Raw genomic sequence first — 121,896 nt, 5'->3', positions numbered from 1 at the left:
AAAAAAGAACATTCTATAGTTGCACTAGTAACTATAGTCCATCATTTATAATAGTCTGCTTTTAAGATTTCTATTTCATTACTGAAATTATCATTTTATTCATATATCATTTTCCTGGTATCTTTAGTTCTTTGTGCTTTTCTTTAGCTCTTTGAGAATATTTAAGACAATTTTAAAAAAATTTGTCTTGTGTGACAGAGTCTGGGCTTCTTTGTTGAAGGATTCTGATGTTTTGTCTTGCTCCTTTGATGTGCCATTATTTTCTGTTTCTTTTTATGCCTTGTAATCTTTTGTTACACACTGGACATTGTGATGTTTTTATATATATGTTAATTCTAGAATAGTTACTGAGGTGTCTGTTATTTAAACTTGTACCCAGGTATGACAAAATTTTCAAAACTTTGAGGGAGGGAGGGGGGGGAGAGGAGAGGGGGGAGGGAGAAAATAATGAAGGGAGGGAGGAAGGGAGAGAGAGAGAGATGGAAGCAGGGAGAAAAGAAAAATGGAAACACTTTACAGTCTTTGCAGATTGGCTCTGTGCTGGCTGGTGCTCTTCTTCAGACCTTAGCCAGGCTAACAATGAGCCTGAAGAACAGCCCAAGGCTAAAGGGTTAGGCCTTTTCTGAGCGTGTGTTTTGTTCTAGATTTAATAAGTGGCCTTAGTTTACACAGATCCTAATGCCCCTTTTCTCCTGAGAAGCTGTCTTTCTTCCATGGCATGCATTCCGTTGCACGTCTTAAAAGGTGGTAATTCATTGCCACAGGCAGCTGTGATTTGATTCTTCCACTCCTTTATCTGCTCCATCAGCTGCTTTTCCCTGCAGCGCAAATTTTGGGTGGGGAGCTAGAACTGGTTTAGTCCTTCTGTCACCAGATAGATTGTTACAGGCATATATGCACCCCATTATTGCATAAGGGTTACTCTGTTCCCTACAGAACAGGACCTGTGACCTACAAAGATAGCTAGGCTGGTTCCTTTTCCAGGGGGGTGGAGCAAAGGCAAAAGTAGTCACCATGAGGCTTTCCTACCATTTTTCAGTTGCCTTTTCTAGATTTGGTGCTCACCCAGTTACTGGAATCCTTCAACTGTTCTCCAGAGATCTGAGTAAGATAGTTCTGCCAGGTTTTGCTTGCCTAAATTCCTGTGGAGTGTCTCAGTCTGTTATTTGGATTTGAATGACTTTTAATTACGTCCAATGCCCCGATTGCTCAGAACCATGATTTTCTCACCTCCAGGGACATTCTCCTCCAGGCATTTTAGCTGCTGACTCTCATAGCCCTGTTAAGCACCTGAAAATGCAATCCATCCACAGGTCAGAGTCTCTACTTTCTGACACCAGTCTCTGGCCCTCCCCATTTTTAAAATCACAGCATATGTTAGTTTGTTTTGCAATACATTTACTGGAAGGTTTTGTCAAAATGTACAGCCCTTTCATTAAGTATTTTGAGACGACGGGGGTGGAAAGGAGGTAAGGCATGGACAAAGGCTCACTTGGGAATCTAAGCTAACTATAGATACCAGGGTCCCAGTAGTAGTGGAACAGCTACCACCACTCCACCAGACCTGGACCACCGGAGAGCCTCCAGGTCTCTGTCTCCCTGACTTTGGCCTTGGCCAACAGCCTGCTCTAGCTCGTAGCCTTCTCTTACTTAATCTGCACACACTCGAGGGTTCTTTATTTCAACCCCTCCCTACCAATCTGAACCCTATATTCTCCAACCCTTGATCTTCTGTTGCACCTACTGGTTTGATGCCAGCCTGTGGCTTCCTCCTGACTGTTGTTTTCTGTCAGGCAGAGACTGCCACCTGCACAGATCCTTCCTGCTCAAAATTTAGCAGTCAGCCTTCACTCCCTGGGACACCTAAGACACAGTGTGGGACCTTGGTTTCTATAGTTAGTTACATTCCCGTGAGATTTTGTCCATGTCCCACCTCCTTTCTACCTCCCTCTTGTTAAATACTTCATGAAAGGGCCGTGCATTTTGACAAAGTCTTCCAAAAAACATACTGCAAAACCAACTAATGTAACATATTTTATGATTTGAAAAAAACACCACCCAAACTAAAAAAATCCAAACTTCGTTCTCCTCAAATTTGGGGCCTGTCCTTTTCTCCTCACTCCTAGGTGATGACCTGGCTTCCTACTTACCGGGCAAGGTAGAAACCCTTGATACAGCAGCTGGCTCCTCGCTGCATCCACGAACTTCCTGCATCCACAACCTTCTTTTCCTTTGTTACAAGGAAGATGGGTATGTACTCCCACTTCATCCCCACTGGGCTGAATAATTCCTTTACTTCCTTTCTCAGGAACGCTTGCAGGCCTAATCCCCTATGGAAGCTTCCTATTTCAACAGTTAAACTTGTGTCTTCTGTTAAAACAGAATCTACCACTGTACCTTAACTCCACCTCCTCTTCCAGCTGCTACCCTTTCCCCCTTCACAGCCGAACTTCCTCCTGCTCCCTTCTCGGCTAGTATGGTTCCCCTCCAAGTTGCGCTCTCCAAGTCCACTAATAACCAATGTCAAGAGAGTATTTTTGACCTTAGAGTGGTATTCTCTGCTGCCGTCCCCTCCCACCACAGCAGCTGTGGCCGATCTTCCTTCTTCATGCCGGGGCCCCTTCCCTGAAGTTCTCTTAACTCCTTCTGTAGTTTTAATTATAGCACACACTGATCTGCCTTCCTTAACACGTAACAATTTGTCTGCCACCTTCTTTTATTGAAGAAATGAGTTTACTCCTGCCACAGGAGATCCTGTCTGCTCTGGGTCACCTGGGGAAACCAGTCCTGCAGTGCCCGCCACCGCTCTGCCGCCATGGACGCAAGGACGCCCTTAGCTGAACACTAAACGGGTGAGCGGCCCCAAAGAACAGAAAGTCCCTGTCTACCGCAGCTTATCAGAAAACCCACAAACCTGACAAGGAGAAAACAGGGTCTGATAACAGATTGACTCCTTTTAGGAGCATTACCAAAGCCATTTCTACGACACTGCTTTCTGCCTTCTGCCCTCCAGATCAGCAGCTTTCCAACTGTTTCTAAGCATACCTGTGAGCTGACTTTCTTGGGAGAACCTCTTCACACGGGGCCCACCTTCCTATCTGTGTCCTCTCTCTCCCCTCAGGCAGAATAATAAAAATTCACTTTTCCTCTGGGCCGGTCATTAGCAGACACAAACCGAGCCTGTGCTTTCAGGTCTCACGCGAGAGAGGCTGGTGACCTTCTCACCTTCCCCTTGCATGCTAAGGCCACCCTTAACACAACTGGGGGGCTACTGGTGTCCCCAACGTTGGCAGCATGTTTGCATCTTGCTGGGTGTCACTGGGTTCTGCAGCAGAACATGATGTGGGCCCACCAGTGAGCAACAGAATGCTCGCCTTTTGGGAAGCAATGATCACACAAGGGCTCTGAGCAGCATGCTATGCTGCAAGCTGGCTGTCGCAGGTTACTGGGAAGGAATAGCTCATTTCAGAGGAGAGACAAAACCAGACTCTGAGTTAAGAGGCCGAGGATTTTAACAGTCATGTTAAACCTGTCATGTTAAACAGTCATCTTTTAACCTTTCTTCATCCTGTTTGGTATTTCAGTTAACTAGGAAAAGTGAAAGCCTCTCTCTTCTGGTCTGCACTGCTCGCCCTGCCTGCGCACATCGAGAGTGGATACGCTACATCCTGAAACTTAATTGGCAGCCAGACCAGGCGTCCCCAGGTGGCTACACCGATTTCTGAGAACCGTGCTAGATGCTAGGAAAATGAAATCTGGAGATTCAGCGCTTGCTCAGGGTCACTGAGTTGTTGCAGAGCGGGGCCAACTTAGGCTTCCTGACTTGTCCGTGAGCCAGTGTATTTCCTCTTCCAATTAGGATTAAGAGGCAGTACTGGGAGATAAAAGGACCCATGTCAGTTCTGGATATGCCAGTTTTGTCCAGTTTGGTGATCAAAAACTCCCAAGTCATCAGAAATTATTAATAATTGGGTTGCAAGAACTCTCAAATGTTACTTTCTTCCACTTTGAGGGCACTTGCTGGGTTCAGGGGCTGGTGGTTCTGTGGTTTAAACGCAGCCTTCCTGTTGGCGAGCCAACACTTACCCTCGAGACTCATCCTTTCCACTCTGGCACCAGAAGGGGAACCAGGGCCTAGAAAGTAACTCAACACTCACAGATTTGAGAAGCTTTAACAAACTTCCCAATCTTACAAATTCAACTTTATATGAAAATCTTGTGGAGAAAGTCATTGCTTTGACCTTTTCCCTCAGATAGTGAACACCGGCCAACATGTTTTAATTTCCGAATTTATTAAAATGATTAACCTCAATACTGCAAGTGCATGTACAAAATATTTGTAAAAAATGTTTTTTAATGAAACGTTAAAGAACTTACCTCAAATGCTGAAAAATTCCTTTTTCATTCTTTCAGTACAAGGAATACATTGTTATCTCAAAAGTATTACAACTCAGCAACACAATTTAAAACAGTGATTTGAAAAATGATTGAAAATTGAATACTTTACATTTATTTCTATGATCATTTCCTAATTCTTACAATGCCAAAATCTTTACCAATCATTGCATAAGCTCAAGCTAAGTTTTATTTAATGCAACCTCCTCCAAACTGGTCTACAGTACGTGGATGCTGCCATTCCACACACTGAAGTTCTACAGCAGATCTAGAACAGTTCCGAGGCCCCTACCTGTAAAACAAACGGAAATTAGGTTTCCTTAGAAGGCATCAACAGTGGCTGCTGAGTGCTTGTGCATACCAACTCCTGAGAGGCAGTGATTTGTCACCAAATGTCACTGCTCCAAGACCCATGGGAAAGTCAGCCTCAAAAGTTGAGGACCCAATAAAATTTAAAAAAACATAAATAAGTTACTAAAATTAAGCTAAAAAATGGAGAAAAGTGGGAAATGTGACGTTTTATTACTTTTTAAGACTGAAATGGCTATTGTTGGTATTCAAAGAAACATTTCAATACTTAGTCTCTGAACCTCTTCAAAACCTTCCAAGCTCAGGTAGGAATGGAAGAGGTGACCCACTGCTCTCTGGTAATTTCCAGACTGAGAGTCTAATCTTTATCTTCCTTTAGCCGCGTGTGTCTCACAGGCTTCCTGCACAGGGACCCAGAGGACCCAACGGGTCTGTAAAGTGCTCCGAGTGCCACAGGAGACGCTGCCAAGACTGTGCGGCCGCCGTGTGAGGGCAAGAATTCTACACGTGAGCAGCGGGCATGGGCAGGCGGGGAGGGACGCCTGCCATGTGCTGCCATACCAACTCCTGAGGGGAGAAACGGCACCGCACAAATGAGGACAAGGTCACATCACGTACAGAAGTAATTTCTTAGGGAACACAGGAGGGAAAAAAACAAACACTAAATTTTAAAAACTTTTATGAACATCATTAATTTCTATTTGGAAGATAATGGCAACGGTTTTAAAGAACTTAATTCAATTGTCCCCAGAACCTGGAAAATTGTAGGAATCAATCCATAATAGCAGTAAGCACTGAGGTTTTCTCCACTGACCTTTACATTGTCTGCAGATCCTTTCAAAATTTGAAGACCTGGGCTACTTTTCTATCGAATTGATTTTCCTTAGAACACTGTATACCTGAAAGCACATATTCACATTTCCCAGAAACAAAAAGACCCACTGGTGTCAAACACCTGTCACAGATTTACACTCCCGAATTCTTTGTTCAATAATTTGCAAATTAATCCAGAGAAATCCTGAAAGAGCCTGGTATCGAACATAAGTAGTAATCAAAACTTTGCTCATTAAACTTTTTTTCTCAAAGTGCTTTAAAAAAAATTAAATCTGACTCTTAACTGATAATAGTCAAAGTATCTTTGATATTTCATTTCTAAACTAACATAAAGCCAAGAACTCCCACTGATGCAGTGCTTAAAACTATATATTTATAATTTCCTATTTTATTGGCATGAATATTTCTAAACTTAAAAACCTTCCTGGTAAGTTCTTTTAATTTCTTATGACAAAAATTTCTCACAACACACAAATATTTACAACATGTACATTGTTTTCAATTCTTTACATTGAATTTCAAAGACAAACATTTTTATAGGTTACCACAGAACAAAAGCTGTGACTCATGTTTTTATTTCATAAACTATTATAAGTTAAAGTGAATAGATTTTTTTTAATATTCCTTGTAGCATTTTACAAGTGCAACAGAAAACTTGAAGAACCAAATTAAGATAGCTGTAGTTCATTAGATAAATGTTGCTTGTTGTCATCACATTGTTCACAGCAATTTTTTGAAAAATAAGCACCAATCATTCTTGCAAAGAACAATTTTATCTAAAAGGATTGAAAAGTGTTAAATACAAGGCCTTTAATTTACATGACAAGCAATAAATACGCTGTATGGAAACATCCCGCACACTGCTACCCTCATACATGTAATGTACTGAACAGTGAGCCGCCACACGTGTAATTTTACTTTTTTTTTCTTTAAGAAACCAATTTGACTCCCACCAATGGCTCGCTACTTTAACAAAGGCTACAAACAGTACACCTGGGCCAGCAAACAGTGTGAAACCGACAAAACTCCAAGGGGGGAACATCTAGCAAATAAATCAAAAAGCCAGAGATCATTGCTGGTGATATTAGCATATACTAGAAAACCTTAATATGCTGCTACTATGATTTGTTTTAAATTATTGTTTAGTCATATATTAAAGAGCCAGTTGATGCTCTTGAAGTTAAAAATTGTGTAGCCACATTATTGTTCTCATTGTCCTGTGTGGAAAGTTGCTAGCACTGTACAATTTTGCTTGAGCCTTTATTTTACAACAGGGCTTTATCTCTAATTCAGAATTGCACATAAGAAGGCTATTTAAAAAGTACAATAAAAATTTGCACAAATCAGACTGAAGAGTCAGTACGCTGTACACTTTCTACACTATTCTGCTGATAAGTGAAGAGACAATAGAGGTGCTGCCACTAAAATGTTTCGGTTGAGGAATAATCGACTGGAATTTTTTATTTCTTTAAAGAAGTCATCCCGGGTCAAATTCAGACCAAGAGCTCATGCGTTAAGCCTCAAAGACTGATCTTCTCTTCTCCTGGAAGAAATGTCAATATCTATAGAGTCTTTCCCAACTATTAGCCTCAGTCGCTTGGCTGGAGGAAGAGGAATGAAATCGTCTTCGAAGTCATCATCATAGTCATCCTCCTCTTCCTCGCCCTCCGAAGAGGAGGAATCATCTGTACTTTCCTCCTCGTACTGACCATAGTCATCGACTCCCATTCGAGACTCCAGGAGAGAGAGCGTGTCACTGCAGCACACCCCGTTTTCATGAAGACCCTCTGCATATGACCCCCTGCCTTCCTCATCCCGCTTTAGCTGGATTTTTAATTTTGTAGAACTACTGCCTGGTCCTGAGTTAAATCCATTATTAAGCTTTGCTACGTAGAGATTATTATCATTTTCATGGTCTTTACTTAACTTGATGCTTATTTTTGAAGAATTCATCCCATCATTCTCTTGGTCATTTGTCTTGCTGCTGCTATCATGGCGCCTACGGAGAGTCAATTTGGGAATCCCAGAGTTATTTTCTAGGATTAACTGTGCATCGTATCTTGTGATCCGCCTTTTCTTTTTACTTCTTGCAGTTCTGAAGTTGTCTTTTGTTTTGAAGCTATCAGATGTAACAACTGAACAGCCAACAGGTGAAGGGGCACAGTCCGGGTAGCCCACAAGCACGCCGCCTGGGCCACTGTGCCCACCCTGCTCAGAGTGTGAACCCACCACGTCTGGCACCACGCCGTCTCTTCCAGGGGACCCGTGCACCGGAGCGGACTCCTCTATTTTTGCAAATTGTTTCACAAGTTTTCCCTGTCGTGATTTCTTTTTTGACAAGCCAGTGTCACTCTTATGACACTTTGCTTCCCCCTTTTGTGCAATTTCACGAGCCAGTTCTTCCTCCTGCACCACAGGACTTGGCTGCTGGTCACTGTCTGAGCAAGGTCCCATGACGCTGCTTTTATAGCTATCCAAAGTATTTGGTTCCAGCTGGATGTCAGAGGCCTCCTTCAAATTCATTCTCGTCCTCATTGACCGCCTGGTTGTGTATGTGCAGGGCGAGCCCTCGCCAGGCAAATGAGCACCTTTCACAGAATTCTGTTTGTGTTCTCTTGCTGCGTGTCTAGTTAAGCACCCACTAGCACCCACTGCAACTTGTGCTGGTCCCTCTGATTCCTTATCTTTTTTAATGGGTAAATTTTTATACAGAACTACTTTAGGCTCTTTGAGTACTAAGTCTCCCACTTCAAGTTTTCTTGAAGCATTCTTCTGCTCCAGTCGTTTGCAATGATTTCTTAATTTTATCTTTGAAAGTAAAGGCTTTGCAGGCTTTTTCAGTTTCTTTGGTACCCTGGAATTATTTATATGAGTTAGTTTAGATGAGGTAGAGTTGGAAGAAGGTGGAATTCTTGACATAGACTGCCTTGTTAATGTTCTGCTCTTGCTGTTCTTTTTTACACCAACTGAAGATTTTCGGTTAGAAGCTGTGAGGTTAAGAAAAAAAGAAAAGAAAACAAAGATAAACGACAGGCATGGTATCACAATAGTGTTCAACAAAACAAAGTAAAAAAGCCAACTATGACCTATGAAATATTAAGATCATACTGATAAAGGACATAGACCACCCAGTTCAGCTTTTGCCAGTACATAAGCATCCCTGTGCGGCTTTTAAGTTCTAATTTCTACCTCTAATCAATGGAGCATCTATTCTTTTTTTTCTTTTTTTAAAGATTTATTTATTTAATTCCCCCCCCCCCCCCGAGGTTGTCTGTTCTCTGTGTCTATTTGCTGAGTCTTGTTTCTTTGTCCGCTTCTGTTGTCGTCAGCGACAGGGGAAGCGTGGGCGGCGCCATTCCTGGGCAGGCTGCACTTTCTTTCGCGCTGGGTGGCTCTCCTTACCGGGCCCACTCCTTGCGCGTGGGGCTCCCGTACGCGGGGACACCCCTGCGTGGCGCGGCACTCCCTGCGCGCATCAGCACTGCACATGGGCCAGCCCCACACGGGTCAAGGAGGCCCGGGGTTTGAACCGCAGACCTCCCATGTGGTAGACGGATGTCCTAACCACTGGGCCAAGTCCGTTTCCCTCTACTCATTTTTGAGGTAAGTAATTTTATAGTTCAAGAGCTCTTAGCATCCCAGGAACCTAGATTTCACTCTAAGCTTGTCCTTAATCTATCATGACATGGGTCTAAACTAAGTATTTTTCCTGATTTAATATTGTGCCATTTAAAAGATTTGGAGGAAAACTAAGTAAAAATCAGTCTCCCAGCCTCCAAATTCTTCTTTACCATCATTTTAAATATGATTCCACAATCCATTACCCAATTAACATGAAGTATTATTACTTATCTTGGCCAGAAAAACAGAATATACTTCTAATGGAATCTCAGAAACAAATTCTATCACAATGGTTTCAAACAAGAAAAACGGCCCTTAGTATCATTTATTGTTATTTCCAATAGACCTGTATCAAAAACAAAACAAAATAAAAAGAAACTACACTGTTTCTAAGTTGTCTCACCAACTCTGCAAGGGCCAGAACTGTACAACTGGGGGGCTGTCAACTTAAAAAAGCTGCAGGGAGGGGCAGAGGACTTGGCCCAGTGGTTAGGGCATCCGTCTACCACATGGGAGGTCTGCGCCTCAAACCCCGGGCCTCCTTGACCCATGTGGAGCTGGCCCATGCGCAGTGCTGATGTGCACAAGGAGTGCTGTGCCACGCAGGGGTGTCCCCCATGCAGGGGCGCCCCACGCGCAAGGAGTGCACCCCGTAAGGAGAGCCACCCAGCACGAAACAAAGTGCAGCCTACCCAGGAATGGTGCTACACACACGGAGAGCTGACACAACAAGACAACACAACAAAAAGAAACACAGATTCCCGGTGCCTCTGATAAGGATAGAAGCAGTCACAGAAGGACACACAGCGAATGGACAGAGAGAGCAGACAAATGGGGGGGGGGGGCGGAGAGAAAAAATCTAAAAATAAAATAAAATAAAAAAGCTGCAGAACTTACTGGGCCTTATCCCTTCAGTAACTGCCTGATGCCAAAAATCAAACTGAAAGAGGAAAGAAGCACGCCTCTAAAATCATACGCTCTCAGAACAAGGAGGGATTCAAAATTCTATCCTCCAAGGCAAGGACACAGGACAGTTATGGCAATCCTCATGGTAATAACCCCTGTGGAGAACTAAGGTGACAGTTCCAGGATGTCTCAGAAGGCTTGTATGGAACCTGAGTTTAAATCATCTGCTCCCACAGCGAGCCTCTGACTTTGCCATTAACTGCCATCTTTATTTTTTCTCTGTGTTTACATTCTGGACCTTTTATGCAGTTTTATAACTGAGTCAATTTCTCAGTTACTTAGTTACCCCCACACCCCAACTGAAAAACCTCTTCCCAATCAACACACCTGTTTAAGTCATTCACTGGGAAAGCTGAGGTGAGATGACCAAACTAACAATCCTCTCTCACTAGAAACAGGAAGAACAGCGCCCAGGGACAGCGCCGGGCACTGCCTGCCGCAGCGAGCACGGGAATCTTGCAGACAAAGTCTCCACTGCTTGTTACAGGCGTGAGAGGGGCCAGGGCAATTTCTACTTTTTCTGCATGGCTAAGGAAGTTTCTATTCATTTTTATTGTAAAAAAAGAAACAAGAATGTACAACTAGCATTCCAAAAATATCAAACCACCAATTCCCTGTACTCAAGGAGTGGCTGATAAATGGCTTCAGGGTACCCAAACCAGCAGAATTCAGAGGACTGAGAGCCACTGATTGAACCAAGAGCATATTTAGATGTGGGGGCTGCTGCTGAAGTGGCAACTTAGTTTAGACTAGTAGGAATAGTGAAGTTTGGATACTACACAATTTTATGCAGAACTACTTGCTAGACTGTATCTAGAAAATATAAGGATATTCAAGGAACTGTTTTGTTAAAGAATTCCTTTAGGTGTACAGGGACTAACGAGATGTGCTTGTTGATGTAAATACACTAGTGTTCTCCTGGTTTCCATGCAAAATTCAAGACAAGACAGCATCTGCTCGGCTTTCTCAGATGTGCCCGATGTTCCTTTGCTCACCCTGTAACTCTTCCAGAACCACCGCCTGACTGTTCTCAGCGGTCCTCTTGCTTTTATCTTACCTTTCCCCACACCATTCTCATGAGACCTGTGGTCACCCCTTCGGCAGTCCTCGCTGCATCTGGAGCCAGGCTACACTCCAGTGACATAGCCTTTGCCAATCTCTTTGCCCTGATATCCAGTACTTTTCAGCCCTTATCTGTCTTCATTTTTCTGCAGATGTGACACTGACAACTGTGTTTTCTTGAAAAAACCCTCTTCCCTCAACTGCCTGCAAGACCACCCTCTTGGGGGGATGCTGTCCTTTGGTCTCCTCCTCCCCTCCCTGCCCTGAGGCAGTGCTTACTTCCTGGCTTCTTGAAACTTCACATGTTCTTGGGGTGGTCAGCATCCACTCCCCCATGGCTATTCCCATTTACATGCAAAAAGGCCCTAACCACCCTCTAGCCTGATCTCTCTCTTGATCCCACCAAATGTGAGATGGATGGGAATGTGGGTCTTCCTCAGGCTGCCCCGTAAACCCCTCATCCTCAACACTGTCTAATCTGAACTCACCCTGTCACCCCACAGCTGCTTCCCCTTCTGTGTTATCTGACCTGGTCAATAATACCAACCTCCACCCAGCTGCCCATGTCAGAGACCTGGAGGTCACCTGGATTCCTGCTTTCCCTCCCGAATGGCCTCATTCAATTAACCACTGGGTCCAGTGGAATCCACCTGGCAATGTCACTGGAACCTGTCTACTTCCCTCCCTCTCCACTACCATAATCTCTTGCCTGACCTACCTACCACCTTGCCCCCATCTCTCCTCTTGCTTTCCCAAAAATCCATTCTCTACTATGTAGCCAGAATGATTTTCCTAGCACCTAATGTCATTTCTAGGCTTTAAATCTCTCCATGACTTAATGCCCTAAGAATAAAGTTCAAAAATTTTAAACTAAGGTGTCATCTCTTCTCATTTTTTACTCCCAGTATGACAAACATTACTTATTCAAGTCCTATACTCATCTCCGTATCTTCACTTATGAAACTGCCTTTGCTTTGCGTGTGCTTCACTTAGCCAACTCCTTACCCCCTTAAGTCTCAACTTTGGAAAAACTTCTAAGAGCCTTTCCTGAGTCCCTCTGCAAGACAGGCTGCCCTTCCTATGTTCTCTCACAGCACCCAAGGCTGCCCCGACTCAGGCACTTCTTATTGGAATTCATTAGTTGAATCCCCATTTTATGATGATTCTGAATCTGTGCCTTCCCTTTCCACCCTCCACCAATAGATTCCTTGTTAGCTGATAGCAGCAAATCACTGACAAAGCACTTGTGTTTTTTATTCTAGGCTGACCACAAAACAAATGCTACATAGTATTTCAACAGATTTCATTACAGCTTATTCATTTATGTATTCTGTTGTTTGAAAAGCAGTATCTCAACCCAAAAGCCCTGAAAAAAGTAGAAAGCAAGTCACCAGGCAAGAAAAATGACAATTCTTAAGACCAGAGTTGACAATGTGTCAAGAGTTCTTCACTGTTCTAAGAAGATGCTACACTGTCTTTGGGGGTTTGATAATTTCAGTGACAATAATGCTAAGGAAGGAAGACCATGGCCATGACAAACTAGAAAAGAGTATATCAAGAGAGAATTTAGGGGGGCGGCGGACTTGGCCCAGTGGTTAGGGCATCTGTCTACTACAGGGGAGGTCCACGGTTCAAACCCCGGGCCCCCTTGACCTATGTGGAGCTGGCCCATGCACAGTGCTCATGCACGCAAGGAGTGCCCTGCCATGCAGGGGTGTCCCCCGCGTAGGGGAGCCCCATGCGCAAGGAGTGTGCTCTGTAAGGAGAGACGCCCAGCGTGAAAGAAAGTGCAGCCTGCCCGGGAATGGTGCCGCACACACGGAGAACTGACACAAGATGATGCAACAGAAAAAGAATCAGAGACTCCTGTGCTGCTGACAACAACAGAAGCGGACAATGATGATGCAGCAAAAAGACACAGAGAATAGACAACTGCAGTGAGGTGGGGGGGAAGGGGAGAGAAATAAATAAATCTTAAAAAAAAAAGAGAGAGAATTTAGGGTGCAGATGGAACTCCCACATGGGAGGTCCCACGTTTGGTTCCTGGTGCCTCCTGAAAAAAACCAAAACTGAAAAAACAAGCAAAACAAATGAAAAAACCAATTCAGGGAAGCTGATGTGGCTCGGTGGTTGAGCGCTGGCTTCCACATATGAGGTCTGGGTTCAATTCCAGGCCTCCAGTAGCTCAAAAAAAAAAAAAAAAGGAAATTTAGATTCTGATAGAAGTGTAGCTAAGATATACCCATGGCCATCCTTACTTCAAATATTATGTGTGACTATCATCGCCTGCCTGGTAGCTGAGATGAACCCAAATGCATATAAACTTAAGACAGCAATTTCAACTGGAAATAGATCTTTTTCTTAGCAATCATTACATAGTAGATGCTGGGCAGAATGGCCCACTCAGTATTCTCTCAACCCTCATGAGCACTCGCTGAGATGCTATCGGTACGCATTAAGTGGCAGAGAGGTGTTCTGAATTTAGGTCTGTGGCTCCACATCTTCAGTTCTGAACCACTCTATTACACTGCCCGTAGAGTATAACAAGGAGTTATGCTGTTAGTCCTACGCATGGGTACGGACCATCCTCAAAATCAGAAGGCAGTCCTGTATGGACATCAAAACTTACAGCCCACCAAGACAGTGACAGACATGACAGCAGCAAAATAAAGTAAAAGCCTCCTGAGCATGGCTCTGTACGGACAGTACTGGAAATTCACACTGTCAACGTGAACCAAGATAATACAAGGGCCACACTCTTTTCCATCTTCAGGACAGGATGATCCAGAAAACTCTCAGTAGGAGTTGAAAGATCCTAGTCTTGAGGAGTTTAGCAGGTATAGCCAGCGGCTTTCATCCCACATGACTGACACAGACTCGTTAGGGTTGCTGAGAGCCGTGTTGGACAAGACTTTGAGGCAGCACAAAGACTCAGCAGAAAGGACTGTTAAGATCAATTAGTGATGTCTGTGATGGGTGAGAAAGAGAAGTGGAGATCCAATATGCTATCTCTGCAACAGGCACTCCCTAGCGGCTCCTGCACTGACTGGCAGTGCTGGCAGTCACCGTGACCATATCCCTACATTGTACTTGAAGATCTCTGGGCTCTCTGGGGTCTCACCACATTGCAGCACTAACTACAGTAGGCAGCCCAACCAACGCAGCACGACAGGCCTGAAAGACTAGAATGTGTTTCAATAATGGCATTCATAATTCAGATCTGTGGACTGAATTTGTGAAAATGGGCATAATGTCATCTCTCCCGGGAAACTACAGGTCAAGTTGTGGCTCTTCAGACACCTTTCAAAAAAGGACCTGCATAGAAGGAAGAAGTAATTTCTCCTCCAATCAGGCAGAAATATTATCTTTAAAAATAACATACAGGCTGTTCTAAGCAGCAGTTCCTCTATCAGTTGCTAAATTCTAAATGGTGAGGTGCGGGATAAAGATTGGCAGCCTAGAAAAGAGAAGGCACTCCAAATCTACACATCAATGCATATTCACTTCCTTTGGGAGAGAATATCTGGCAGTACTGGCTTTTCTACCATCTGTTGTTTAAAAATGCCTTTCTTTCAAACAGGTAGAAGGATAAACATCAAAAGAAATACAGCCTGAACAAATACGTTAAGAATTTGAGGAAATTTTATGTGAACATGACTGGACAATAGCTGCAGAGAGGACGGCAGCCAGCCTGCAAAGGCAGTTACACCAAGCCTTGAATTACTCAAAACAATTATTCTGCAGAAAGGCAATTTGAACAAACCAAACATTCTAATATGAGTAGTCACTGGAAGGTGCTATTTCTATTCTGTAATGCTGAGTCTATAACTAAAAAGGATTAAACTTCAAATATGTCTTTAATAGTCTGCTCTGTAAAGGACTTGTGTACTTGTCTTATCTTGGAGCTAGAACATAAGCTCCTTGAGGTAGGGACCTGACTCTCAGACATCTTTTATCTCCTTAGCAAGTAGCAGACTTTTAAAATAAATTATCTGGTTTATCTGTAAATATTTCCTAGATGCTTATATATTAACTAGTATACTCAGCACCTTCCAAAAAATGTGTATTCTGATCTTTAAACTAATTGGTGTACTGAGTTCATTCATACACCCTAGTTATAAAAAAGTTGATGCACAAAGAATACAAAAACACCCCCTTGTACATCACAGAGCCATTCAATGCATATGGGCAGCCTGAAGTGTTTTAAGTATGGGTATGCACTTACAGCATGAGCTTCACAAGTCTCCAGTTTCACCAAGGAGCCAGACTCAGAGAACAATCGTTCATTACACTGCATTTATTATCAGAACCAGCAGTCAACGTTGAATGATTGACTAACTGTGCTCTCTTGTTCATGGTGAACATTAAAGACTGGAATGGGAATACAATATTGTTTTTATGCCACAGAGGTTATGCCTGGCTCCTGACTTCCAGCAGCAGGTAGTTTCTCAGGAATTCATGGCAGTGACATTTACCATACAGGGAGGAGACACTTCCCCTTTGCTTCATGATTTTTTGTAGGGCATGAGAGCATCCAGCGTTGCGCTGAAAAGTCTGAAGATGGGGAGAGGAGCCTAAAATAATCATTATCTTGGAGGGCTTCTAAGTGCTCAGAGTCATAAGTCGTCCCACCTGCATCCTTCCAGCACTAAAACAGGCATATTTTGGGGTTTACCATATTAAAGGTTTTAACTTTATTCATGTCTGTAACAGACAAGTGACACTAAAGAGTCTACTGCTTTAGTGGCAACTAGAGAAAACTGGTGTTAGCAATATGAAATGCAGTAGCAATTAGAATGGTTCCAGTACTTCAAAGCTCCACAACATGATGCATTTTCTTTTGCCTGTATAGGCTTTCTCTCTCTTTTCTGTTTATTCTTCATTCTCTCTTTTTTCCAGTTTCCATTAGATTTTGCCACCACACACAAATGGTTATCTCAAAGCTTGCTTCTTTCTCCTTTTCATCTCTTTTTTTGCTACCTTCTTTGTGGCCAAGTCAGTGCACCATAATATGGTGACAATATAAATGCTCCTATACCACAATGCTGAGTCTAGTAATTGGTAGTTTGGTGAACTGAACCAGTTCATTTTTAAAAAGGCAAATAAGCAGTAAAAAAGGGGAAAGCGGAAGGCCAGAAGCTATGAACTCCCCCAAGTCCATCATCTTTTCAAAACAACCTGGCTAGGCACTATACCATGGCTAGTGCCTCTAGGATACTACCTTATCCTTTGTCTTCTTGGAGGGCCTGACGGCATCATTCGAGTCACTAACACCGTGAAATGATTCTGAAACATACGACGATTCTACAACTGTGAAGAATTCAATATTCAATTACCAAGTATTTAAAAAACCCACACATTTCAGTCTAGAATATGGTACTGAATTTGGAGGTGGGACATAGACTGTGCCTTTGTACTCATAATTTCTAGAACCTTTCAGTGTTGCTGAAGCTCACGAGTGCCAGTTTCAATATTTAAAAGTTCAAAACTATTGAAGCATGCTTTAGAAAGCAAACTGTGTGAAAACACTTTAAAAAAGTATGCTTATCAAATCTCCCTTCCCTTACTTACTTGCATTGTTTTTTTCCTGAGTGGTATCTGCATCAGTGTTAGAGCTGACAGATTGACTGTCTGAATTTTTGCTGTTGTCACCTAACTTTTTAAGCCTATTTAAACGTTTATCAGTTTCTCTGAGTCCATATTTGCTATTGATAACCGGAGCAGGCGCAGGCAGTCCCACTCTGGATTTAAAAGCACCAGTTCCCCGTCTGAAAGAGAAAATTGCACAGATTACACAAACAGAACACACTTATTTACAGTAAGTGATTGCTGAGGGTACTTAAAACACATCAGGTCAACAGACATAATAACTGATGAGGCTCTAATCACTGGCCGGAAACCTGCCAATTCTAGGACTCTCAAAAGAAATTAAATATTTATATATAGAACAAAAACTCTAGATTAAAAATAACAAAATAACTTGTTTTGGTTGTCCATCAGTTGTTAATTGTCTATGGGAAACTATTGGTTTTGTAAAATTCCGTTTGTAAATAAAAATAAATAATTCTCCAATTTCAAAACTGCCTGGTACAATGAATACTTATGTATGAATTGTGGTTCTAAAAAATTCACCTGCTAATTATATTCTAGCTTTGTTCTGCACTATCTAATACTACATTATTGAATGCTGAAGATTAAGGAATACTGAAAAAAAATACCAAAACAAAACAGCAAAAAAAACAACCAGATATTTTCCTTAAATCATTACTTAGACAAAATAATGTTAGATACCAACAAATCTTAATTGGAACTCTGTAAGAAGAAGGCTAAAGTATATCTGTGCAAATTTGACTTCTTGGGGCATTAAAAACTGTTTAATTCCTATTAAAGTTTCTGAAATAAACACAAAAATAATTAAATTAACAAAGTATTACTAAATAAAAAGCATTAAAAATTAAAAGACTTGCTTTCCATTTTAATTAGTGGCAGAAAATAGAGATGAATTCTTTTGTTTAAACATAGACTTTGTTTCTTGTCCTAAAATGGAGAAAATAATGTTTATCTTTAAATAATGATGTTTAATACACCAGGTCAAAATGACAAAATTTTGACTAAAAGAATAATCTTCAGGTATTAAATAATAAAAAATTAAATTAAAAACAATTTATTATGGGAACTCTGTAATTGCTGCACCAATTTTCTGTAAACCTGCAACTTCTCAAAAAAAAAAAAAATATGGAAAAACCAAAACAATTTATAGGGAAGCAGCTGTGGCCCAACCAGTTGGGTGCCTGCCTACCACATTGGGAGGTTCCAGGTTTGGGTCCTGGTGCCTCCTAAAGAAGACAAGCAGATGCACGCATCCCGCTGCAACTAGCTATACACCGCACCCCGCGGCAACGAGTTTAACACTCCCCCCCACAACGAGCAGACGCCACAAGCCATCAGATGCCACGGCCTGCAGGAAGCAGGTGTGGCTCAGGCCACTGGGCACTTGCCTCCCATGTGGGAGGTCCTGGGTTTGGTTTGTGGTGCCTCCTGGAGAAGGCAGACAGACAAGAGAACCATCTGAGGGAGTGGGAATAAATTAAAAAATAAATCTTAAAACAAAACACAATTTATAGATATTCATTCTGAAATTGAAGACAATGGAAAACTAAAAATAAAACAAGTAATAATATATTCTGGATGTTTTTCAAAGAAAAACAGTACCAGTGAGAAGGACTACGGAAAATTTTCAGCTTCTATGAGATATGTTTATGTGGTGGCTTGGTGTATGTACCCCAGAAAAACAGGTTTTTAATCTTAATCTATTCCTGCGTGAGCCCACTGTAAAGAGGACCTTTTGCTGAGGTTACTTCAGTTAAGGTGTCACCCAACTGAATCAGGATGGGTCTTAATCCCAATACTGGAGTTCTTACAGAGAAGGCCACAGAGAAAGTGGCCATGGAGAGCAGCCAGAAACTGCAAGTCCATGGGACTCACAAGAGAAAGGAGATGCTACCATGTGCACTGCCATGTGAGGCAGAAGCCAAGAAACACCAAAGACTGCCAGCCAGCCAGAAGACACAAACCCTAAAAGCTAAGAAATTCCTGTTAAACCAAACCAAACCAGAACAACTTGCTTTTACCACTGGGCATGAATGATTTGCGACCTGTTTTAACTATTTATAATGTACATGAAGTCTTTTGAAATAAATGAGGGGCATTTAATAAAAGGTTCTCCTAAACTTCCCCAACAAATCTAGCTTTGCAAATCTTTGCTTTATGCAGTAGAAAGGTGAATTTCTACTCAGTTTTATTAAAAAGGGTAAGAAAATTTTGAATTGAGATAAAAACACCCTACATATTGCATTAAAAAAAAAACTTTCTTCATCCAAAACTGCCTTCACTTGACTTGCCTTTATTAGTCTTTAACTTGTTAAAAGTCATGTAACAGCAGCTTCTGAATGTTTGACAATACTGCACACCTGTATAACGAAGTTTACCAACACTCTCTGTAACATCCCATGTGAGAAATTTCAAGATTTAAATGAAATCTCTCCCCCAAGTCATTAGTGTGCGTTATCTTTTGCTAAGCAAGGGACAACATAACTTCTTTCTTCCCCATCCCTTAGTCCTAAGAGCACAGCCCTAAGTCTAATGTGTAGTCCCAGGAAGTTTTTTTTTTACTTTAAGAGTTAGTATTTTTGCTTTTCACCTTCCTAGAATGCTTCTGGAATTCTATTTTTATAAAGGTAATTGTAAAAAAAACAAGAAACTTAGTTGTGGCACTACCCTTACTTGTAACATTTTAGGTTCATTTCTAGAAAGATTGACTATACTTTAAATATGTTTAAACACAAAATAAATGAACATGGTAGAAATATTTTATTTTGAAATTAGAATTCTTTATTTTTTTATTGATTTTGTATAAATATTACATTAAAAAAATATGAGGTCCCATTCAACCCCACCTAGAATTCTTTTAATAATACCCCATTCTTTCTTCTGCTTACTTCCTTTCCTTTAAACTTACAAAAGTAATGTATGCTCATGCTTGCTACAAGTGCAACAATCCTAGGGTATTTATACACAAAACAGAAGTGTATTTCCCAGCCACCCTCCATCCACAGTACCCTGTGACACCACTGTCAGCCATCTGCTGATGGTGTCTGTTCCCGCTCCCCCTACCATGGTCCAGCCTCCTGTTTATGGTGCTGTTTTCTGTCAAGCAAACGAAACAAAAAAGAGGGTAACATTCATTTTACTCAGCAACCAGTTTTTTGAAAGCAGTTTTATTGAAATATAATCACATACCAAACAATCTATCCAAAGTTTATAATCAATGGCTTTAGTATAATCACAATGCTGTCCATTCATCACCACAAAAAATTTTAGAACAATTTCATTACCAAAAAGAAAAACTTCACATCTCTTACCAGTTATCTCTCAATCCTGTTACCCTTCCCCCGGCCCTACATTACCACTAATCTAATTTCAACTTTATAAATTCATCTATTTTACATTTTATATAAACAGCATCATACAACATGTAGCACTGTGTCTGATTCCTTTCACTTAGCACATGTTCTTTTTCTGTCTGATATCAACATTCTGTAACATTAACACACATTAGTTCAGTTTCAAAGAAAAAAGGTCTTATATGTACAATTTTACACATATTCATATTTCAGTTTTATTGTGCTATACAGCCCCATGTTACATTTTTTAGCTGTCTTTTTAGTAATAATGATGACCAAAGACTTTCCCTTTCCCTTTAAGTCACTGTCATTCCCATATAATTGTACTGCTAGTTACAAACATTATGTTGGACTTTCACCTTTTCTATTCATTCCCAAAGATTAATACACATCCTTTTTACCAATTCTGCACAAGTTAACCTCAGCTTTCCATACTCTAAACTCACTCTATTTGGGAAAAAAAAATTGTATTTCTCTCCACTCCCCTGCATCATTATTTACTGCCTGCTCTCTATGTGTGTTCACAGTGTGCTCATATTCTTTTTAGGAGGCACTGGGAACCGAACCCAAGACCTCTCATGTGGGAAGGAAGCACCCAATGGTTTCAGCCATCTCCGTTCCCACTTGTTGTGTCTCTTTATTGCGTCATCTCGCTGCGCCAGCTTGCTGTCTTGCTCGTCTTTTTTAGGAGGCGATGGGAACTGAACCCAGGACCTCTCATATGTTAGGCGGGTGCCCAAGTGCTTGAGTCACATCCATTTCCCTAATTTTTTTTCTTCAAGGAGGTACCGGGGATTGAACTCAGGACCTGGTACGTGGGAAGCAGGCCCTCAACCACTGACCTACATCTGCTCCCCAATAAGAGTGTTTTTTTCTTTCAGTTTTGTTTTTAGGAGGTTTTGGGAATTGAACCAGGGACCCTGTACATGGGAAGCAGGCGCTCAACTACTTGAGCGACATCTGCTCCCTCATTCTATCTTCTGATGACCCATATTCAAGTTATTAACTCCACAGGATTACACAATATATTTAGTTTATAGTACTATAATCATATATTATTTGTTCTTTTGTCTGCTCTACTTTACTCAGCATAATGTCCTCCAGATTTATCCATCTTGTTATAAACTTCATGACTTCATTTCTTCTTACAGCTGCATAATATTCTAACACCGGTTTGTTTATCCATTGACTGGTTGATGGACACCTAGGTTGTTTCCATTTTTTTAGCAACTGTGAATAATGCTGCTAGGAAGATGGGTGTGCATATGTCTGTACATGTTACTGCTCTCAGTTTTTGTGCGTATACCCGGTAGTGGTGTATCTCTATTCAATTTCTTTAGGAACTACCAAACAGTCCTCCACGGTGGCTATACCATTCTGCATTCTCACCAACAGTGAATAAGTGTTCCCATCTCTCCACATCCTTTCCAACACTTGTGGTTTTCTGTCTTAATAGTGGCCATTCTAGTAGGTGTGAAACGATATCCCACTGTAGCTTTCATTTGCATTTCCCCAATCGCTAGTGATGTTGAACATTTTTTCATGTTTTCTTTTTCCATTTGTATTTCTTCTTTGGACAAATGTCTATTCAAGTCATTTGCCCATTTTTAAATTGGGCCATTTGTCTTTTTACTGTTGAGTTGTAGAGTCTCTATGTATTACTGATACTAAACCCTTACTGGATATGTGATTTCCAAAAATTTTTTCCCATTGCGTTGGCTGCTTTTTAATCTTTTTGATAAAGTCCTTTGAGGTGCAAAAGTGTTTAATTTTGAGGAGGTCCATTTATCTATTTTTTCTTTTGTTGCTTGTGCCTCGGGTATAATCCAAGAAACCACGACCTACTACAAGACCTTTAAGAAGTTCCCTTATGTTTTCTTCCAGTACTTTTATGGTCCTGGTTTTTATATTTAGATCTTTGTTTCATTTTGACTAGACTGTTGTGTAGGGAGTGAAACAGGGGTCCTCTTTCATTTTTTGGTTATGAACATTAAGTTCTCATGGAACCATTTGTTGATGAGGTTGTTTCTGTCCTGATAATATGGCTTTGGTAGGTTTGTTGAAAACCGTTGGCCATAGATGTGAGAGTTTATTTCTGGACTCCCAGTTCTGTTCCACTGATCAATGTGTCTACCTTTATGCCATTACCATGCTGTTTTGACCACTGTGGTTTTGTAGCATGTTTCAAGGTCAGAGAGGGAAATTCCTGCCACTTCACTCTTCTTTTTTAGAATTCTTGTGGCTACTGGGGTTCAGTTTCCCTTCCAAAAGAATTTGGTAATTGCTTTTTCTATTAATATTTCTGTAAAGTAGGCCATTGGAATTTAAAAAAAAAGATGTTTATTTTATTTACTTATTTTCCCCTCTTTCCCCTCCTCCATCCTGTTGTTTTTGCTGTGTTGTCTTCTCATTTTTTCTTCTCTGGATTCGATCCTGGAGACTTCTGATGGGGAGAGAGATTCCCTGTCAATTGTGCCACCTCAGTTCTTGGTTTCTTCTGCACTTCACCTTGACTCTCTCCTTGCCTCTTTTGATGTGTCACCACTGCTGCATGACTCACTTGCATGGGGCACTAGCTCACCATGTAGGCACCACACGGGTACTTGTACAGGCACTGGCTTGCTGTGCGGGCACACTTTCTCTTTTTTTCCACAGGAGACCCCGGGGATTGAATCCAGATCCTTCCATATGGTAGGCAGAAGCTCTATCACTTGGGCTACATCTGCTTCCCAAGCTGTTGGAATTTTGATTGGTACTGCACTGAATCTAAAGATCAGTTTGAATGGGATTGATATCTTCATGATATTTAGTCTTCCAATCCATGAACACACAATGTCTTTCCATTTAAGTCTTCACTGATTTATTTTGGCATTGTTTTGTAGTTTTTCATATAGTTCCTGTATTTCTTTGGTACTGATTCCTAGATATCTGAGGTCTTTTTGTTGCTATTGCAAATGGATTTTCCCCCCAGTTGTTCAATTCTAGTGTACAGAAATATTACTGATCGTTGCTTGATCTTGTATCCTGCAACCTTGCTGAATTCATGTTAGCTCAAGCAGCTTTGCTGTAGACATCTCAGAAATTTCTAAATATAGATCATGTCATCTGTGAATAGTAAGACCTTTACTTCCTCTTTCCCTATTTGGATGTTTTTCTACCCCCGTTTAACTGCCCTAGTAGAACTTCCAGAACAGTGTTTTCTTGATGTCCTTTATTTCTTCAGCCATATTGTCTTTCAACTCATTAATTTGGTTTTGGAAATTTGTGTGCATATCATTGATAGGTGGTCTCAAATCCTTTGTCTCTTCTGGGGTTTTGATATTCCTTTGCTTGGGCAATTTGTTCCATTTTCTTAGTATGGCTTATAATTTTTTGCTGATGTCTAGGCATCTAATTAGGATGCTGAGTTTACTCATTTGCTCAATTTCTCTCTCTTTCATAGGGATTTAGTGGCAGCATGCTGTGTTACTTTTGTTTTTTGATTCTTGGTTCAACCTGTTTTCTGTCTTTAGGACTGTCCCTGTTGCTCAAATCTGGGCCCTGGGTTGCACTTCGCTTCCAAGGGCATTGGGAAGTGAGGCTGTAAAGGCCAGAAAAAAAGCCTATCAATTGTTTACTTTTCATTTTCTCACATGCACTTTCTTGGTCTGCCAACAGATGGCACTCTTTGGCAGCCTTCTCAGTTTAAAGCCTGGTCGGAATGTGTTTGCTGCAACACAGACCACATCAATGTGATTGAAGATCCTGTCTGGAAGCTAAAAGTCTTGTAACTGAAACTTTCTCAGAGGCAGTTCTCCAATATTTGCTAGCGGTTCCCTCCCTTCTCCTGGGTAGGAAATAATCCCATTCCCTTTTGCGTCTTAAACAACCAGTCCTGGTCAGGAGACAGGATCTCTTTCGTCCCTTGCTGTCCCAAACTGCTGGCCCTGAGACCTGAGAATTCAAAAGTGTCTATAGGGTAGGGGAGGATAACAGCAGTTGTAACTCCCACTTTTAACTAAGAATTTGCCATTGCAATTCTCTTCCTTTTTGCCTCTCTTCTCGGCTGTGTTCAGCCTTCCCCTGGTGTCCTAACCCTTAAATGGTATTTTTTCCAAGCTGTTTCTGCCTGTCCTCTACCTATTTTTTCTGGGATAGAAGAGAGTCCCAAGGCTTTCTAGTCCATCATGTTCCCAGAAGGCCCAATTTTCTTGATGTTATATCATGGACAAATATGCCTTAAAAGCTGTATTTTCCATAGAATAAAAGCTCATGATTTATTCAGTCATTCCCTAATGGTGACTACTGAAGGTTTTGTTTTTCTGCCACTACAAACACGGCTGCTATATTAACTCTTGAAACTGTATCTTTCATTAGCGGCGCTTTTATTTCTCCAGGTCAGATTCCTTCACATATGACTGCCAAGTCCAAAGTGTTTTTTATTTTATTTTTAATTTTTAAAAATTTCTCTCCCCTTCCCCACCCCCTCCCCCAGCTGTCTGCTCTCTGTGTCCATTCACTGTGTTCTTGTGTCTGCTTGTATTCTCGTCAGCGGCACCTGAAATCTGTGTCTCGTTTTGTTGTGTTAGCTCTCTGTGTGTGTGGCGCCATTACTGGGCAGCTCTCCTTACGGGGCGCACTCCTTGTGCGTGGGGCTCCCCTATGTGGGGGGACACCTCTGTGTAGCAGGGCACTCCTTGCACGCATCAGGACTGCACATAGGCCAGCTCATCACACGGGTCAGGAGGCCTTGGGTTTGAACCTTGGACCTCCCGTGTGGTAAGTGGATGCCCTATTCAATGGGTCAAATCAGTTTCCCGGTATGTTTATTTTTAACACATATTGCTAGATGGCATTCCCAAAGGTTTTAACAATTCTTGGCCCTGTTAGCATAGTATGAGCACCTGTTACTCCACCTCCTTGCTAGCACCTTTTAGTTCTTGACAGAGTGAAAATAGGTACCTAATTACTGTTTTAATTTCCTTATATATGGCCACCTTTTTTCTGTGAAGAATCTCTCCTTCCTTTCCCCTTTTATCTGTTAGACTGTTTTCCTTATCAGCTTGTAGTAGGTTGTTATTAAGATATTACCTCTTTGCCATGTGTAATTTTTATCTTATTATGTATTTATCCACCACCCCCCTGCCATCTGCTCTCTGTGTCCATTTGCTGCATATTCTTCTGTGTCTGCTTGTATTCTCATTAGGAGGCTCCAGGAACCGATCCTGGGATCTTCTGGAGTGGGAGAGAGGTGATCATTCTCTTGTGCTACCTCAGCTCCCTGGTCTGCTGCATCTCTTATTGTATCTCCTCTGTGTCTCTTTTTTTTTTGTGTCATCTTGCTGCGTCATCTCTCCATGTGGGCTAGTCCTCCTTGTGTGGAGCAGCACTCCACATGGGCCAGCTTGCCTTCACCAGCAGGTCTGGGTACTGAACCCTGGACCCCCTATATGGCAGATGGAAGCCCAACTGCTTGAGCCTCATCTGCAACCCGTAATTTTTATTTTATTGGTATACAATTCAATGGCATTAACCACATTTACAATGTGTAACCATTACCACCATTCATTACCAAAACTCAATATACTAAAGTTTGTACCCATTAGGCAGTTAACTTCCCAGTTCTCCCTCTCCCCAGCCCTAAGTAATCTCTAATCTACTGTCTGAACAAATTTGCTTATTCTAGATATTTCATCTAAAGGGAAGCATATATTATTTGTCTTTGTGTATCCGGCTTACTTTACCTATCATGTTTTTAAGATTCATCCATGTTGTAGCAGGTATTAGAACACCATTTCTTTTTATGGCTAAAAAAATATTACAATGCATACACATACATACACACACACACACACACCACATTTTGTTTATTCATCTATTGATGAATACTTCAGTTATTTCTACTTTCTGCCTATTACAAATACCTCTTCTAGTCACTGATTTGAATTCTTTTGGGTATGCACTCAGCAGCTGAATTTCTGGGTCATACAGTAATTATTTTCCACAGTGGCTGAACCATTCTACTTTAATGTGCAAGGATTCCAGTTTCTCCACATCCTCATCAGAATTTAGTATTTTCCATTTTTTAAAATAACAGACATTCTGGAGGGTGTGAAGTATTATCTCACAGTGATTCTGATTTGCATTTCCCTAATGGTTCATGATTTTGAACATCTTTTGATGAGGTTATTGGCCATTTGTATACCTTCTTGGAGAAATGTTTATTGAAGTCTTTTGCTCATTTTCCAGTTTTTGTTGAGCTTTATTTAAACCATTGCCAAATCCAAGGTTATATAGATTTCCCCCTATTTTTCCTTCTAAGAGTTTTATGCATTTTAACTCTTAAGTTGTTGATCTACTTTGAATTTTTTTACACAGTGTGTGGCAGGAGTCCAAACCAAATTCAATCTTTCCATGTAGAAATCATTTTCCTAGCACCATTTGCTGAAAAGACTATTCTTTTCCTAATGCATGAATATGGCAACAGTATTATTTAGCCAAAAAGGGTGCTGATACCAGAAATCTGCTGGCTTTTATAAAAGGGTATTTATTTGGGTAGAAGCCTATAGTTACCAGGCCATAAAGCTTAATATTACTTCCCTCACCAAAGTCTGTTGCCTTGTGTTGGAGCAAAATGGCTGCTGATATCTGCAAGGGTTCAGGCTTCCTCTTCCCATTAAGGCACCAGTTCCAGCTTCTTCCAATATCAGCTGTAGGCTGGGATAAGTCTCATCTCTCTCCCGGGGCTCTTTCCTCTGTACGGTCAGTTGTTAACTATCAGGCTCTCTTGCTTCTCAGGGCCTCTGCCATGTCTATGGAGCCATCTCTATTCCTGTGTTATCTTCTGTGTGTTTACTTCCCAGGGTTCCAGCATCTAAAACTCTAACTTTCTCCTCTGCCATGTTTTCTCTGTGAGTCCCTGCCCCCCTAGTCCTACTGATGTGGCCCAATCAAGGCCTTTTCCTTAATCATAATTTAATCAAGTAAGAGTGAAACCTCTGAATGGAATCCAATCTAGTATACCCAGAGGAACAGACTAGTTTACAAACACAATCCAGTATTTATTTTTGGGATTCATAAACAATACCAACTGCCCCAGCAACTCTGTCAAAAATCAAATGGCCATGGATGTGAGGGTTGATTTCTGGATCCTCAATTCTATTATACTGGTCTATGCTGTATGTGTAATTTTTTCCCCTTCAGTATTTCTTTTGACTTTCAAATGAAAAAAAGTTTTGACAGAAAACATATATCTTTATTTGCCTATAGAATATATTAGTATGAAAGAAAATACCTGAGGTTTCAAAAGGCAAATTTTTGTCTAGTAAAAAATGATTTAGCATTTCTCATCTTAGTTGAGATCTTCACCAACCCTACGTTAAACACATATTCTCCTAATTATTTTACTAATAGGTTTGTATTGTATTTTAAAATTTAGATCTTTACATATTTTATGATTATTTTTATATGAAATATCCAGAATAAGCAAATCCATAGAGAAAGCAGATTAGTGGTTGCCAGAAATGGAGGGAGGGAGGAAGGAATGGGGAGTGATTATTTAATGGATACAGGTATCCTTCTGGGGTGATGACAATATCTGAAACTTGAGAGAGGCTGTGGGTCGTACAACATTGCGAACGCTCTAAATGCCACTGAATCATAACTTTAATTTAAAAAGTTAGATCTTTAACCCATGTAGAATATATTCAGTATATATGGCATGAGATGTCCTGCTCAGGCTTTCTTCCAGATATACAATGAATTATACTAGAATCATTTATTTAAAAAATCATTGTTTCCAAATAGGTGGTATTATGACCTTGTATATACTTGGGTGTATACTTCAGGCCTCTACTCATGGCCTGTAATCTATCTGTTCATTCCTAGAGGTATCATCATGTTTTGATCCAATTATTTCATAGAAACTTTTACTCTCTGCTAAGTGCAGTCTGCCACACTATTCTTTAGAATTTTTTTCTTGGTTATCATCAGACATAGTTCTGCATACACTTAAAACATTTTTTTGATCAATTCCAAAACTAAAATAAAAGAAGTCCCAAGTATTTTATATATTAATTGGGGGAAGAGTAATATTTTTATGATTTTAAGTCTTCACAGCTTGGAACATTTAAGTCTTATTTTGGGGGCCTTCATTAGATTTTTACTTTTTATTGTGGGAACACATATCCAAAAACTTCTCATTTTAACTATTTTCAAGTACACAATTTGTGGTGTTAGTTACATTCATAACGTTGTACCATCATCACTGCCATCCATTACTAAAACTTTCCCATCACTCCAAAGAGAAACTCTGTAGCAACTAAGCATTAACTTCCCACTCTCTACCTTCTCCCCATCCCCTACTCCTGACTCCTGGTACCATGTAGTCTAGTATCTCTATAAATTTGCATAGTCTAATTATTTCTTATAAGTGAACTCATACAGTATTTGTCTTTTTGTGTCTTTATTTCATTGAGCATAGTGTTTTCAAAGTTCTTCTATGTTGTGGCATATATCAGAACTTTATTCCCTTTTACACCTGAGTAATATATCACATTTTATTTACCCATTTATGTACTCTTGGGCTGTTTCCACCTTCTGATTATTGTGAATGATGCTGTAATGAACACTGCTGTATACCTAGCTGTTTGAATCCTTACTTTCAATTCTTTTATGTATATACCTAGAAGTGGGATTGCTGGATCCTATGATAATTTTATACTTATCTTTCAGAGGAACTACTAAACTGTTTTCCATAGCACCTGCATCATTTTATATTGTCACCAATGATGTGTGAGTTTTCCTATTTCTCTGCATCCTCTCCAACACTTATTTTTCTATCTTCTTTGGATAACCTTCATTAGATTTTATCCCTTAGATTTTCTAGAATAAAAAGTATTTATTATGATATGGCAATGCTTACTTAGGAATGTATTACAATTAAAATGCTAATGCATCAAGATGGTTCCAGAAACATGTCAAATATATCCTGGAGACTTCATCTATGATCTCAGCATCTTCATAAAAAAACATTCTGTACACTCTCATTTCTTCACTGAGCCACCTCTTCCTCTCCCGTTAGCTCTCAGCACACTGTGTGTCCCCTTCATTGCACCGCCTTGGTAGCAGGCATTGTGCTGGCCTTATCTTATATGTATTGGGCCCAATATAAAGTAACTTCAGTTAATATCTGATGAACAACTGAATGAGTTTCACTGACTAGTCTCATCCACCCAAGTAATTTCACTAAGGCAGAAACAATTTGGGGCTCCTGAGAATTTCAAGAATATTCACAGGATTTGCTGACATTTCTAGCTGTTCCTCACACTAACCTGGGAGTAGGTGCAATTACAGCAATTTGACCTAGTGAGGAAAATAAGGAACAGTAATGGAGGAGAACTGAGGTACTCAACGAACAGGATTCTAAACCAATTGACGCTGTTTCAGTCAGTATTGCTTTGGAATTCTAAGTATGTGGTTAGATTATTTTGGACAGTCTCCAAAAACTTAATCATTATATCATTTGCTCCATCTATTATTTACAAATATTGGTCAAATGCATAATATGCACAAGTACTGCTTCTGGGTCCTGGGATAGAGCAGCAAATAAACAGACTGAAGTTCCTGCTATCATGGTGCTTATTTTCTAACAGAAAAAAATCCAGAAACCACAAAATAATTTTGTAACTAATATTTGAGCTATTCTACATACTTTTTGTGAAATAAACTGAATTCTCACAGCAACCTTATGAGATAGCTCCTAATATTATCATTTGAAGAAAATAAGGCACGAAGTAGCTAAGTAACTTCCCAATATCACATAGGTAGTAAACAGAGTCATAGGACTCAAACCCTGGCAGAACAGTCCCAGATCTCAGGGATTTAACTGATAGACGATGCTGTCTCTATAAACAACTTTAAAGTACTATGATTCAACTATCTAAACTATTTCCCAGATTAAAGGGCTTTTTGGTGGACTGGACTAAGGGTTGACCAACATTTAAACCATTTTTTATGCAGGAAATAAATTTTATGTAAAAAAAAAAAAAAAAAAAAAGGGCACAAAAACTCCTTAGCACGAGGAACAGGTTTCTGCCAGCCCAAACAGCAAGGGCCCCAGTGGCTGCCTAGAAAAGAGAGAGACGGTGACTCTGGGGAACCCACCCTTTTTTCTCCTATCCTCGTTGTTTGTTGGATATTTTAAGGGGGAAAGTGGCAGACTGACATTTTTGCTCTTATCTGCAGAAGCAACATGAAGTGGAAGAAGTGAAGACCCTGATCTTGACCTGGGTTCAGATATTTAAGGTTCTGCACTTCGCAATGTGGGCACATTACTAGTTCCCTCTTACAGGACGGCTGCTGAGGACTGGCCAAGTAAGGGTAAGGGACGTGCCCAGTACAGTTCAAAGCACGCAGAACAGGCTCACTCGACGCAGGCTCCCTTCCCTGGGGACCCTAAGTATGTGTGCACAACCTTGTCCTGGGAGCCTGCCTGCAGCGCTTCCCTCACTGCTCACTAGCTACCTTTATGGATCTAGTATACACAGAAGTAACTACAATGAAGAGTAGAAATAAGAAGTCCTGTCAAGGCAGATTCTGGGGATTTTTAAGGACTCCAGAATCCTGATGGGTTACAAAATGTGACTGCAGAGGACAGAACTTGGGACCCGGGAAGAGTATGTGCACCAAAACAAAAATTTCAGAAGACACTGCTTGATAATATGCAAGACCAGTTAAAGGATTTTACATGATTACTAGTGGTGAACTTTGCTTGCAATTTTTGGGGACAACCCCTCTCAGATACTGTGGAGGTATGCGTGTGTGCAGTATTTCCCATTCTTAAGTATGTGTGTCTTCTGACCCACAAGAATAGTATCTGGTAATTTGACCCACTAAGAATAGTATCTGGTAATATTAAGATTTTAAGAGGTCAGGTGCCAATGAGCCTAACTAGTTACATATCATTTGATTTTGTTTATGTACATTGTGTTGGGTGTTATGCTACAGAACACGGAAGACTATCACTGATTTTTTTTTTTAATCCCTGCATTTAAATAGGAAAAAGAATGTAAAAGCTGAAAATCTTACTTAATACTTTACCTTTCACAAGTGTAACACTCGCAGAACTCATTATTTTCTCCAAAGAATCCATCTCCATAATAGCAAGAAATTTCTTCTCCAGGTTCAATATCTCTCAGAGCCTTCACGCATGCTGTATCTCGACCAGTTGACACAAACTGAAACAAAGACACTCATTAAGACACTCATACCTGAAGCAGAAACAAAACACTTGAGATAATTCTTTTATGCTTACCTTACAGTTAGGTCTGCAATCTGAAAAATGTCCAAAAGATAAAGTCAATTAACTGCTGATAAGATCTGAAACACGAACAATTACAGAAATCTGAAATAAGCTTTCCATATAATATGACCACTTTTGATAGAAGTTTAGGTGTCAAGTTAAACTAAGAGTATTTATCTTAATAAGTTTGTGGGGGAAAAAATCCATATTTCAACCCTTTTAAGAGAAATATTTCCAATTCCTTTAAAATTATGTAAGATAAAATTTTTACTGTTTGATGAGGTCCTTCTAATTTTTAGCAAGACAGCGCAATATTAGTGCTAACACCTCAGAAATGGAGCTTACCATGATTTATAAATGCAGCAGGACCAAGCCAGAGTTGAGCACAGTTTTTCCTTGTGGAATACATGACACTGAAGTCGTTTTCTCCATGTCTAAGTAGCATGTTCTCCTCAATTTCTGAAAGTTCGGCAATACAACCCACCAGTAATTCTATTTTGTCATTTCGTTTCCTATTTAAAATATGTTATGTGTTAAAAATTACTAGTAATTATAAATAATAAGGCTTCTTTTCATAAAATAAGCCTGCCAATCAATACCAGGAACTGGGAAGACCTAGCGTTGTCTATTGTAGCCTACTCACTTGGACATCTCTTCCCTCTTGGAAGAAGCCTTGCATAGCCTTGTACTACAGTTACTTGTACATATCTGCCTTCTCCCTGCAGGAGACTGGAAATCCCTCAAGGGCAGGACCTGTGTTTTATATGTCTCTGAATCCTCTGCAGCACCTAGCATAGCATTTTTCAGGCAGAAAGCACTCAAATAATCACTGCACTAAATTAAACGTGCTGACCACTGAAAAAAAGGAGACAGAGACAAGTGGCAGGAAAGGATCATGAGGACCCAGACTTATGATGCCACCCTTGAGAGTAGCACTGTCCAAAAGAAATCGCAGTGTGAGCTGCATATGAATCTAAAATTTCCTAGCAGCCGCACTAGAAAGGTAGAAAGTAAACAGGTAAATTACTTCTAATACTATGTCTTAACCCTACATAATTCAAAATATTGTTGCAGCATATAAACAAATAGGAAATACTAGTGAGAAATAAAATTTAATAGATCTGATTGTATATCAGGCTTACAGCACTCTTCATTCAGACTAGCCACATTTCCAGGGCTCAATAGGTACATATAGCTGGTGCTGTTGTACTGTAACAGTAGCCTAGTACAGCTTTAGAATCCAGATCTCAAACCTATATACCCATCTACAACACAGAGAACGGAAAGACCCAATCAGCAGATTCGACACCAACCCAAGGCAAAAAAAGGTACACTCAAACACACACCCTTGCACAAAGTCTGGGAGTAATACTTTGCCCATTCTGTTTTTAGGTACCTGACCCCTACAATTTACGCTTTAAGAAATATGGGACAGGGACTAAGTGAAGAGGATTACATGCTTCTCTTTTGGGAGATAAGGCAGGTAAAAGGCATTAAAGGAAAGAAGATAAAGGCACACACTCTTTTTTCTACCTATGGCTTTCATCCCTCCTGCTGGGATGATGACACTTGACTACTTTTCATTAACTTGGTGCATGTATATTTTCACACATACAATGATTTTAAGAAGTTTTTACCAGTAAAGTTCCTAGGATCATTAAAACTTCATCCCTAACCTTTCTTCTAGGCCAGTAACAGACTAACTCTGGAAGCCAGGTTATCAAGCCCTTGCATCCTTATCTTGCCAGCAGCCTCTTTATTAAACAGGCATCCAGTCTTAGTAAAAGGAAAAATGAAACATGCTTTGGCCTAGAGACGGGATCTGGTTCCACTCAAAGACTTATTTCACCATCCTAATACCAGTCAACAGGCCTGGGTGAGAGAACTGCATTGGCTCCTTTAGTTATGGTAAGCTTTGTCTTCATACCTCACTGTGAACTTTCTGGTATTGTAACAGAAATTTAAGAGTGAACTTTAAAATTACTTTAAGAGACTGTATTAGTATAATAGTTACCACTCTTTTGTTGCAACTATTTTGGCTCCATTTTGTTCTGATGAATATCTATTACAGGGCAGTATTTCAAATCCACTGTCAGTTGCAAACATCCTCAAGTAAATAAATACCTAAAACAGGAAAAAGAATCTGATGTTAACACTTTATACCAAATTGTTTATCTGCTAGACTTTTAGAATTATAAAAGCAAACAATGTAAAAAATATAAGTTCATTAAGTAACAAACTTTATAATGGCTTTTAAATTTCATAAATTTTGAAGTATCTTGAGTTTCACTTCTAGATGACAAAGTCTCTTGTTCAGATAGTCATCCAAATGATCTTATGTGTTGTAAAATCTACATATTGGTTAATTTTATGAAGAGTTACTTTAAAGTTTTAGTGTTTACTAAAATTTAGGCTTTAGTTTCCTTTACTCTTATCCTAACTGCTTATTAAACTTACATGTTTGCCTTACAGAATGGCCATTAAAAAAAATAACAAAACATAAAAAACAAGTAATGGAGAAGATGTGAAGAAATAGGAATACTCCTTTATTGTTGGTGGGAATGTAATAATGGTATAACCTCCATGGCAAGACAGTTTGGTAGTTTTTTAGGAAGCTAAATATAAAACTGCCATATGATCTGGCAATCCTGCTACCACGAATATATTCATAAGAACTGACAATAAGGACGTGAACAGTCATTCGCACACCAATGTTCATACTGCATTATTTAGAACTGCTAAAAGATGGAAACAACCTAAATGCCTGTCAACCAATGAATGGATAAACAAAATACAATGGAATACTACTATTCAGCTATAAGAAGAAATGAACTGGGGAAGCACATGACATGGATGAACCTCAAGGATACTGAGTGAAATAAGCCAGACACAAAAGGGATGAACACTGTATGATCTGATATGAACTAAATATGATGAGTAAACTTAAGGCGGTTATAAAATATACAATATAGGTTTGTAGGAGACAATGTGGGTTGAGAAGGGAGAGCTGATACTGAATGTACGTAAAATGTTTAGTAAGGTTGACTGCAAGTATGTGGAAATGGACAGAGTTAATTACAGCATATTATAATGAGTATAACTAACACTGCTAACTTATAAACATGATTGTGGCTGAAAGGGGCAGTCTAGGAAGGTTAATGTTAATTGAAAAACAGCTAGAGGATTATCTAGGGACTGTATAACAGTGATTTTGGTGGTAGATGAAGATTGTAGTTAATAACACAAGAGTGTTTCTCTTTTACAAGATGTTAAGAATATGGTGGGAAGCGGATTTGGCTCAACTGATAAGAGTGTCCGCCTACCACATGGGAGGCCCAGGGTTCAAACCCAGAGCCTCCTGACCTGTGTGATGTGCTGGCCCATGCACAGTGCTGATGCACGCAAGTGCCGTGCCACGCAGCGGTGTCCCCCCATGTAGGGGAGCCCCATATGCAAGGAGTGTGCTCTGTAAGTAGAGCCACCCAGTGCGAAAAAAGTGCAGCCTGCCCAGGAATGGCGCCGCACACAGAGAGCTGATGCAAGGTGATGCAACAAAATGAGACACAGATTCCAGGTGCTGCTGACAAGAATACAAGTGGATAGAGAAGAACGCACAGCAAATCCACACAGAAAGCAGACAACTGTGGGGGGGGGCGGGAAGGGGAGAGAAATAAATAAAAAATATATCTTTAAAAACAAACACACACAGATTCCCAATGCCACTGACAAGAATATAAGCAGACACAGAGAACACACAGAGAGCAGACAGCGGGGGGCGGGAATAAATAAAAAATAAAACTTAAGAAAAAAAAAAAGAATATGGTGATACATGGGAAAAATACAACTAATGCAACTTATAAAGTTAAGAGTAATATTGCAATATTTTTGTAGCAAAGACAAAGAAGGAATTACATTAATGCTAATGGTAAAAAAAAGAATATGGGATTTAGTTTTATGAGACATGAATATGATCCAGCATTTTTTCCCCTTTCATATTCTTCATTAACAAGGAGACCTTGGTCTTGTCATTTAAACAATCTGTGCTCACTTATGCATCTTTATAAACACTAAAGAAATAACTGAGTGTGTTTTTAGGATTAAATGGGATGAATGTGCCTGGACAGAATTTTTTTAAGTAATGCTTTTATAATTTGTTGTCTCTTGTCTATTTTATTTTTTGAAGTTAAAACAAAAAAAAAAACCCTACATGTTCCTTGAATAATTTCTCTTGCATTTTGTTCTTGTTAAGAAAATAGTGCCGTGCCCATTCGCCTGAAGTCAAGCATTTGAAGGCTTTTTCCAAATGTTCATCTTTTTTAAAACGTTCAATTACTTCCTTTAGTTCTTCTTGTCTTCCTTTAATGGGCCGAAATCTGAAAGAAATCAAAACAATAATTATTTGCCACCATCTTTAGGCCACTGATCCATCTTAAGAGACCATGAACAAAACATAGTACCCTAAATATTGCCATGGTTTTCAGTGCGCAGATCTAACAAGAGAACAATTAATAGTCTGGACAATTATTATGCAAGTAACGGTGGTCAACAGGAAACACAACTTTTTTTTCTTCAAAACATAATTAAATATTTTTATTTGTTATCACATTAATTGTGAGGTGACCAGATAATTCAACAAAGGATGTCTGATTCAGCACTGCACTAGTCATCTACTTTGGAAGGTATAAAATAACAAACCTACAATAGAGTCTGAGAGAATGACAAGAATTTTTAAAACATGCAGAATCAAGCTGAAAGGGCAAGGAAATGAGTTCTAAAAGAATAATGAAGCAAACAAAATCATGCCATAAGCAAAAAACATTCTCTACGTAAACAACTAGAAAAACCCCAAACTAAGTATCCAAATGGGTACATGCCATCCATATCAAATTTACTCTTCGATAACTGCATTCAGAGAACAAAAAGAAATGCAAAAAGTACAATTCTGGCAGTGAAATTACATCACTGGTGACATAAGGGAAAAATACTGGGTAGAACTATAAAAGGTTTCTATTGTAAAATCAGTTATAATGATTTGGAATATTACACTGCAAGGCATATAGTAACACATGATGCAATCGTGGTCCAAGACAGACATAGATTTGTGTTTTTTTTCCCCTACTGCTATTTTCTCAGTAAAACGTGTATTATGAGTAAAGGAATTTGGATCTTAATTTCAAAATTTCTTTTCAGGTCAATTTTAATGCTATTTTTCCCAAATAAAGTTTTATTTTCCAAAACAAATCAAAACACCCAAAAAAAAAGAATTACAGACTGTCATTCAAGTAAAATATATTAAGAAAAAATATTAGTAGCAGCTCAGGAGGAAAAGTTTTAAATTATGTACCTAACATTTAAAACTGCAAATCTCATAAACCTGATTATGCTAACTTTAAGATGGGATCTAGGACAATCTTCAGCAAAGGAAGCATTCAAGCAGGAATTTTTTCTTCTAGACAAGCTCTCACAAGTGTATTCATAAAATTTCAGTAAGATTATTCATTAGGTTTTATGGACACATCATCACTGGAGGTGCTATGGTGAAAAATATAAGAGCCTGAAAACAGGGCCACAGTTCTTGAATAGAAAATTTAATTGTGAATAAAAAACATGCATATGCATCGAACAGATAAACAAGGCATCAACATGCAAATGTACATTAATATGGTAAAAATGACATTCCTAGAGCACTTATGAAGTAGCAGGGTATTATTACAGGCAGAGAGAAATTAAAAGAATGAGGGTACAGTGAGAATAAGAAAGGCCGGAATAGAAGATCTTAAGATTGGATTCAAACAGTTACAAGGGCTGAGCAAGTAAGCTGGCTGGCGATAGTCAAGGAAAGTACTAGAACAAAGGAAGAGGGAAGATAAGAGGTCCAGGATCTTGAGAGGAATTCAGATATATTAATGCATAATGGCATGACAAGGAACTTACTAGCTAAAGACTAGTTTTGGTAACCTGAATTCTCACAACTACTATTCAATAAAACCATGTGAAAGAGTTCAAACACTTTCTAAAGATATATGAAGAAAAGGATGAGGCCCTCTTTTACTTTTCATTTTCAATCTATAGTATACGGGTTCTCATAGACAAATGGAAGTCCTTTAAACAACTTAGAATGTCTTTTAACTAGATTGTCAAGATGTGGTGTCAGAAAACCACCAGTAAAATCTCAAGATTTAAAAATCTCAATTTTATCAAGATAGGATCTCTAAAACACCCGATTCAAACCATTCTTGCTGAAGCCCTGCACCACTGGGTTATCTGTGTATGAAGGATCGCTAAGACAACAAAGCAGCTGCTGGCGAAGGCATAACACTTCAAGCAAAAAGCATGAAATGGTGGGAAACAGATAAACGGTGTTTTGTGCGGTAATCAGAAAATCAATGGTTCACTCTGAGCAAATGCAGTGAATAATCCATGATGCTAAATGGCAGAACTACAAATGACAGAAAGAGCCAAACAATCTTTACATGTTCAATGTGGAATTGACCAGTGGTGACGATTTCAAAATAACTGTATGGCTCAACATGTTATCCAGCGAGTCAGAGCCAGGGCTAAATTCACTTACGGCTCTAAGAACACTGCAAAAAATAAGCCATAGACAGTATGAATCATTATGAAACCCTGTGGATATTAATTACTTTTGACAGGTCTTATATGTTTTGAACCCTTTCTGAAACATGTCCCTTCCTATCTAGAAATGCCTGTCAAGTATCCTTAGTTTTCTTTTTTTTTTTTTATTTATTTTTTTTAAATATTTATTTATTATTATTATTTTTAATTACATTAAAAAAAATATATGAGGTCCCATTCAACCCCACCGCCCCCGCCCCCCACTCCCCCCACAGCAACACTCTCTCCCATCATCGTGATACATCCATTGCACCTGGTAAGTTCATCTCTGAGCATCACTGCACCCCATAGTCAATGGTCCACATCATAGCCCAGACTCTCTCACGTTCCATCCAGTGGGCCCTGGGGGGATCTACAGTGTCCCGTAATTGTCCGTGAAGCACTATCCAGGACAACTCCACGTCCCGAAAACGCCTCCACATCTCATCTCTTCCTCCCGTTCCCCACACCCAGCAGCCCCCATGGCTACCGTTCCCACACCCATTCCACATTTTCTCTGTGGATTGGATTGGTTGTGTCCATTGCACACCTATGTCAAGCCTTAGTTTTCTTTACGATCTAGTCATCATGCCAAACAATTTATATACTAAAACCAAAAACAAACACATTAAAAAACACCCAATTTTTGATTTAGTAATAGTCTTCTGTCTTCTACCTTTCAGTGGTGACTCTTGTTTCTGCTTCTGTGACTTCTATTGCTTCAAACACAAACAAAACTCTTTACTGTGCTTTGCTACTGCTGGCAAGAACCTCCATTTCACATAAAATGTAATTTATTGTCCCCAAACTGTTAAAAGTTACTATCACAGGTGGCAGCTGTAGGCATGAAATGCTAGAGAGGAAAAGAAGGAAGAAAAAGGTGATGGGTTCAGACAGGCAGGAGGAGAGACAGGACAATAATCCTATAAGAGTATATCAAAATCACCTGGCTGACAGTTCAGGTCAAATCCCATTTTAATAAATATTGCTGGAAATGAAAACTGTTGAATAACAAAAGACTTTATAGTGGTCCTGGTGTGAGTGATTCCTAGGGCTCAGCAAAGGGCTCAAGCTTCCAAAGCCTTGAAGAAAAGGAGAAACACCCCCAAATATGGATTCATTTTCCACTCCACTTTCACTGGCTGAGCAAGCACCAAGAACAAAGCCTGCATCTCCCAATACCTGGCAAAGAAATGCAGTATTTGCCTCACGAACTGATTGCTTTTCTGAGGTGCCCACCAGTTTATTTGGGGAGACGTTTCAAGAGCAGGTCGAGGAGCAGTTGTCTTTCTATGAGATAGGAAATTAAAGTTGCAAAAACTATCCCAGGAAGATCAGAATGGACATTCCCTGGGTGGCTACGCCCATGCCACCTCCTATATCCCAATAAAAACAATCTCTCTCTCTCACACACACACACACACAGACTGTTAACATCTATCTATTAGGGCCAGAGTCACAGCCACTGAGGACCTTAGAAAAAAATAATTCTCTATTATTGAAAAGAAAAAAAAAACCTTTACTTTCCTAAACAACAATCCCTCCAAATTTCCCATACAAATGGCATAAAGCCATCCTTAGCTGGAAGAAAACGTACAGATTATCTAATATAACCTTCTTGTTCAACATGAGGGAAACAAGGGCCATGGAGGTCAAGCAGTTTGCCCAAGGACTTAAGAGTTAATTAAATGGAAGAATCAGGACTATTACTTACGTCTTTCTTGTTCCTACTCTAATACCTGGACAATGAAAGTTTGGGTGGAACAGTCATAACTCAGCAAGAAATTACAGGCATACCCTGTTTTATTGTGCTTCGTTTTAATGTACTTCCACAGATAACCTTTTTTTTTTTTTAAACAAATTGAAGGTTTGTGGCAACCTTGCTTTACAAAGCAAGTCTACTGGCACCGTTTTTCCAACAGCAGGTGCTCCGTTCAGTCTGTGTCACATTTAATTAAGGCATATACATTAAAAAAAAAAGAGACATAAGGCTATTGCATACCTAACAGACTACAGAATAGTGTAAACATAACTTTATTTTTTAAATTAAAAACAATACCAACAAAAAAAACCCTGTGGTAACTTTTCTGATACCTCCTGCTTAAAATCCAAAAGGTCAGAATGATCTGAGGTCCCGCTTTCATGGTTTGTTTCATACTGAAAATCAAGATCAAGCAAGCTTTTGCTTTTCTGCTCCACGGGAGGTTTCTGTCCTCCCTGAGCTCGCCTTAGGTAAACATAACTTTTATATGCACTAGGAAACCAACAAATATGAGCGACTCACTTTACTTGCAGTGATCTCCAACCAAACCCACAATATCTCCTACTATGTATTTATTTGACAATAGCTCCATAAATTTAAATTCACAGTTTCAGCAACTAGCAGCTTTTTAAAAAGTTAGTTAAGCCAAAAGGCTCATGTTTCTTATTTCTTGTTAGACGTCACTAAAGGATTTGATTTCCTTATGTTCCCCTCCTTGCATTATGCCACACGATCAGATGGGGTGCTTTTTTGCCCACTACATTAAATGCTTGTTACCTTACTAAAAGAAAAACATACAGAAAAGAAAAATCTGTTTATTGTACAAAATATTTTGTAGTTGGGAATTTAACTGTAAACAGAAAAATAAAAACCCATTATTATGGGTCAGTGGCCTTTAATGTGCACTCTGGTGTTTCATGATTATAACAGGATTTGACTTGTGCATGCCATCCAGCATCAGCACTGAGCAAGAGGCAGCTGTGGTTTGTATCCTGACAGTAGTACAGTGAAAGGGATGGATGTAGACAGATATTTTTAGACTTAGCAATTGCAGGGGAGGAAAGAAGGCAGGCAAGGCAAGAGAAACAGATATGTGGCATTTCCAAATCAATATGCCCACCTCCCTTTTATTACAACATTTGCTACTTTAAATAATCGAGCTTATCTTTTTCTCTTCCCATACCTTTGATGAAAATGTGTAAGAAATAAAAGATATCAATTACAATTGGCTATTATTAAAAAAAGCAGGGGGAAAAAATGAATTCACACTCCCACACACCTGTTCCCCACTCTTTCCAGAGACTGACTTCCCAGGTTTTCTTGCTATTTGGTTTCTCTGTTTCCAAACCCGAGAGACCACTGTTGCAATGAAGAAAAGGTGTAGATTTTTATTAGCTGTACTACTGTGCCCTTCCATTAGCATGTACAATCAAGAGATGACTGGAGGGGAGGGGGGAAAGGGAACAGAAAAAAGAGGAGAGGGAAGGAGAGGGCAAGAGAGAGAAAAATGCTCAAATATTTAGGATATAAAATAAGAAAACCAAGAGGCAACACAGTGAACACATATCTCCTTTTGAAGAGTTTTAACGCAACCTGACGGCTTGTAGATATGAAGAGGAGGAGTCATGCTAGAACCACAACTCTTCTCTCTTCCACCTGAAAATAAAGCAAGAATCAAAACATACCTGGCTGAGTCCTGCAATCAGTGCTCAGCTATTCCATGGAGTGGTTCCTAATCTTTTCATGAATGACTTCTTTTAAAATTATCCTGTTATGATGGAGTACAAGTTTTTTTCTTTTTCTAAAATAGAGCTATTACTAAAATCAAACTATTTTAAAAGGTTTGCAAAATGTTTTCAACCTTGTGTTTATGTTGACACCTCAAGCTACTCAACATAAAAGAACATTATAATGACTGCAACAGGCTAATTAGTGATCTTACTGTTTGTAATGCACTCTACCTACCTCACAGGGTTGTTGTGAGGAAAACTGTCAGACTTTGAGAAATGCCTTGAGCTCCTCGAAGGAAAGGCGCTATATAAATGCAAAAACAAACATCAATAAAAAACTATTTGTGCAATTTGTATTCATCATTTCTAACCAGATTTATAATACTGTTGTAGCAGAGCCTTAGAATACTGTGATAGTCAAGAACTTTATTAAGCCATGGATAAGGTTAGTCAATCTGCTAAAATTTTCTTTCTCATATGACATAACTTTACCCTTGATGACTTTTAGTAGGTCTAAGGAGCTTCTTTCTACATACTAGTCAAACGCCTAAGTATCAACAGTGGACACAAATAATCAAATACACAGGACAAACATTAGATGTCAGCAGGGGTGGGAGAGGAGTAAGGACTGTACAGGCTGAAGTCTGGATTAGAAAAATTAAGAATCGCTCCAGAGAAAACCTGCCCTGAGGTAACGCTTTTCATTTCTTCACAGGCTATTTCCCATTCAGCTCACTGCTCGCAGTCTCCCCCAATTCCTCAGGATATTCTGAAATTTCAGGGTTCAAAGGGTGTTACTGAAAGCACCCACCCAAGCTTTACAATATCCTTCTGACCACCCTATGTTTTAAAATCAGAGGTATTATAAACAATTTTGTTCTCTGGTTAAAAGGAATAAAGGTTTCATTAACTGACAAAAGTTAATTAAATCCAAATTCTTCCCAATAAATTGGAATTACTCTTTTGTATATACTGTTTCTAGGCATTCATGCTAGACTTACTCTTAGTAAATGTAATAAATTCATTAAGATTAAAAGGCAAGATTTAAAATAGAACTAATTTTGAAAATTCTCAAAATCATTAAATATGTAGTGTTTCAGAACTCTGTTCCTTATGGTACATTTGAACAAGTAGAAGGGAGGCAAGATAGGATAAAGGGAAACAAAAAATGACAAATTATAGTTGCATGAACAGAGACTACTTATACAAAGTGATAAGCAGATAGCTTGGAGAATTAAAATCTTTGGGGTGCCTCTTTTACACCTCAAAGACTGAGAATTCCATAAACTAATTTAAAGAACATTTATGGTTATCTACTATTCCAACAAAGTACCATAGATTTTCCTTATTCTCTATAACATATTTTTGAAAATGATGAAAGTCAGTATACTAGTAAATTCTTGCTCAAAAGATAAAGGACTACAGGGAATAGTTTTATTTTCAAAAAAGCTAAGCTTACATGAAAATGTATACTCTTCATAAAGATTAACAAAGCCTTGTTAATAAAATTTCTGTGCATTCCCCAAATGTCAGTTTATAAGAGTCTATTAAAATACCTTTGATATTAAGGTCCCTTGTGAAATGGAGAAAGGCCTTTATGCAAAAGTGACATCAACTGTACCCCTGCACTGACCTAGAGTGGCAACAATGCTTCAAAACTAGCCTGGTCCCCAAGAGAGGAACTGGCGCATTAGCTCCACCAAAGACTACTGGAGGGGCCACAGGAGTAGAATTCAGTGTTGCACTGAAAAATATGTTTTCTTCTGCATGTTTAAGTTGTTTAGTCAGTTTTTTTATTGATTTCTCTCCCCTTCCTGCCCCCCTCGCCCAGTTGTCTGCTGTGTCCATTTGCTGTGCATTCTTCTGTGACCGCTTCTGTCCTTATCAGCGGCACCCAGAATCTGTTTTTGTTGCATCATCTTGTTGTTGTGTCAGCTCTCCGTGTGTGCGGTGCCATTCTTGGGCAGGCTGCGGTTTCTTTTATGCCAGGCGGCTCTCCTTACGGGGCGCACTCCTACGCGGGGGACACCCCTGCGTGGCACGACACCCCTTGCGCGCATCAGCACTGTGCATGGGCCAGCTCCACTCGGGTCAAGGAGGCCCGGGGTTTGAACCGTGGACCTCCCACGTGGTAGGTGGAAGCCCTATCCTTTGGGCCAAGTCTGCTTCCCAGTTTTTAATTTTAGATGCTTCCATGTCTAAAAATTTTATGGAATGTTTGCATTTTAACTTGGGGATCTTCCTCAAGATACAGTTAAGTTTTCGAGAATTTTTTTTTTTTGAGGTACCAGAGATCGAATCTGGGACCTCGTACATGGCAAGCAGGCACTCAACCACTGACCTACACCTGCTCCTCACAAGGTTTTTTTTTTTTTAAGATTTTATTATATTATTTTTTTCCTGCCCCTGCCCCCACCCCCACCCCGCTGTTTTTGCTGTGTCCATTCACTGTTTGATCTTCTGTATCTATTTCTCTTTTTTGTCTTCTCATCTTTCTCCTCTAGGATTCAGAGGGATTCGATCCTGAGAACCTCTGATGTGGAGAGAGGTTCTCTGTCACTTGAGCCACCTCAGGTCCTGGTCTCTGCTGCGCTTCACTTTGACTCTCCCTTTTGTCTCTTGCAAGTTCTTTTTAATTTCTTATTTTTGTTCTTAGTGTTCCCCGCAAGCTCTTGAGTTTTAGTAACATCTGAGTGGTAATCCTGAACTTTACATTTTATGACTACGTTTTTAAGTAAGCCCTAGGGAACTACTGGTGGGGAACTTTTTAACACTTACCAGTATCACAACAAAACTCAGTAGGCCAGATGGTTCTAGGACTTTCCTATTCCAAGAGTAGCCTGGGAGTTTGTTGGACATGCAGAATTTCAGGTGCTACCTCAAATTTACTGAATCAAACATGCATTTTAGTAAGACTCCCAGGTGACTCATATATAAACTAATTTTGAGAAGCAGAGGTCTAGGAGGGCAGTTTTATGGAAAATCAGAGTTATTTCATATTGCAGAAGTCAGTAACAGGTAACCTTTCACCAAAAAAGCATGGGAGTTTCTGAGTGCATAAAGTTCTTTCAGAAGCCACTAAAACTTGCATTGTAATTTTTACAGAACTTCTCCTAAAGTATTTTAAATGCTTCCCTGTTTCAGTAAACAAGACAAAACAAACATAATTTAATTATTTCTTGATGATGCCAGGTAATAATTATGGACCTCAGTTTTTATAGTGATATCCTGAATGCCACTAGATTGCTATGTGAAAGAGTGATGCCCACATTCACATTTCTCAACCCAGCAAAGAGACAGGCTAGTGGATGACCTAAATACTATCAGGATATTCCAGGGAGAATGAGCGCTGGTTTCTGTTCACTGGGGAAAAGAAGGGAAACAAACTTAAAATAATGCAAACAAGATCTTAACTCGACATTGGGACATTTAATCCTGCTGATTTTCCAGAGAACAGCCACCTATTTGCCGATTCAGAAAATTTAGGCACCTGCATTTATGATAGCAGGAAACTATTTAAGTCCTAGACATATATTCCAACTTTTAACTTCATTTTAGTAAGGATATATATGATGACAAAGTTACATGAAAATATCAAAGGCACATTTTTAACTAAGTTACCTCCTTCTGAATTTAGAATATAGTTGATAAATATACCATACAGTTTCTTGTTTTAATTCTAGCAGAGGATAGAAGTGAAAGGGAAAAAAAATAGACACAAAGATGTTCCTCCTACCACCTTTACTCACCAAGTCCCACCTCCCCTTAACTAATTATCAAACTAATTACTCACCAAGTCCCACCTCCCCTCAACTAAGTAACTATCCATCTGGTGAAGCTGTAGCTACAAAACAGTGAGTGTGTGATGGAGATGAGAATAAAGAGTGGCTCAGAGCTTGCTATATGTTTTAAATCCCTGCTGTTAGTATTTTCTACCACACTGAAAAAACTCTTTGCCATGGAAGTTAAAAGATAAAAGGAGGGAAACGGACTTTGGCCCAGTGGTTAGGGCGTCCGTCTACCACATGGGAGGTCCGCGGTTCAAACCCCGGGCCTCCTTGACCCGTGTGGAGCTGGCCCACGCGCAGTGCTGATGCGCGCAAGGAGTGCCGTGCCACGCAAGGGTGTCCCCCGCGTGGGGGAGCCCCACACGCAAGGAGTGCGCCCGTGAGGAGAGCCGCCCAGCGTGAAAGAAAGAGCAGCCTGCCGAGGAATGGCGCCGCCCACACTTCCCGGGCCGCTGACGACAACAGAAGCGGACAAAGAAACAAGACACAGCAAATAGACACCAAGAACAGATCCCCCCCGGGGGGGGGGGGGGGGGGGGGAGAGAATTAAATAAATAAATAAATCTTTAAAAAAAAAAAAAAAAGATAAAAGGAACAAGGCCCTGACTTCCTGTTTGTTGGCAGAGACAATTATGAAATTACCTAAGGGTCTTTTGTGTGTGTGTGTCTGGTGGTGGGGGGAAGATAATGTTAAAGAGAATAGAACAGAGGAAGTAGAGACCTCTGATGTTAAGGGATGACAGATTTCAAGATCAATGAAACAATACTTTATATATATGGTATGTGATATTCAATAAAGCACTTACACACCTTTTTTCTTACCTGCATACTGAATATAAACACGTCTTTAAAAATATTCTCACTTTTAATGATTAGGTGAATCTCAAAGATTTAACCTGATGGCAAATTTCCCTACATACAAAGACAATTACTTGTCGTGATATTAAAGAATTCTGGTTAAAAATAGAATTACTTAAAAAAAAATAAAGAAAAGCATGAAAAAACTTGACATAACCTACTTTAAGGAGAAAACTATCATACACATTTTCAAGTTTTAAAGGATGCTTGTTAAGATTTTCTTTCAGCTAGGATGGTCATTATCATCAACATTTAATATAGAAAATGAAAACATTCCTCCAGCTTTATATTTTATTAATAATAGAAATATTCTCAGATAAAATAAAACAGTTAAAAATAAATCTGAAGCTTTTGTTGCTTTTCCCGGCTCAAATACAGAAAATCTTTATTCTTTGTAGAGCAAAGAATTTTCCTTTAACATAAAAGTAAACTAAACCATCTATTTTCTAAACTCAACAATACATCATCTGTTCTATTCAGGATAAAGACTTAAAATTACCTAGTATTCATTTTGTGTGTTTGAAAACCTAAATAGGGATCAAGAACCAAACTGGTTGCAAGGTCATCATTTTCACAAAGTTCCTTGGCAGACATTCCAGAAGATGGTACATATCGACTCTGTCCTTCGAATCCAGAATGACCATTACCTGTGAAAAGCAAATTAATAAAGTAACTCAAACTGAAAAGACTTGAATCTTAAAAACCTTTAGCTTCATTGCCCTTTCATATCAGTAATCAAGAACAGAAATTACTTATCGGATTTAGTTAATTAAGAAATTAATTTAGTATTTTTAACATAAACAGAAACCCAAATGCAGTAAACCAACCCAATTATTCCGAGTATTTTGGTTAACAGTTAATATTATCTGTTTCCCAAGAGGAGTCTTGGTAGTTGTGAGAATCTCTGTTCAGCTTCTTTACCCTCCAAAAAATAGGTAAGAAACAGGATGGGAGAAAAGCGTATTATTTTAATAAGATGGCATAAATGACCATTATAGATAGGGCTGAGGAAGGAAATAAGAACACAAAATATTTCCTGTAACTTAGTGCTAGAATTCTAGCTCTCAAGTCCAAAAAAGAGCCTCAAAAGGAGTGGGTTCTTCAGTTTCCTGCTTTGGACAGATGAATGATTATTATTCCATTTAGGTCTAATTCTAAATGACTTGTTTCAAACTGATCTTGAATGAATGGCTACAAACAGGGAAGTGAATGAAATATACTGAACAGAAGAAAAACAATGTAAAGAAAGGAAAGGAAGGCCTAATCTATGGGGATGATGTAGCATCAGTGCCAATTAAGTCTGATGTGTATGTCACTGACAATCCTTCTGTAGAATTAGCACACGTATTTAAAATAAGAGTACTCCAGCAGTATATCTTTAAGGCTCTTGAAATTAAGATGTGAAAGAATGAGACACAGTGAGAGGTTTAACATTTTCATCCACTCCTTTAAAAGACAAATAAAACTTACATGTACATTGATGATTTTGCAAATTACCTATAGACAAGTATGTGAAAAATTTAAGTTATTATATTTTAATAAGTTTTATTGAGCTATACGTACTATATAATCCATACTATGAGTTAATATATTCACAGAGTTGTGCAACCATCATCACCACAATCAACTTAGGAACATTTTCATCACCCCAAAAAGAAATTCTGTACCTATTAAGGAGTCTCCTTTACTCCCCCACCACCACCCCTAGACCCTGGCAACCAGTAATCTATTTTTTGTCTCTATGGATTTCCTATCCAGAACATTTCATATAAACAGAATTGTAAGACGTGGCCTTTTATGACTAGCTTCTTTCATCTAGCATGTTTCAAGCTTCCCATGTTAGAGCATGGATATGTTCCATATTTTATTCAGCCATTCATCTGTTTATGAACTGGAGTTGTTTCTGCTTTTTGGCAATTATGAATAATGATGTTATGAACATTTGTGCATTTTACGTGGATATATTTTCAATTCTCTTGGGCATATTTGCTGAATCTTGGTCCCTCCATGTTTAAACATTTGAGGAACCCCCAAACTATATTTCACAGCAGCTAAATCATTTTATATTCCCACCAGCAAGGTACAAGAGGACCTCAATTTCTTCGTTCCTCACCATACTTGTTATTTTCCATTTTTTAAATTATAGCTATCTTAGTGGATATGAAGTATAATAGTACCTTGTTGTGGTTTTAATTTTCATATTCCTAATGACTAATGATGCTGAGCATCTTTTCATGTGCTTTTTGGCCATATGTATATATTTTCTGGAGAAAAATCTATTCAAATCCTTTGATCATCTTTAAATTGGGTTGTCCTTTTGTTAGTGAATTGCTTTGCTTTCTTTATATATTCTGGATATTAAACCCTTACAGGTATATGGTTTACAAACTTTCACATTCTGTAAGGTATCTTTTCATTTTCTCAATAATGTCCTTTGATGCACAAAAGTTTTAAACTTTTACTGAATTAATTACCTACTTTTTCTTTTCCTTTGTTGCACATGATTTTGGTGTTACACTGAACAATCTGTTGCCAAATCCAAGGTCATAAAGAAATTACTACTATGTTTTCTTTTAAGTGTTTTATGGTTTTAGCTCTTATATTTAGGTTGATACATCCTGAGTTAGTGTTTGTATATGGTATAAGGTAGGGGTTCAACTTCATTCTTTCTCATGTGGTTATTAAGCTGTCCCATCACCATTTTTTAAGAGACTACACTTTCTCCATTGAATGGTCTTGGCACTCTTGTGAAAAACCAATAGCCACAGATACATCTTGTGAAAAACCAATAGCTACAGATATATGGGTTTATTTCTGGACTCTTAATTCTATCCCATTCATCTATGCCGGGCCTATGCCAGTACCACGTGGTTTTGATTACTCTAGCTTTGTTAGCAAGTTTTGAAATTCAAAGTGTGTATCCTCCAACTTCATTTCTTTTCAATATTTGGTTATCCAGGTACCTTGCAAATCCATTATGAACTTGGAAGATGAGCTTTTCCGTAAGAACGGCATTAGAATTTTGATATGGAATGCACTGATTCTATATGTTGCTTTGGGTAGCACTTCCATCATAATATTAACTTTTCCAATCCATGAACATAGGATGTCTTTCCATTTACTTAGGTCTTCTTTAATTTCTTTCAGTAATGTTGTATAGTTTTCAGTGTACAAGTCTTTCATCTTGTATTAGTCAGCAAAAGGGGTGCTGATGCAAAATACCAGAAGTTTGTTAGTTTATATAAAGGTTATTTATTTGGGGTAGGAGCTTACAGATACCAGGCCATAAGCATAAGTTACTTCCCTCATCAAAGTCTATTTTCACCTGTTGGAGCAAGGTGGCTGCTGACTTCTGAGAGGGTTCAGGCTTCCTGGGTTCCTCTGGGCTCAGTTCCTCTTGTTTTCTCCACAAGGTTAGCTGTAGACTATGAGGCTCTCTAGGCTTTGCTCCTTTCCACAAAGTCAGTTATAGACTATGAGGCTCTGTCTCTCTCCCTGGGGTTCCAGCTTCAGCATCAGATTCCAGCATCAAAACTCCAACATTAAAAGCGTCAACTCTGTCCTCTGCCATGCCTTTTATCTGAGTCCCCACCCACCAAGGGATTCAATGCCCTAATAAAGTGGCCCAATCAAAGTCCCAATCATAACTCAATCACGTCCAGGTACAGACCAGATTACTAACATAATCCAATATCTATTTTTGGAATTCATAACCATATCAAACTGCTATGCATTGCCTTGATTAAATTTATTGATAGGAATTTTATATTTTTGAAAATGGAATTGTTCTCTTAATTTCCTTTTCAGATTGTCCACTGCTGGTATATAGAAACACAAGTGTTTTTTGTTTGTTTTTCTTTATACCCTGTAACTTAGCTGAATTTGTTTATTCAATCTTGTAGTTTCTTTGCGGATTTTTGGGATCTGAGATATGGGATCTGAGAACAGAGATGGTTTTACTTTTTCTTTCCAATTTGAATGCCCCCCTCTTCCCCTGCCTAATCACTCTGGTCAGAAATTCCAGTACAATGTTAATAGAAATGAGAAGCAAATATCTTTGTCTTGTTCCTGGTCTTAGGGGAAAAGAATCTAGTATTTCACCATTAAGATATTAGCTATGGGGTTTTCTTTGCATATAGTGAGGAAGTGTCCTTCTATTCCTAGTTTGCTGGTGTTATCATGGAAGGGTGCTGGACTTTGTCAAACGTTTTTTCTGTCTATTCAGATGATCACATGGTTTCTGCCCTTCATTTGACTGAAGGATGTATTACATTAATTAATTTTCAGATGTTAAACCAACCTTGCATTCTTGGAATAAATCCCACTTGGTCACAGTATAGAATTCTTTTCATATGTTGCTGGATTTGATTTGCTAGTGTTTTGTAGTTGATGTTTGTATTTATATTCATAAGGTCTATAGTTTTCTTGTGATGTCTTTGGTTTTGGTATCAAAGTAATACTGCCCTCACACAATGAACTGAGAAGTCGTTCTTCTCTTTTTTGAAGTGTGTGAAGAACTGGTGTTTTAGTATACTAAAAGTTGCCGAAAGCAATATATACCAGAAGTGTGTTAGCTTTTACAACAGGAGTTTATCAGCTTGAAAGCTTACAGTTCTGAGGCTCAGAAAAATGTCAAGGCATCAGATGATGCTCTCTTCCCAAGACCTGGCTGAGGGCAATCTATGGACTTCTCTGTCTCACAGAGAGGCATACAGCAGTGTCTGCTGGTCTCTGCCTTTTCCTCCAGGCTCTGGTATTTGCTTTCTCCTCAAGCTCTGTTGCTTTCAGCTTCTGGCTATTCCATCCGGGGCTTTATCTCTTAGATTCCGGAGGTTTCTCTCTGAGCTCTGGTGTCTTTTTTGTTTATGTGGCTCCCCTTTCCATATTCATCCCATTTATAAAAGACTCAAATAAGAAGATTAAGATCCACCCTGGTCATGCCCTACTGAAATAATCTAATCAAAAGTAAGGTCCCACCCACAAAAGATTTACACCCATAGGAATGGATTAGCTCTAAGCACATGATCTTACCACAAACTTACCACTACTAGTAGTCATTCTTTACACATTCAGTGGAAATTACCAGTGAAGTCATATTCTTTGTGGGTAGTTTTTTTGAATACAGAATTAATCATTTTATGTGCTTTAGGTTTATTCAGATTTTTTATTTCTTTTTGAGTTAATTTTGGTAATTTGTTTCTTTCTAGGAATTTGTCCATCTAACCTAAGTTAGCTAACTTGTTTGTTTCTATAAAGTCAGTAGTAATGCCCTCCCTTTCATTCCTGATTTTAGTAATTCATCTTCTTTTTCCTCTTGGTTAGCCTCGTGCAGGTTTGTCCATTTTTATAACTTTTTAAAAGAATTGACCTTTAGTTTTGTTCATTTTCTTTAGTCCTCTATTCTCTATTATTTATTTATTTATTTATTTATTTATTTAATTCCCCTCCCCTCCCCCGGTTGTCTGTTTTCTGTGTCTTTTTGCTGCGTCTTATTTCTTTGTCCGCTTCTGTGTCGTCAGCGGCACGGGAAGTGTGGGTGGCGCCATTCCTCGGCAGGCTGCTCCCTCCTTCGTGCTGGGCGGCTCTCCTTATGGGTGCACTCCTTGCGCGTGGGGCTCCCCTACGCGGGGGACACCCCTGTGTAGCACGGCACTCCTTGCGCGCATCAGCACTGCGCATGGGCCAGCACCACACGGGTCAAGGAGGCCCGGGGCTTGAACCGCGGACCTCCCATGTGGTAGACGGACGCCCTAACCACTGGGCCAAAGTCCGTTTCCCTCTATTCTCTATTTCATTAACTTCCATTCCAACTTTTATAATTTTCTTCCTATTGCTTGCTTTGGGTTTATTTTTTCTCTGATGTCTTAAGATAGAAGGTTAGGTTACTTATTTCACATTTATCTTTTTAAAATATAGGCATTTACATCTATAGATTTCCTTTTTTGGGGAGGTACTGAGACCGCGTACATGGGATGCAGGTGCTCAACCAATGAGCTATATCTGCTCCCCTATAGAATTCCCTTTAAGCACCACTTTAGCTGCATCTCATAAGTTTTGGTATGCTGAGTCTTTATTTTTATTTATCTCAAAGTATCTCCTAATTCCCCTTTTGATTTCTTCTTTGATCCACCAGTTATTTAGAAGTTATTTCCACATAGTTCTGAATCTCCCCAATTTCTTTCTGCTCCTGACTTCTATTATCATTTCACTGTGGTTGGAGAAAATACTTTGTATCATTTCAATCTTTTTTTAAAAGACTTTTTATTTCTTCCCCCACGTCCCCACTGTCTGCTTTCTGCATCCATTTGCTGTGTGTTCTTTCCTGGTCTGCCTGTATTCTCATTAGGCGTCTCTGGGAGCCGATCCTGGGGCCTTCCAGAGTGAGAGAGAGGCAATCTTCCTCTTGTGCCACCTCAGCTCCCTGTTCTGCTGTGTCTTCTCATTGTCTCTCCTCTGTGTCTCTTGTTGCATAATCTTGCTGTGCCAGCTTCTCTGCGTCAGTCAGCACTCCCACGTGGGCCAGCTCGCCGCTTGGGCCAGCTTGCCTTCACCAGGAGGCCCTGGGCACCAAACCCTGAACCCTCTATCCCAGAGAATGTGCCATGTATACCGGAGAAGAATGCGTATTCTCCCGTTGTTGGGTGGAGTGTTGTACAAATGTCTGTTAAATCTGGTTGGTTTATGGTGTTGTTCAAGTCCTCTATTTCCTTGTTGATCTTCGGTCTATCTATTACTTAAAGTGGGATCTTGTATCCATTATTGAAAGTGGGATTGAAGTCTCCAATAGTTACTGCTGAACTGACTATTTAATCCTTCATTTCTGTCAGTTTTGATTCATGAATTTTGGAATCCTTTGATAAGTGAAGTCATTGCATTTTATCTAAGTTGTAGCGCTATGTTGTACTCTTCCATTTCTTTTCATCATTGCCTCTTCTGCACCACTCTTGCCCAGTCACATTCAATGTGATGCTGTCCATCTTCACATTCCCTGGGTTTTCCTAATTGTGGCAGTTCGAGATTATTTTATGAATCCCCAAAAGAGAAAGATCATGTTTGTAAACTAATGCATTCTTCTGGGTGTGATACCCTTTGACTGCATTAAATTCAGTTGAGAGGTCTCTGATTAGATTACCTGTTAAGACTGCTGCAGGGCTTTTTATTGGACTGTGTCAGTGAGGCATGACTCAGGTTGAGTCTCCACCCCCTTTCTGGATTTAATATAAACAGACACTCAGAGGAAAAGGGAATTGCAAGGATTGAAGCCCTAAGGGACAAGCCCTATGCCAGGAGACAGAGGACTACAGGATCACTTAAGCATGAAGCCCTAGGAGGCTGGGACCATGGAGCAGCTAAAGAGGAGACTGTGAGCCTGGATGGGAAGGATGAAGCCTCGCAGAGATCAGTGACCATCTAACTTCACCATGTGGCAACACACCAGGATCAACAGTAGCTAACTTTGGTGAAAAAGCATCTCTGCTGATACCTTGATTTGGACATTTCATGGCCTTGGAACTGTCAGCTTTTACCCCTAAATAAATCCCCATGATAAAAGCCAATAAATTGCTGGTAATTTGCATCGGCATCCCTTTGGCAAACAAAAACACTCTAATCTATTTATACAGCTGTCATTTTCTAAATTCATATGTATCTCCAACAATTAAACTAATTATTTTGTGACTAAGCAGATTGTAGCCTCAAATGGAAAGCTTTCTGTAGTATTTAAGGAGAACAATAGGGATTTGCTTAAAAGTTGGACATGCCTATTTACTGACCAGAGCACCCATACAGTAGAAAACAGTCTATCTTAGGTTGCCAAGCTGCTGTAACAAATATCACACAAAGAACTGGCTTTACAACACGAATTTAATGGCTGATGGTTTGAGGGCTAGAAGTCCAAAATCAAGATAACTTTCTTCCAGAGTCTGTAGCCTTCTGGTGCTGGCTGCCAGCAATCCTTAGGGTTTCTTGGCTTCTATATCTGGCCCGGTCCCATGGAGATGTGCTCTCCTTTCTGCTCTTTCTGATTCCTTTGACTTCCAGATTATCTTTATAAGGCCTCCAGAATTCCAGATTAAGACTCACCCTGGTTCAGTTTGCCACATCTCAATTAAAAATAACATCTTCAAAAAGTACTATTTACAATGGGCTCACATGCATAGTGATGAGGATTATGAATGACAGCATTGGTTTTGCTGGGATACACGATTCAACCTACCACCTGTATTACATTTCTGTACCATCTCATTACATATTTCTCAGTTCCTTCAGGCTCCCATGAAATACTGAGAGGTGAGAGAATAAGGGTGCGTACTGGCAGCACCTTCAAGAGTAAGGAGGTATCCATGCAGAGGACAATTCATTCAGTCCTGCACTCACTCCCTACTCCTATTCTAAGCAGGGATTTCTGCCTGGTCTTCTACAGAAGCAATGACTTGATCTGACGTGGAACAGTTAAGGGAAACCTGGTCCCAATGAACAAGCATAAACCCCTAAAAGGTAAGAGAAAGGAAATGAATCATAACTGGTTCAATCTATCTGAGTTTGGAGAAAACTCCCAAGTTATCCAAATCTATTTGGAACAGACAGATTTTCAACACAAACTAAAGATATTAAAAAATGGCTAGATTAACCTTAGGAAAAACAAAAACCTGAAAAGTTGTTTTCATTAACATGGTTATACACTTTGGACAATTTTCATATAGCTGCCTACTTAGGTTTATATTTATCTCAGATATTTTACTACTTTTAGAACTAGGAAATATGTACCAAATCTACAATTTTAAGAATCATGAAATTTCAAAAAGTAGTCCCATTCTTACCAAGAGGTATAGAAGTAATAACTTATTAATAATCAGCATTATTTCACAGTAGCGATAAACAACTGCTCACTGTTTAACAGAATACACAGCTACTACATGTCACGCCTGCCATAAAGCAATCAGTTCTGTCTACGTTCCATTTCACTTAATCATAAAAATTAGAGTTGACTTCGCGATTCCTCTTGCTCCATGAAACATTATGGAAGTTACCAAAGAAATACACATTTATAGTAATATCAAATATTAAAAAAAAAAAAAGTTTAAACTGGTAAGAAACCCAGTAGCAGTACTTTAATAATCATTGAGGTATAAATAGTACAAAATATAATTTAAAATTGTGCATAGAAAAGCATGTTAAACAGTAACCTTAAGTTTTACATAATGTTTGACAAGAATAAAAATTGACATAACTTTGAAAGAGTTACACTATATACCATTAACGGAAAGAATGTTAAAAATTGAAGACAGAATACGCATTACAAACTGAAAAGAATTTTTACCCCATATTGCAATCAAAACATTGATAGTTTAATCATGTACATACATCTGCTTGACCTCCTCTCAAGTGCACTTTTGCCAGTCTTCAGGGTGTCCTTTCCCACGTGTTGTAATTTTGACTGATTCTGCTGATGGTCATTAGATAACTTGCTTCCATTTCTCCTGCCATTCACCACCATGTTCTTGGATTCTCCCAACCACTTCATACCCACAGACAGCCTGACCCAGGTGCATTTAGTCACTCTCTTCAAATAGCTTAGAGAATAATTTCAATGTTCTCTCCTAACAGAAACAAAATATGAAAAAACAAAACAAAACAAAAAAACCCAAATAGGTAAATACAGGAAATACCATGCTAAACAGATACTTGAGAAAGATACAAAGTATTAAAAAGTAGTTTAGTAAGTAATGTTGCCACTCTTTAATACAATCTTGGCCCCTCCCAAAAACACTAAGTCCTGTGTATTAGGACTAAGGTGCCTCCTGACTCTGATCAGAATTTATACTCTATGAGGCAGGGACTCATTCTGTATTGTTTGGCTCCTGTTTTCAGAATAGTGACTATAAAACAGTATGTGCTCAATACTTATATTTACTTAATAAGAATCAAGATTGCTTGTTCACTGTGCTGACAGCTAGGTATAGCTCTCTCTATATAACCTGCTCAAATTACACATTTTGGTAAAGCTCTAACAATTCCGTGAGTAAACTACAAAGACATTATTTATCTCTTTTGTTTCAAGAAAAGATTAAGAGAAGGCAACTAGATTAATTTTTTTTTCATTTTTTATTACCTTTCTTAAGATACACAGATCACACAAAATGTCACATTAAAAAATATAAGCGGTTCCCATATACCCCACTAGATTAATCTTTGTACCCAACAGCAAGGGACACCTGTTATGCTATTTATTCATTGCTATGTATTCACTAGCCATAGCTTAAATTTAAAAACAAAGTTAAGGAGAGGGACAAGAATAAGAAAAGTAAAGAACTTCATTTTAATAGTATATAAGTCAGACAAAAAAAATCCTAAGTAAGGGTTAAAAATATACACCTTCAGAGCCTAAGGGACTTTGAGAGCACTCCAGCATGCCAAGGTAACTGAGACCAGAGAGGTGTGGGAATATGTCCAACGCCACCCAATCAGTCTGCAGCACAATCAAGGCTAGACTTCTCAGCACTCGAGATAAGGCTTAATTTCCCTTTTCACAAACACACAGAAAAAACACCAATGCTAAGTTACTTGTAAGTACCACCCCCCGAAATGCGTATTTGGACATACCCTTATGATATCCAACACAAATGCAAAACACTAATTTCTACTTGACCTCAGGTCTCCTTCAAATGACAGAAATATTTGTGTGAATCAGTTGGGTGAGACGTGCATGTGACAGACATGTTTAGGTAAACGGAAAAAAACACCACCACCTGACTAAAGATACTTTTATAACTGCTCTCTAAGATTTCCTTTTCTCCTGGTTCCTTCACTATTTAACAGAATTTAACTTTGTGAACTTCTGATTATTTTAGTAGGATTCATGAAACCTAGAGAAATGCTGATTAAATAAATGGAAAGGATGGGTAAAACTGTTCATGCATCACAATCATAAGCTAAAGACTTAAAATTAAAAAAAATCAAATTTAATACTTGCTCTTCTGCTAATTATCAGAAGAAACTATATTTATACTTGAGAAAAGTCATAGAACTCAAAGTAGTATACTTTAAAAGCATAAAGGTGAAGAGAACTTGACTCTCTTAACCTTGCTTCTCTGCCTGGAAGACTACCACTCATGTCTTATGTCTGGCTAATTTCTTGTCCAGGAAGCCTTCCTCGATGCTCACTGCCAAATCCAGTTGGATACCCCTGCTATAAAACTTCTGTGAAAGCCCTTCTGGCACTTTATTGTTAACTGTCTACATGTCTGCCTTCTTAACTGACTGAGAGCCCCTAAGGTCAAGAATCTTCTCTTATCTCTCACCCCACAATCTAGCACATAACAGATCAGAGGCACACAAATGATGAGAATAAATAAATCAGGTTGTAGTCTAAACCGCTTAACAAATTTTTTCTGTATCATTATTTTCCTGTAAATAAAAATTGTTATCCCTACCTCTTCAAATCCTCTTCTTTCTCAAAATGTTCGTGGTGTCAAAGGCAGCGAGAGAGACAATTCTATCAGATCACGTGGATAGAGAGGATCCTGTGGCAAATCGCACAGGTACAGACATGGCAAGAATCATAGGTGCTAACCTTCCTACTGTTCGCTGTTGGCATTTTTCAGGAAAAGAACAAGGAGCTTTGGTCCTTTAAGAAACCCATCCCAAGAATGGTCAGCTACCACAACTTAGAGATGACTGAAGAATGTGTTTCTAAGACTCTTAGAAGCCCTGATATTCCTCACTGATAAGACAAAGTATAACTATACAGAAGAGAGAAACTTGGCTTTAGATAGAATTAATCAACACAACAAATAGCAAGTTATATCTGTATGGAGAACCTGTAAGCCCCAACTCAGATTTCCACATGAAATGTATGAAGAATATGTATTGGGAGGAGATAAGGAAATCAACACCCTAAATGGAGATTAAAAACAACAAAACAGAAAATCTAGGGTGAGGCTCATAATATGTGTGTTAATAAATTCTCCAGGTGATTCTCATGCAAGTTCCAGTGTGAGAACTATTACTCTAAGTTACTTAAAACTCATTCACTTATCATCTGTTAAGAACAGACACTAACATTTTTTTAAAAACTATGAAAAATTTTAATTTGAGGAAATTTGTACCTATCAATTTAATTTTTTTCCTGAGGATTAAGAAAAGTTCACCAAAAAATCATTTTAGCAGTAGCACACTTCAGCCCAGTTCATGGAACACAAACTGAGAGCCACTCTATCTTACGTATAACTTCAACTAAATGTGGGTCAATGAATTCAACCAGAACAAATTTGTGACCTCAAGTCTCATTTAATCGTGGCCAACTGATATTATTTTGTTTGAACTGGAAGTACCTTAGTATGACAGCCACTGCTGCCAATCACAGCAGGTGGGAGAACTTTACCAAGGTGCAAAGCACATGCTGAATATATTCTAGCAGAGGCTCCAACAATGTGCATGGCTACATAATGGCAGCTGTCATTAAGGCAAAAGACCTTAATTTACAAGTGAACATTTTGTAAAGCAGTTCTAATAAAGCTATCAATAATTGTGGGGTTATTTATAAAATTTTAGCTCAAAATGAACGTATATATGCTAAGTATCAGTTCACTGTTTTGCCCTCCCAAATGTGGAGTCTGCACTTCTTGGTGCTATCTTTCCTATAGGAACACATAGCTGGCGACACACATAATAAAGATGGTGACAGAATTTCAAAATGTGAACACAAGCCAGCATGGTAGGCAACTATGGAGAAACAGGGTAGAAGGCACGAAGTGGCAGCAATGCCTGCAGGCTTCAAGCCCACCACAGAAGCCCCGGCCCAACCAAAAAAAGAGAGTGTGGTCTCCTCCAGCACACAACTCCTCCAGCTGACAGGGAAACGCCATGCTGGTGTTGGCTTGCTTAACAGTATCTGAGCTAAGTGGCTGCTGACTATATTCAGAAGTAAAAATTACTTCAAATTTATACCTTCCCCTCAAATTTTTTCAAAAAAGAAATACTGGTCACCCCTTAAATGTCATAATAGCTACAATCTTTCTCTCTTCTGATTTCCCAATATAAAAATGTCAGGATAATTATTAGACATCTACTACATTCCAGGCATTTGAGGATATAGCAGAGAACTAGATACGGTTTGTGTCCTCACTCATCCTTACATTCTGGTGGACAAAAGCACTAGGAAATCACAAATGAACAAATAAATGTCAGACCCTGGAGAAAAGAAAGCAATTTAAAGGGCACAGAGAATGTGGTGATGGGTGGGCGATGGTGGTTCTTTCTAAGAGAGCTAAGGGAGGTGAGGGGAAAGCCAGGCAGAAGCGTGCAGGAGGGCAGGACAGGGAAGATGAGCATGGAAAGACAGAGGGGGCCAGTGTGGTGTAACAGATGACAAGGGGAACAGAAGGAATAATGACTAAGAGTCCATAGTTCTGATATCATTGTTTCAAATAGAAAAAGAATATTTATGTAAATTAAATTGTGGGGGTGGGAGAGAACAGGAATACATCAGCTAATCCGAGAGCAGTATGCCTTGAGAGGGTTTACTGGCTCTTGGTTAAAATTTTTAAAAACAAGATAAAATCAGATAATTTTGTGGAATGGATTAATAAAGATCATCTGAATAACAGGGCAGTCCTAAGGGGTACCGTGGAAGGCTCTGCTCCCTCTATGTGTAGGTATTCACAGAAAGCCAGAGGCAGGCTCTAAGGACTCACTCGCAGAGGGTCAGCACCCTGCTTCCACCCATCCCGCCCTACAACTTCCCTAGGAGATTTATCCCACCCAATTCAGCCAGACACTGAAGTCAAGAGGACATTTCAATAAAAACATAATGGAAAACTGTTTAAAATGCAAAGAATTTTAAAGAGGAAACCCCCAACTTTATTAAATTACCACTAAGGTAAAAAGCACCTCCCCAAACACATACAGCCTAAAAGGATACATTCCAAATTGCTAAACAATGGTTATCTATGGAGGAATGGTATTAACGTTTTCCTTTGTATTATTTCCCCCCAAAGTATCTACAGCTAACCTATTTACTTATTATCGGAGGATAAAACAAAAATACAAAGCCTGTTACTTAAAAAAAAAAGTGGGGGGGGGGGATGTACCCACTTCCCATAAAGGGCAGCTCTCTGTCCAGCAGGGATGGGCCTCAATAACTGCCAATGGCTTCCATCCTTCCAGTCAGTCCCTGTAGAGACACATGTGGGATCACAAACTGCTTTGCATCTTTGGAATTAACTGCTCCTGCCCAATTTGAGAACTCTGATTCCAACCTTATTTTACTTGAAGTTATTAGGAGTTGTTTTTTTCCCTTTTCCTTTTAAATGTCCTAAACACAAGCCAGGACTTGGAAAAAATCTGCCCGAAAAATAAACACACCGATTCTGAATGACTATCAAGAATTTTAACGTAACTCCTGTGACATTACCAAAAACTCCCTAACCAGTCCACATATTGAACTTGTCTACAGATAGTTTATCTTACAGAAATTATCCAGTACAAGGAAACAATCCCCAAGCTGTTGAAAAGTTAGCACACATTAAAAAAAAGAAAAAGAAAAAAGGCTATAGCCTGCCAGAGCACTTTTGGAAATCTTTATTCAGAAAAGCAAAGTGAACATTTTTCAAGTGTTTCAACAACAATTTAGTAAGAAAACAATTCGATACATCAAAAGATTAATGGTGTTATATCTGGGAAATGAGATTACAAGCCAACTTTTATCTGTTAATAGGACACATTCTTCAAAAGGTTCAACATTTCAAAATGAACAAATATTACTTATGAAATCGGAGAAACTGAAGATGAATAAAAGGAAAAAAAATCACTTTAAGCAGACTACACAAAAGCCTTTCTACATTATTTATTTGTAAGTTAAAGTCATCAATTTCTAAAATGTTATACACTCTTCAGCAAGTCTAATAAGTTACTAAAATACTTTCACAAATTTTAAATACTTTCACCTGTGCACTTTGTGATGCTAAAGAGTCACAATCCTGCACTCCCAGGAGCTTTAAATTTAAAATAAGCACAAGAAAGGCAAATAAAAATATGAAAGCATACAAATAGAGAGCAATCATTGTTCGAATAGGGAAAAAGCAAATAAGAAAAAAACCCACAATGGACCAGAAATCAACAGACTCAGTTTTAGTGTCAGTTCCAACAATGCCCCATGGTAAGGAAAAATCAATTTCCCCTTTAGGTCTTCACACGTCCTATCTCACATGTGAAAATCACACCCAATAGCAAGTTATTTTCAAACTACTTCCTATAAGCCCCATTAGTTATTGGCCTTTCCCCTAAAACCCAAGACTTTCAAAAGGACTCTACAATACACCAAAGAATTCCAAACTAGTCTTTAGGAGTGACTATTCCAAATCCATCTGCAATCAATACATATTAAAGACTCGATGGAATCCTATAGCAGTAAGTCTTGAGATCAGGCCAATCTAAGAAACACTGCAAAGTGGTCAGAAGTATTTGTAATCAATGTATCATCAGAAGACACAATTACAGTTTGATGGAACAATTGCACTGTTGCCGGTTTAATAAAAAACTATCATGAATTCATGATCAAACCTGTAACCTTAAAATTTGTTTCTTGAGAAGCTAGATGACCTGTCAGAGTAGTTTATTTCTTATTAGTGCTAAGGAAGAAAAGCCTTGGGGATTTGTGTTTCTCTGAATTCACAATTATGCCTTTACTTAAAGCAAAACTGCTGTTATAAACTGGAGCTGCCAAAGTGTAAGTCCTTATGCATGTAAATTACTGATATCCATCATTATTAAAAGTATTTTTCTGCTTTCCTTCTCCAGCTTCTGTAGAGTCAAGCACATTGACATCCTGCTTCAGCAGATTCAACAGCTTTCTCTGAGCAGCCTCAAGCGGCAATGCCCAATTTGGACAGCCAAGGAGTGGAGCCTAAACCAAGGATTTCCCCACCAATGCTTAATAATGCTTCCAATGCTTCCCACTCCATCATTTTTTCAGATAAAATGATGCTGGAGATACCTTCATTAAATTTTTAAAACTACTCATCAAGCCAGACTGGCTGAGTTAATTGCTTTTTACAGGAGGAAGCTGAAAAAATGTTTCCCCAATGATATCAAATATTAATAGTTGGAACCTGTGAATGTTACCTCATAAGGAAACAAAGTGCCTTTGAAGAAGTGATTAATTTAAGATCTTAAGAGATAACATTATCCTGGGTTACCCAGATGGGCCCTTAATGCCATCACATGTGTCCTTATGAGAAAGGGCAAAGGGAGATTTGACTCACACAGAGATGGGCAAGCGAAGACAGAAGCAGAGTGGGGTGATGATATGGTCACAAGCCAAGGAAAGCCAGAAGCCTCCAGAAGCTAAAAGGTAAGGAATAGATTCTCCCCTAGAGGCAATGGAGGGAGCCTAGCCCTGCTACCATCTTGATTTCAGCCCAGTGAAACAGATGTTGAACTTCTGGCCTCCAGAACATAAGAAACTAAACTTCTTTCCAGCCATCAAGTGTGTGGTCACTTAAATGGCAGCTAAATACTTTATAGTTATCGGACTCCAAAAATACGTAAAATTCCAATGGGTCAAAAAACAAAACAAAACAAAAACAATAAATTCCAATGTGTCACAGAAAACAGCCAGACAAAAAACATTTTTTTAAAACACAACCAGGGAAGCTGGACGTGGCTCAAGCAGGTGGGCACCTGCCTGCCACACAAGAGGTCCAAGATTTGGTTCCCAGTGCCTCCTAAAGAAGATGAGCAAGACATCAGGCTTGCACAGCGGGCTGACATGGGGAAATACAACGAGAGATAGAACAAAAGGACTGGAGATGGCAGTCCTGGACTGGATACTTCCCTCCCACATGGGAGGTCCCAGGTTCAGTTCCCATGCCTCCTAAAAAGAGGATGAGAGAAAAAGATGCGGCTCAACCAATTGGGTTCCCATCTACCATATAGGAGGTCCAGGGTTCAATGCCCAGGGCCTCCTGGTGAGGGCGAGCTGGCCCATGTGGAGTGCCAGCCCATGTGGGAATGTGGCCCCACGCAGAAGTGCTGCCCTGCATAGGAGGGCCGGCCAATGTGGAGAGCTGGCACAGCAAGATGACACAAAAAGAGACACAAAGAAGAGAAAATAAGAAGACAAAGCAGAATAGAGAGCCGAGGTGGCGCAGGAGAGTAATCGCCTCTCTCCTACTCTGGAAGGTCCCAGGATTGGTTCCTGGAGCTGCCTAATGAGAATACAAGCAGACACAGAAGAATACACAGCGAATGGATACAGAGAGCAGACAATGGGGAGAATTGGGGGGGTGGGGAATAAATAAAAATAAAATCTTAAAAAAAAAAGATGAGCAGACACAGAGAACATACAACAAAAAGGCAGAGCAGTGAGCTTAAACAATAAGGTAGGGGCGGTAGAAATAATTTTAAAAAGTAAATCTTAAAATTTTTCAAAAAGTTGTTTTTAAATACATTTTTAAAAAATGGACCACAATCTATTACTATAAATATTGACTTTATTGTATTTATATAGATTACTGATATCCATCACTATTAAAAGTATTTTTCCAGACTTAGCCACTGGGAGCTCCTTCAAATTGGCTCCTCTATCCTTGTGACAAGCTCTCATCATTTAAAAAATTTTATTGTGACAAAACTTATATAAAAAATTTGCCATCTGAACCATTTTAAGCATACAATTCATGGTATTAATTATATCTACAATGTTGCGCAACCATCACCATTACTACTTGCAAAACTCTTCATGACTCCAAACAGAAACTCTGTACCCATTAAGTGATAGTTTCCCATTCCCCTGTATTCCCAGCTGCTGGTAACCTCTATTCTATTTTCTGTCTCTATGGATCTGCCTATTCTAGATGTTTCATATAAGTGGAATCATACAGTATGTGTCCTTTTGTATCTGGTATACTTTGCTTTAGCATATGTTTTCAAGGTTCATCCATGTTGTAGCATGTATCAGAACTTCATTTTTTTCTTGAAGTACCAGGGCCAGGGATTGAACCTGGGACCTAGTATATGGGAAGCTGGCGTTCAACCACTGAGCCCATTCAGCTCCCAAGTTGTTTTTTTATTTTGCTTTGTTTTTAGGAGGCACCGGGAACTGAACCTGGGATCCCCGACGTGGGAAGCAGGCACTCAACTGCCTGAGCCACATCTTACTCTCCTTCATTCCTTTTTATGGCTGAATAATATGCTGTTTTATGGATATACTGTATTTTATTTATCCATTCATCTGTTTCTGGACACTTAGGTTATATAAACTTAAAAAAAAATATTTTTCCTTCAACTACAGGTATGAAACAAGGTTACAGAAAGCGATGAGGATTTTAAAGATAAATCTTGCCTCTCAACTACACATCCAATCACACAAGCACTATGCTAAGCCAGATAACCAAGATCTCCCCTAGAAATGTAAGACAGAACGTTTTTCTATTTAAATAAAAACTAATTCATAATAAAAATGAAAACTAAAACCATTATACAGAATTTTTCACCTCTGCACTTTAGCAAAACACTGTGAACAGCAAAGCAACCACTAGAGGTAAGCCTATGATCAGACATTTGCAAAACTTACACGTACTTATCTGACCACTGGTCTGCAGCTGGAAATGTAATAATAACTCCTCTCTAACGGCCCTATTTTGGAAAATATTGCTTACTGATGAATATGTACTACAATGAAGAATTTGATTAGGAAGACATTTCCTATCTTCAACTCTCTCAGTATTTCCAAAGAAAAGGTTTTAGCTGATCTGGTTATTGAGGGAAATTCTGGAAAAACCAACAGTGCTCCCCAGCCTTTCCACATATGATCCATCTGCTTGCCTAGCAGTGTCTATAAATAAAGAAATCAAGAATGCTTCCTTTGTGGCTGTATTCTGGGACCTAATTCAGCATTTCATTTTTCTATAAACAGGTGCCGCCTAGTGTCAAAAGACTGTAAATACAGCCTTCCAGCTCAACAGTTCCTCGATTAGAAGCCAGGAAAGCTTAAAGAACAATCCCTTCTTCCTGGATGAAGACAAGGTCCAGGAACAACTTCCGAAAGGTAATCTTGGGCCGGGTCTTACAGGCCAAGCCTGCGTCTTCCAGGTCATGCACTTTGCTGCAGTGGTTAAGAAGGTGGGTCTGGAGGCAAAGTGCCTGGGTCCCACTTAGCTCCACACATTACTCTCTGGCTATGTGACCACAGAGAAGTCATCTGGCTCCTTTAAGCCCTCCTGTGAAAATCAAAGAGCAGGGCCTACCTCCTAGGTTTGGCACAAGGATTAAATGACATAAAACCCTATTAGGGAGTTAACAAGAGTACTATATCCCACGGTGGTTATGAGGACTACATTTTTATAAGTTCTCACGAAAGGACCTCCTACACGTGGGAAGCACCCCCTATATGGGAGCTACCTCCCTGACTGACCTCACTGCCTGCCCTTTCCCCCTCACTCACTCTGCTTCAGACAGAAAGGCTTCCTTACTTAAGTTTCTTGAAAATTCTGTGCAGTTGCTATCCCCAATACCTAGAACACGCTAACCCAGGTATCCACAAGACTCCTCCCCCCTTCACTCAGATGTGTGCTCAAATGTCATCTTATAATCCTAAACAGCAGCCACCTCTTCTCACCAGAAAACACCTCTAACACAGAGGTACTCTCCACCCCCAGTACAAAATGTTTACTGTGGATATGCTCGCACCGGATGGAAGCTCCTCAAGAAGAGGGACTGTCTCTTATTAACTGCTCCATTCCCAGGACTCAAAATAGGGAAACATATTTGTTGAATGAATGACTGAGACTTTCCAGGTAGAGGGAACAGAGGGGTATATACAAGGTATAAAAAGCGTGCCTGGCTAGACTGTGAGGTTGAAGAAAAAGGTAGGAGTCAGATCATGAGTGGTACCTACGGAAGTGGAGCTGGCCCAACGGACAGGGCGTCTGCCTACCACATGGGAGGTCCAAGGTTCAAACCCAAGGCCTCCTGACACGTGTGATGAGCTGGCACATAGGCAGTGTTGGTGTGCGCAAGGAGTACCACGCCACGCAGGGGTGTTCCCCGTGTAGGGGAGCCCCACACGCAAGGAGTGCACCCCGTAAGGAGAGCCGCCTAGTGAGAAAAAAGTGCAGCCTGCCCAGGAATGGCGTCGCACACACCGAGAGCTGACGCAACAAAAACGAGACACAGATTCCCGGTGCTGCTGACAAGAATACAAGCGGACACAGAAGAACACACAGCGAATGGACAGAGAGCAGACAACTGGGGGGGAGAAGGTAGGGAAGGGGAGAGAAGTAAATAAAAAATGAATCTTAAAAAAAAAAAAGAGTGGTACCTAGAAGCTCAAGTTTAAAAGAGGGAAGTAGAGAATCCAATGTGTGCTTTAGAACGCATTCTCTGACAGTGCTGAAGAGGCTGAACCACAACGGCAGCCCTGGGGGCTGGCAGGCAGTGCCATCAGGAAGCTGCAGCACCTCTCCAAGTAAGCAGTGCTGGGTGGAGGAATTAAGGCAATGGTCAGAGGATGTAAAGGACAGGAAAATCTCAAGAAACAGGAGGAGAGCCTACAGATGGCTCTGAGGGAGACCAGGAAGATGCAGCAGGTAAGGTTTCTGAAGGGATTCTCAAGGTTCTGGTTAGAGTCACTGGATCAACAGGAGAAAGAAAAGCTAACGAAGAGCAGATGCTGCTAATAAAATAAAGGTTTCCAATGGTCTCCTCTTTCCAAGTAACTAAGGCAGAAACAGAGAAAGCCAGGTATGTGGATCTATCATTCACAGACCTTTTAGCAATCAAGCAGAAAGTTCTTTTCCATTCCCCATCCTACCTTAACCCCTTACAAGAAAAAAAATCGTATAACCTCACCCATTAAAAAAAGTATTTACAAATTTTCAACAGAATAAAAAAGGACTGGGAGTGTTAATTTATGATAGAACTGAGCATCAGTTTTGGTATTCATATGGCTCCTGAAGAGAAAGAATGCAATTTCTGGCAGCAGTGCACAACTTAAAGCTTATACAAAGCTACACCCCCTCCTACCAACATTCCAAGGGGCTATAAGTTTTGTTACAGTGGAAGAGAGTATGCTGTATCCGGTAAATCAAATATTATTTTCTAAATGTAACTCCATTCCTTTTTACAACAAAAATAAACAATGGCTGCAATTACATTTAGAGCTTCTATATTGTTTCATCATTTAATACTCACAACCCTGTAAAAGTAACTGACAAACTTTTCTTTTGAGAATTTTCTCAGTCGTGTTCTAGAAAGAATCACTCTCGTAAAAGACGATGTGATTAGCGGCAGGCAGATCATTAGGAAGCTAGCAGCAAAAAAGAGCAGTGAATGGGAAGATAGGAAAGCTTTGGCGTTTAAGATATGGACTTGGTAACAAATTAGATACTGGTGGCAAGGAAGAGAAAGGAACTCAAAATGAGTCAAAAAATCTAGTTGGGGCAAGAGTTTTTGTTTGGGAGACTGCAAGCCTGCCATTAACTGAGTTAGGGAATACAGAAAGAACAGGTTTGCAGGGAAGAGGAGAAAGTTTAGATTTGCTAAATTTGACAAGGGGAGATAAATTTGACAGATAAAGCTGTAATGTCAGAACTCAAGAACAGATCAACACAATGGGACTTCACTGTTTATCAAACACTTCAGCATTATCTAAATTCAAAGAATCACAGAATTTCAGAGCAAAAAGCTGTCTTAGTTGAAAACAAACAGCTTGGTACTGTGCCTCCAGTAAATTTAAAAAAAAAAGTTTATCTTTATCATGGGCAATTAAGTGAAAGGAAAAGGAAAGAGAGAAGGTAATAAAAAGATGAGAAAGAGACACACAAAACATTCTGAGAGACAGATAAGTCTTGCAAAATAGACATCCCCATTTTTAGCATTTTGTGCTGTTCAGAGCCTAGCACAGCCAGACACCTGCTCAGGCTGTGAACAAGGAACTGAGCGCCCCAAGGAAAGTCTTGCCATACAGGGCAGAAGAGTTTTCTGGGCACCATTCTACACTGTTGCTCTTACTACATACTATGATCCAAAAACTGTGCTCATCACTTCATATGCATCACATCACAGGCCTTGAACACACACACAATACAAGGACTACCACTCCCTTTTTACAAAGGAGGAAATCAACGCTTACAGCATTAGAATAAATTAAGCCAAAGTCCAGTGGACAGACTGTATACTCTTAACACCATATAAGAAAGCAATACAGTGCTGACCCCAATAAATTTTTAAACACACTCTGTCCTGTATTTGAAGAGTAAGTCCCTAGAACAAAACAGATTTGGTTCCTGCTTTCACAAATCTCATAGCACAGAGTGGAAAGAGAAATAAATATGTAAGTAGAAATTTTGGTAAAAGCAATAAAGGAAACTAATGGGATGCCAGGAGAGAGAAGAATGGGAGTAGATTTTATATTAGATGAGTAGGAAAATAAAAACATAAACATAAGAAAAGCTCACCTCTTTTTGCCCAAAACATTCCTGACATCAATTTACATCTTTCAAACAAGTACTTTTTGAGGCAACCAATTTTGTCTAAATCCTCTAGGACATGGACTGCGGTCTTTTTGGGTTTCTCTTTTTTAGGGAGGAGAGATTAGGAGGTTTCCTTAGGGTTCTTCTACTCCCAGACTTCACTGGCTGAGGGATCAGGCTCTCTTTTACCCTTCAGCAAGGGAAGCTCCCCTTTTAAGAGTTTTCCTGCTAAAATATATATATCCTTCCACACCATGCAGCATACGCAATTCTTTGAAAACAAAAATATTACTCAGATGATGAAACTGTATCAAATACTTCAATCTTGCTATATCAATCAGAAAAATAATAGTAATCATTTCGCAGACCTGGAAACCATTCAACTCAGCAAATATTTATTAAGAACCTTCCGGGTCCCACCGGGCACTGTTCGTGGTGCTGGAATATTGGTTGTGTACAGGAACACTAGAGGGCGCACAGCAGCTACCATTTTCAGGACAGGCGGGCAGGGGGCGTGGTACCTGGCAGAAACTAAAGGGGAAGAGTGAGAAAAACGGGTATTTCAAGATCAGGAAAGTAGGGGGCAGGATAGGAAGCACAATGAAGGGGACTCTGCAACCCCAGGGCCATTAGAGATCCGCAGAACAGGGGTTCCTTCAGGGGTGGCATAAGGTAGAACAGAGATCTGTTTGTTTCACCTGATGAGACATAACTGAGGGTTCATGAGCACAGCAACCCGACGTAGGTGGAACAGGTATTATCACTGAAAACGAGAAGACCGCAGTACAGAAATGAAGGTGCTTTCCTGAGGTCAACTTGCTAAGTAGTGAGGCTGGCTCAAAGGCCCTAGTGTTCTGGCTGCTGTCTGGGCTTACTCTGGAGCCACAACTGAAGATGCCGATCACTAGTGAGCACTCCTGAGAGCTGTTCACTTTGTTTTCACTGTTCTAAAATAATACAGAAAATAAGACATGATGGAGATGCAACTGGCATATGGGCGCCACATAGATCTTAAGAACCAAGCCTGTGGGACCACTGACATACCCTAGTTTTTCAATTTTAAAACCCAACTGGGGAAGCGGATTTGGCTCAACTGATAAGAGTGTCCGCCTACCACATGGGAGGTCCAGGGCTCAAACCCAGGGCCTCCTGACCTGTGTGGTGAGGTGGCCCACGCACAGAGCTGATGTGCACAAGGAGTGTCGTGCACGCAGGGATGTCCCCCGCATAGGGGAGCCCCACGCAAGGAATGCACCCCGCAAGGAAAGCCACCCTGCGTGAAAAAAGCGCAGCCTGCCCAGGAGTGGCGCCGCACACATGGAGAGCTGACGCAGCAAGATTACGCAACAACAAAAAAAGAGACACAGATTCCTGGTGCTGCTGACAAGAATGCAAGTGGAAACGGAAGAATACAGAGTGAATGGACACAGAAAACAGACAATGGTGGCGGGGGGGGGGGGGGGGGGAGGGGAAGGGGAGAGAAATATATTTTAAAAATCTAAGAAAAAAAAAGGTGCATATATGAAAAAAAACCCCAACTGATTGTAAGCTATACCATAAATTTAATAACTTTTTCCCCAAATAGGGAAAACTACATGAAATACACAGAGGAACTGTGTAAACCAATTAAGAAATGTCAAAATATGATTAAAATAGCTCTTAGATATGAGAAAGAGGTTTATTTAGGGTTGGAAGTGACTTCAGGTGAAAACACTGAAGCCGGGAAACGGACTTGGCCCAGTGGTTAGGGCGTCCGTCTACCACATGGGAGGTCCGCGGTTCAAGCCCCGGGCCTCCTTGACCCGTGTGGAGCTGGCCCATGCGCAGAGCTGATGCGCGCAAGGAGTGCCGTGCCACACAGGGGTGTCCCCCGCGTAGGGGAGCCCCACGCGCACGGAGTGCACCCATAAGGAGAGCCGCCCAGCACGAAGGAGGGAGCAGCCTGCCCAGGAATGGCGCCGCCCACACTTCCCGCGCCTCTGACGACAACAGAAGCGGACAAAGAAACAAGACGCAGCAAAAAGACACAGAAAACAGACAGCCGGGGGAGGGGAGGGGAATTAAATAAAAATAAAAATAAATCTTTAAAAAAAAAAAAAAAAGAAAACACTGAAGCCTAACCCTTCAATGTCTCATTTCACAAAAAGAGTAGCACAGAGTGGAACACAGATACTGATTCTTACTCTATTGGACCTTCCTCTATCCCCAGAATTATATTTATATTCGGGAGCCATACATTTACAGGCAGCCCTCTAAGACAGCTCCGTGTTTTGAGTTTATCTCAGAGACCCCAGCCAGGCCCAATGGGTAGACTATGGAGCCTGGGGCAGAGGCAGTGAGTGACCAAACTGGCCTGGCAGTCCTAGCAGCCCTCTGGCCCCATGGAAGGAAAGTGGCAGAGCATTCTAATTTAGTGACTATAGACTCTGTGACTTTTTGGAGAGTATTTTCAGAGAGCATGAAGGTCAGTACTATGATGCAAATGGTTCCTGGTTCTTTCACAAACGCACACAGATAACATATCCTCTACCCTAACTCACTGCCTCTAAGCAATAAGAGAAGAAAAACATAAAAGTTAAAAGTTTTTTTTTTTTGAAGTTAATGTTAAAAGGCAACGTGGGGGAAAAAGTACACCAAATGTAAGATACTTTGGTCAGTAGTAGTATTTTGAGGATGCTCTTTAAACATTAGTTAAAAATGTTACCAACAATGTGAGATATTGGTGGCAGGGTGAGGCATGAAAGCCCTGCATGATGTTTTGTATGTTTGTTTTCTAAGTTCAAACTATTACTATATACTTATTGTTCCTGTATGTTCATGCATGTGTGATATACTTCAAAAAATTTTTAGAAATTTAAGAAAAGTCAATGTGGATTTGCAAAAATACATCAGGTAGTAAGTCTTTACTGTACAGATGGATTCTCTCTACAGCATGCCTTTAAATAGTAAAATTGTGTAATACACTTAAAATAAGATGTGCATGACCTAAATTTGGGAACATAACTGTTGCATAAAGTAAGATATGTTTGTAAGTGAAAAATATACTTTGACTAAGACAAGGAGAAATTCAGGTCAAATTAAGAGCCAGATATGGGGTTAGTTATTGGTCAGGCATGATCTTTCCTCTCAGCCAATATTTCTAATTTTCTAGGAAACACCAGTTATGGGGAGGAAAAGGCATTATAGCAAGAACTAAGGTAAAAATAGATTTGTAGGATTTTTGGTGGGATGTGTGGAGTTGTCAGAAAGAATTCAAAGGAAGTTGTTAAACTTTCCCCCATGAAAAGCCCTAGGATATTCTCTACTAGCTTATGAGAATGCTTCTTTGCATAGTTCAAAGGAACTCAGCCATTAAACATGCAGTATTGAATTCATACTTAATACTTAAAGAGTTTCTAACAGAAAATGTGTTTTAAGATATCAATGTAGGAGTATATCCAAAAAAAAAATGTTGCTTTCCAAATCATTGTATTCTAACTCCCTAACATTTGCAGTTGTTCACTGGCTAGTTAAAATGTTTTATCTTTATTTTGGTTTGTACTTCTTATAGCAATTAAAACCATTTTCTACATCAAGACTTATAAAACAAGTTTTTTTTAACCCCTAAAATAACAAGTAATCAAAATTCAGGCTGAAAAAGGAAAGATCATCTTATCCATAAAACTAATTCCTGCCACATAGAGCTGTAGTTGAGATGCAATCGCCCGGTGCACAAACATCAAGGGTGTCTCCTGGCATTCACTTAACATAGCCCACGCGGTGAACAGTGTCATGGGTGTGTGTGTATGGATGGACGACACATGGTTCTGTCTCCGTAATATGTTATTAGTAACTGGTAGGAACAACTCTTAAGAACTAGTGTTCTAGGGCTGGTACAGTCCTGCAGTTCTCTCCCATGGATGAGAAGGATTTTGGTGAGTAAAGAAAAGAAAGCTCCTATGGTATAGAGGCATAAGATAACATCAAAGTTGACTACCTGAAAGGATTCACTCTGGTAAGAAGGGGGTAGGACATTCTTGGGGACCGGGAGCTGCTCACTGATGCCACATACACAAATCTCTTTGCAACACAACACAACCCAGCCACACACACATATTCTATAAACCCATATACAGGTATTCACGTAAAGAAAAATCAGATTTATATGACCCAAGGGAAAATTTACAAACACCCCCACCTATAAAACTTCTCCCTGTTGAGACAAAAACCTACTAAAGTTCCTTCATGTGTATATACACTTTCCCCTACATGAATACTCTGCCACCCCCCACACACCATGTCACCTTTCCCCCAGTCCTGCCCATCAGTATTTCATACAAGTGTGGGGCATTCAAAGCAAAAGCAATGCAATGGATAAAGAGAAGGGAAATGAAAATATATGTACGAGTGCTGTTGGAAATGATTTCAAAAGAAGAGCTTGGTTTCAAAGTTTAAGGGTAAAAATCCAGCCTAACTCTCCTCTCTTCTTAAAGAATGGGTATCCATAGTACTCCTCTGTTTTAATCAATCTTACTCTGAAATTCAGTTGTGCTATTTTAATGTTTTAAAAATTACATTAGAATAGCCGTATTTTGAAAAAAATTAATTAAGCTTAATAACTTGGAAATTAATAAACTGACAGCACCTATTTTTACCAGCCACTGGGTGTACAAGATAAATAACTTAAGTCCCAACAGCTCACTAGTCAGTAGAAGGGATGGGAAAGTAAAGGCCAAATGTAATACAATATAGTAATCTGGAGAGCATAGAGATTCCCCTGACTGGGCCTGGCCCTGAATATGTATGTATATACGTATGTGTGTGTTTGAGGGAAAGTTTTACCCAGGAGGTTAAGGGATGAGTATGTGTTGTAGGAGAAGGTGTGGGGATGCTAGACAGGACATGGCCAAAATGCATCCAGCATGGGAAACTAGTGGGGCTAGAGGTGGGAAAGGGGGAATAGAATGTTGGGAAACTGAAAATTGAGAGAAAAACAAACAAACAAACAAGCAAACCCCTGGAGTTTCCACACATGCTGGGTAAGCGTTTGTGGACTTTAAACTTGGTATATAGGGAGCCCCAGAGTAGTTTAAAGTAAAACAGTGACAGGGTTCACACCTGTGGTTCACACTGCTAAACCTTCAGATACAAAGTAAACTTGTATCTATGACAGCAACTCTTTTAAACACGCTCTAATCACCTGAAATTATTTCACGCAAAAGGATGTCCCCCCACATTTTAAAAAATATTTTATTTTGGCTATTAGTGAACAAAAACCAAAGGAGTGCTCTCAATATTAAAGATTAAAGGGAAGTTACAGCCGGCACACTTTCCTCTGACGATTCCTCGCAGTTGTCTTCAGACCTCTAAGGCCAGGTTTAACTACTCTTTATTCCAAAATAGTTTAAATCTAAAAACGTCCAGATAAAAAGAATCCCAACGACAATAATCAATCCAGCCACTATTCTTGAGGAAAAACTTCCCCCAGAAATAATCACATTCGGCAAGTTGTAACATATTAACTTCAAAGCGCACATTTTCAGACACCCCTGCCCCCTCCCCCGTTACTCCTAAAGTTTCACCGTTCAGTGGATCATTAAGTAATAGGTCCAGAACGGCGTCAAAGGAACCCAAATAAAGAGAAAATACATTTCTCCGGGTCCAACTTGGTTCTGTCTCGTTCCAGTCAGCTGGGTCGAGCTGTTTCCTTTTTCCTTTCCGAGACGCGAATGACAAGGACACACCTCATCTCTGGATACATGGAAAGCACAACCATTCTCGGAGGACCCCCCAAGTTTTCTCGGGACCCAAAGATGCCGGCGAAGGGGGCGCCGAGCGGGGAGGGGAGCTCTCGTCACCGAGCCGGCAGCCAAGGCCGAGCGGGCCAGAAAGCCGGAGAGGCTGGCGGAGCCGGGCCGGCCGGAGGACGCGCTCGCGAGGAAGCAGGAGGGAGGCTCCGGCCACAACAACAACCGCGCAGGGCCGAGCGCGGCGGCGGCCGCAGATTGGGCGAGCCGGGCCGCGGGCGCCCATTGGAGCAGAGGGAAAACAGAGTCCGCCAATCGCGAGCGGCCGGGCTGCTCCCCTCGTGCGGCCGCGGCCCGGCCCGGCGGCCGCTACCGCTCCCTTCCGGCGGCGGCCACCACTGCAGCGCCGCGCGCCGTCCCCGCCCCGGCCGCGCGCGGGCCCGCCCCGGCCGCCCGGGAGGGGGGCGCCCCGACGCCGGCCCCGGCCCCCTCGGCCCCCCGCCCGCCCGCGGCGCCGCCCCTCCCCCCCGCCCGCGGCCTCGCCCCGCGCCGGCGGGTCCTCAGGTCGGGCCCACCCGCGGCCCCACAGGCCCCCGCCCGGCGCCCCGCGGCCGGCCCCCGCACACCCCCGCGCCGGCGTCCGCCCGCCTCCCGACTCACCGCCCGGCGCCGCCCGGCTCCTTCCTGGGGCGCGTCCGCGGGCCCCGCTGTCCGGCCGCTGGGGATGGGGCACCCGCGCTGCCGGGCGACACTTTCCTGTCCCCCCCGAAAATTAATCACCAAAAAATAATTCCAGAGAAAAATGGAGAGTAAAATCCAAGATGGCGGCGCTGACCGCAGCACCGCCCGCCCCCTCCGCGGACGGCAAAAATAAGTCCCAGCCGGGGCCGAAGCCCCCCCCCCGCTCCCCACCCGACCGCCTCCGCCGCGCCCCCCCGCCTCGAGCGTAACCCCCCGCCTCGGGCCACTGCCGCCCCGCCACCCCTCGGGCCTCACCTCCGGCTCGCGCGCGGCCGCGGGGTCCGAAAGGCATCTGCCAGGTGGTGCTCCGCGGCCTGGGTCCTCGCGCCGCGCGGTGCCTCCTCTGGCCCCCGGGCGGCCTCACCTCATAGCCCCGAGCCTCTCCGTCCGCACCCGCAGATGCGTCGCCGTCCCCGGTGAGCCACCCGGACGCCGCCCGGGAACGGTGGAAGGATACGAAAAGAAGTCCGTACCGGCCGTCCAACGGCGGAGGGACACCCACGGGCGTGCAGCCGCTCCCCGTCCTCGCGATCCCAAGTCACCGGCCCGGCCGCCTCGGGTTCTTGTTCGGGTTCCCTCGGGGGGGGGGGAGGGTGGCGGGGGAGGCGGAGAAACCCGAGGAAAAAATAGGTCCCCTACCGGGTGCTCCCGAGGGCGGAGGGACAAAAAGCGACTTTCGAGCAAACGAGCCGGTTCGTTGCCGTCGCTTCACCTTCGCGGCGGAGGGATCCGCGGGCCGGCCAGTCGGCGAAGAGGAATCCCTCCGCCCCTCGCTGCCCTTTAAATCGCGGCTGGAGGCGGCGTCGCCGCGCGCCCGCGGGCGCCACCTAGTTCCCGAGGCCGCTGTCCGGCCGTCCCTGCGGGGCCCCTGCGCGCCCGCCTCCCCGCTTGGGGATCCTCGCACACCTGCACCTACCAGGGACAGCTCCCGAGCCGGGGACGCCGGGGCGGGGGGCGGCCGGTCGGCGGAGGGGGAAGCCTCGCCCGCCGTGCCTGCTGCTTGCGCCGAGGGGAGGTGGCCCCTTGGAGGCGATTTTCTTTGTTGTGGGAATGGGTGTCGTTGGCAGCAGATACACCCTTAAAAACCATGTGGGCAGCCTGAGCATTACAGCGCGAAGCGTGTGGGAGGGAGGAGGGTAGTGAGCGCGCAGGAATCGGGTCACTCGTATCACCGACCATTTATTGAGGACCTACTGTGTGCCCGGCACTGGGGTGGCGCTTTCCGGGGCTGGGGGAGATTTCTCCTTCGCTCTGTAATTGGGAAGTGCAAGCGTCCAAGAAGCAGCTTCCTCCTCCAGACGTGTAGTTAGTGCAGGCAGATTGTTGAGAAGCTTCTGTGCGCAAGGAGCTGCCGCTGCCGGGATGGCATGGGGCCACTCCCTTTGGGATCTTGCAACGTGACAATAATGACAAAACAACAATAATGAGGGTATGTATAGTCCCTACCCTCCACCGGGCCCTGGTGTGGGACTCTCCTTTGCTTGCGTTTACTCCTTACGACCACCCCTTGAAGCGGCGATCATGGTTATTCCCAGTTTACACGCGGGGAAACTGAGGCACAGAGCGGTTAGATGACCTCTGTGACCGCCAGTCGGTCATCACCCGAACTCTAGTGAAGAATACGGTCTGTAAATAATAAAAGCAGCTACTGAGTATCTCCAGGGAGAAAACCGGGATCGCCACCGGGGCAGAGGTCCCAAACTTGCCCCAGATTTAATCTGGGGAGACAAGAGGACGGCCCGGGGCAAGTCAATAGGAATGTGTTAGGGAAAGGGGAGAGAAATGTACTGGTGGAGGGACTAACCTGTGCAAGGGCCCTGGGAGGGGGAAAGAGACCACGAGGCGGCTCTGGCGGGTTCTGGAAGCCCCGCGCTGTTGCCCCGTGCCCGTCTCTGGCACTCGGTAAAGGACAAGTCAAGGAAGGACACCTGCAGGGACTGTCCTGAACCCCAGCAACACCAGCACAGGACAGCTCCTCTCATTTTCTCTCCTCGCTGACCTTGGAGCTAACGATGCTCATTAACCCTTTTCACAGTTGGGAAACTGAGGCACCGAGGACCGTGGCCAGCTGCAGTGGGGGCAGGTCTAGAGCTTCAAAACCAGGACCCCTGCCGCTGCCCTCACCTCCTGCTGCCCTCTGCTTCCTCCCGCAGAGAAGGGCTCGGGGCGCTGGGGGAGTGGGGAGCAGGGAAAGCAGACCAAGGTCCCTGCTCTCTGCTTCCTGCTCTGTCACTCTAAAAAGCCACTGGGTCACCTGTGGCAGGAGACTTTGCCTTGCTACAGCTCCTCTTTGAAGGCACAATCGACAAATGAGTGCTTTGGTTTTATGCATTTCTGGTTTATCACTAAAATTTCTTTCCAAGATTTTCAGAGAACTTGGCTCCAAATACTCAAGTTGCATCCCAGAAACACTGAGGCTGCCTTCACCACCCCCACCACTGGGGAGGCGAGCAAACAGGGAAATGCCGTCTGCACCAACGGGCAGCCAAGCCTTGGGTGACCTCCTGGGGTCTTGGCCCAGACCCCAAGGGCCCCATGTCCAGGCAGTGTCCTCCCCAGGGCCAGCTTTCCAGAGCCCATCCCAGTACAGCGGTGCTTCCCATGGACCCCTCAGGCTGATGCCCAAACTCCAGCCCTGTAAAGCCCCAGACTCCCAAGTTACCAGCACTTGATTTGTTTGCTGCCCAGGGCCAGGCCAAGTGCTCTGGGCATTGAGTTGCAAGGGAACAGGCAGGGCCCGCAGGCCGGTGAGGAGACCAAGGCAGGCGAGCAGACACAAGCACACCTCCTCTCAGGCCTCCAGTCCTCGGTCCACCTCCACCCCCTTGCCTTGCTGCCTGCAGTTCCAGCCTCAGCTGAGAGGCCCAGGATGGGTTGGGGGCTCCTGGCAGAGCTGAGGTGGGGCTCCAGGCCTTGAGCTGTGCTGAAGGCCTGGGTCCTTAGCGAGTGGTTTCCCACCCCGGGGAGGCTGAGCTGGCAGAGGGCAGAGGCCAGGAGGAGCCCTCCTCAGGGAGATTGGAAATTGGACTTCCTCACAGAGCTGCCAGCTGGCAGGGGAGGGGGCGGCAGGAAGCAGGGTGGCCAGGCACCTGCCCAGGCCCCACTTGCCAAGGGTCATTGGTATTGGCACTGTGAGCCCCTGGATGCCCCGAAGTGGAAGCGCTAAGCCACAGGGGCAGTGGGCCCCACCATCCAATGTATTAATGTCTCCAAAGAAAGCCTGCGTCAGCAGAAGGGGCCCAGCCAGCCCGGAAGCACTGGGAGGCCAGGCCCACCGTGCCAGCCCTGGGTACCCACTGAGACAGCTGTGTCTTCCCAGCGGGGCCAGCTCCCGTGCGCCCAGCAGCACTCCACAGACCCAGCCTGGTCCCAGCACCTCGCCTGGTTCGAGTGCCAGGTGCACCCGGCAACTGGCTGGCAGAGATTTTGCTTGCTGGGGTCCGTCCCGCAGGGTGGGCTTGCAGGTCGCACTGCCCCAGGGTCCCGGGTCGGGACCTGCTCCTCAGGAAGCGTCCAGGCTCTGCACACGCTTCTCTCCTGGTCTCCGGCCCTGTCCGGGAAACAAGACTGTTGAGATGAGAGCAGGTGCCTGGGACCTGGGGGTGGGGTGGGGCGGGGGGGGGGGTGGTGGTGCCGGGGCGGCCATCTGGGTGGCTGGCCGGCTTTCCGCTGCGGCTCCAGCCCTGCTGGCCCTTCTGCGTCCTGGCCTTCCACCTGCTCCCCTGCCCCTCCTCCTTGGATGGCCGAAGGCTCGCGTGACATGCCCAGGCCACACGGTTGGCAGCAGCAGGACCTCGACAGCCGCTCTGGCAAGCTTCAGCACAATCCTGACCTGGTTTGTGCCCCAGCTTCAGAACTGACCAGCTCTGAGATTTGGGGGTGCATGGCATGGCCAGTCTGCACGCCATCCTGTCACCCGGAAGAGGCACCTGGCCTCGCCTCGCACTCCACACCCCCTGCCTGAGTGATCTCATTTATGGCTTCAGATTGTTATACATGGGAGACACCCAAATTTATATCTTCCACCCAGGCTCCTCTGAACTTCCGACGCCACCACGTGGGGGTCCCATGGGCATTGCAAACATAACCTGGGAAAAATCACATGGGCGCGCACAAACCAAACCCACTCCCCCTCGGCCCTCCCGTCGTGGAGCTAGTTTCTTCCCGCTGCTCAGGGCCTCCCTTAGCAGCTTTCTCTTTTCCTCCTCAGCGTGAATCACCGTCTAGCATCCGGTAGCTTTTCCTTACCCCTCGTGTCTGCTGGCGTTGGTGGCCCCGCCCTGGGAGGTGGCAGGCTCCTCGCAGGCAGGGGCTTCCTGGGTCTCGTTCCCTGTTGTGCCTCCGGCTTCCAGGACAGCGCCTGGGGCTCAAGGCACATTGTGGACATGAATGAGTGAGTGAATGAATGAAGGGGAGTGCCAACTTCCCAGGATTCCAGGAGGATAGGAGGAGGCGGAAGGGCTGTCTAGCCATTCTCTCAACTCTCCCGTCTTTTATCCTCCAGCTCGTTCAGCTGAGGGTGCTGCTCCCCATGCCCCCCCCCAGGTTGTCCTGGAGCTCCCCAGCTTTTGAACCAGAGGCGCCCTGGGATGGAGAGGGGGTGTGCGATCCACCTGGGCCACCTGGGCAATCAGATGGTACCAGGCAAACTCGTGTCACCGAGCAATGTCTCTCCTCTGGGATCCCACGACGCATCCTCTTTTATCTTCTCCCACCCCTCACCTCCCCTTCCCCCCAAAACCAGCCCAGCCCGAGTCCCCACCTGCACTTTCACTCACACCTGGAAGTAAACCAGAGCCGAGAGCAGCAGCTGAAACACTGGCTTCCTCGGCGGCCGGGAGCGATTAGTCTTAATCTTATTTTTAACCATGTTAAGCTTGCAGGAAAGTTCCAAGTACAGTACGAAGAACTTTCTTTTTCTTGGACCACCTTAAGCGTGCACCACTCCTTGAGGATCCTTTACCTTTGAGTACTTTTAGGGCATGTTTCCTTCAGATTGGGACAACTCTCCTACACAGAGTATGGTCATAAAAATCAGGAAGTTAACAATGACGCGTTGCTGCCGTTTAACCCTCAAACCCCATCCAAGTCTTGTCCCTGTAGAAACGTCCTTTTGAGGCGCTGGTTCGGCCCCGTGCTGCTCTGAGCTGCCAGGTGCTTCGCTCTCTTCACTCCTCCTTTCCGGGTTTGCGTGACGTCGGCGCTTCAAAGGCTACACACCAGCGGCTTGGCAGGGGTTTCCTGACGCTTCCTCGGGAAGAGGTTGAGGTCATGTGTCTCAGGCAGGAATCTCACAGAAGTGACGCTGCGTTCTTCTCGGCCTCGTACTGGGTGGTGACGGATTTCAACGTGACCCGTGCACCTTCCTCACAAGGTTAAGGGGCGTTGCCCAGGCTTCTCCACCGGAAAGCCACTTCTTTCCCCTTCGTAATAAAGAAGTATTTTGAAGACAGTAACTGTGAGGTAATGCAAGCATCCCTTTCCTCATTAAATTTTCAACTGATATATTTACATCAGTATGGACTGATGGGTTCCCATTTTATTCAACAGGTTATCGTCACTTCATTTCCCCCTCCCCTCCTGTTCCCTTTCTGTGGCAACTTTATTTATGATAGCCTAAAAACAATCCAAATGTCAGTCAGTGAAAGAATGGATAGGCAAATTGTAGTCTAGTCGGAAATAATACTACTGAGATATAAAAAGAAAGGAGCAGGAAGCACATTTGGTCCCATGGATAGGGCATCTGCCTGTCTCATGGGAGGTCCAGAGTTCAAACCCAGGGCCTCCTTGACCCGTGTGGAGCTGGCCCACGCGCAGTGCTGATGCGCGCAAGGAGTGCAGTGCCACGCAGGGGTGTCCCCCATGTAGGGGAGCCCCATGCACAAGGAGTGTCCCGGAAGGAGAGCCGCCCAGCGCGAAAGACAGTGCAGCCTGCCCAGGAATGGCGCCGCACACACGAGAGCTGACACAAGATGACGCAACAAAAAGAGAAATAGATTTCCAGGTCACTGACAAGAGTGCAAGCGAACACAGAAGAACACACAGCGAATGTACACAGAGAGCAGACAACTGGGGCGGGGGATGGGACGGGGGGAGGGGAGAAATAAATACTAAATAAATCTTAAAAAAAACAGAAAGGAACACCCGTCACAAGCTACAACATGGATGAATTTCAAAAAGAAATAAAATAATTTCAAAAAGAGATAAAGAAACCAGAAACCATAGAACACAAATTGTTTGATTCCAATTATATGACGTCCTGGAACAGAGAAAAAAAGACCCAATCCTTTGGGGTAGAAATCAGAAGTCGTCTGCTACTGGGCAGGTGGTGGGCTGGACCAGGGGGCCTGAGAAACCTCCTGGCGTGGTGGAAATGGCCCGTACGTGGGCAACCATGACCTGTGTCTACGTGAAAACTCTCTCACTGTACGTTTAAGGTCTGTGCAAATGACCGCATGCAAATTATACCTCAAACGAGGGGGGAAAAATCTGGAATAGACTGAATTGACTTGGCTAAAGAAGTTTGTTCAATAAAAGCATTCCCCCCCCCCCCCTTTTTTTTTGATGACTTGTCTGGTAGCTAAGTAAATTTTGCAAAATTGCTTTTCATCGGGCGCTCTGTCTCATGACTCTCCCTCCCGTAACTCATACTTCATAGGTACCGTTTGGACTATTGGCTGGTAAATCCCAAGGCATGGCGCTTTTTTGGGTCAATAGTGTAGACAACTTTCTTCTAGATCATTTTGGGTGGGCAGGCAAAGGGTGACAGGGGACCTTAGCCCTGGTGTTCAGAATGGAGATGACTCCAGAGGTGGGGGTCAGCTAGAGGTTTGAGGAGGTCTTAGGATGGGGGCGGCGCGGGTCTACATCACCACGGGGGAGAAGAAGGGCTTGGATCATCTCTCCTTGTGACTGTTCTTGCTCTTTAACCAGAAAGTTGAACATGTCATAATCCCCAGGGAGCTGGCTGGCGGACAAGCAGTGGAGAACCAGAATTTTCTTTCCCTTTGTCTCCGAAATCCCTATGTGCAGAATCCACTCCCCAGCCACCAGCCCTCTCCCACTGCAGGGCTCAGACCTCAGAGGGGACCCTCAGAAGATGCGATGCTCCGGTGGCCCAGCCTTGGCCCACGCAGGAGCTGAGCTGGGCGCAGGAAGTTGCACTGAGCTGGTGGGAAAACTGCGGAGAGCTGCCTGGGGAGATGGAGGTGTGCAGGGGGAAGCTGGGATGAGCATGCTGTTGCATCCAGGGGTGGAGGGGACAAGGAAGGGTCTGGAACGTTGGCTGGTTTGTGGGTTTCAAACAGGGTGGAAGGCCACCATGGCTCTGCAGACTCAGGTGCCACCCGCACTGTTGGTGCCATGGGTGGCTGCGGCCACGCCTAGGTCCAAGCGCCTAGCACCCTGCTTCTGAGGCTCTGGAGGCGGAAGTGATGGTCTAGGATCTCCCTCCAGACTGATCACAGATACCAGATCTTCATCAACTAGGTCTCTTTCCAGAGGGCTTTAAACCGAGCAAGGAAGAGTTGCTCAGCCTGGTGAGAACGCAGCCTAGAGGAAGATGATTGTGGGTACTGCTTTGGGCAGTACCCCCAAGTTTACCCAGGACCTGTGGATGTGCCCTTATTTGCAGATGTAACCAGAGGTCATGTTATATTGGGGGACATGTGCTAAATCCAATGTGCCTGGTTTCCCTAGAAGAAGAGGGAAACTTGGACACTGAGGAGACACACAGAGAAGGCCACGTGGGGCACAGGCAGAGACTGCAGTGACAGGTCTGCAAGCTACGGGACGCCAAGGATGGCCAGAAGGCACCAGTGGCTGGAGGAGCCCGGGAGGGAGCCCCGAGGCTTCTGGGGCCATTCGGCCCTGCCAGCACCTTGTTTTGGACTGCTGGCCTCCAGAACTGGGAGAAGAGACACATCTGTCGTTCCAGGACACCCAGTTGGTGGTACTTTTCTATGGCAGCTCCAGGAAACCAATATGCCTCGTCTCCTCTTTATTTATTTTGATCCCAGTTGTCCCAGGCCAGGGGGAGCCTCTTCCAAGTGGCTTCTGTCTCCTTTTGCTACGTCTCCATCATTCTTTGAGCCTAGCCTGGGGGTTGGCCATTTCTCCAAGGAGCTCTGGTTCCTTTTGGGGGGAACCAAGGTGCAGTGCTGGGTGTGCCCATGGCCGCTTTGCCCTCAGTGACAGGACCAGGAGAGACAGGTAGGTAAGTATGTATCTATTATAGGCACACGTGTCTCTCCATATATAGATTCATAGACACCTTTTCATCCATGTGTGTTGAAACACAGATACCTCCAAGCACAGGCCAACAAATGAATTCCAGATTCATTTTCGTTTTCTCCCTTTCCATATTTGTAAACAGTTCAAAACTTGACTCCCGTTGTCGTTAACCCCTTCAGTCATTTGATTGATCCCCTGCATGTAACTTGTTGCCACCTGCTAGTGTCACTGCTGCTTGCCTCCCTGCGTGAGCATTCCCCCCCCCCCAGCTCTGGCCCAGACACCCCACATGGGACCCCCTCCCGGTGCAAGCCCCCTCTTCCGCATGTGGGCCTTGATGCCCCCCTAGGTAGACACCTGCAGGCTGGGGGTGCCCACCTTACCCATCTAACGTACCTCAAGCTTTCTGGACTGGAATTTTCAGGAAGGGAGGGCCTAAGAAGGGGGAGAGGAACGGAGCTGACTCTAAACCCTTCCTGGAAGTCAGGAAAATTAATTGCAGCCAAGAAAAGAAGGGCAAAGCGCTAAGCTGTCAAATTAAAACACGCCACCCCAGGGGCAGCACAGGCCAGGAGTTAGCGCTGGGTAAGGGCTTGAGAACGCAGCAGTGAGTGCTCCCATCCCATCCGGAGGGCCCAGCCTCCCGCCTTGGGGGCCAGCGGCTGCTGGCGTTGGGTGAGGCAGGACTCCCTGGCTCGGGGCACGCCCTTCTGGCTCTTTTCCTCTCCATTTCCTCTGGCGACAGTTTTTGATGATGAAATAGTATTCGAGGGCAGGGGCACTCCTACCAATATTTGGTGCAGACCTACATTCTCCATACACTTGCTAATTTAATGGAAATAATACCACCAGCCAGTTACTTGAATTTCCTTTATGTGCCCCATGCTGTGCAAGGCTCTGGCGGGAAGCCTTATGGCCCACATTTTACAGATGGGGAAACTGAGGCTCAGAGTGACTCGGCCAAGGCCACACGGTCCTAAGTGGCAGAGCTGGAATTCAACCCCAGGGACACCTCGAACCAGGGTCACTGCACCCGCCTTTCTGTTGCGCAGATGAGGCGGGACGAGTCCCCGCGTTGCGCTGGCACTTCCTGTTAGGGCTGCATGCCCCTGCTCTGGGATGCTGGCGCTCTGACAATCAGGTCCTGAGCCTAAATTTTGTGCATGTTCTGCTGTTTGGCTGCAGAAGTTGGGGTCCCTTTCAAGGCTGCCTGGAGGCCTTCCAGCTCCCACAGCCTGCCGTGGGTTAAGAGTTGGCTGCCTGGCCCATGGTTCGCTTTCCCCAGGACTCTGAGGTCATTTTGCCACCTCCAGCCAACGCCACGGTCCTCCTCCCTGTCATTCACCTGCTGGAGCCGTTTGCTTAAGCCATCTGTGCGCCCCCTACAAGTGAGAGTCTAAGCAGCTGTAAGGCTGCGGGGGAGCAGGGGCTAGGACTGCCCCACTTCTTTCCTGGCTGCAGATGACCCCATCCCGAGGGCCTCCTTCCCAGGACCTTGTTGGAAACCAGCCGTCTCAGTTTGGGTCTCCCAGAAGCAAACCCTGAGAACAAGACTTGAGGGCACAGGTTTCCTTGGGAGGAAATGTTGGGGAAGCAGGATGACACCGGCAAGGGAAGGAAGCCGGACAACCAGGTAATGTGCCAGAAACTGCTGTGGGCGACCGTGGCTCAGCCCTGCTGGGGCCCTCCGCGTGTCAGTGCTCGGGAGCCGTCCCAGCGGGGACGCGCGGTCGGGCGCCCCTCACGGGGTGGGCTAAGAGTAGGGCTCTGTTGGCTCACAGTTTGGGGGCTGGAAGGGCACAACCCCGGCCATGCCTTCTCCAGCGTTCTGGCGGTGCCCTCCTGGCGATCAACCTGTCTCTGCCTCGTGGCAGTCCGTGTCGGTCTGTCTCGCACTGTGGTCTGTGTGTCCACATTTCCCTTGCTTGCAGATATCCAGGCATCCCGAGGACGGGCCACCCTGCTACAGCCTCGCCTCACCCAGCCAGCATCTTCAAAGATCCCGTTGACAAATGAACTTGCGCCCACAGGACTCCGGCCAGGACTTGAAGGTGTCTGTGCCGGGACACGAGTCAGTCCCCGCAGGTATCCACCCTCCCGCCCCCGTGTTAATTAAACTCCGCAGTGCTTTGGGCTTGCAGGCTCCAGCCGTAGGGGACGCCCTAGAGCAAGGTGGGGGGCCTGGTGGACACCGAGGAAAGCCGCCCGGGGGCCTCTTGACTTAAAGCAAAGAGCCTTCTCGACTCCTTCACGTCCGCTCCTGCTCTTCTTTTTTTTTTCCCCCATTTTATTTATTGATTTTTATTTTTATTTTTCCTCTCTTTATTATTTTTTAAATGTTGCCTTCAAAATGGCTCCTACTCTTCTGAGTCACTGGTCAACTCCACGTCCTTGGCATCCAACCTTCTTTTACACGATCTTGGTTTTTTCTTCCTGGCATCATAAATGTTGATGGACAGCATTTCTCAAAAGGGTCTTTGTTTCGGGTTGAGGTCCCCAGGAAGGAGACTCGGTTCAGGAATTGGCACACAGGTGGATTTTTAGAGGCTGCTCTTGGGCTCCGCACCTGCAGGCGAGGAGGGGAGGGAAGGCAGCAGGAATGGGCGGAGGGAGAAGTCAAGCTGCGATGCAGGCCCGACGGGGAGCTCTGAAGATGATGAGAGGGCTGGGTCTGCCCACCCTGTCTGATCTGTCTGGTGGTGGGGCAGCCCTGGGGTGGCCCGTTTGGCGGAGGTGATCCCTGAAGGGGGCTGTCTGCCAACACCCCTGCCAGCAGCTGGGGCGACAGGTCATCCCTTCTGGAAGGGGCAGCCCAGCACCTGGCACAGCTCCCCCACTTCCCCTGGATCCTGTGCTTGGATGAGTTCTGGGAGGAGTTCCTCCAGGATTCAGGGGGCCCTCTCTTCCCAGGGAAGGCCTGGCAGAGGATGGTGGCGTGGGATGGACCACAACGCTCGCCACCATGGCTGGCCTCAGGACACACGGGTCTCGACCGTGCCTGCCTTTGTGGCTGATCTAGATTTCCGCCCCAGCCCCCAGCCACACCTCCTTCTGCTGCGCTGGGTCTGGAGGCTTACCTAGTGGTGTGACCCAGACTGCCATCCTGGTCACTACGGCCTTCCCAGACTGAGTTTCTGACTTGTCTCGTTACTATAAAATTGGGCAAAGAGAGTACCCGGAGGTGTCCAGGTGGATTACCTGGAGGCCAAACATCGTCTTCCCTGCCCCTCCTGTGTAAGAGCAGCTCTGTCTCCTGATGATTAGGGTTAACTACCTCTGCCACGACAGTGACTCTTACCTGGTGTCCAGGTGGCAGCTATGCCTGTGGCTCCCTGGCCCCTTGCCGTATCACCTGGTAGAAGCTTCTCCCCTTCGGGAATCACAGTCTCTCACCCTGCAGAACCCAGAGCTGTGGGGGTGGGAAGGACAAAATCCCCAAGTGGTCACGGGGTGTGGTGACAAGCAAGGCCACTCCTGCTTCCACTTCTTGGGTACTGAGCTCCTGTATTGTTCCCACGGGGACACAGCACCATCCAAAGGTCATTGACTTAAAGTGATGTACTGTGTTCTGGAGGATGACATCCCATTATGGCAAAGTTCCCACCTCCGAGCTGACTCTTCAGCTACGCCTTCAGCAGGTGGTTAAACGACTCCATCAGGCCATCAAGTTCAGGGTGGAGTGGTCTCTCTTGTGTGCGGCAGAGCCTGCCTTTGTACAGAGTGGGTCCCTTGGTCTGATGTAATGCTGTATGGGCTCCCGAGCTAACGGATCACTCTGTCAGCTTGTGGCTAGTTGAGGGCCTGCGGGCAGAGAAGGCAAGCCCATACCCAGAATATATGTCTATTCTTAGTCAACCTGGCCCTTCCGGTTGGAAGGGGCCCTAGGTAGTTACTAGCCACCACGGGGCTCCCGGGTCTCCTTGAGGTGTGATGCTTTACTGGGGCCTCGGTTTTGGACTTAGTTGCTTGCAGCTGGACACACAGCAGAGGCAGGGGCTAGATCAGGCTCAAGTCCATGCTCTTGGCCCACGAGCGTTCATGGGTGGCTGATGTCGACTGGCTGCATCACGCTGTCTTCTTGGCTGCCAAGTGTCTTTCCGTGCAGATGCCCTCTGGTGGGTGTCGACATGCAATACAAAGACCTCTGCGCTGTGTCCATCTGTCTGCTTCTACCCCTCCATCCCCAAGCTTCCAGCCTTTCTCCTCCCTGACCACTGTTCATCCAGCCAAACCACTCACCACAGCTATGTAGATTTATATTCTAGAAGTCTATGTAGACTCTAAATCAAAGCCACTTCTCTCTCCACACAAAGTGGATGCCCAAAGGATGACCTTGGCCATGGATGAGATGATGCGACAGGCGAGTGCGGGCAGAGAGGAGGGGCTAGGACCAAATCCCAAGGCAGGTCCCCATCTAGCGGATGGGCAGAGGAGAACGGCGGAGACCTAGAAGAAGCTGCCAGGGGAGGAGGAAACCCAAGAGATCTGGTCTCATGGAAACAAAGAGCACTAGGAGGATGTGGCCAAATGCTGGGAGGGGTATAACAGCCAATTAAGTAGGGTAGAACTTACCAGAATAAGTATGCGCTGATTTCATAGCAAGGAGGGGCCTGGCCTTGGGCACTGCAGCTTCAGGGGGCGGTGCAGGTGGATGCACAATCGCATCGGTTCCAGGGAGAGCAAAGGGGAAGGACGGGGTCAGCGGAGGCACCTCTTTGGAGACGTTTGGCTCAGGAGAGTGGGAAACAGCAATAGTGGGTGGGGATTGTGGCAGGGGGCCCAGCGGGGGGTGAGTTTTTGGCTGCGAGGCTAACACCTGCCTTCCTATGTGACCCCCCGCCTGTGGCCGAAGCTGGGGATGCCCGAGCTGGGCCTCCTGTTTCCAGCGCCCACGCCCCGCGGCCGAGGCCATCCTCTGGCACCACTCGCCAGCAGGCCCAGCCCAGAAGTGCCCCCGAGGTCCCGCCCCGGGAGCCCCCACACCCCCAGGGAAGGCGCTGGCCTGGACCTGGCCGGACCCCAACCAGCAGGCCAGCGTGCTCGTGGGGACTTTGCTCTTTCCAGCTTCCAGACCCCAAATCCTTGCTTCAGGAGCTGCTTTTGCAGGGAACTCACACCAAGACAGGCCCAGTGGAGAGGAAGGGGTGAGAATAAAGAGAGGGGGGGACGTCTGGGGGCAAGGGCTCCCCGGGGGAGGGGGCATCGGCCTGGGTAGGGCAGCCGTGCAGCCGCCTCCTTTCTGACAAATCTGGTTTCTCTGTGCAGAAGGCGGCAGGGGCTGTAGCTTCCCGGGCTGCGATGACAAAGTGCCATCAACGTGGTGTGTTACTTTTTGATCTTTAGCATTAATATTGTGCCTTCTTTGCTTTTGCTACAAAAATATTACAATATCGTTGTTAGCTGTATTCTATGAGTTACATTAGCTATATTTCCCCATATATCACCACATTCCTAACACCTTATAGCAGAACATTCCTGTATTTACATTAACCACAATCCTCATCTACTGCAAAAATCAGCTACACATTCCTGATACTATCCTTCAACTGTCCTCCAACAAACACTAACCTCCTTAGACTACCAGTTTCAACCACCATCATATCCATAAATCGTTTGTCACACTCATTGTAATGTGCTACCATTAACTCCACCCATTACCATATGTTTACAATTGGCCTTATTAAACACGACGTACTTCTGGCATCAGCTTCCCCTTCACAGCTCACGTTCCATCTCCCACCAACCTACACTCCACAGTCCAACTCCATAAGTTTACTCGTTGTATTTAGTTCACAAATACTTCCTTTTAGTGAGACCGTACAATATTCGCCCTTTTGTGCCTGACTTATTTCACCTAACATAATGCCCTTAAGTTTCCTCCATGTTGCTGTGTGCTTCCTCAATTCATTTCTTCTTACAGTTGAGTAATATTCTATCCTATGTATATACCACATTTTGTTTATCTGTTCATCGGGTGACCAATACTTAGGTTCTTTCCATCTTTTAGCAATTGTGAATAATGCTGCTATGATCATCGGTGTGCAGTATCTGCAGGTAATTTATAACCTTTCTAGCTGTTAGATCAGAGTTGATCGAAAGAATTTTATGTGCTGATGGAAATGCTCCTTATCTGCTTTGTCCGATTCAGTAGAAACTAGCCACATTTCAAGTGCACACTGAGGAACTGAATTTTAAATTTTATCTCATTTAAATTAAGTTTAAGTAGTAACGTATGACTAATGGCCACCATATTGAATGGTGCAGTTGTGGGTCATTTTAAGGATTTTGGGAAGGTAGGGGAGGATTTTAAGCAGGGCAATGGCATGATCTGACTTACATTTTTAAAATATCACCTTAGATACTGTGTTCGGAATAGACTGAAGGGAAAGAGAAGCACAAAGACCTATTGGAAGGCTACTGACAGTGATTGGACCAGGGTGATGGCAGGGGAGGTGGAGAGAAGTTTCCAGACTCCAATGTATTTTCAGGTTGGGGCCTATATTCAGTAAGTATTTGCCAAATACACACTATACTTTTGACAAAGGCCAAGGAACTCTAGGGCATTTTTTAAAAAAATATTTTATTTATTTATTTATTTCTCCCAACCCCCCTCGTTGCTTTGCACTCACTGTCTGCTCCCTGCATCTGTTCATTATGTGCTAATTTTTTCTTTAGGAAGCACTGGGAACCGAACCCTGGACCTCCCATGTGGGAGGGAGACACACAAAGACTTGAGCCACCTCTGCTTCCTCCAATGTATTTTTAACCCAATGCATTGTGTCTTTCATTCCCATAAGCTGTTACATTTTTTAAGATTTATTTTGTTTATTTCTCCCCACCCCCTTGTTGTTTGCGTTTACTGTGTGCTCGTCTTCCTTTTAGGAGGCACCGGGAACCAAACCCGGGACCTCCCATGTGGGAGGGAGGGCCTGATAGCTTGAGTCACCCCTGCTCCCTCCTTTGTTGTACCTCTCATTATGTTTTCCTCCTTGTGTTTCTTGTTGTGTCAGCTTGCCACACCAGCCTGTTGTGTTAGCTTGCTGTCTTGCTTATCTTCTTTAGGAGGCACTTGGAACCAAAACTGGGCCCTCCCATGTGGTAGGCGGGAGACCACATCTGCTTCCCAAGCTGTTACTTTTTTTGCAGCCTTTTAAGTTATTCTTTATGCTCACACAGTATCATCTTAATATCCTTTATCTCTTTAGTCCTATTTTCCTTCAACTCCTTAAATTGATTAAGGAGGCTGGTATGAACATCATTGATTAGTTGTTTTAACTCTTGTGTCTCATCTGGATTTTTAATTTGCGTCTTTGTCTTCCTCTTTCTTAGTACGTCTTGCTATCTTTTATTGATGGCCGGGCAACTGATTATGTTGGTGATTTTACTCCAATGATCAGTGTCTCTCTCTTGCCTAGTGGTTTTATTTCACAGCTCTTCTGTGATTTTTGGTTCAACTTTTTTCTAAAACTTTAAGATTTCCCTGTTGAAGTTGTCAAAACAGGGGCAGGGAGCCACTAACGGGACAGTGAGTTGATCTATCAGTGCCTGGGAAGCCAACGGGAGAGGCAGGCCTTGTGGTCCCTCACTTCCTGGTGGCCAGCAGGTGGCACTCCTCAGCAAGCCCTTCCACCCAGAGGAGCCCCTCAGGGCCCTCTGACTCGCCCCCCTGAGCCAGAGATTCCAGCTAAGGCGGGGACATTTGCAGAATGTACCCTCCCTCCTCCCAGGGAGGAATATGACCATTCCCCTCTCCCTTGGCTGCTCAGTGCCGTTCGTTCCGGGGTGGGGAACACAGTGTCATCAGCTCACGGTTTTTCTTCTGGCCTCTTTGTGTTCCTGTCATGAGCCTGGCAGTGAGCTGGCCTTGGGGAGATAACAGTGACCAAGAGAGGCAGGCCTCTGTCCTCACGGAGCTGACAGCCCAAGGTGGGAGATACGTTAAATAACTCAACAAAGAACAAAACAAAGCAAGTACAGGTTGTGGTTAAGGCGGATGGAAAGGCCAGCGGCCCTGGTGATGGGGAATGACGCTGAAGTGCCTCCAGGGAGGCCGGGCTCGAGGGCTCAGAGCAGATGGCACGTGTAGCAGCGTGATATGGTTATGAATTCCAAAAACAGACACTGGATTATGCTTGTAGTCTGATCTGTACCTGGGCATGATGGAGGTATGAGGAGGGCGTTGAGTCCCCGCCCCTTGGAGGGTGGGGACTCACAGATAAAAGGCGTGGCAGAGGACAGAGTTGGGGGCTTTTAACGTTGGAGTTTTGGTTTTGGAGTTTGATGGTGAAGACTTAAACTCGATCCTTGTTCTGGATGCAAGGGCTGTCACCAGAGCCAGGCCCCTCAGCGTCGCCGCTGTGTGTCGTTACCCCTTCATAACTTCTGGGAAGACCTTCCAGCAGCACCACACCTCAGACAAAGAGCAGATGTCTGACTTATCCAAGAGCAGCACCCTACCAAAAGCCCAGTGATAAGAGAAGGATACAAGGGTGAGAAGCAGCTTCCCGTGTGTATAAAACCAACTACCTTGTACCAGATCATGTCAACATGAGTGAAATAATCGAAATAATTAGAAGTCGCTTGCAGGTCAAAGCTCATCAAGCCTTCTTCCTATTGGTGAAGGAACACAGCAGGAGGAGCGTTTCCATACCTATTTCTGAAGTGTAAGAAAGCAAGAAGGATGAAGATGGATTCCTACACATGGTGTATGCCTCTCAAGAGATTTTTTGGGGAAGCAGAGATGGCTTAAGCAATTGAGCTCCCACCTAACAAATGGGAGGTCCCAGGATCGGTCCCTGGTGCCTCCTAGAGAAAATGAGCAAGATAGCAAGCTGGCGTGATAGGCAGGCATGATGAGCAACAAGATGGCACAAAGGGGGAAGCAGATTTGGTTCAACTGATAGAGCATCCACTTACCATATGGGAGGTCCAGGGTTCAAACCCAGGGTCTCCTGACCCACGTGGTGAGCTGGCCCACGGACAGTGCTGATGCGCCCAAGGAGTGCCGTGCCACGCAGGGGTGTCCCCTGCATAGGGGAGCCCCATGCACGAAAAAAGCGCAGCCTGCCCAGGAGTGGTGCCACACATACGGAGAGCTGACACAACAAGATGACACAACAAAAAGAGATGCAGATTCCTGGTGCTGCTGACAAGAATGCAAGTGGACAAGAGAACACACAGCGAATGGACACAGAGAGCAGACAATGGGGGGGGGGGTGAAGGGGAGAGAAATAAATAAAAAATGAATCTTTAAAAAAAAAAGATGGCACAAAGAGGAAAGACAATGAGAGACACAACAAAGCAGGGAGCTGAGGTGGCTCAGGTGATTGAGTGTCTCTCTCCCACATGGGAGGTCCCAGGTTCAGTTCCCGGCACCTCCCAAAGAGAAGACGAGCAGACACAGAGAGCACACCGTGAATGAACAAAGAGCAGACAGCAAGTACAAGCAATGAGGGGGGTAGGGGGATAAATGAATAAAATTTTTAAAAAAGAGAGACATTGGGAATGAAGTTGCTGGTATAAGCCTAGCAGATGTATCTACATTAGAATTTTTAAAGCCCTTACACTGAGGCAAAGAAAAAAAAGGTGCTACCAAGTGCGAGCGTTGGGTCACGTGATCTCAGGGCATGAGAGAGCGCTGTTGCCCCCAGGAGTCTTAGAAGGTGGTTTTGTGTTTCAAGCAGAAAAACTGAGCTTCAAATGGGCACATTCAGCTTCGGAAAACTGTATTATTTAACTAGAGCATCTTGCTTTCAAATTTTAGAAGTTTTAAAATAATATACTTGGCATTTTAAGTTACCAATTAAAGAGACCTTCGCATTCTTTTAAAGCACTTTTTTTTTTTCTCAGTAGAACTTGCAATTTGAGCAGTAACTTAAAGGCATTCAGGGGACGCTGTCCTCTCTGGAGGTTCATGGAAGTGCCAGGTTTTCAGAGAGGCTTTCTGTTCAGCTAGAGAAATCTCCATGGGTAGATCTCTAAGCTTGTGTTGTCAAGCTTTACCCCCTCACTCCGAAAATCATCTGCCATAAGAGTTGGAGCAAAGCAGGGTACATGGGGCTGTAGAAAAACAGCTCTGACTCTGAGCTGCCGTGTCATGGTCCCAATTCCTAGCAGGACGGATACCAAGTCAGGGCTCCTGCAGCTTGAGGAAGCTGAAAGAACACCAAACTGCTACCTTGCTTTGTTCTCCGGACAGCAGGAAAACACCACAGCACTGTAGGCATCTTGAGTAACTGAGGATTATAGTATCTTCTAAAAAGACCTGAGAGAAAAAAGAGTGGCATTTATTATTTTGGATTTTCTCTGAGAACTCAAACTAGTACCTGATTTGGTAAATAAATTAGCAGTTGCATTGCTTTGATTAAGACAGTGGTAGAAAATAAAACTCAAACATTAAAATTCAGATGTGGGGGAAGTGGATGTGCCTCAAGCAGTTGGGCACCCGCCTCCCACATGCGAGGTCCCTCCTAAAGAAGACGAGTGGAGACAAATAGAGGACACAACGAGCAGACACAAAGAGCAGACAATGAGTAGACAGATGAGGGAGCCATATGGGGGGGGGAAGAAAAAGAATTTTAAAAATTCAGATGTGGGAGCAGATGTACCTTAGTTGTTGAGTGCCTGCCATCCACATACAAGGTCCTGGATTCAATCCTTGGTACCTCTTAAAAAAAATTCAGATGTACTCTCTTCTACTTTAAGGCTAAAGCTATAGATGATACATGTTATCTGTTAGGTGAGCAGCTAAAATGTTATTAAATATCTCTCACAGTTTTAAGAGTAGACCTCTCAGGGTTTTCAATGTATAGGATCATGTCATCTACAAATAAAGATATTTTCACTTCTTCCTTTCCAATTTGAATGCCTTTTATATCTGGTTCTTGCCTCAGTGCTCAAGCAAGTACTTCTTAGACAATGTTAGACTTTAGGTATTACTCCAGCCAAACTTTGTTTAGTTTAGCATTATTTTAGGTGGATTGAACTATTTACAACATTATGTGTTACCTTTATTCCAAAATTTCAAACTAGGAAACAGGAAGAGATGATCCAGCCAAAGGAACAAACCAAATATCCTAAAGAGATTCAGGATTTAAGACAATTAATCAATGATAATCACAAAATTCTCCTAAATCAACACAGAGTACTTTTCACTCTTACCTCTGTTAGGTGAAACAACCTTCAAAAGTTCCCTGCTCTTCAACGCATGACAATTGTGAAGAAAATGTAAAAAAGGAGACAGCTCTTTACAAATATTAATGTCAAGAGTGAAACCTCTCCCAGATTCCACGTGCAACCCGTGACCTGCCGCTCGCAGCTACTTGCACGGGGCTTGCTCGCCGCTCTTCCGTGGGAGGACACAGAGCCATCACAGCGACGTCGGTGTAGACTGTCGTGGACAGGTCAGCATTTCCTCCGCGTGTGGCGATGAGTGCCCTGCCTGTGTCACTAGTGAGTGACTTGCCGTCGCGGGGGACACTGCCGCGGGCGCTTGCGTCCAGCCTGGAAAGGACCCGCAGCCTCCTGGCCTCCTCCTGCCACGTGCCTCTGTCCGCCCTGCTCACCTTGAATGTGTGTATTTTTACCCCATTACATACATTCTCAAGCAGCCTGTCCTGTTCACACTGCGTGTGTCGTTAGAGCTGACATTCTTGTAAAGAACTGTGTTAACAGTAAGATTCCTGTAAGAAATAATGGCTTAAAAAAAAAGACAAAAATCCCAGGCTCAGATGGGTGACTTCTCCCCCACATTAGCGGGTCTCTTTAGTTATAGGATCTTTAAAACAAGGCCATTTTTAACAAACTAAGGGGAATAACGGCATAACGAAAAACTGTTAAAAAAAAAATTGTTCTGAGCAAAAAGACCAGTAAACTCAAAGGCCCAGAGGTGAGAGGGAGCTGAGCGCGGCCTCCTGGGCATGGCGGGGGACGCTGGGTGCTGGAGGGGGCTGTCGCGGTGGGTGGGGAAACGAGAGACGGAGAAAGGGCAGCTCCATCACACGGGACCCTCTAAGTTTTGAAAAAGACCCCGAACTTTATCCAAACTACAGCCAGAAACCAAGAGTGACAGGATCCAATTTTGGGGGAGGGAGCATTTATTTTATTTTTATATAATTTCAAACACAGAAAAATTGCAAGAGTGAGTAGAAGAAATTCCCATGTATCTATTACTCAAATCCCCCAACTATTCACATTTTACCCCATTTGCTTTATCATTCCTTCCCTCTCTCTCCATACACCCTCCCATCCCCCAATCCACACACACACACACTGAGAGAGATATTTATATACACACAAATATAGTACATGTGTATATATACACACACACACGGATACACGTACATATTATTGAATCATTTGAGAGGGTGTTGGAAACCTCATGTCTCTTTAACTTTGAGTACTTCATTGTGTATTTCCAAAGCATGCAGTCTCTTACATAACCACAGCTCAGTTATCAAAGCCGGAAACTTACAAGTGATAAAACGCTATTATTTAATAGCCATTTATTCCCCAGGGCAGCAGCCAGTCTAAGCTCACATGTTGTAGTTTGTTGTCATGTATTTTCAGTTGCTGTTTTCTTCGTCTTTTGTGGTTTTGTTTTATACCATTCCCTTTGGTGTGGGTCTTGTGATCGGCCCTCGCAATTTTATCTAAGTTAGGCATTTTTGGCAGGAAGAGTCAGAAGTACCTCTGCATGCTTCTCAGTGCATTGTATCAGGAGGCCCGTGGAGGGAAGCGGATTTGGCTCAACTGATAGAGCATCTGCCTACCACATGGGAGGTCCGGGGTTCAAACCCAGGGCCTCCTGACGCTGTGATGAGCTGGCCCACACATAGTGCTGATGCATGCAAGGAGTGCCATGCCACGCAGGGGTGTCCCCCACGTAGGGGAGCCCCACGCTCAAGTAGAGCCACCCCACATGATAAAAGCGCAGCCCGCCCAGGAGTGGTGACGCACACACGGAGAGCTGATGCAGCAAGATGACACAACAAGAAGAGACACAGATTCCTGGTGCCATTGACAAGAATACAAGGGAACACAGAAGAACACACCGCGAATGGACACAGAGAACAGACAGCTGGGGGTGGAGAGAAGGGGAGAGAACAACCCTTAAAAAAAAAAAAGAGACCTGTGAACTCCTTGTCCCTGCAATGATGCTGGGAACTCTGAAGACCTGTTAAAGTGGTGCCCGCCAGGCGTGATCTCTTAAAGGATGTTTCCCCCACTGTGTAATTAATAGGCAATTTGGAGGGAGACACTTTGAGACTGTGTAAATATCATATTTCTCATGAAAACTTACCCACTTTTTAGTATCCACTGGTGATTTTCTAACATCATCTTTCTGTATTTAGTAGTTTGCATTTTACTGTAAGGAAGAGCTGTCCTTTCTTTTCCATTTATTTATCTAATTCTTTTGTTATTATTTATATCAGCATGGACTCATGGATTCCTACTTTATTCGATGGATTATAATCCATTACTACCATTGCTGATTTATGCTCCAATTGCCCCAAATTTGGCCAGTGGGAGCTCCCTCAAGCCGGCTCTTGTCTCTTTGGACATGTTCCCACAAGTCTAACTCCTTTACCCTCTGAAGCTTCAGGAACTCCTCGGATGAACTAGTCGTGCACCCCCTGCCCTTGAACCCTCTCCCCCAGGCCTGGCGTCGGTCCATTCTCTAAGAAACCTTCTTCCTTTTGGTGGGGAGTGGCCTTAGAAGCAGGAGTGTGGTGCCAGGTCTGCTCATCCCCACTGGAGCATTACTGCTTCTAGGCTGTCTCGGCAGACACGCTGGAAAACACACGCCGTGCGCGTTTCATACACACAGGCACAGGCACAGACTCCTGTGTATCTGTCAGTAAAAAATCCTGACTTCATACAATGCCTCCAATTCCAACCCCGCACCATGAGGTGTGTTCCAGGCTATCCTTTCCCGTCTTTGTAACTCCCTTCCCCAGCAATGAGAGACTTGACTCGTTCATCTTGATAGATTTCCTCATTTGCTCAAGTCTAGAATCTACAGTCTAGAATCTACTGTAGATTCTACAGTTTCAAAGTTACTACCCATTTCACTAGGCAAAGCCAGCCTTCTAACTGGAGTTCAGTGTTTGGGTTACAGTTTTTCTTCCTCTTATTTTTTATTTTTTAAGATAAAGCTTACATATTGGAATACACAGCTCTTAAGTGTACAATTCAATTAGGTTTGAGAAATAGACAGACCCATGTAACTCACACCCCAATCAAGATATGGAACATTTCCATCCTCTCTAGAAAGTTCTCTCGTTTCTCTTTCCAGTCTCTTGTCCCAGGGACAACCACTATTTTGAATCTTTTCGCCTTAGATTATTTTTGCCCATTCTAGAACTTCATATAAATGGCGCATAATGTTTTTGAGGTTCATTCACATTGCTGAATTTATCAGGGGTTTGCTCGTTTTTACTGCTGAGAAGTATAGCATTGTATGAAGGCAAAGGATGAATACCACAATTTGTTTGTCCATTCTCCTATGATGGACATTTGGGTTGTTTCCAATTTGGGGCTATTAGAGGACTAAAGCTACTATGAATATTCTTTCACAAGTCTGTGTGTGGACAAATGTTTTCATTTCTCTTGGGTAAATACACAGGAGTAGAACGGCTGAGTCAAAGGGTGGGTGCGTGTTTAATTATAAGAAACCACCAACTCCCTTCCAAAGTAGCTACTCCATTTTATACTCCCACCAGCAAATATGTGAGAGTTTAATTTCCTTCACATCCCCGCCCCCTCCCCCAATATTTAGTATTGTCAGTCTTTTTAATTTTAGCTATTCCTCTGTGTGTGTAATGGTATCTCGTGGTTTAATTTGCATTTCTCTCGTGACTAATGATTGGGCACTTTTCTCTCTTTTTTTTTTTTTTTTTTACACTCCCCCATCACCTCTCCCCCCATCCCTTGGTAACTTCTAATCTACTTTCTGTCTCTGCAGATTTGCTATTTCTAGTCATCTAAGTGATACCACACAATGTTTATCCTTGTGTGTCTTGCTTCTTTCACTGAGCATTATGTTTTCAGGGTTCTTCCGTGTTGCCGCAGGTCTCTTCACTTCTTTCTTTCTTAGGGCCAAATAATATTCCATTTTGTCTGTGTACCACATTTTGTTTATGCAGTTGTTTGTTGATGGACACTTGGATTATTTTTACCTTTTGGCTATTATGACTCATGCTGCTCTAACAATGGTGTCCAAGCATCTATTTGAGAGCCTCTTTTCTCTTTCTCTGGGTGTATACCCAGAAGTGAATTGCTGGGTCATATGGTAATTCTGTATTTCACTTTTTGAGGAACTACCATATTGCTTTCCACAGTGGCTGCATCACTTTACGTTCCCACCAGCAATGGAAGAAGATTCCAATTTTTCTGCATACTCTGTAACATTTGTTATTTTCCGTTGTTGTTGTTTTTAATTTTATTTAAATAATATCATCCTTGTGAGTGTGAAGTGGTATTTTATTATGGTTTTGATTTGCATTTTCTTTTTTTTTTACATAATGCTTTTTTTTTTTAAGGTTTATTTATTTATTTCTCTCCCCTCCCGCCCCCCCCGCCCCGGTTGTCTGTTCTCTGTGTCTATTTGCTCCGTCTTCTTTGTCTGCTTCTGTTGTTGTCAGTGGCACTGGGAATCTATTCTTGTTGCATCATCTTGTGTGAGCTCTCCGTGTGTGCGGCACCATTCCTGGGCAGGCTGCACTTTCTTTCGCGCTGGGCGGCTCTCCTTATGGGGCGCATTCCTTGCACGTGGGGCTCCCCTACATGGGGACACCCCTGCTTGGCAGGGCACTCCTTGTGCGCATCAGCACTGCACATGGGCCAGCTCCACAAGGGTCAAGGAGGCCCAGGGTTTGAATCACGGACCTGCCATGTGGTAGGCGGATTCCCTAACCACTGGGCCAAGTCCGCTTCCCTGCATTTTCTTAATTGCTAATTATGTTCAGCATCTTTTCATATGCTTATTGTACATTTATATATCTTTTTTGGAGAAAATGTCTGTTAAGTCCCTTGCCCAGGGAAACGGACTTTGGCCCAGTGGTTAGGGCGTCCGTCTACCACATGGGAGGTCCGCGGTTCAAGCCCCGGGCCTCCTTGACCCTTGTGGAGCTGGCCCATGCGCAGCGCTGATGCGCGCAAGGAGTGCCGTGCCACGCAGGGGTGTCCCCCGCGTAGGGGAGCCCCACGCGCAAGGAGTGCACCCATAAGGAGAACCGCCCAGCGCGAAGGAGGGAGCAGCCTGCCGAGGAATGGCGCCGCCCACACTTCCCGTGCCGCTCACGACAACAGAAGCGGACAAAGAAAAAAGAAACAAGACGCAGCAAAAAGACACAGAAAACAGACAACCGGGGGAGGGGAGGGGAATTAAATAAATAAAAATAAATCTTTAAAAAAAAAAAAAAAAGTCCCTTGCCCAGTTAAAACAATTTTTTTTTATTTTGAAATACTTTCATACTTCCAAGACCTTACACAGAGAACTCCAACACGCCTCTACCCTCCCAGATACCCAGATTCCCAGATCCACCAGTTTCAACGTTTTGCTACATTTGCCACATCTTTCTTTTCTTTTCCTTCCTCCCTCCCTCCCTTTCTCCTTTCCTCCCTTCCTCTTTCTTTCCACCCATCCATCCGTCTGCCTATTTAACAATCTATTTTCTGAACATGAACACTTAAAGCGTAGGTTCAGTGCTCCTTGAACACTTAATACGGCCGTGTATATTTCCTAAGAACAAGGATATTTACTCAGGTAACCCCCTTACGTGCAGTTATCAAGTTCAAGAAATTAAACACTCACAGCCTATATTCCACTTTTTCCATATGTCCCAATAATGTCCCTTTGAGCCTTTTTTCCTCCCTTGCTAGATCTCATTCAGGATCATGGACTTAATTTAACTGTTATTGTCTCTTTGGTTGCTCTTTCTTTTTTTTTTAATTGTGGGAACATATATACAATATAAACCTTCTCATCTCAATCGTATCAAAGCATACCATTCAATGCAATGAATCACTCACATTATTGTGATAACTTCACCACCTTCCGTTATTAAAACTTACCCCTCTCCCCAACAAAAACTCTAATAATATTTTTTGTACTTCAATTTCCAATTCCCCCAGACCCCCAATCCTGGCAAATGTCCTTTAATTTCTGTCTCTGTGAGCTTGCATATTCTCTGACATTTTCTTTGTAGTTGACATGGGTCTTAAATTTAATAATCGAAACCTCTAACGATCTTGCTGTTGTGATACCAGCTTAACTTCATTAGTGTGCAGACACTATGTTCCCGTGACCCTCCAGCTCCCCAGCTCCATGTATTTCTTGTCACACGTGACAAGTTTACACACTCTGAGTCCAAAGCCATTGACTTCTCATTGTATTTTATGCATTTTACGTTTTATGTTGTTTGCCTTTTAGATCTTGGAGGAAGTAAAAAGTGGAGTTAAAAACCCAAAATACGACAGTCCTGGCATTTATATTTACCCACGTGTAGTGGTTTGAAGCTGCACGTGCCCCTGAAAAACATGTTCTTCAATCGAATCCATTCCTGTGGGTGTGAACCCATTTGCCAGTAGGCTCCTGTGATGAGGCTGCTTCAGTTAAGGTGTGAGCCACCCATTCAGGATGGGACTTAATCTTACTACTAGAGTCCTTAATAAACAGAATGAATACAGAGACACAGAGAGAAAAGAAAGCCACGGAACAAGAAGGTAAAATCAGCAAAACCTGGAGGAGAAGGGAGAGACGAGCAGCCCACCGCCATGGGCCCTGCCATGTGGCAGCGGAGCCAAGGCCTCCTGGCAGGTGGTCTCAGGGAGGAAAGCCTCATCTTGATGATGCCTTGATTTGGATATTTTCTCAGGCTCAGAACTGTAGGCTAATAAATTCCCATTGTGCGGGCCAAACCATTTCATAGTATTTGCTTTAGGCAGCCGAGGAAAACCAAACACCGTATCATTACTCTCACCAGAGACCTATTTCTCACACAGCATTGATCTATTGTCTATTGTCCTTTTCTTTCAACCTGTGGAACTCTTTTTACCATCTCTCCTAGGGCTGGCCTAGCGGTGTTGAACCCTCTCAGCTTTTGTGTATTGGGGAATGTGTTAATCTCTCCTTCATTTTCAAATGACAGTTTTGCTGGATCTGGAATTCTTGGTTGGCAATTTTTGGCTTTTAGTACTTCAAATATGTCACCTCCCTTCCTTCTTGCCTCTACAGTTTCTGATGAGAAATCAGTGCTTAATATTATTGAGACTCCCTTGTATGTGGCATGTTGCTTTTCTCTTGTGGCTTTCAGAATCCTATCTTTATCTTTTTCATTTTACAGTTTGATTATATTATGCCACAGTATGGATCGATTTGGGTTTATCTTGTTTGGAGTTTGTTGAGCATCTTGAATGTGTATATTCATGTCTTTCTTTAAGTTTGGGAAGTTTTCAGCCTTTTTTTGGTTATAGCACAACTTAAATATTTCAAATGGATAAAAAATTACTAGTATTTACAGTATATTAAGATAAAATGCCTTTGAATGGGTGCTTCCTTTCCAGTACTTTGAGGTCTACAAGATGTATCTAGAAAATTTACTACTCTGGAAAATGAAGGCTGCTTAAATCGAATGGGGTGTGGTGAGGGCCTGTGGTTTTTCTTTTGGATTAATTGCTGTAACACTGTCCTTCAGGTGGCTGAGGAGTTTCATATTTTCTTTAAACATCATTAGGCACCAAAGCTCTTGCAGGACAACTTTGATGCTATATGAATTCTGCCATTTTACTAGCAGTGATATGGCTCTTGGGTCCACCACTCCTTTAGAACTATTAACTCCATTCATAATAATTTTTGTTATAAATCTTACAAAGAGGGGTGTTTCTGGGTACTTAGGTCCACAGTCTATTTTAAAGCTGTATATTCAGTTTTCATAAATTGTCATTTAGGGGGATTAGATAGCATCAGAGGAGGTTCAACTATATAAACTGATACTGGTCAAAAAAGAATAGCCACATTTCAGAAATTATACCATTGGTGAACTTTCTCTAATAAGGCTAATTTTTTTTTTAAAAAAGAAGGCACAATGGATTTATAGCCGTAGCTCAACCCTTACTCTTGGAGGCCCAATTATCATCCCTATCCATCTTGTCATCATCAACTTCTAGACCCCAGCTAACTCTGCCACCTCTTACTCCTTTCTGGCCTCCTTTGAGTTCTTCCAACAGTTGGAAATTGCGAGGGATTTTTACTCCCAAGCCCGTGGTGGCTGCCATCTTGCCCTATTATTTCTTCAAATATTCTCTTTGCCCCTCTCTTCCTTTCTTCTCCTTCTGGCATTCCTACAATGCAAATATTGGGATGCTTGATAGTGTCCCACAGGTTCCTCACTTTTCTTCATTCTTCTTTCTGTTCCTTAGAGTGTATGATTTCAAGTGTCTTCTCTTTGAGTTCTCTGGTTCTTTCTTCTACCTGCTCCAATCCTCTGTTGAACCCTCTTGGGAATTTGCCGCTCTGTTTGGTTCCTTTTCATAATTTCCATCTCTCTATTGATATTCCCTTTGTGTTCCTCCATTGTTTTCCTGAGTTCCTTTAGTTCCTTGTCCATGTTTTCCTTCCCTTTCCTTTGAACTTATTTAGGACCTTTTTAAAAAAAGTCTTTGTCTGATTTCTTCAAAGAAGATACACAAATGGTCAAAAGAGCACATGAAAAGATGCTCAACATCATTAACCATTAGGGAAATGCAAATCAAAACCACAATGAGATACAATTTCACACCCACCATAATGGCTACAATTAAGAAACGGAAAATAACAATGCTGGAGTGGATGGGGAGAAATAGGAACACTGTTCATTGTCGGCAGGAATGTAAAACTCTGGAAGACAATTTGGAAGTTCCTCAGAAAGCTAAGAATAGAATTACCATAAGACCTGATGATGCCACTTCTAGGCATATACCCAAAAGAATTGAAAGTAGGGGCTCAAACAGATATTTGCACACCGATGTTCATAATGGAATTATCCACAATTGTCAAAAGGTAGAAACACCTAAGTGTCCATCAAAGATGAATGGATAAAAAAAAAAGCAGTATATACATACAATGGAATATTATTCAGCTGTAAAAAGGAATGACATTCTGATACAACATGGATGAATCTTGAAGACATCATGTTGAATGAAATAAGCTAGACACGAAAGGACAAATATTGTATGATCTCACTTAAATGAAATAAGTAGAATAAGCAGATTCATAGAGTCAGAAACTAGAATATAGGTTACTAGTTCCAGAGTAGGGCAGAGGATGGGGAGTTAATGCTTAAATTGCACAGAGCTTGTATTTAGGGTGATAAAAAAAGTTTTGGCAATGGATGGTGGAGATGGTAGCACAATTTTGTGAATGTAGTTAAAAGCACTGAATTGTATATTTGAATATGGTTAAAAGGAGAAATTTTAGGTTGTACATATGTTACTAGAGTAAGAAAACAACAACAAACAAACCCATAAGATTGTGCAACACAAACAGGGAACCCTAAGGCAAACCATGGACTGCAGTTTACATTTACAGTACAGTCATAATATCAGCCTTCCATCAGTCGTAACAACCGCACCACACTACCGCTGCTGTTAATGGAGGAGGGTATCTGGGTACTCTGTATTTTCTGCAGGATTTTTCTGTAAATCTACAACTTCTCTTATAAAAACCAAAACCAACCAACCAACCAACCAACCAAAAACCCCCATGAAACTAAAAACAAGAAAAGTCTTTGTCTGCTAGGTCCCAGGTTTGATCCTCCTCACTGATGGTTTTGGCCTGGGCCTTTGTTTCTTGTTTCCTTGTATGTTTTGTAACCCTTTGTTGAAACTTAGACGTTTTGATATTTTAAGGTATTATTGTGGGAATTTAGACTCTGAGGCATCTGTTCCTTAAGATTGTATCCAGCTACTGTTAGGACAGAGCTTTCCTTGAATGCCAAGAGCAAAGACCAACTCAATAAAAGAAGATGGCCCTTTATGTCGATTGACCTGTGCACGTGCTCTCCTTCCAAGCTGATCCATGCAATGACTTTAGAGAATATCCTCCCAGCTGAAGCCTAAGGCCTCCCTGATCCTTCCTGCACATGTGTCTTTAGCCCTAAGACTCCCCCAGGTTACATGGTTCCAAACATCCCTCTTTCCTAGGAATCATTTCCTTCCGGTGCTGGGCACTGCACTGTGTGTTACCCCAGCAACCCCTTGCCGCAGGCAGCAGGACCTGACTGCTCTCCCATGGTTCCTCTCCACACAGGGCAGGTGCTGGGACAGCGAGTCCCTCACGCCACCCCCAGACAGACTGGGCCAGGCCCCCATGCCCCCAGCCAGTGCACGAAGCCTGCTCTGCTCCCCCTGGAACCGAGCCAGAGAGAGGAGCCAGCCAAGGCCCCGCGAGGGCCTACCAATTTTGAAGAGCCTTGTTCCTTGACTGGCTGCTCACCTTTTGTTGTAGTCCTTTAACTGTTTTCTGGAGCTTTGAGGAAGATATTTCTGCCAGTTTTTGCTGGTTGTTCAAAGCTTCTGTCTGCACTAAGCCATTTTTTATTTTTATTTACTTATGTATTTATTTTCTGCACTAAACCATTTTTGATGATATCCTTTGATGGAGAGTCCGGAGAATAGTTTTGAGGCCAGGAGAAATCTAATATCAAAGACATCAGCAAAAATAATGCTTTCTCCCCAAATCTGTGACATTCTGGTGCTGGCTGCCAGCAATCTCTGGTGCTCCTTGGATAGCATGCCTGCCTTGTGTCACTTGCTGATGTCCTCTCCTCTTTTTTTTTTAAAGATTTATTTTTTTAATTTATTTCTTCTCCCCTTCCCCCTGCCCCGCCCCCGCCTCGGTTGTCTGTTCCCTCTCCTTCTCTTGCCTAAAGAGCAATCGTGCCCAAAGAGTAAGAGCAATCTTGCTTTTAAAATTGAGTTATCTTTTTCTTGTTGCATTGTAAATGTTCTTTATATAGTCTAGATATTAAGCCCTTATGTAATATATGGTTTGCAACAATTCTCTGCCCTTCTGTAGGTTGTCTGCTCATTTTCTTGATAACTTCCTTTGATGCAAAAATGTTTAAAATTTTTTTTTAAGATTTACTTTATTTATTTCTCTCCCCCTCCCTCCATTGTCTGTTCTGTGTGTCCACTATGTGTTCTTCTTGTCTGCTTGCGCCCTCGGCGGCACCAGGAAACTGCGTCTCTTTCTTGTTGCATCATCTTGCTGTGTCAGCTCTCCATGTGTGAGGCACCACTCCTGGGCAAGCTGCACTTTTTTCCCACTGGGCGGCTCTCCTTACGGGGTGCACTCCTTGCACATGGGGTTCCCCTAAGCGGGGACACCCCTGCGTGGCACGGCACTCCTTGTGTGCATCAGCAATATGCGTGGGCCAGCTCATCATACGGGTCAGGAGGCCCTGGGTTTGAACCTTGGACCTCCCATGTAGTAGGTGGAATCCCTATCCGTTGGGCCAAATCTGCTTCCCTTGATAGGTGTATTTTATTTTTTATTTTTATTTTTTTTAGATTTATTTATTTCTCTCCTCTTCCCCCCCCCCACTCCGGTTGTCTGTTCTCTGTGTCTATTTGCTGCATCTTCTTTGTCCGCTTCTATTGTTGTCAGCGGCACAGGAATCTGTGTTTCTTTTTGCTGCATCATCTTGTTCTGTCAGCTCTCTGTGTGTGCGGCGCCATTCTTGGGCAGGCTGAACTTTCTTTTTGGCGCTGGGCGGCTCTCCTTACGGGGCGCACTCCCTGCGCGTGGGGCTCCCCTGCTCAGGAACACCCCTGCGTGGCAGGGCACTCCTTGCGCGCATCAGCACTGCACGTGGGCCAACTCCACAAGGGTCAAGGAGGCCCGGTATTTGAACCGCGGACCTCCCATGTGGTAGACGGACGCCCTCACCACTGGGCTAAGTCCGCTTCCCTGATAGGTGTATTTTAAAAAGCATTTCACAAGAAAACAAAACAAAACAAAAAAAGCATTTCACAAAATTCAACACATGGTTGACTAAAAAAAGAAGGAAACTATGATCAAATTAGGAATACAGGGGAATTTCTTCAATTGTAAAAAGAGAAATAAATAAATCTTTAAAAGAAAAAAATAGAATTAATAAGTGAATTTAGGAAGGTCTCAGAATACAAAGCCAACATAAAAAATAAAATGTATTTCTCTATACCAACCACAAACAATTGGGAATGGAAATTGAAAAACAATTCCCCTTACAGTACCATTAAATAACATAAAATATTTAGAAATAATTTTCAAAACAGTTTTTTATTAGAGAAGTTGTCGATTTACAGAAAAATCATGCAGAAAATAACCCCCTATTGTTAACTCTGCATTACTGTGGTACTTTTGTTACAATTGTGAGGGGATATTATAATAATTGTATTATTATCTAGAGTCCACAGTTTACATTCAGGTTCACTGTTTGTGTTGTACAGGCCTATGTTGTTTATCCTTTTAAATTTTTAATTCTAGCAACATGTATACCCTGAAATTTCCCTGCTTAACTATATCCAAATATATAATTCAGTGGTGTTAATTACATTCACATTATTGTGCTGCCATCACCACCAACGAATACCACATCTATTCTATCTCACCAAACAGAAATTCTGTACCAATTAAGCATTGGCTCCCCATTCACTGGATTTTGTCAAATGCCTTTTCTGTATCAATCGAGATGATCATGTGGGTTTTTTCTTTGCTCTATTAAGGTGATGTATTGCACTATATGATTTTTTAAAAAAGATTTATTTATTTACCCCCCCCTCCCCGCCCCAGTGTCTGTTCTCTGTGTCCATCCACTGTATGTTCTTCTGTGTCTGCTTGTTTTCTCTTTGGGAAGCACCAGGAACCGATCCTGGCATCTTCTGGAGTGAGAAAGAGGTGCTCAGTCTCTTGCGCCACCTCAGCTCCCTGGTCTGCTGCGTCTCTTATTGTGTTTCCTCTGTGCCTCTTTTTGTTGAGCCATCTTGCTGTGCCAGCTCTCTGCTCAGGCCAGCAGGCCAGCACTTCACTTGGGCCAGCTCTTTGTGTGGGCCAGCACTCCACTTAGGCCAGTTCTCCCCTCGGGCCAGCTTGCCTTCACCAGGAGGCCCTGGGAATTGAACCCCAGACTTCCCATATGGTAGATGGGAGCCCAGTCGCTTGAGCCACACCCACTTCCCTATTTGATTTTCTTATGTTGCATACCTAGGATAAATCCCACTTGATCATAGTACACAATTCTTGTAATATGCTGTTAAATTTGGTTTGCTAGTATTTTGTTGAGGCATTTTGTATCACTATTTTTAAGGGGTATTGGTCTGTAATTTTCTTTTCTTTTGGTATGTTTATTTGGCTTTCACATTAGGGTGACATTGACCTCTTAGAATGTATTAGGAAGTGGTCCCTGCGCCTCAATTTTTTTTCCATACTCCCCATTATCGACACAGTATATCTTTGGCATTAATGCAAGAATATTATAATATTGCTGTTAACCACAGTCCATAGGTCACACCAATTGTATTTTTCCCATGCTTCTCCACATTCCCACCACCCTGCAATAGTGATGTACATCCACTCTACCGCACAGAAGGACACTCTTGCATCTGCATCATCAACCACAAATCATATCCACCTCTGGGTTCACTGTGTTATTCAGTCTCTAGATTATTCTCTAGCTTTCTTTCAGTTGACGTTTACATCCTTAGACTGTTCTTTTCAGCCACAATTGTTTGAAGGTTTTTGATGACTGAGTCAATCTCTTTGTTATTGGTCTGCTGAGATCTTCTAAAATCAGTGTAGGTAGTTTGTGAGTTTCTAAAAATATGTCCATTTCATTTAGGTTATAAATTTGATGGCATGCAGTTGTTATTAGTATCCTCTTATTATTATTTTCACCTCCATGGGGTCAGTATAATGCCCCTCCTTTCATAACTGAATTAGTTATTTGTGTCTGCTCTCCTTTTGTCTTTGTGATTTCTTCTTTGAACCACTGGTTGCTTAAGCATCATTGTTTAATTTCCACATACTTGTGAATTTTCCAGTTCCCCTTTTGTTATTGATTTCCAGCTTCATTCTATTGTGGTCAGAGAAGATACATTGTGTAATTACAATATTTTAAAATTTATTGAGACTTGTTTTGTTATGTAACATATGGTCTATCCTGGAGAATGATCTATGTCTACTAGAGAAGAATGCATATTCTGCTACTGTTGGGTGAAATGTTCTTTATATATCTTCCTTCAAATCTGCCAGTGTTTGCCTCATATATTTTGGGGCTCTACAGTTAGATGCATATATATTTATAGTTACATATTCTTGTCAAATTTGCCCCTTTATCAGTATATACTGTCCTTCATTGTCCCTCAGTTTTTTACTTAAAATCTGTTTTATCTGATATTAATATAACTACCCCAGCACTCCTTTGGTTACTATTTACATGGTATATTTTTCCCATCCTTTCTCCTATAACCTTCTTATATTTGAGTTTAAGGAGAGACTCTTGTATTTAGCATATAGTTAGGTCATGCCTCTTTTTTTTTTAATCCATTCTGCCAATCTCTGCCTTTTGACTAGAGAGTTTAATTCATTTACTTTTAAAGTAGCTACTGATAATGCAGGTCTTTGTAAACCTTATGCCTTTTTGACCGTCAATTCTTCCATTAATGCCTACTTTCATATTTATTTGCTATTTTTAAAAAAAGATTTATTTATTTATTTTCCCCCTTCCTCCTCCTGCCCTACTGTTTCTGCTGTCTGTGTTGTCTTCTCTTCTCATTTTCTCTCCTCTAGGATTCACCGGGCTTTGATCCTGGAGACCTCTGATGGGGAGACAGTTTCCCTGTCAATCACGCCACCTCAGTTCCTGGTTTCAGCTGTGCTTCACCCTGACTCTCCCCTTGCCTCTCTTTTCGATGTGTCATCATCTTGCTGCATGACTCACTTGCGCGGGGCACTGGCTCACCATGTGCAGGCACTCATGCGGGCTCTGGCTCAGCACACAGGCACTTGCATGGGCACTGGCTTGCCACACCACCATGCTTTCTCTTCTTCTTTTTCTCCAGGAGGCCCCAGGAATTGAGCCCAGGTCCTCCCATATGGTGAACAGAAGCTCTACCACTTGAGCCACATCCGCTTCCCTGCTATTTTGTAGTGTACCATTTTTAGTACCTTCTCATCTCTTTCTGCATATGTTTTTTATATATTTTCTTTGGGGTTACCAAGGGGCTTAAATTTAACAACCCCATTCTGTAACAATCAGGTTTGTTCTGATACCACCTTCACTTCCTAGTCTACTCTGTCCACCCACCTTTTCGTTGCACTTGTTACAAATTGTATCTTTACATAATGTATGTCCAGAACCATAGAGTTATCATTGCTTTTTTTTTTAAGATTTATTTATTTATTTCTCTCCTCTCCCCCCCCACCCCAGTTGTCTGTTCTCTGTGTCTATTTGCTGCGTCTTCTTTGTCCGCTTCTGTTGTTGTCAGCGGCACGGGAATCTGTGTTTCTTTTTGTTGCATCATCTTGTTGTGTCAGCTCTCCGTGTGTGCGGCTCCATTCCCGGGCAGGCTGCACTTTCTTTCATGCTGGGCGGCTCTCCTTATGGGGCGCACTACTTGCACGTGGGGCTCCCCTGCACGGGGACACCCCTGTGTGGCACCGCACTCCTTGTGCGCATCAGCACTGCGCATGGGCCAGCTCCACACGGGTCAAGAGGCCCGGGGTTTGAACCACGGACCTCCCATGTGATAGATGACGCCCTAACCACTGGAACAAGTCCACCGCCTCATCGCTTTTTATGTATCTGTATATTAGAAACTGTAAGAAGTAAAAAGTGCTGTTACATACCAAAAATACTCAATACTGGCATTTATACTTACCCAAATGGTTACCTTTATCAGAGAGGTCTTTATTTCTTTCTGCCACTTTGATCCAATGTCTACTGTCCTTTTCTTTCAGTCTGAAGAACTCCCTTTAGCATTGCTTGTAGAGCAGTTCTAGTGGTGACAAATGTTTTAATCTATCCCTCATTTTTGAAATACAGTCTCACTGGATACAAAATTCTTGGATGGCAATGGTTTTCTTACAACACTTTAAATATTTTGTCCCACTGCCTTCTTGATTCCACAGTTTCTGATGAAATATTGGCACTTAATCTTATTTGAACTGCCTTATATATAACATGTTGCTTTTCTCACGGCTTTTAGAACTCTTTCCTTGAATCCTCCCTTTACAGATTTACAGGAATTTGAATTCCCTCTCTACTCCCCAGGAAAGAGACTTGCTTTGCCTCCTACTTGTATGATTTGAAGCAGGTGATCCTTTGCCCTGGGTGCTTTGACTTAATTGTTTCTTTCACTGTTTTGGCTGCCTGCAAGCTGCTTCTGCAGGGAAGGTTCTGGGAGGGTGAGCCAGAGATGAGTTTCCCGGCTCAGTCTTTCAGGTTGCCACCAATAGATTGGTATAGACATACAGACAGCCCAGTATTAGCATAGGGGTTACTCTGCTCTCTCCAGAACAGGGGGGCTGGTGCGTAAGGGGAGCCCAGGCTGGGTTCATGCTGTGCCAAGGGTGGCGTGGGCAGGGGCAGCAAGCATCCCATGAGCTTCTTCTACTATTTTTTCAAGTTTTGTTTTCTTGAGTTAGTCCTTGTCCAGTTATTACACCCCTTTAACTTTTTTTTTTTAAAGATTTATTTTTATTTATTTAATTCCCCTCCCCTCCCCCGGTTGTCTGTTTTCTGTGTCTTTTTGCTGCGTCTTGTTTCTTTGTCTGTTTCTTTGTCCACTTCTGTTGTCAGCGGCACGGGAAGTGTGGGCGGCGCCATTCCTCGGCAGGCTGCTCCCTCCTTCACGCTGGGCGGCTCTCCTTACGGGTGCACTCCTTGCGCGTGGGGCTCCCCTACGCGGGGGACACCCCTGTGTAGCAGGGCACTCCTTGCGTGCATCAGCACCGCGCTTGGGCCAGCTCCACACGGGTCAAGGAGGCCCGGGGCTTGAACCGCGGACCTCCCATGTGGTAGACGGACGCCCTAACCACTGGGCCAAAGTCCGTTTCCCCCTTTAACTTTTTTTCATTGCTCCCTCCCCCTGCAGCTTGCTTGCTGTGTGCTCTCTGTGTCAATTCACAGCTCATTCTTCTGTGTCTGCTTGTCTCCCTTTGTTGCGTCATCTTGCTGCACTAGCTCTCGCAGGTGCCGGCCGTCGGCTCTCCGTGGGGCGCGGGCCGTCGGCTCTCCGTGGGGCGCGGGAGGTCGGCTCTCCGTGGGGAGCGGGCCGTCGGCTCTCCGTGGGGCGCCGGTCGGCTCTCCGCGGGTGTGGACCAGCCTGCCTTCACATATGGTAGATGGGAGCCCGATCGATTGAGCCACAGCCACTTCCCACACCCCTTTAACTTTTTAAAAAGAGTTTTGAGGAAGATGGCTCTGTCAGTTTTTGCTAGTTGTTCAAAGATTCTGTGGAGGAATGGTACCCTGGAGTATCTTGGTCAACCAGAAGCCCCCTTAGGAATAAGTTTAACAAAAGATATACAAGACCTATATACTGAAACTTACAAAATACATCTGAGAGACATTAAAGATAAATGGGGAGACAGGCCATATTTATAGGTCAGAAGAAAACAAACAATCTAATATAAAATGAGCAAAAGCTCTGAACAATTGCCTCACCAGAGAAGATAAGCAGATGACAAATAAGCATATGAAAACGTGTCTGACATCACATGCCATTAAGGAATTGCAAATTAAGACAATAATGAGATACCACTACACACCGATTAGAATGTGTAGAATCCAAAAACCTGATAACATAAAATAATGGGGAAGATAGGGAGCAGCAGGAACGCCCACTCATTTCCGGTAGGAGCACAAGATAGTACAGCTACTACGGAAGACGGGTGGGCAGTTTTTTGTACAACTAACCATGGCGTTACCAAACAATCCAGCAGTTGGGCTTCTAGGTATTTATCCAACTGAGTTGAAAACGGATGTCCCTGCAAAACCTGCACATAAATGTCTGGAGCAGCTTCATTCATAATCATCAAAATCTGGAATCAAACAGGATGTCCTTTAATAGGTGAATGGAAAAACAAACTGTGGTTCATCCACACAATGGAGTATTATTCAGAGATAAAGGAATGAACTATGAGGCCACAAAAGTGCATGGAGAGATCTTAAATGCATATTGCTGAGTGAAAGAAGTCAGTCTGAGAAGGCTACAAACTGTATGCTTCCAACTTTATGGCATTCTGGAAAAGGCAAACCCATAGAGACAGTGTATTAGTCAGCCAAAGGGGTGTTGATGCAAAATACCAGAAATTGGTTGGTTTTTATAAAGGGTATTTACTTGGGGTAGGAGCTTACAGATGCCATAAAGCATAAGTTACTTCCCTCACCAAAGTCTATTTTCACGTGTTGGAGCAAGGTGGCTCCCGACGTCTGTGAGGGTTCAGGCTTCCTGGGTTCCTCTGGGCTTAGCTATGGTTTCTCCACAAGGTCAGCTGGAGACAATCAAGTGAACAGCTCTGTCTCTCTCCCTGGGGCTCCAGCTTCAGCATCAAACTCCAACATCAAAACTCCTACATCAAAAACCCTTGCATCAAAAGCTTCAACTCTGTCCTCTGCCATGCCCCTTGGTGGGTGGGGACTCAACACCCTAATGAAGTGACCCAATCAAAGCCCCAATCATAACTCAATCAGGCCCAGGTACAGACCAGATCACAAACAGAATCCAATATCTATTTTTGGAATTCATAACCATATCAAACTGCTACAGACAGTAAAAAGATCAGTGGTTGCCACAGGCTCAGAGGAAGGTGGGGGGATGACTAAGTGGTGCACAGGACATTTTTAGGGAAGTGAAACTATTCTGTATGATACTGTGAGATGAATACATGACATGATACATTTGTCAAAACCCAAAGACCTGTGCAACACAGAGTATTGTAAACTCTAGACTTTAGTTGATAACACTGTGTCAATATTGGTTCATCAATGTACCACACTAATGCAAGATGCTAATAGTAGGATACCCTGTGTGTGTGCATGGGGGGTACATATGGGAACCCTCTTTACTTTCTGCTCCATTTTTCTGTATATCTAAAATTGATCTAAAAAATGAAATCTTTTTTTTTTTTTTTTAAATGAACAGAGGATTTGAACTTGCCAATCAGAAATGACAATTTTGCCCAACTGGTACCCTGAAATAGGGTCATATGGACTCAGGAGCTTTTAGGTCGCCAGCTGCCTGCTGCAGTGCCCCAGCACGAGGTGGACAAGCTGGTCCACAGGGAGAGGAGAGCTTTCTTTCTTTGCAGAGAAAGGCAGAAAGCGGCGAACAGGCCCCCAGCCAGAGACTGGGAAAGCAACTTTGTTTGTTGCTACATCTTTCCGGTTTCCTGTTTCAGACTCTAGGACTCTTCCCACCAGGGGGCTCCATACGAGATTCACCTCAAAGGGTGAATGTGAAGATTGGGGTAATCCATGTCAAACATTTAGCATGTTCCTGCACACCCTAAGTGCTCAACAAATGTCAGCTCTTTTTTAGCTATCATTGTTTTACCCTTGGATTGTTCTATGAAAGCCCCCTTTGTACTATTTTTGTCTCATGCTTCCGGTAATTAAAAGAGTTTTGGGGGAAGTGGATGTGGCTCAAGTGATTGGGCTCCCATCTACCATATGGGGGGTGGGGGTCCCAGGTTTGGTTCCCGGGGCCTCCTGGTGAAGTGTAGCTGGCCCATGCCACGGAGAGCTGGCCCAGGCTGCAGAAAGCTCGTCTGTGCCTTGAACTGACACAACAAGATGACACAACAACCACAAAAAAGAGACACAAAGGAATGACAATGACAGACAGAACAAACCAGGGAGCGGAGGTGGCTCAAGCGACTGGGTGCCTCTCTACCACATCTACCACACCAGGATCAGTTCCTGGGGCCTCCTAATGAAAAGACGGGAAGAGAAGACAAGCAGACACAGAAGAATGAGCAGCAAATGGACACAGAGACCAGACAGTGGGTGCAGGTGGTGTGTGGGAGGAATAAATAAAAATGAGAAAAAACAGATCTAAAAATAAAAAGTTTAGGGAGTGGATGTGGCTCAAGTGGTTGAGTGCCCGCCTCCTACACGAGAGGTCCTGGGTTCGGTTCCGATGCCTCCTGAAAAACAAAAACAAACAACAAGGAAAATAAACAAAAAAAAAACAACTCAGGGAGCTGATGTGGCTCAGTCATTGAGCGCCGGCTTCCCACATATGAGGTCCCAGGTTCAATCCCAGACGCCTGGTACCTAAAAAAAAAAAGAGTTTTGACTAAGAAAAGAATATTCACCAAGGATGAACTGTAAACCGGACAGAAAGAGAACGGAAGACCAGAAGGGGATGGTCTGGGTTAGCTGGAAAGGTTTCAGGGAAGTCCTTGGAGTGAAGGAGCTGGAAGGAGGAAACACTGGCCTAAAACAGGCTTTCTCATTCTTGGTGCAACTGACATTTGGATAATAATATGCTTTGCGGGGGTTGGGGCTGTCTTGTGCATTGAGGGTGTTTAGCAGCACCCCAGGTCTCTAACCACCAGAGGCCAGTAGCACTGTCCCAGCTATGGCCAATAAAAACGTCTTCAGACCCTGCCAGTGTCTCCTGGGGGCAACATGGCCCCGCGGAGAACTGGCTTAGAGAGTGGTTTGGCTGAGTTAGGACATGTTTCAGAGGCTGAGCGGTCCCTGGGGTGGGAAGTCCAGGGTGTGGCCACGGGAGTGTGTGGCTGACCTGGGGGCAGGAAAAGGTCCCTGGAGATAAAGAGTTCAAAGTATCAGGAAGCTACCCAGCTCTGATGAGAAGGCAGGGTAAGAGAACCTGAGAACCCCTGTGCTACAAACACCTGGAAAGGCTGGGTAAAACAGCAAAATAATAGCAAAGATCATTTTAGCTGAGATTTTTTTTCGTTAGAGGCGGTGACTTTTAAAATGGGTGTGCAGTTCTCCGAGTCTTACCGCACGCGTAGACGTGGGAAACCACCACCACAAGGACACAGGACAGTTCCCACACCGCCCCAAATCCCTCACGCCGCTTTTTGTGAAGGCAAACCATCCCCCAATCCCCAAACCTTGGGAACCACCCATCTTTTCTCCATCCCTATGCCCTTTCTAGAATGTCATATAACTGGAATTATTATTCAGTATGTAGCCCTTAGAGGCTGGCTTCTCACACTTAGCAGAATGCCTCTGTGCGACATTCAGGGCTTGTGAACCAGCAGTTCATTCCTGTACATTGCTGAGAAGGCGTCCGACGCCTGCATGTGTCTCACTTGGTTTACTCATTCTCCTAGAGAGGTGTTGGTTGCTTCCAATTTATTACTTTATGAATAATGCTGCTATAAACATCCACACACAGATTTTTGTGTGAATGTAAGTTTTCATTTTCCTTGAGTAAGTACATAGGAGTGGGATTGCTGGGGCAAATTATAAGTGTAATGTTTAATTTTATAAGAAACTGCCAAACTGTTTTCCAGAGTGGCTGTAGCATTTTGCATTCCCACCAGCAGTGGATGAGAGATCCAGTTTCTCCACATCCTTGGCAGCACTTCTTAAGCACACTCAGCCTTTTCCATCTTAGCCATCCTAGAGGGTCCAAAGTGGTATCTCCTTGTGGCTTTAATTTGCATTTCCCTAATGACTAACGATGTTGAGCATCTTTTCATGTGCTTATGGACCATCTTCCTATCTTCTTTTTGGAGTTTTCACTCAAATCTTTTGCCCATCGTTGTTGTTGTTGTTGTTTTTTAACTTGGATTGTTTGTTTTCTTATTGTTGGTTTTGTTTTTTTTTGATTAACCAACTTTAGTTTAATAATTGAAAATGAAAAACACATGGAGACTAGTGATAGAATAAAATATATAAGTGGTAAATAGTAATCAAAAGTGCCAAATTAAAATAAGAAGATGCCCTCTCTCACTTATATGGGCAGAGTCAAAAATGTGATAAAACTCATTGTTTGCAAGTGTGCAGAGAAACTTACGCTCCCCAAACCCTGTAGATGGTAGTGTAATTTGGCACAGCATGAAACAAAAGTCTCAAAATTTGTTTATATTCCCATTCAGCAATTCCACTGCTATGAATTTATCCTAAGGAAATAATCCTGGTTAATGCAGTTTTGGCAAAAAGGTTGTTCATCACAGTGTTATTTACTTATTTTATTTTTAAAAAGATTTATTTATTTACTACCCCCCCCCCAATGCTCCATGCTTGCTGTGTCCATTTGCTGCATGTTCTTCTGTGTCTGCTTGTCTTCTCATCTCTTTAGGAGGCACTGGAACCAATCTGACATAGGATAGAGGCACCCAATCGCCCAAGCCACCTCAGCTCCCTGGTTTGTCATGTCTCTTCACTGTCTCTCCTTTGTCTCTCTTTTTCGTTGTACCATCTTGTTGCACTAGCTCGCCACACCACACAGGCCAGCTTGCTTTTCACCAGGAGGTCCCAGGAATTGAACCCGGGACCTTCCATATGGCAGAGCCCAACCACTTGAACCACAACCTCTTCTCCACAGTGATATTTAAAACAATGAAGACTGTAGGCAAAATAAATGTCTGAACACTAAGGGAATAACTTACTCATCCATTTATTCCAAATTTTTTTTTTTTTTAAAGATTTATTTATTTATTTAATTTCCTCCCCTCCCCCGGTTGTCTGTTCTTGGTGTCTATTTGCTGCGTCTTGTTTCTTTGTCGCTTCTGTTGTCGTCAGCGGCACGGGAAGTGTGGGCGGCGCCATTCCTGGGCAGGCTGCTCTTTCTTTTCACGCTGGGCGGCTTTTCCTCACGGGCGCACTCCTTGTGCGTGGGGCTCCCCCACGCGGGGGACACCCTTGCGTGGCACTGCACTCCTTGCGCGCATCAGCGCTGCGCATGGCCAGCTCCACACGGGTCAAGGAGGACCGGGGTTTGAACCGCGGGCCTCCCATATGGTAGACGGACGCCCTAACCACTGGGCCAAAGTCCGTTTCCCTTATTCCAAATTTTTAAACAAATGTTATATTTGTAATGGGAATGGAAACGACAGTAAAAGTCAATTTAAAAACAGAGCTTGATAATTGACTGCAGGCAGCAGTGACAACATATGAAGAAGAGGGCACAGCCAAAATGTATTTTGAGACCACACACTTGATGTAAGAGTGGGATAATCGTGATGCCATTAATAGGAATAAGATAGTAAGGGGAATATTTGGTTTTGGGGTAAGGTGGGAATTCTAGAGATGACAAGGCTCATTCAAAAATAAAACCAGCACAGTGAGATCCTACGATGGCGGTGGCCACAGCTGGCTCTAGTAGCTAAGGTGCCACCAGGGCCCTGTGGCCTCTTCCTCTGCAGCCTCTCCGGCGGAGCTCCCTGCTGCTTCGCCCTTGGCAGAGCAGCTGGGTTTGCAGTAGGCAGCACTGTTTTTGAGCTGCAAAAACTAGTTTCTAAATAGAAAGTTGAGGAGCAGAGTCCGGATGGCACAGGAGGAGATCCTTTCCAAGAAGGCTTGAACAATTTTTATTTATTTAATTGTATTTTTTTAAAGATACACAGATCACAAAAAAATGTTTCATTAAAAAATATAAGCTGGGAAGTGGACTTGGCCCAGTGGTTAGGGCGTCCGTCTACCACATGGGAGGTCCGCGGTTCAAACCCCGGGCCTCCTTGACCTGTGTGGAGCTGGCCCACGCGCAGTGCTGATGTGTGCAAGGAGTGCCCTGCCACGCAGGGGTGTCCCCCGTGTAGAGGAGCCCCACGCGCAAGGAGTGCACCCTGTAAGCAGAGCCGCCCAGCGTGAAAGAAAGTGCAGCCTGCCTAGGAATGGCGCCGCCCACACGGAGAGCTGACGCAGCAAGATGACACAACAAAAAGACACACAGATTCCCGTGCCGCTGACAACGATAGAAGCATGCAAAGAACACGCAGCAAATGGACACAGACAACAGACAACCGGGAGGGGGGGAGGGGAGAGAAAGAAATAAAATAAATCTTTAAAAATATATATATATGTAAGCAGTTCCCATATACCCCCCCCACTCCTCCCACACCAGTCTCGCTCATCACTGTGGCACATTCATTGCATTTGGTGAGGAGCACTGCCGCACTGTGTGGATGATAGTTTACTTTGTAGTTGACACTCTCCCCCAGTCCATTCAGTGGGTTATGGCAGGATATATAATGTCCAGCATCTGTCCCTGCAACATCATTCAGGACAACTCCAAGTCCTGAAAATGCCCCCACATCACATCTCTTCTTCCCTCTCCCTGCCCTCAGCAACTGCTGTGGTCACTTTCTCCAGATCAAAGCTACAGTTTCTTCTATTACTAGTCACAACAGTTCTGTAGTAGAATATCAGTAAGTCCACTCTGATCCATATTTTATTCCTCCCACCTGTGGACCCTGGGATGGCGATGCCCACTCCACCTCTGTATCGAGAGGGGGCTTAGATCCCACATGGATGATGGATGCAATTCTCCTGCTTGCAGTTGTAGACTCTCGGTTCCCTGGCGTGGTGGCTGACCATCCTCACCTCCCTGGTAGCTGACCTGGGTAAGCCCAACGAACCAGAGAGTAGGTGTGGAAACTCTGCCGAGGCGCAGGGCCCAGCTGGCACACAAAAAACAAGCAAATGAACAAATAAATAAATAAATTCCCATCGGGACATCAAAGTACTTACACTAGGCCAGGATATTAATTTCAAATGTAGTTCAAATGTTACAACTGTCAGAATAATAAAAAGGATTTTAAGGTAAACACTAAATAATTACCCTGTCGTCCGGGCTACTTTCCCATGTTATTTTCATTGTATTTTTACATAACAAAATTATAAATGCTTATTATGGAAAATGCAAAAACATGTAAAGAAAATAAAAATCCACCTGTAACACACTACTCAAGGGAAAAAGAAAGGAAGACGGAGGCACGAACGGCTGGGGCTTACCAGCTGGAGCAGGGAGAGCGGCGAGGACGGCGCAGCACCGTGGCCTCACCAGGCGCCGGCAGGCCAAGGGCAAAGACTCCACATGCGTTTGCACCGAGTAGATAGTGACTGGGGTGTCTGTCCCCGAGCACGCAGAACCAGAGCAGCGCCACCCGCGGATGAACCTCGTCCTTTAGATCGCAGAAGCACTGGACGTGACTCTCAAGGCAGAGCCACAGCGCCCACAGCAAGGGTCCGCTTGGTGCAAGCTCAAGGCCCTTCACCTTCTCGCCTGTGCGGGCTACGAGCAGGAGCAGAGCGGCTGCCGCGAGTCCTTGAAAGAGAGAAACGATGGAGCAGCACCACGGGAAGATGTGCTTCTGCTTTAAGCAATGGCCTTTTGCAAAACTGCCAAGTCTCTGAAGAAGAGGGGAGGGGAGAGCAGGCAAACCGCAAGCCGGCTTGTGCCAACCCGTGACCTCGGGACTAAGGCTGCTTCTTGGCGAGGAGATCTTGCAGAGAAAAATGAGAGATCTGCTCGTGTGCAGCGCCTTACTCATCTTCCAGATCACCGTAAAGGACAATGTCATATATGACATTTCTCCAAGAAATCCCTGCCAGGGAGCCTCAGCAGGAGCCTATCGAAGAGACGGAGGGTTAGAAGAAACAACATGATTTATTAAAACGAATGTTGCAACAGCTGGAGCAGCCGAGAGCTCTGCGCGGCCAGCAAGCAGCTCCTCCAGCTCTGCACCCTGAGGCCAGGACCGTTGCTGGGACGGCTGATTCTGTGGTAACAGGAACCACCGGGAGCCTGTCCCGAGTCAGCGCGACATCCCAACTAACGGAACCGAATGATCTGATACAAGCATTTTCATAATCAGCTTCACGATTCGCAGGTAGCTTAATGTTGTCAGTGTAATTGAGTTTAAATGAACACTGATTAAAACAGTGACTCTCAAATTTTAGTGAGCAAAAATATCACCTGGCAAGATTATTTTAAAAATACAGATTCCTTCATCAGCAGGGTCCCCTGCATCGAGAATGACGACACCCAAGTGTGGGGTGGCCTCTCCTCATGTGACTCCAGTGCTGGAGTCTAAGGACTGGACTTTGGGGAATCCTGAGTTAGAGGAACATCTTTGAATGAACAGATTAGTGTGATTTGCCATTTGTATGCCATTAGATGACGTTCTTTTTTACCCAAAAGATTGTTACTGGTCACAACTCTTAAGACTTAACTTAGGTTTAAATCTATGTAATATTTTACTAACAATTTTAAGAAAGTTCTTAGGGTTAATTTGAGGATCAACAAATATTGAAATATGATGACTTTTGTAAATAATTGGTACGAATGTCAAGCTTCTATCTGCAGGCCTTGGGGAAGAAAGGATGAATTAATACTTTTGTACTGAAATGAGAGCAAGGGATGTTCCTCTTGTCTTCTTGCTGACCAAGTGAAAATAAAAGACTGATATAATAAAAAAAAAGAAGGTAAAAATATGATATGCCATTTGTTGATAATCGACATGGCTAAGTAATTTCATTTACTTTCACAGCAATAATTCAAGGTAAGTAATTAATATCCAAATTTAAAGGTAGAGAAACTAAAGTTCAGAAAGATTAAATCATTTGCCTGAGGTTACAGTTTGTCAGCGGTGTGACTGGAAGCTCCTATATGTTTCTATGGCTCTAAAGCCCATTTTTTAAAACACCAAATAACACTCTTATCTGCTATAAGGAACCGTACTTCAGGAGAGATTTGCTCCTTTATTCTTAGATGGGGTGAGTTTCTTTTGTGCAAAGTTTGTGTCTTTTCTATTCTCAGTCCCTAGTATGTTAAATATTTGTTTAATTTAATTTAATTCTATAGTATAAAGGGAAATGGAGAGTCACCAAAGGAACGACAGAAGGAAAAAATCTTAAAGGTTATACAAGAAACCCAGAGAGAAGAGTCTGAAGAAGTCATGGTTAACTCTGTTGAGTGTTTTAAAGGGGCCAGAAAATAATTGGGTGTATCTGTGTATCTGTGTATCTGTGGATGAACCTGTTTCACAAAGGTCCTGGCACCAGCAAGAAATTAGATTACAAAGATTAAGAAGTGGTGAAGAAGTAGAAACTGGATATAAAATATTTTGAACACATTTTGCATTGAAAAGAAGGAGCACAGTAGGGTGGGAATTCAAGACTGCTTTAGGATAGGAGAGAACTGAAGATGTTTACTAGCAGAGGAAACTGGTGGAGAGAGCTGATGCCTGACAATTCCAGGATGAAAACAGAAAATTGATAGATCATAGTACCAGGGAACTTGGAAGCAGAGAGCAGCAGAATCAATTTCAGAAGTGGAGAGGTAGTTTTGAAAAGGGGGAAGGCGGTCTCTATGAGATGGAGAGAAAGCAAAAGAGATGGCCAATGGTATCTATTATTTGGATTATATCCAAATTTCCCTGAATTTTGAAAAGTCTCAGATAGTTATTTTTTAAACTCTCCCCTACCCCCTGTCTGCTCTGTGTCCATTTGCTATGTGTTCCTCTGTGTCTGCTTCTCTTCTCTTCTCGTCTTCTCTTTAGGAGGCACCGGGAACTGATCCTGAGATCTC

General features: G+C 43.1%; 1 protein-coding gene and 1 pseudogene across 19 annotated transcripts; one reads left to right on the top strand and one right to left on the bottom strand.

Moving 5' to 3' along the window:
- Positions 1-4,275: 4,275 nt before the first annotated feature.
- KMT5B (lysine methyltransferase 5B) lies at positions 4,276-76,246 on the bottom strand. 19 transcript variants are annotated; one of them, XM_071217933.1, is made up of 11 exons: positions 76,040-76,246; positions 55,548-55,783; positions 46,684-46,831; positions 41,774-41,842; positions 35,639-35,804; positions 33,446-33,555; positions 31,777-31,943; positions 31,444-31,463; positions 31,230-31,366; positions 16,759-16,955; positions 4,276-8,525 (listed from the first exon to the last, which is right to left on the bottom strand). In XM_071217933.1, the coding sequence occupies exons 2-11, from the start codon at positions 55,705-55,707 to the stop codon at positions 7,045-7,047; spliced, it is 2,655 nt and encodes an 884-aa protein (XP_071074034.1). In that variant the 5' UTR covers positions 55,708-55,783; positions 76,040-76,246; the 3' UTR covers positions 4,276-7,044. The 19 variants fall into 19 exon arrangements, with proteins under 19 accessions (XP_071074034.1, XP_071074030.1, XP_071074035.1 ...); XM_071217929.1 differs by lacking the exon at positions 76,040-76,246 and adding an exon at positions 75,379-75,959; XM_071217934.1 differs by lacking the exon at positions 76,040-76,246 and adding an exon at positions 75,763-75,952.
- A 42,970-nt stretch (positions 76,247-119,216) lies between these two features.
- On the top strand, positions 119,217-120,205 carry LOC101413547 (pericentriolar material 1 protein pseudogene; annotated as a pseudogene).
- The last annotated feature ends 1,691 nt before the right edge of the window (positions 120,206-121,896 follow it).

The sequence above is a fragment of the Dasypus novemcinctus genome, chromosome 10, assembly GCF_030445035.2.
Source record: "Dasypus novemcinctus isolate mDasNov1 chromosome 10, mDasNov1.1.hap2, whole genome shotgun sequence".
Lineage (NCBI taxonomy): Eukaryota > Metazoa > Chordata > Mammalia > Cingulata > Dasypodidae > Dasypus > Dasypus novemcinctus.
The sequence above is the reverse complement of the archived record's forward strand: the minus strand, read 5'-3'. Positions and strand labels throughout refer to the sequence as shown.

Bases quoted from the DNA above. Each gene is read 5' to 3' on its own strand.
- KMT5B (XM_071217933.1), bottom strand. From the start codon at position 55,707: ATGAAGTGGTTGGGAGAATCCAAGAACATGGTGGTGAATGGCAGGAGA. The intron at 41,843-46,683 runs GTAATTTTAAGT...GCATTTATATAG, and splicing joins ACACACAAAATGAATACTAG to CGCCTTTCCTTCGAGGAGCT. The intron at 8,526-16,758 runs GTAAGTAAGGGA...TTAACCTCACAG, and splicing joins TCAGGAAAAAAACAATGCAA to CTTCTAACCGAAAATCTTCA.